Here is a 141494-nt window from a genome sequence, read left to right as displayed (position 1 = left end):
CAAAATTATTGCCAGTTTGCAGAACTGCATGGAATTTATCAATTATAAAAAGCAATATAAAACAGTCTGTCTGTGAGAAGGTAGGTGTGCCTTTTTGTGTAGATACACACACACTACATGACCAAAAGTATGTGGACACCTGATCGTCGAATATCTCATTCTATTAATTATGGGCATTAACATGGAGTTGGTCCCCCCCTTTGCTGCTATAACAGCCTCCACTCTTCTGGGACGGCTTTCCACTAGATGCGGGGACTTGCTTCCATTCAGCCACGAGAGCATTAGTGAGGTCGGGCACGGATGTTAGGCGATTAGGACTGGCTCGCAGTCTGCATTCCAATTCATTTCAAAGGTGTTCGATGGGGTTGAGGTCAGGACTGTGCAGGCCAGTCAAGTTCTTCCACACCGATCGAGACAAACAATTTCAGTACGGACCTCCCTTTGTGCACGGGGGCAGTGTCATGCTGAAACTGGAAAGGGCCTTACCCAAACTGTTGCCACAAAGTTGGGAGAACAGAATTGTCATTGAATGCTGTAGTGTTAAGATTTACCTTCACTGGAACTAAAGAGCCTGAACCATGAAAAGCTGTCCCAGATCATTATTCCTCCTCCACCAAACTTTACAGTTGACACTATGCATTGGGGCAGGCAGCGTTCTCCTGGCATCTGCCGTCGTACTGCCTGATGGTGAAGCGTGATTCATCACTCCAGAGAACGCGTTTCCACTGCTCCAGAGTCCAATGGTGGCGAGCTTTACACCAGTCCAGCCAACTTTTGGCTGCTCTGCCATGGAAACCCATTTCATGAAGCTCCCGAAGAATAGTTATTGTGCTGACTGACGTTGCTTCCAGAGGCAGTTTGGAACTCGGTAGTGAGTGTTGCAATCGATTATCACGCGCTACGCGCTTCAGCACTCGGTCTGGCCTACCACTTCACAGCTGAAGCTCCTAGACGTTTCCACTTCACATTAACAGCACTTACAGTTGACTGGTGCAGCTCCAGCAGGGCAGACATTTGAAGAACTGACTTGTTGGAAAGGTGGCATCCTATGACGGTGCCACGTTGAAAGTCACTGAGCTCTTCAGTAGGACCATTCTACTGGAGACTGCATGGCTGTGTGCTCGATTTTATACACCGGTAAGCAACGGGTGTGGCTGAAATAGCAGAGCCCACTAATTTGAAGGGGTGTCCACATACTTTTGTATATATAGCGTATTTGTGACAGTATGCATGCAGTACGTGTGTGTAATCATTCAAATTCATCATATGCAGGAAGCTTCTAAACAAGGCACTTAAACGGGGGGGGGGGTATAACTTATAATATTAGAATATCTTCCATACCCTTACACTGCCGCCCTACACTCACCCTCATAAATACTAAAACACACATACGAGTCTCATAAAGACAAGCTCTTTCATGTGTTAAAAACAAAATCACTCATTTGACAGTAGCTGATATATTAGAGCATGAGGGAGGAAGATTCTCTGTGCAAAGTTCACCACTTTCAGACTACACACATTCATGACTACACGCACGCAGAGGCAGGCACACGTATACACTTTCTCAAGGAGGTCCCACACTCAATAACATAAAAGCATTGAATACTAGATTTCTACAGTCAGTAGAATGTAATTCAAAAGGCACTACATCAGCACAGAGACGGGGAGAGCCTTGCAGTGCTCCTGTGCGCGAGCACTGTGCACAACATTTAGGGAGGGGGATAGCGGTGGGGTTTGGATAAGGTCAGGGATCAAGGGTTAGCAGGGGGACGTCATCCTCCGAGGTCATGTCCTCCGAGAGGGGGATAAGCAGCACCTCATCCTCCGAAGAGGAGAAAGAGGGGGATGCGGAGAGGGGCAGGGAGTTGGTGGGGGAGGAGGAGGAGAACGGCGAGGCGCGGAAGCGAGAGATACCGCGCGCCAGAGAGTGGAAGAGCAAGGCCAGGGAGGGGCTACTGGGGGTGGGAGGGGCAGCCACAGGGAAGCTCTGGGGGGTGGCTGGGATAGAGACGAGGGGTGGAGGAAGGGAGGTGGGAGGCGGCGGTGGTGGGTGCTGCACCGTCTGAGGGAGCAAGCCTAGTTTCTGTGGCAACGGCAGATTGACGGCTTCCACAGCCAATGAGGAAGTTGCGGGAGTTGATTGACTGGGCTCTGCACCAGTAGAGGTGGGATCTGTCTGCTGGGGGGCGGAACTGGAAGGCTGGGAGGGCCTGGAGGCGGTTCTAGGGATTAAGCCCCACCTCCGCATGCGACGGACAGCCCGGCGGACGAATCGGGGCCGGCGACGGCGACGTGGAGAGTTGGCGGTGTCCTGTCTGAGGAGCTGGAGGATACCTCTCAGAGTAAGAGAGGAAGACTGATGGGGGGAGAGAGAGAAAGAGAAACACAGAGACAGAGAGGCAGACACAGAACAAGAAAAATATTAAAACCTTGAGATTTCATTTGTTGAACTTGAAAATGTGCTATAAGAAATAAGCTTATTTCTTAACATTATCATTTAAGTTTATGATTTGCGTAAGATCACCATTAAAAGAAGCTACAACACAATGAAACACAGAGAGCACATTGTTTTAGTTAGTCCTCTTGACCTCCTTCAGCTGTCTGCAGCAGCTAATCAGACAGCTCTAGGATCAGATCCCCCCCCCTGTCCGTATAATATTACTCATTACGATCTAAAAAGCTAAACCGATCCTAGATCAGCACTCCTACAGGCCCTGGTGTAACTCAATCTATGAGACCATGCTCCTGCTGCTACTTTCATAATGCAGGCTGAGGATATTGAGTCAACCAGTGAAGCTGAAGCCTCAGTGCCTCTGGTAGGTCAGATAAGGCTACTCATGAGGAGTCAGAGGACCGACAGTCCTACTGAGGAGATTTCAAATAAACTAAGTTAGTGATGGATTCCCCTTGTAAAGGAAGGAAACCAAAAAAAGGAAATCTCAAGTAATCTGTTATTTGAGGCCTTCAATTAATTGTGCTCCAATCAGAGCACAGTGGAACAAAGTTGTTGTTAGTTCCTGATCTAAGGTCACTTAGGGTTAGGATTGGGGGACTGCTAGCTGATCCTAGACCTGTTACTAGGCTCTCACCTCGTTGGGGTTCTCTGTGGGGAAGTCCTCCACTGGAGGGATGATGCCCTGGGCAATCAGCTGACCGTAGGAGGGAGGAGCCTGCTGCTGGATCAGCGCCGCCTCTTGGCGGCTGATTGGAGCAAACATACTGCAGGAGGAAGACAGACAGAAACATATGGGTGTCTGGTCCAATAAGACAATTTGGACACAGATCAAGGGAGGCATTTGTGGGTGATGAAGCATCAACATGTAGTAAACCTGACGTGTGAGGTGCATGAGGGATACCTGTATTCTCGGGTGCGCAGTGAGTAAAGCTTGCAGGTGCAGCCCATAGCAATGACGAGCAACAGCCCACAAACCAAGCTGCCAACGGTTGCCGCGGTGATGACCTTCCGAGGCAGGGTCACGGAACAGTTCAGCTCGTCTGTCCCGTCCTTGCAGTCCACCTGGCCGTCACAGCGCCAGCTCTCAAACACACACCTGGGGAAGAGACAAACGGTCAAGATGGCATATACACTTACACACATCAAAAACACACCACGCACCCTCACAGACCATCCTCTACCTGTCACTGTCGCAGTGGAAGGTCCCAGGTTGACATATAGAACAGTCTCTCTCATCGCTCCCATCAGAACAGTACAGCTGGTAGTTACACCTCTCCTTGGCAGGGAAACACACCGGACGCCCTAGGAAGCTATGCCCCGCCAGCAGTGCCCTCTGCCCAGACACTCCACAGGCAAACTGGTCCCGGGGACATCCCCTGCACCCTGCTTCGTCATGTCCCGTCTCGGGACAGTCCCAGTGCCCGTCACACTTCTGTTCCTGGGTGTAGCAGCCCCCCGCGGCACCCCCACATTTACCTTCCCAGGGGGGGCAGTAGCCCCCGACACGGTAGGTGGCGTTGAAGCCTAGCCCCTCAGAGCCGGGGAGCGTACGATAGGTCAGGGAGAGGAGGCCGGTCCTGGACTCGACCTGGATGGTCTTGTAATTGGACGCATTAGTGATCTGTCACAGAGGGAAAGGGAGGGAGAGGGTGAAGTGATTAGATTGAGTAAATTAACTTGGTTTTATTAACTTTCCCAGTGATTTCAGAGGTAGAAAAGTTGGCTTTAACCACAGATCTAGGATCAGACCACCCTACTCTCTGATTTTTTAAAATAAATATCTGACTTCGTTTCAGTTTATTAGGGGCAAACCAAACTCCATTACACACACCCCCGCCCCCCCACACTCACAGTTTTGAGGAGTTCCCCGGTGCCCTGCTGTCTGTCAGTGATGGTGACCGTGTCTCCAGGCCCCAGCTCCAGCAGCCGCAGGTCCAGCTTCAGAGGCCTAGAGTCCTGGGGGTCCAGGGTCCACACACAGAACAGAGGGGGGCCCCTGATGGAAGGAGGGGCGAACGTCCCATAGAAGGTCTGGAGGAGGCCCCCGCAGGTGACGTCCTTGGGAGGTATGGTCACGGTGCAGTTCAGCTCGTCTGTCCCGTCCTTGCAGTCCAGCTGGCCGTCACAGCGCCAGCTCTCAAAAACACACCTGGGGCAGAGCCATAAACAGTTCAGGTGGCGTATACACACACATCGAAACACACCAAACGCATGTCACATCGAAACTACACTAACACACGTATCAAAGCTCACTAACAAACATTAAATGCGTGCATACACACACTTTTTTGAGGGATCAAAAGGGGGCTTAGATTGTGGGCATGGTAGGGGGTGTGACAATGGACCAACGTCCTGCAATTCTACACATTTATCCATGGAGTTGAGAGAAATTTGCCATGGTCAACGCGGTGTTATTTTTGCTCAAACCAAATAAAATCAACACTGCTAAATTCTTGCTTTTAGAATTTTCAATTTCTCTTTCACTGTCTATATTTTATTTTGATGTTTGTTAGTTCTCAAAGATAATCTATTTTGTGTGTGTGTGTGTGTGTGTGTGTGTGTGTATGTATATATATATATATATATATATATATATATATATATATATATATATATATATATATATATATATATATATATATATATATATATATATATATATATATATATATATATATATATATATATGTATATATATATATATATATATATATATATACACACATATACACACATATACACACACACACACACACACAAAAGTATTTAGTCAGCCACCAATTGTGCAAGTTCTCCCACTTAAAAAGATGAGGGGCCTGTAATTTTCATCATAGGTACATTTCAACTATGACAGACAAAATTAGAAGAAAAAAAATCCAGAGAATCACATTGTATGATTTTTAATTTATTTATTTGCAAATTATGGTGGAAAATAAGTATTTGGTCAATAACAAAAGTTTATCTCAATACTTTGTTATATACCCTTTGTTGGCAATGACAGAGGTCAAACGTTTTCTGTAAGTCTTCACAAGATTTTCACACACGGTTGCTGGTATTTTGGCCCATTCCTCCATGCAGTTCTCCTCTAGAGCAGTGATGTTTTGGGGCTGTTGCTGGGCAACACGGACTTTCAACTCCCTCCAAAGATTTTCTATGGGGTGGAGATCTGGAGACTGGCTAGGCCACTCCAGGACCTTGAAATGCTTCTTACGAAGCCACTCCTTCGTTGCCCGGGCGGTGTGTTTGGGATCATTGTCGTGCTGAAAGACCCAGCCACGTTTCATCTTCAATGCCCTTGCTGATGGAAGGAGGTTTTCACTCAAAATCTCACGATACATGGCCCCATTCATTCTTTCCTTTACACAGATCAGTCGTCCTGGTCCCTTTGCAGAAAAACAGCCCCAAAGCATGATGTTTCCACCCCACAGAGAACCCCAACGAGGTGAGAGCAGTAGGTATGGTGTTCTTTGGATGCAACTCAGCATTCTTTGTCCTCCAAACACGACGAGTTGAGTTTTTACCAAAAAGTTATATTTTGGTTTCATCTGACCATATGACATTCTCCCAATCTTCTTCTGGATCATCCAAATGCTCTCTAGCAAACTTCAGATGGGCCTGGACATGTACTGGCTTAAGCAGGGGGACACGTCTGGCACTGCAGGATTTGAGTCCCTGGCGGCGTAGTGTGTTACTGATGGTAGGCTTTGTTACTTTGGTCCCAGCTCTCTGCAGGTCATTCACTAGGTCCCCCCGTGTGGTTCTGGGATTTTTGCTCACCGTTCTTGTGATCATTTTGACCCCACGGGGTGAGATCTTGCGTGGAGCACCAGATCGAGGGAGATTATCAGTGGTCTTGTATGTCTTCCATTTCCTAATAATTGCTCCCACAGTTGATTTCTTCAAACCAAGCTGCTTACCTATTGCAGATTCAGTCTTCCCAGCCTGGTGCAGGTCTACAATTTTGTTTCTGGTGTTCTTTGACAGCTCTTTGGTCTTGGCCATAGTGGAGTTTGGAGTGTGACTGTTTGAGGTTGTGGACAGGTGTCTTTTATACTGATAACAAGTTCAAACAGGTGCCATTAATACAGGTATTTATGCTGTATCCAGTATTTATGCTGCAGTAGTTTATGTGTCAGGGGCTAGGGTCAGTTTGTTATATCTGGAGTACTTCTCCTGTCCTATCCGGTGTCCTGTGTGAATTTAAGTATGCTCTCTCTAATTCTCTCTTTCTTTCGGAGGACTTGAGCCCTAGGACCATGCCTCAGGACTACCTGACATGATGACTCCTTGCTGTCCCCAGTCCACCTGGCCATGCTGCTGCTCCAGTTTCAACTGTTCTGCCTGTGATTATTATTATTTGACCATGCTGATCATTTATGAACATTTGAACATCTTGGCCATGTTCTGTTATAATCTCCACCCGGCACAGCCAGAAGAGGACTGGCCACCCCACATAGCCTGGTTCCTCTCTAGGTTTCGGCCTTTCTAGGGAGTTTTTCCTAGCCACCGTGCTTCTACACCTGCATTGCTTGCTGTTTGGGGTTTTAGGCTGGGTTTCTGTACAGCACTTTGAGATATCAGCTGATGTATGAAGGGCTATATAAATCAATTTGATTTGATTTGAGGTAATGAGTGGAGGACAGAGGAGCCTCTTAAAGAAGAAGTTACAGGTCTGTGAGAGCCAGAAATCTTGCTTGTTTGTAGGTGACCAAATACTTACTTTCGACCATAATTTGCAAATAAATTCATAAAAAATCCTACAAAGTGATTTTCTGGATTTCTTTTCTCATTTTGTCTGTCATAGTTGAAGTGTACCTATGATGAAAATTACAGGCCTCATCTTTTTAAGTGGGAGAGCTTGCACAATTGGTGGCTGACTAAATACTTTTTTGCCCCACTGTGTGTGTGTGTGTGTGTGTGTGTGTGTGATATATATATATATATATATAAAATCATGTAGTAACCAAAAAAGTGTTTTAACAAATCAAAATCTATTTTATATTGGAGATTCTTCAAAGTAGCCACCCTTTGCCTTGATGACAGCGTTGTACACTCTTTGCATTCTCTCAACCAGCTTCACCTGGAATGCTTTTCCAACAGTCTTGAAGGAGTTCCCACATACGCTGAGCACTAGTTGGCTGCTTTTCCTTCACTCTGCGGTCCAACTCATCCCAAACCATCTGAACTTGGGTGAGGTCGGGTGATTGTGAAGGCCATGTCATCTGACGCTTTGAAGAATCTCAATTATAAGGATTTCATTGGCAGAAAAATGACCCCCCCCCCCCAAACACACACACACACACACTCCTCTACCTGTCACTGTCACAGTGGAAGGTCCCAGGTTTACATATAGAACAGTCTCTCTCATCGCTCCCATCAGAACAGTACAGCTGGTAGTTACACCTCTCCTTGGCAGGGAAACACACCGGACGCCCTAGGAAGCTATGCCCCGCCAGCAGTGCCCTCTGCCCAGCCACTCCACAGGCAAACTGGTCCCGGGGACATCCCCTGCACCCTGCTTCGTCATGTCCCGTCTTGGGACAGTCCCAGTGCCCGTCACACTTCTGTTCCTGGGTGTAGCAGCCCCCCGCGGCACCCCCACATTTACCTTCCCAGGGGGGGCAGTAGCCCCCGACACGGTAGGTGGCGTTGAAGCCTAGCCCCTCAGAGCCGGGGAGCGTACGATAGGTCAGGGAGAGGAGGCCGGTCCGGGACTCGACCTGGATGGCCTTGTAATTGGACGCGCTGGTGATCTGTCACAAAGGGAAAGAGAAGATGGTGAAATGATTAGAATGAGTAAATTAACTTGGGTAATTGAACTGATCAGTCTTGTAACAAACTCTAGAGGTAGAAGTTGGCTTTCACCACAGATCAACAATAAGACTAGCCTACTTCCAATCCGAGAGTAATTAAATAATATCTGACCCCGTATCCGTTTATAAGGGGCCACTTTACCTAATTCTTAAGACACAAACACACCCCCAGGCACACTCACAGTTTTGAGGAGTTCCCCGGTGCCCTGCTGTCTGTCAGTGATGGTGACCGTGTCTCCAGGCCCCAGCTCCAGCAGCCGCAGGTCCAGCTTCAGAGGCCTAGACTCCTGTGGGTCCAGGGTCCACACACAGAACAGAGAGGGGCCCCTGATGGAAGGAGGGGTGAACGTCCCATAGAAGGCCTGGAGGAGGCCCCCACAGGGCCACTCAACGGGGGCCCGGGTCACACTGGGGTGGGCTCTGTGAGCCTGGAACTGCCAGAAGTCATATATAGGATTGGTTGGCTCCTTTTCCTTGGTGTGGTCCTCATTCTCGTCTACTTGCTTCTCTGTCTCCTCCTCCTCTTTCTCCAGCTCGCCCGGTGCCTTCCCTACTGTTTCCCAATCCCTCCCTCTGCTGTTACTCCCCCTGTTCTTCTCTCTTACGGTCTCCCGCGCCCTGTAGGACTCTGGTGTGGCGGTGGCCACCACTGTTTTGCCATGCTCAAGATCCAGATTCAGGATCTTCATCTCTCCATCACAGTCTTGCTCGTCTACGCCCAGGCCCACCCCTTCACCCAGGCACTCCACCCGGCCGTTACAACGCCACGACAGGGGCAGGCAGCGCCCGCCCAAACACTCAAAGTCCACACCCGTACAGTCCCCGGAGTCTAGAGAGAGAGGAGTGGCAGGGAAAGGGGGAGAGAGGGAGAAGAGCTGATATTTATATTAGCTATATTACATTTCCTGGTACTCAAAGAGAGTTATAACGAGTCAACTAGGTGATGATTAACAAGTGATACAGCCTAACATCACGGCACCATACCTCTGACATAGCCCAGGCGGAACGCAGACACAGGGAATAAGTGTGGCAGGAAGTGGTGCGTCACTGTAATGTTTCCCCCCATCAACTCCATGGGTTTCGGCAGGTCGGAACCACAGAGGGTAATGGGCTTGCCAGTCGATGACGTCACCGAGACCCATTCCTTCTTACACCGTGTGGAAAACTGGGAGAAACTGAAAGATCGACGGGAAAAAAATAGATAAAGAAGTAAGCAAACAATCAAAAACTACATTATTTGGCAATGAAGCCATTTTCCTTTACACAATGTGACATTTCTAAAGTCCAGTCCGGTCACAACCCCTACACCGTACACCCTGGGCACTTCATGTAGATCTGAAAGTATTGGATAAGTATATTTAAAGAACATGGTAGTAGCTCCACCACTGACAGGCTGTACAAACTCTTCCTCCAATTGCTTACGCCTACCTAAATCCTTCAGGTGTACACTAGGGCCAAGAGGGTTAAAGACTAGAAGTTGTTTTGGGGACACACGTTGATGCACCCTGACCCACCAAATAAGCCCCTAAGACAGCGGTAAGACAGCGAGCGGGGAGATTTTACCTGAGAATAACAGGCTCTCCTACATGTGCCTTGATAATCCAACTACAGTAGAAGGGCCGAGGGCGGTAGGACGAGCTGCGGTGCACAAAGCTTCTGATCTCTCCTCTCGCAGCCTCCAGGACTTGGGGAGATCGTCCACAATGAGCTGGGAGAGAGAAGAACCCTACAGTATATTAGACTGGGAGGGGCAGCCTGAGAACACATTTGTTTTCCAGTTTCAAAACATTTTGCTACGGTATTCCTGGTCTGATTAAATCAAGCCGTAATACACTATTAATTGATATATACCGCCTGAAACATTGGAGTGCAAAATCATGTAAAGGAACCGGAGGTGCCACCACTGATTGTCAATTACAGTTGAGACTCCCACGCCTACCCATGTTGATCACATAACTATGAGTATTGTGTAAAACTGGTGAGAGGCAGATGGGTCCCTTTGATAACATGAATAGAGACATTAGCAAGAGAGAGGGAGGGGGGGGGTTAGCGCTCTTACCAGTACTGGAGACCAGCTCCAGGCTGCTGTAGGCTGTGAATCAACAGGCAAAAGCAGAGTTACAGAGGTCTGAATCGGGCATTACTAAAGATCTGACAAGTATTTGCACACGGTACATTTCACACTAGATACTGCTTACAAAATACAATGTTTACAATAGTTGTTGGCCTAACGCATGGCTCGCCACCCCTGTTCCTGGAGAGCTACACTCCTGTAGGTTTTTGTTTCAACCCCAGTTGTGAACTAACCTGATTCAGCGTATCAACCAGCTAATTATTAGAATCAGGGGTGCTAGATCAGGGTTGGAGCGAAAACTTACAGCGCGGTAGCTCCCCAGGAACAGGGTTGGAGAGCCCTGGCCTTAAGTATTGTTCTTAACCACCTGACATATGGACCGACAGACAAAACAGGCAGATAGATGGGTCACATTCAAAGTAAAACCCACCAGTTACAAACAAAATGTTGATGACACAAAGGTTGAAAGAGACAGTCATTCTGATGATGGTGCTCCTCTAAAATGATGATGGTCCTCTGAAATGATGGTGCTCCTCTGAAATGCAGGTGCTCATGAAAGAGCAAAAATGGTGAAAAGAAAGCAAACTAGAATGGAATAACATCTAGCCAGATCCCCCTCAGTCCGCCTTGCTGAGTGGCCCCATCATCGCTAATGTCTCGTTCAGGAAGACTTCACCTGAGAAAATAAAAAGATCAACCCTAGTCAGCAGAAATAGCTATTTTGACTAGCCTGGTCCCAGATCGGTTTGTGCTGTCTTGCTAAGTCCTATTGCCATTGACACACCAAAAAAATAGCAAGACAGCACAAACATATCTGGGACCAGGGTATATTTTTAGAGGAACAGGAGGAAATGACAGAAACATAGCTACAGAACTTGCTTAAGCCTTTACTTATGACAGCCAGACATCTGAAGTTGTTCGCTTAAAGCATGTGTTGTGTTCAATGTGATGGTTTTCTGTTTTTATCAAGAACCCAATGTTTACATCAGTGAAGGCTCCTCAGAGGAGCAAGGGCAGGAACATCCTCAAAGAATTCCAGAAAAATAAAAACGTTAAACTTTTTAGATAAAACTATACTAAATACAGTATATTCATATGTCACCAAATAATTGATTAAAACACCCTGTTTTGCAATGAAGGTCTACAGTAGACTCAGCAGCACTCTGTAGGGTAGCGCCGTGGTATTGCTGGAGGACAGCTAGCGTCTGTCCACTGGGTACATGGACTTCAATACAAAACCTAGGAGGCTCATGGTTCTTACCCCTTCCATATACTTAAACAGTAATTATGACCAACGTATGGAGGACATCCTCCAACCTATCAGAGCTCTTGCAGCAAGAACTAACAGGTTGTCCACCCAAACAAAGGATCAGAGAACGACTAGTACTGAAAGCATTAGCTACAACTAGCTAGCACTGCAATGCATAAAATGTGGTGAGTAGTTGACTCAAAGAGAGAAGACAATACTTGAACAAATTATTTTTTTTCCAAAATTAAGGAGAAGCAAGAGAGAGGGAGCTAGCTGGAAGTCGGAAGTTTACATAGACTTAGGTTGGAGTCATTAAAACTTGTTTTTCAACCACTCCACACATTTCTTGTTAACAAACAATAGCTTTGGCAAGTCTGTTAGGACATCTACAATTAAACAATTGTTTACAGACAGAATATTTCACTAATAATTCACTGTACCACAAGTCCAGTGGGTCAGAAGTAAACATACACTAAGTTGACTCTGCCTTTAAACAGCTTGGAAAATTCCAGAAAATTATGTCATGGCCTTAGAAGCTTCTGATAGGCTAATTGACATCATTAGAGTCAATTGGAGGTCTACCTGTGGACGTATTTCAAGGCCTACCTTCAAACTCTGTGCCTCTTTGCTTGACGTCATGAGAAAATCAAAAGAAATCAGCCAAGACCTCAGAAAAATAATTGTAGACCTCCACACGTCTGTTTCATCCTTGGGAGCAATTTCCAAACGCCTGAAGGTACCATGTTCATCTGAACAAACAATAGTACCGAAATATAAACACCATGGGACCACGCAGCCGTCATACCACTCAGGAAAGAGACGGGTTCTGTCTCCTAGAGATTAACCTACTTTGTTGTGAAAAGTGCAAATCAATCCCAGAACAACAGCAAAGGACCTTGTGAAGATGCCGGAGAAAACAGATAAAAAAGTATCCATATCCACAGTAAAACGAGTCCTATATCGAAATAACCTGAAAGGCCGCTCAGCAAGGAAGAAGCCACTGCTCCAAAACCGACATAAAAAAGCCAGACTATGGTTGCAACTGCACATGGGGACAAAGAACGTACTATTTGGAGAAATGTCCTCTGGTCTGATGAAACTAAAAAAGAACTGCTTGGTCATAATGACCATCGTTATGTTTGGAGGAAAAAGAGGGTCGCTTGCAAGCTGAAGAACACCATCCCAACCGTGAAGCACGGGGGTGACCGCATCATTTTGTGGGGGTGCTTTTCTGCAGGAGGGACTGGTGCACTTCACAAAATAGATGACATCATGAAGTAGAAAAATTATGTGGATACATTGAAGCAACGTCTCAAGACATCAGTCAGGAAGTTAAAGCTTGGTTGCAAATGGGTCTTCCAAATGGACAATGACCCCAAGCATACTTCCAAAGTTGTGGCAAAATGGCATAAGGACAACAAAGTCAAGGTATTGGAGTGGCCATCACAAAGCCTTGACCTCAATCCTATAGAAAAAATGTGGTCAGAACTGAAAAAGCGTGTGCAAGCAAGGAGGCCTACAAACCTGACTCAGTTACACCAGCTTTGTCAGGAGGAATGGGCCAACATTCACCCAACGTATTGTGGGAAGCTTGTGGAAGGCTACCCAAAACATTTGACCCAAGTTAAACAATTTAAAGGCAATGCTACCAAATACTAATTGAGTGTAAGTAAACTTCTGACCCACTGGGAATTTGATGAAAGAAATAAAAGCTGAAATAAATCACTCTACTATTATTCTGACATTTCACATTCTTAAAATAAAAAGCGGTGATCCTAACTGACCTAAGAGTGGGGATTTTTACTGGGATTAAATGTCATAAATTGTGAAAAACTGAGTTTAAATGTATTTGGCTAAGGTGTATGCAAACTTCAGACTTCAACTGTATATTTCGTAGTATACATTTTTTTACTTTCACTTTGTTAGCTTTGAATGCAGCTAGCTAGTTTAGCCTACTCAAACACCTGGCTTAAACAGAGAGGGATGCTATGTTAGCTAGCTGGCTATCTAACGCCGGAACTCTTCCAAGGCAAGGCAAGCCTTAATTTGTATTATTTTTGTTTTCACTGGGACCCACCGGTGTAACTGCTAAACTGCTTGCTGCTCACTGTACTGCTTGATTGTAACGGGTTTACTAACGCATTAGTTCTAGTAGCTATGTTGACTATGACAGGACAATTATGTAGGCTGTGTGTAGCGGTTAGCGGTCATGACATAGCTCGGATAGTTTTTTTTGCCTTGTCACAGACAGCTGATGTGTTGTGCACTGAAGTCCACAAGCGAAGTGAAACGGTGAGAGGAGAGCGCATAGATATATGCGAGAAGGAATTATATATACACAACGAGTTGTTTATAAGTGGCTGCTATGAAAGTGAACTGTGTTTGCATGTGATCAGGGGTGTATTCATTGCGCCGATTCTGTTAAAATATTTCTTAAAATGGAACGGTGATAAACATACCTGAATTTGTCCAATAGAAACTAATTTCCAACTGTTGGACTAATGATTTCACCCTAGATCAGTGGTACAAAAACTTTGTATAGTCCCATACCCCTTCAATCATTCAACCTCCAGCTGCATACCCCCTCTAGCACCAGGGTCAGGTCACTTAAATGTTGTATTTTTGCCACACACACTATACGATGTGTTAACGAACTGTAAGAATTAATGTGAGTTTTTGTCACAACCCGGCTTGTGGGAAGTGACAAAGAGCTCTCATAGGACCAGGGCACAAATAATATTACATTAATAATCGATCATTTTGCTCTTTATTTTGCCATCTTACATATAAAACCTTATTTGTTCATCAACAATTGTGAATAAATCACCACAGATTAATGAGAAGGGTGTGCTTGAAAGGATGCACATAACTCTGCAATTTTGATGAGGCTCTCTTGTTCAGATTTCGGTAAGCGGGCTGGAGGCAGGGCACGAAAAGGATAACGAATCCAGTTGTGTGTCTCATCTGTTCTGGGAAAGTACCTGCGTAATTGAGCACCCAGCTCACTCATCTGCTTCACTATACCACATTTGACAATGTACGTAAGCGTAAGTTCATTTGCACACAAAACAAAACATACAATGATGGAAAGACGTGTTGCGGAGAGTCCCTGAAATCCTAGATTCAGATCATTCAGGCGAGAAAAAAACATCAACCAGATAGGCCAGTCATGTGAGAAACTCATCATCTTGCAAGCGGTCAGACAAGTGAAAATTATGGTCAGTAAAGAAAACTTTAAGCTTGTCTCTCAATTTTAAAAAACGTGTCAATAATTTGCCCCTTGATAACCAGTGTTGTAAAAGCGTTACATGGTCGCTGCCCATATCATTGCATAATGCAGAAAATACACGAGAGTTCAGGGGCCTTGCTTTAACAAAGTTAACCATTTTCACTGTAGTTTCCAAAACGTCTTTCAAGCAGTCAGGCATTCCCTTGGCAGCCAGAGCCTCTCGGTGGATGCTGCAGTGTACCCAAATGGCGTCGGGAGCAACTGCTTGCACGCGCGTTGTCTCCCTGACGTGGCTTTTGCGCCATCAGTACAGATACCAGCACATCTTGACCACCAAAGTCCATTTGATGTCACAAAGCAGTCCAGTACTTTAAAAATATCCTCTCATGTTGTCCTGGTTTCCAGTGGATTGCAGAAGAGGATGTCTTCCTTAATTGATCCCCCAAAAAAAACATAACGGACATATTCCAGGAGCTGTGCCAGGCCCGCCACATCTGTTGACTCATCCAGCTTTAACGCATATAATTCACTGGCTTGTATGCGAAGCAGTAACAGTTTCAAAACATCTCCTGCCATGTCACTGATGCGTCATGAAACAGTGTTGTTTGATGGAGAAATTGTTTTAATAGTTTTTTGGGCCTTTTCCCCCAGCATTGTCTCAGCCATATCAGAAGAATTAAGTCCTCCACAATAGTATGGGGCTTGCCTGTCCTAGCCACTAGGTAGCTCAACATATAAGACGCTTCTAGCCCCTTCTTATAAATGTATCTGCTTTTATACCTGTCTTACTAATCGAAAGTCATCTTTATTCTCGCTCAAAAAACACCTGTGGCTTATTTTTCAAATAGGCATGTTTCATTTCTAAATGTCTGTGCAAGAGTGAAGGTTTCATTGAGTTGTGAGATAGTACTTTTGTACATATAATGTTGCTGAGGAAAGGCACTACTCCCATATAAGTGAGCCCCAAATCAATGTAGTTCTCATCATATTTGCACCTCTTACTTTACATTTCTTTAACCATTTATCAATTTTCGAGCAAACGGAATGAGCAGCAGCTACCTTTGTCTACATACGGACCATTAGTGGAATTCCCGCGAGAGAGTAAAGGTTAATGTGATTGGATGTTAATTATTTGACTAGGCTACCTGTATTAGGGCTCCCGAGTGGCGCAGCAGTCTAAGGCACTGCATCTGCATTCGAAATCAGGCTGAATAACATCCGGCCGTGATTGGGAGTCCCATGGGACGGCGCACAATTCGCCCAGCGTCGTCCGGGTTTGGCCGTCATTGTAAATAAGAAACTGTTCGTAACTGACTTACCTAGTTAAATAAAGGTTAAATAAAAACATATTTAAAAAACATCACCCAAATGTATAGCCCCGTTGGAAAATCTAAATGGACTGTTTGAAAATGCGAATCATATTTTTATTTGGCGTACCGCTGTTTGGATATAGCCGCCCTAGATCATCTAGATACAGGCAAGATTGTGTAAATCGATATTTAATGTGTCATGGTCTGTCACCTTGATTACTCAATTATCTCGACCTGTGCACCTACGTTGTAAACTTTCATTCATATGCTAGGTTGTAGCAACCTCATGACGGGTAACGGTACATTTTGAGTATCATGTGACTTAGTATCCTTAACCTATCGATGTTTCATTGAGCTGGGTGAATGTAATATGAATGACAGTCACCCAATATTCTGTAATATAAATAAATAACGTCATGTTCATCTTAAACGACACCGATCGTGACTCTTGAATATTATACACAGACATGTCCTGCCTTGCCAGTAATGTTGGCTAACTAAATGACGCATCTAGCTAACCTTGTGCTGTATGATTTACCAGCAAGCTAATCCTAAACACAAAAATGCTTGTGATTTTTAATATCGCGTTTTTTCTGTGTCATTTTAATTCTAGATTATGTGAAATTATGTACATAGCTTCTAGACCTTCTGAATGCCTGCCCCCGCAAACTTCCTTGAAGAGGAAGGGATTCATCACGCCAATTCTGTTGCAAAACGTTTTGTACAGAAACAGTTTACTCTAAAAGGAAACCGTTTTCCAACGAAAACGAACGATTCTATTGGACAAATTCAGTTAGGTCCCTCCCCGTTTCGTTCCGTTTGGTTCTTACATTATAGAACGTGATGAATACACCCCTGCTTCGCTCTCTCGCCTTGTTGTGGCTAATGCTAATGATAGCTCTGACTAAGTTCCCTCTTCCTTTCGTTATGTTTTCCTGAACGTGCCACGCGATAAAAACAAATTAAAAAGCATTCATATATACATACAAACACTCGGATGTACAGATTAATTAAAAAACGGCGATAAATGGTGTATATAAATGCCTGTAACAACGAAGTTAGCAACCTTACCCTTTCTGTCGTCTTTCTTGTTGATAGGCAGAGTTCTGGGCAACTTCCGTATTGTTTACTTGGAACAGGAGAGGGGGTGGTGCTAGAAGCTCAGACTGAGGCTTCGGCTGTCACAACGCCCCAAACAAACTCCAATGTTAAACAGCCAAACCGGTGTACGAATAATTTTCTCAGATTTATCAACAAATGTAACTTGTTCCTCGATTCACGAATTCGTTTCAATGGTGTTCATATCGACAGTTTAGGATACATTTTTGTTATCATGTTTCACCACAAGGTGTCAGAATTGATTAGGCTAGTGAGACGATCCCTCAGATTGGGTATACCACAGTGGAATTGTATTAAAGCAGACGGCCTTGCATCAGAGAATACAATGTAACATTATTTGCATTAGCACGTTTTGTAATCAGCAAGGTAACACACATTTTATGTATTTCGTCAATGGACTGAGACAACGTGGATTGAAATCAAATGACTACTGAATTGTCTGCCTAACTTGTTCTTGTAGTTCTTTTTGATAATTTACACTATCCTGGGGTGTTGTTTTTGATGAATTGTGATAAATTAATGTTCATATTTATACGGACACAGCGTCTACCGCTGTTTTTTACCTCTCTGAGATAGGCTTCACACATCTGTAAGATGTAAATGAAGTAGGTGGAGAACAAACCCCTCTTCACATTATTTAAGATATAATTGAAATATTATTTTGAAATTATCAGTAAATGTAAAAACAAAAAAGCAATACACACCATAAAACCTTTTTGACAAATTGAAAATGTATCTCGATATGTAATACTGTTAAGTTATGTACTCTTGTTTGTATATTTCTATTTTTGTATTTTTTTCCGTTCATAATAAAAAATAAAAATAAATAAACATCTGTAAGATTCCCCCCCAAAAATGTATTCACCTTTATTTAACCAGATAGGCCAGTTGAGAACAAGTTCTCATTTACAACTGCGACCTGGCTGAGATAAAGCAAAGCAGTGCGACACAAACAACAACACAGAGTTACACATGGAATAAACAAACGTATAGTCAATAACACAATATAAAACAAATCTATATACAGTGTGTGCAAATGAGGTAAGATTAGGGAGGTAAGGCAATAAATAGGCCGCAGTGGCGATGTAATTACAATTTAGCATTTAAACACTGGAGTGATAGATGTGCAGAAGATGAATGTGCAAGTAGAGATACTTGGGTGCAAAGGAGCAAAATAATAAATAACAATATGAGGATGCGGTAGTTGGATGGGCTATTTACAGATGGGCTATGTACAGGTGCAATGATCTGTGAGCTGCTCTGACAGCTGATGCTTAAAGTTAGTGAGGGAGATATGAGTCTCCAGCTTCAGTGATTTTTGCAATTCGTTCTAGTCATTGGCAGCAGAGAACTAACTGGAAGGAAAGGTGGCCAATGGGGGAATTGGCTTTGGGGGTGACCAGTGAAATATACCTGCTGGAGGGCGCGCTACGGGTGGGTGCTGCTATGGTGACCAGTAAGCTGAGATAAGGCGGGGCTTTACCTAGCAAAGACTTATAGATGACCTGGAGCCGGTGGGTTTGGCGACGAATATGAAGTGAGGGCCAGCCAACGAGAGCATACAGGTCGCAGTGGTGGGTAGTATATGGGGCTTTGGTGACAAAACGGATGGCACTGGAATAGACTGCATCCAATTTGCTGAGTAGAGTGTTGGAGGCTATTTTGTAAGAGACATCGCCGAAGTCAAGGATCAGTAGGATAGTCAGTTTTACGAGGGTATTTTTGGCAGCATGAGTGAAGGATGCTTTGTTTCGAAATAGGAAGCCGATTCTAGATTTCATTTTGGATTGGAGATGCTTTATGTGAGTCTGGAAGGAGAGTTTACAGTCTAACCAGACACCTAGGTATTTGTAGTTGTCCACATATTCTAGGTCAGAACCGTCCAGAGGAGTGATGCTGGACGGGCGGCCAGGTGCAGACAGCGATCGGTTGAAGAGCATGCATTTAGTTTTACTTGCATTTAAGAGCAGTTGGAGGCCACGGAAGGAGAGTTGTATGGCATTGAAGCTCGTCCGGATGTTAGTTAACACAGTGTCCAAAGAAGGGCCAGAAATATACACAATGGTGTCGTCTGCATAGAGGTGGATCAGAGAATCACCAGCAGCAAGAGCGACTGTAACGCTCAAAGAGTGAATGGGTGTGGAGTCAGGCGCAGAGGATTCGGGAAAAAACACGCTTTAATGTTCAACTGAAAACGTACAATGTGTAACGCTGAACACAGGTGAAATACACTCCACCCAAGTACACACTGGTATCTCACTGGACAGCGGAAAACCCACAATAATAAAGAACACCTCTTTACATAACAGTAACAAGCCCGCACAAACACAGGCGGGCTAACCGAACTTAAATAACCCCAACCCCAAAACCCCAACAAGGAACAGGTGAAACCAATTAGACAAAACCAAACGAAAAGGGGAAAAAGGGATCGGTGGCAGCTAGTAGACCGGCAACGACGACCGCCGAGCGCCACCCGAACGGGAAGGGGAGTCACCTTCGGTGATATTCGTGACAGCAACATCATTGATGTATACACAGAAAAGAGTCGGCCAGAGAATTGAACCCTGTGGCACTCCCATAGAGACTGCCAGAGGTCCGGACAACAGGCCCTCCGATTTGACACACTGAACTCTGTCTGAGAAGTAGTTGGTGAACTAGGCGAGGCAGTCATTTGAGAAACCAAGGCTGTTGAGTCTGCCGATAAGAATGTGGTGATTGACAGAGTCGAAAGCCTTGGCCAGGTCGATGAATACGGCTGCACAGTATTGTCTTTTGTCGATTGCGGTTATGACATCGTTTAGGACCTTGAGCGTCGCTGAGGTGCACCCATGACCAGCTCGGAAACCAGACTGCATAGCGGAGAAGGTACGGTGGGATTCGAAATGGTCGGTGATCTGTTTGTTAACTTGGCTTTTGAAGACCTTAGAAAGGCAGGGTAGGATAGATATAGGTCTATTACAGTTTGGGTCTAGAGTGTCTCCCCCTTTGAAGAGGGGGATCACCTCTGCAGCTTTCCAATCTTTGGGGATCTCAGACGATTCGAAAGAGAGGTTGAACAGGCTAGTAATAGGGTTGCAACAATTGTAGCGGAAAATTTTAGAAAGAGAGGGTCCAGATTGTCTAGCCCAGCTGATTTGTAGGTGTCCAGATTTTGCAACTCTTTCAGAACAAAATGGGGAGGCTTGGGCAAGTTGCTGTGAGGGGTGCAGGGCTGTTGACCGGGGTAGGAGTAGCCAGGTGGAAAGCATGGCCAGCCATAGAAAAATACTTATCGAAATGTTCAATTATTGTGGATTTATCGGTGGTGACAGTGTTTCCTAGCCTCAATGCAGTGGGCAGCTGGGAGGAGGTGGACTTTACAGTGTCCCAGAACTTTTTGGAGTTTGTGCTACAGGATGCAAATTTATGTTTGAAAAAGCTAGCCTTTGCTTTCCTAACTGCCTGTGTATATTGGTTTCTAACTTCCCTGAAAAGTTGCATATCTCTGGCTTTTTTTCTGGCTCTCACAGACCTGTAACTTCTTCTTTAAGGGGCTCCTTTGTCCTCCACTCGTTACCTGTATTAATGGCACCTGTTTGAACTTGTTATCAGTATAAAAGAAACCTGTCCACAACCTCAAACAGTCACACTCCAAACTCCACTATGGCCAAGACCAAAGAGCTGTCAAAGGACACCAGAAACAAAATTGTAGACCTGCACCAGGCTGGGAAGACTGAATCTGCAATAGGTAAGCAGCTTGGTTTGAAGAAATCAACTGTGGGAGCAATTATTAGGAAATGGAAGACATACAAGACCACTGATAATCTCCCTCGATCTGGGGCTCCACGCAAGATCTCACCCCGTGGGGTCAAAATGATCACAAGAACGGTGAGCAAAAATCCCAGAACCACACGGGGGGACCTAGTGAATGACCTGCAGAGAGCTGGGACCAAAGTAACAAAGCCTACCATCAGTAACACACTACGCCGCCAGGGACTCAAATCCTGCAGTGCCAGACGTGTCCCCCTGCTTAAGCCAGTACATGTCCAGGCCCGTCTGAAGTTTGCTAGAGAGCATTTGGGTGATCCAGAAGAAGATTGGGAGAATGTTATATGGTCAGATGAAACCAAAATATAACTTTTTGGTAAAAACTCAACTCGTCGTGTTTGGAGGACAAAGAATGCTGAGTTGCATCCAAAGAACACCATACCTACTGTGAAGCATGGGGGTGGAAACATCATGCTTTGGGGCTGTTTTTCTGCAAAGGGACCAGGACGACTGATCCGTGTAAAGGAAAGAATGAATGGGGCCATGTATCGTGAGATTTTGAGTGAAAACCTCCTTCCATCAGCAAGGGCATTGAAGATGAAACGTGGCTGGGTCTTTCAGCATGACAATGATCCAAAACACACCGCCCGGGCAACGAAGGGGTGGCTTCGTAAGAAGCATTTCAAAGTCCTGGAGTGGCCTAGCCAGTCTCCAGAGCTCAACCCCATAGAAAATCTTTGGAGGGAGTTGAAAGTCCGTGTTGCCCAGCAACAGCCCCAAAACATCACTGCTCTAGAGGAGATCTGCATGGAGGAATGGGCCAAAATACCAGCAACAGTGTGTGAAAACCTTGTGAAGACTTACAGAAAACGTTTGACCTCTGTCATTGCCAACAAAGGGTATATAACAAAGTATTGAGATAAACTTCTGTTATTGACCAAATACTTATTTACCACCATAATTTGCAAATAAATTCATTAAAAATCCTACAATGTGATTTTCTGGATTTTTTTCTCATTTTGTCTGTCATAGTTGAAGTGTACCTATGATGAAAATTACAGGCCTCTCTCATCTTTTTAAGTGGGAGAACTTGCACAATTGGTGGCTGACTAAATACTTTTTTGCCCCACTGTATTTAAGATGGTGAAGAAAGCACTTTAAAAGAATAACCAAGCATCCTCTACTGACGGGATGAGGTCAATATCCTTCCAGGATACCCGGGCCAGGTCGATTAGAAAGGCCTGCTCGCTGAAGTGTTTTAGGGAGCGTTTGACAGTGATGAGGGGTGTTCGACCGCAGACCCATTACGGATGCAGGCAATGAGGCAGTGATCGCTGAGTTTCTGGTTGAAGACAGCAGAGGTGTATTTAGAGGGCAGGTTGGTCAGGATGATATCTATGAGGGTGCCCATGTTTGCGGATTTTGGGTTGTACCTGGTAGGTTCATTGATCATTTGTGTGAGATTGAGGGCATCTATCTTAGATTGTAGGACGGCCGGGGTGTTAATCATTTCCCAGTTTAGGTCACCTAACAGTACGAGCTCTGAAGATAGATGGGGGGAAATCAATTCACATATGGTGTCCAGGGCACAGCTGGGGGCTGAGGGGTTTCTATAACAAGCGGAAACGGTGAGAAACTTGTTTCTGGAAAGGTGGATTGGATGGATTGGGTGGAGATGGAGGAACTCTCTCTCTCAATTCAATTCAATGGCCTTTATTGGCATGGGAAACATATGTTTACATTGCCAAAGCAAGTATCACAACCCTAAAATCATAATCCAGGCTGTATCACAACCTGGGCGGCGCACAATTGGCCCAGCGTGTAGGCTGTCAATGTAAATAAGAATTTGTTCTTAACTGACTTGCCTAGTTAAATAAAGGTAAAAAATTAAAATTAAAAAATTAAACTGAAATAAACATTCAAAAATATACAGTAAACATTACACTCACAAAATTTCCAAAGGAATAGAGACCTTTCAAATGTCATGTTATGCAGTGTTGTAACTATGTGCAAATAGTTCGTCTCTCTCTCTCTCTCTCTATTGTCTATCTGTTGAAGGACTCTTGTCGCGTTCCACAACTAGTTGGAACTAGGAAACTTGGAAATGTCAGATTTGCTAACTGGTTGTAGTTATACACGTGCCGCGATCAACGAATCAGCAAGTCGGACATTTCCGAGTTTCCTAGTTCTGACTAGCTAGCACAACCACGTCCACACGTCAGAGAGCGATGTCAAAATAGAGGGAAATAAAGAAAATCATTTGGGGGGACAAAAGAGAGAGGAACTATGAAGCGCTGAGATTGCAGCGATTTTTCCCACCAACATCTGGATTTGAGTTTTTGAACAGATTTGTAAGATTATATATATTTTTTACATGTATTTAATTATTTTTTTCTACCACAAAGGATTTGTTGTGTAGAACTTGAAGTGTGGCAAGAAAGTATCCATGAGGGCAGATTAGTGGCATATTATTTTGTTTTTTAAAGATCATCCCGACGGATTATAATTGATAACGTGGAAAACCAATAGAAGCAATCCCGTTGTGAGGTTCTCTATATCTCTTCCTTTTTGGGTAACTCGTACATATAGAGGAATGTTACCCCGGCTTGAGAAGGTGATCCAGCTCCTGACGCTGACGTGCGGACTGTTCTTTGGAGTTGTTTCAACGGAAAACGAAGTAAAAGCAGAGGTAAATCATTATGACAACATGCATAAACTCAGAAACTATTTAAAAACTATTTAAAAGTATAATAAGACAGACATTGCTTAAGGTTTATACGAGAAGGGTGGGGGTATATATCAACTACTATGTGTTATTGCCAACTGTGTCTACATTTCTTTCTGTACCAGTCTTCATAATTGGCACTATTTTATTTCTCTTGATCTTTCATGATGGGGTGGCATGATCTTTCAGTTGAGGGCAATTGAAAGGCAAGGTTAAAACCAGTGAACATTTCAGTAGAGTCTGAAAAAGAGATGAAAATGCAAATAATAGTCAGAAAAATAACATGACTCAGATTTTGTGGTTTAAAAGAGAAAGAAGTTAGGAGGGGTAAAAGCGTTGGGGGAGAACAGAGTTGTGAAAATTCAAGTCAGCTGCTTTGTTCTAAGAAACTGGGGGCTGTGGTGTGTTTGTGTGGGTGTGTGGGCGGGGGGGGGGGGGGGGGGTAATGGTTTTCATCTGTACTGAGTTATGGTAGAGAGAGACTAGAGACTGGAGAGGAAGCTGTTCTCTCTTTTAGCAAACTGGACATGAAGACTGTCTGGAGCAACAGAGGCATCATACCCATTGTAACTGATGGGACACTACTAAAGTGTAGCCTAAACAAACACTATATTTTGTCACACTATATTGTGTCATGGTGTCCCTTCAAAATGATTAGGTGACATGATGCCTCTGGCCTGGGGTAATTCTAGATCTGTTCTTCAGGAATTACAGATCTCTCTATCTACCCATCACAGTGTGCTTTTGGATACATCCAAAACCATCAAGAATAACCAACAGTAGCCATGACTGCAATAGCCAATGGCCAAGTCAAAGGTATCCAATGGTGCTCATGCATTTCTCCTAGTCTTTCATGCATTTCATGCATTTCTCCATGCATTTCTCCTAGCCTACCCATAGAGGTTGTTCTTATTAAGAAAGACAGGATGCTTGGAGGAACTCAGGTCCTGACTCAGTGACCACAAACAGCTGGTGTCTGAGTCAGCCAGACATGATGGACGTCTGAAATGGCACCCTATTCTTTATGCAGTCAGCGAGACATGGTCAACCACTGGTTGCACTGTCAGTTAGAAATGCCTGGGAGACTGTCCATTTACGAGGCCACAGTTTAGTGGACCAATCAATACAACATCTATAACCCTGTGATAATAGTGTAATAAGTGCACACACACCACTGAGACGGTAATAAAGCATACACAGTGTCACAATAAGACTGCAGATGTTGATGCTGGGTCCATGACAGATCTAGGCTCCGTTTACCCATTCCAAATCCTACCCATAATGCCACCCGAAGTCCCATCAAATTTGCCCATGCTCGTACTGGAGTCGGCAGATTACCCAACCCCAAATCCCAAGGAATGCCATAAGCAAGATGGAAATATCTGACCCTGGAACAGCAGTCGAGGGCAACTTCTACCTACTCTGCCCATAGCAGCCATGATGGAAGATGGGATTATCACTAATGAACGGTTTCTGGTTTACATCACCTGTGTGTAGTACACTGTATGTAACGGTAAACTGTGATGAATACGATGTCTGTTGTGTGGGAGGGATAAAAGAACAGAGCACGAGAGTGACGAATAGGCTAAGTAATGAATAGGGTTGAGTTGAGAGGATGGGAGGTTGATTTTTATGCTGACAAAATCCGATTTACGGTATGAAAGCACCGAATTCAGTAGGAGTAGAATTTTCGGACATTCCTTTCAGTGATTTAGTATTAAGTCACTGCCCACGGAGTCCAACTTGATAGGCCAGGGAGGCTAAGCCTACAATTTAACTTAAAGCTGTGATGAGTGAGGAGAATGTCTTAGCAAATATTCACAGTCATAGGCTTCTCTTAAGATCGGGCTGCGCTTTTTGAAATGGGATAGTAACAAAAAAGAGCTATACATCGCAAAATACCTCTTTACTCTCTATATGTACATTACTTTGTGCACATACTATAAATCCAAGAAAAAAAACCTCCTTTTACTTCATTTTATTCACTTTTATTTACAATAACACCGTGTCTCACTTTTATAAAATTGCTGGTTGGACTTTATCTTAGCCAATGCAAGTGGAAAGGAATGAAAATGAGACGATCCATTTCACAGATCTCCGCAACATATGTCTGAATCTGGAAGTCCTTGAAGTTTTTTTCAAACACGATAACAGCAGACATCTGGAGGCAAGGTGACTAGCGTGTCTCGAGATCACAGGGAAGAGGTCATGCCAGGGGTCCAATCCCAAATGGGTTAGGCCCATAGAAATATAAATACTAGAACGGGGATACATGCTCAGACCACAGTAATTTGGGGCGGCATGTAGCCTAGTGGTTAGAGTGTTGACCCAGTAACCGGAAGGTTGCTAGATTGAATCTCCGAGCTGACAAGGTAAAAATTCTGCCCCTGAACAAGGTAGTTAACCCACTGTTCCTAGACAGTCATTGTAAATAAGAATTTGTTCTTAACTGACTTGCCTAGTTAAATAAAGTTTAAATACATTTTTAAAAATGGACAGTGTGGGTAGCATAGAAATAATATGAATAGTTCTATTTCTATGATCTGTATACTCAATATTGTTGCCGATCCATCCATCACAGAGCATTCACTTGAATGGGAATGTCTGCTCTATTGATTATATTTCTATGGTTTGTCTGGGTTGTTTTTGTATGGTTGAAGCACCCTGTTGGAAAAGTGCTGGCGCGTGCTGTTCTACAAGTGCTCGCTGTCACTTAAACATTTTCAGGCAGGAAAATATTCAGTTAATCTATCTGCCACAGGGAAAACAAACCAACCGACGGATGTCTATGGAGAGATGGTGTGTTTATCCATTCCCCTCAAGTGCTATCCCGGCAGTTTTCGTCCTAGAACCCATTATTTGTATAACAGTAGACATAGAATTTAGCCTTCGTGGCCCAGATGATTAAGGGATCTGCAACTTTCCCTTTCAAAACAATTTGATATGTATCTATATACACGGGCTCCAATATGATACAAGAACAATATGTTTTAGTTTGAAGCAATTCGGTATGAATCGATGCGATTCGATGCATAAACACAGTCATTTTCCATGATAAATTATAATCTGTTGCTGATGGAGCTCATGAGCAGGGCCTCTCTTAGGTGTGTATTGGTGTGTGTGTGTGTGTGCGTGTGTGTAAATTATGTCTATGTGGTGTATAGGCACCTGAGCTGAGCCATAACGGAAACTGGGAATCTACCACCCCCCATCACCCACTAATTAATTTGTGCAGGTTAAAAGTGTTAAAGCTATATTAAAATATTAATATTTATCTTTAAAAAATAGCTATGACAAAGCCAATGAATATATAGCACAACTTTGTGTAACCCCTGTCTTATAATCAAATGGTTTAGTCCAGGTACTCCCAAACTGTGGTACGCGTACCCCCAGCGGTACTTGCAATGCCGTCGGGGGTACGCCAAATAATTTATTTTTATGTAAAAAAATTATTATTATTTAATTTTTTTCTTCACATTTTAAAACACATTTTCAAACATTTATATTTTCCAATGGGGCTATACATTTTGGGTGAGTTTTTTTTCTCGTCCGAGTAGCCTCGTTTTCACTGCTAAAAATAAAATTAAACCTTCTAGTGTTCACTGAAATAACAACACAATGTCAAATACAGGTAGCCTAGTCAAATAATTAACATCCAATCACATTAACCGTTACTCTCTCGCAGGAATTCCACTAACGGTCCGTATGTAGCTAAACGTAGCTGCTGCTCATTCTGTTCCCTTGAAAATGGATAAATGGTTAAAAAAGTAAGGCCTGCGTCCATAGAGACACATACCAACTCTACTGGTAGTGCTGCTACTACCAGCAGTACTACACCTGCACCTGTTGACGACAAGTTGTTCTGCTTCCACGAGCACATCCAATGCTAGCATCAGTCATTCTACATTTGCTCTTAGCCCAGCTAGCATGGACACTGACAGTTTTAAATTTGATGCAGCCGAAGAGCTACTGCCCCCTTACCCAGGAAAGCACCGAACAACAGACAGGGACGTTGGACCATCGAAGAGGTGCAAATATGATGAGAACTACATTGATTTGGGGTTCACTTATTGGGAGTAGTGCCTTTCCTCAGCCACTGTGTGTTATATGTGCAAAAGTACTATCTCACAACTCGATGAAATCTTCACTCTTGCGCAGACATTGAGAAACAAAACATGGCAATTTGAGAAATAATCCACAGGAGTTTTTCAGCAAACAACACTATTTCACAACGCATCAGTGACATGGCAGGAGATGTTTTGAAACAATTACTGCTTCGCATACAAGCCAGAGAATTATATGAGTTACAGCTGGATGAGTTGACAGATGTGGCAGGCCTGGCACAGCTCCTGGCATATATCTGTTACGTTTATGGGGGTCAATTAAGGAAGAGATCCTCTTCTGCAAACCACTGGAAACCAGGACAACAGGAGAGGATATTTTTAAAGTACTGGACTGCTTTGTGACATCAAATGGACTTTGGTGGTCAAGATGTGTTGGTATCTGTACTGATGGCGCAAAAGCCATGACAGGGAGACAATGCACATTAAAGCAGTTGCTCCCGACGCCATTTGGGTACACTGCAGCATCCACCGAGAGGCTCTTGCTACCAAGGGAATGCCTGACTGCTTGAAAGACGTTTTGGACACTACAGTGAAAATGGTAACATACAGAAGTGCGCTGGTTATCAGGGGGCAAAGTATTGACATGTTTTTTTAAATTGAGAGACGAGCTTAAAGTTTTCTTTACTGACCATAATTTTCACGAGTCTGACCGGTTGCATGATGACGAGTTTCTCACACGACTGGCCTATCTGGGTGATGTTTTTTCTCACCTGTATGATCTGAATCTAGGATTACAGGGGCTCTTCGCAACTATATTCAATTTGCGGGACAAAATTGAGGCTATGATTAAGAAGTTGGAGCTCTTCTCTGTCTGCATTAACAAGGACAACACACAGGTCTTTCCATCATTGTATTGTTTTTTGTGCAAATTAACTCAAGCTTACGAACAATGTCAAATGTGATATAGCGAAGCACCTGAGTGAGTTGGGTGCGCAATTACGCAGGTACTTTCCCAAAACAGATGACACAAACAGCTGGATTCGTTATCACTTTCATGCCCTGCCTCCAGTCCGATATCTGAACAAGAGAGCCTCATCGAAATTGCAACATGCGGTTCTGTGAAAATTGAATTTAATCAGAAGCCACTGCCAGATTTCTGGATTGGGCCACGCTCAGAGTATCCTGCCTTGGCAAATCGCGCTGTTAAGACACTGATCCCCTTTGCAACCACGTACCTATGTGAGAGTGGATTCTCAGCCCTCACTAGCATGAAAACTAAATACAGGCACAGACTGTGTGTAGAAAGAGACTGAGACTCCAATACAACCCAACATTGCAGAGTTATGTGCATCCTTTCAAGCACACCCTTCTCATTAACCTGTGGTGAATTATTCACAATTTTTGATGAACAGATAAGGTTTTATATGTAAGATGGCTAAATAAAGAGAAAAATTATTGATTATTATTATATTATTATTTGTGCCCTGGTCCTATGAGAGCTCTTTGTCACTTTCCACGAGCCGGGTTGTGACAAAAACTCACACTCATTCTTATGTTTAATAAATGTATTGTTTAGTGTGTGTGTGTGACAGGCTTACAATGATGGCAAAAAAACATAATTTGAGAGTGTGCGCTGACCCTGGTGCTAGAGGGGGTACGCAGCTGGAGGTTGAATGTTTGAAGGGGTACAGGACTATAAAAAGTTTGGGAACCACAGGTTTAGACTGTTTGGAAGTTGATGGACCATGCAGTGCAGGTAGAAGATGTTTGACTATGCAGTGCAGGTAGAAGATGTTTGACTATGCAGTGCAGGTAGAAGATGTTTGACTATGCGGTGCAGGTAGAAGATGTTTGACTATGCAGTGCAGGTAGAAGATGTTTGACTATGCAGTGCAGGTAGAAGATGTTTGACTATGCAGTGCAGGTAGAAGATGTTTGACTATGCAGTGCAGGTAGAAGATGTTTGACTATGCAGTGCAGGTAGAAGATGTTTGACTATGCAGTGCAGGTAGAAATAGTTTGATCGTGCAGTGCAGGTAGAAGATGTTCGACCATGCTGTGCAGGTAGCAAAGGTGATTGGCTGCCCTCGTCATGAAATTATCAACTTTACCCTATATGTCTAAAAATGACCACATATACTGATTGTTTCAAGCAAAACTACCAAAACTATTGCCGATGGTGAACCTGAACAATCAAAATCAAATCTAATGTAAGCCCCCCGATCAGCATGTAGCAAACTGCGCACATCAAGCAGTTTGACTAGATTACTGATATTGCCTGGGGTGGTTTGGTATGCAAAGTGACCTGTAGATCAATGACTGTCAACATAATTACATGCTTAGTTCAACCCTGAAGGAGAGGACGCAGTTGTCACTAAAGATGAGAGGTATTTTCGGAAGGTAGAAAGAATTGTAAACCGCCGATTCGTAATGTTTGAATGGATTTTCTTACCAATGCATGATCGGTTTGGGGCCCCCGGACCTATGCACTCATATCTTAAACTATTTAATCAGGGACCGATGTGTATCGGTGAATCGTTACATCCCGATATGAACCCAGGTTAGGAAATTGAGGCTAATAAACTGATAGGCTTTAACAATATGCATAGGACACCTATGGTTTGGTTGGGTGTAGTTGTGTAGACTGGAGCCCTGTGCAAGCTAGCGTCCAGTGTTGACTCGGCCATACTTGGCCACTTGAGGGGTAGGCTTAAGAGTAGCCAAGTGTATTATTATGTTATAAATGGTTGCTCCTTTAACCTAGAACTCAGGTATTCTACATTGTATTAAGCGTGTATATACAGTAAAAGTAATTAAGTTAGTTAGCATTAGCGTGTAGCCCCGGTTCGGGTTGAAATAGGTCAGATAAGTGGGACGCCACACTAGGAGGCCAGGGAGGCTAATGTGTCTCTTAGACTGAGCCGCTTACGACCAAACTCTGGTGTCTGTTTTTTCCGTTGGCACCGTCTGAAGGGGAATAACTGACTCAGTCAACTCCGTCTCCCTCAATATAAAATTAAACTTTAATACTCCTGTCCCCTATTTTCTGACTCTTTTCTTATTTTTTATTTTTTTACATCTTTATCCCCCATTTCTTTCTCACTTTCCTTCATTGTCGTTCCATACATCAATCCAAATGAACATTTTATTTTCCTTTTCTACGTTTTTTCTTCTCTCTCTCTCTCTCTCTCTCTCTCAGCATCAGTGAACTATTAAAAAAAGAGAGTCGGGAAAAGATGCCACTAATTCCGCTGCCTAAAGAAAACCAGATCCACTATAAAAGACATGTGGACTGAGAGGGCTGAAGACAGCTCTTTTCAGTTTGCTTGAAACCCAAATATCTGCAGTATCTTCACGCTTGGCAGTATTGCTTCTTGCTTAAACACCTTATTGTAACGGTTTTCCTCCTCTTCTGAGGAGGAGTAGGAAGGATCGGACCAATATGCAGCGTGGTAAGTGTTCGTCATTTTATTAAACTGAACTGAACACTACAATACAAAGTAACAAAAAGAACAACCGAAACAGTTCCGTCTGGTAACTAATACAAAGACAGAAAACAACTACCCACAAATCATAGTGGGGAAACAGGCTGCCGAATTATGGTTCTCAATCAGAGACAACAATAAACAGCTGCCTCTGATTGGGAACCATACCAGGCCAAACACAGAAATACAAAAACATCGAACACATAGAATGCCCACCCCAACTCACGCCCTGACCAAACTAAAATAGAGACATAGAAAAAAAACTAAGGTCAGGACGTGACAGTACCCCCCCCCAAAGGTGCGGACTCCCGCCGCAAAACCAATAGGGGAGGGTCTGGGTGGGCATCTGTCCGCGATGGTGGCTCTGGCGCGGGACGTGGACCCCACTCCACCATAGTCTTGGCCCACTTAAGTGGCGCCTTTGGAGCGGCGGGAGACTCTCCAAAGTGGCGCCTTTGGATTGGCGCCTTTGAATAAGCGGGAGACTCTGGCAGCACCGGACAGGCGGGAGACTCTGGCAGCGCCGGACAGGCGGGAGACTCTGGCAGCGCCGGACAGGCGGGAGAACCTGCAGGGAGGAGACGGAGAGACAGCCTGGTGTGTGAGGACCCACCAGGCTGGGGAGACTTACAGGAGGCCTGGTGCGTGGAGGAGGCACCGGATGGACCGGGCTGTGGGGGAGCACTGGAGCTCTGGTGCGCAGCCTTGGCACCACTCCTCCAGGCTGGATGACCACTTTAGCCCGGACCCTCCAGTGCAGGCACAGGTTGAACTGGGCTGTGGGTGAGCACTGGAGATCTGGTGCATACCACTTGCACCTCTCCCTTAGGCTCAATGCCCACATTCGCCCGGCATGGGCGGAGCGCAGGCATAGGGCGCACTGCACCCTCCCAGCGCCCCGGAGACACAGCACGCAGAGCCGGCGCAGGATACCCTGGGCCGAAATGGCGTACTGGAGACCAAACACGCTGAGCCGGCACAATACGCCCTGGCTGGATGCCCACTCTCGCATGGCACTTGCGGGGGGCTGGTCTATAGCGCACCGGGCTATGAGCGCATACTGGCGACACCGTGCGCTTGACCGCATAACACGGTGCCTGACCAGTACTGCGCTTCTTCCGGTAAGCACAGGGAGTTAGCTAAGGTCCTCATATCGCCGCCGCTCAGATTTCGCTGCCTCCAGTTCTTCCTTGGGGCGTCGATATTCCCCAGCCTGTGCCCAGGGTCCCTTACCGTCCAATATCTCCTCTTAAGTCCAGGAGTCCAGAACCCTCTGCTCCTGGTTACCACGCTGCTTGGTCCTTTCTTGGTGGGTAGTTCTGTAATGGTTTTCTTCCTCCTCTGATGAGGAGTATGAAATATCAGACCAATGCGCAGCGTGGTAAGTGTCCATAATATATTTAATAAACTGAAAACAGAATACAAAAGAACAAGAGAAATACATTTTAAAAACGAAACAGTTCTGTATGGAAAACACAGACAGAAAACAACTACCCACAACCCATAATGGAAAAACAGGCTGCCTAAGTATGGTTCTTAATCAGTGACAACGATCGACAGCTGCCTCTGATTGGGAACCATACCAGGCCAAACACAGAAATACAAAACCTAGAAATACAAACCTAGAATGCCCACCCCAACTCACGCCCTGACCAAACTAAAACAGAGACATACACAAGGAACTAAGGTCAGGACGTGACACTTATGGTATATATTGGTAAGTTAGTCTAGCGGCCAGCTATCTAAACTTGCAGTAAGCATGGTCAAATTACCAACTGGGCTTGGGCCCATTGCCATTTTTAATATAATAACTGATGGTCAAACATTTGCCTCCACCTTATGGAACGTTTTGTAGAATTGCAGGAAATTAGCGAAAAACTGCAAAAAAAAAATGGGGGGGGGGGCACCCCCATCAAAGTTTCACTTCATTGGTAGTATACAGTAGGGAGTATACCGTAGGTAGTATACAGTAGGTACTAGTATATTATCAGGCTACTTTGTCCTCCGGGTGTCTAATACTTTCATGAGTGTCTGTTGGACCGGATCTATATTTGTCATCAATCTACTCGTTATTTTATTTTGCGGGTCACATTTCCTTAGAATATATGAATCGCTGCAAATTGCGTAACTTATAGGGACTTGCGTCTGTTTACTAAAATCGCAGTTACATGACCCTAGGCTATGACCACACACACATGGGTTTGTAGTTACCCCAAGGCTGGCAATAAGCGACGTAGAAGCCCTACTAAATAGAACCTTTGACTGGAACTGCTGCTGGGAGTTCCAGAGGAGAGTTGCATGATGGGATAGCTGGCGATGTCAGAGGGGATGTGAGGCTTTGGGAGATAGAAAGAGAGAGGGGGAAGAGCAGAGGGTGGGGGACAAGCGGTGGAGAGAGGAGACCAAGCTAGAGAGGGAGAGAAATGAGAGAGAGAGACTGAGAGAGAAGGAGAGCGAGGCAGACTGAGAGAGAAATGAGAGAGAGGCAGACTGAGAGAGAAGGAGAGCGAGGCAGACTGAGAGAGAAATGAGAGAGAAATGAGAGAGAGGCAGACTGAGAGAGAAGGAGAGTGAGGCAGACTGAGAGAGAAATGAGAGAGAGACAGACTGAGAGAGAAGGAGAGCGAGGCAGACTGAGAGAGAAATGAGAGAGAGGCAGACTGAGAGAGAAGGAGAGCGAGAGGAGAGAGTCTTCTCGTTGTGGGGGAAACTTTTCATCCTGACTGAGCTGAAAGTGTTTTCACAGAGCCAGACTCGTCACCACAGTGGAGCCACAGCGCACACTAGGAGCAGTCAGATAGAGAGATGGAGAGAGAGAGGGGGGGGGGGTGGAGAGAGAGAGGGAGCTTGGAGGGAGTTAGATATACAGACATGGAGAGAGGTTGTTGGAGGTGGGGACCAGATGGATTGATACAGTGTGTAGGTCTTGCTGAAAGAGGGGGCTGGTTGCAGTACTGACATGAGCAAAGGGAGAGTTTACCTCACTCTGCAGCCTATAATTGAACCTTGTTTTTCACCCTGTCTGCTGTGGCTGTGTGGTAATATCTCTGCCCAGGTACAAGCCAGCCATTTCCTCACTCTTACTCTCTTACTCTCCTCTCGTTTTCCTCCCTCATTTAAATTCAACTCTTCTCGATATTAAAAAAGACCTCTCATCTAAAACGACATGAGAGAGAGACATTCTAGGAAAGAGGAAGGCTGACTATATTCACCCAACTAACTGTAAAATGTATACTATTATATAGACACACATGGTTGGGGGTTTTAAGAGAAAAGGAGATAGAGAGAGATGGAATAAATTAGAGAGAGGGTTGGGTTTTTTCTGGGATTACAGAAGAATTCTCTGTAATTCCACTGACTGAATTTGTGGAAAAGATTGAGACACTCACTGACTGCCTGTCTGTGCAGCACACACACACAAGTGCGCGCGCACACTCATCTTGTCTCTCACCCACACGCATAAACAAACTTGTCCATGATGTTTGATAACATTACGTCGGACTAGAATGAATCATCTCCATTAGGTTGATGTTTGTCTGAGGACATCTCTCTCTCTCTCATTCTCTCTCTTTCTCTCGCTCGCTCGCTCTCTCTAATAGAGAGACTGTTGCACTGATGTAGTCAGTTTGTAACTTTAGACTAAGGCCAGAGGCTTAAGCAGCTCTGCATGACTGCTCTTGTATTTGAGAGCGAGATATGTGAAAGTGTAGCACTTCTTGGTCAGACATTTGACTGAAACGCCATACCCAGCTAACGCATAACGTTCTGAGAACCATATGTTTCTTACATTTTGGTGAGAGCGTGGTCGTCCTATGGTTATTTTGCATACAACCTTCTTACAACTTTCTGGGAGTGGCGCAGGATAGTCGCTAAGCTATATTTCATCTGGTTAAGTATGATCTCACCTGGTTAAAAGCCTCACTACCACTACTCAGATGCGGTCCCGTGTGGCTCAGTTAGTAGAGCATGGTTGTGGGTTCGATGCCCACTGGGGGAAAAGATAAGAGCCTCTGCTGAATCACTAACATGTCAAATGAATCATAGATGTTGTTAGTATAGATGTCACTCCTCTCTCCCTCTACATAGGCATGTAGGGTCTAGAAAGCACATGTCTATTTTCTATGAGCCCCCGTGGTTCTGACTGAGAGAAAAGACGAAGTTCTGGGGATCCACGTCTGAGATGACATCAGTGTTATGGTTCTACTGTGATTTATTTGGCTCGATTCTCTTCCGTCATTTCTCTTTACAATCCCACAACAAGGTCACAGTTTCCTTTTAAAATGCCAAGCATAAGCTAAGGAGCAAGTTTTTAATGTGTTTAAATGGAATTACATTGCAGTAACTCTTGCAATAAGAATAGTTTTTTGTATAATTCAGTGTGTGTGTGTGTGTGTGTGTGTGTGTGTGTGTGTGTGTGTGTGTTCAGTCTGGCCAATCTCTGTCTGTTTGCTGTTGTAAGGAAGGGAGTGTGTGTTCCTGGGTACAACACGGTTTTGGTTCAATGTCAGCTTTGCATCGGTTTATTCAAACACTGGATACTAAAACTCCCATCCACCCACCCAGATCTCTCTCGCTCTCCCTCTCTCGTTCTATCTTTTTCAATATCTCTCTGTCACCCTCACACCCTCACACACTCGTTCAGACAAGCACTGTAAGTAGGCAAACAGGCACACCCACAGATATTGACACACATGTACACACAAAACATTCTTTACAATGACATCCTGGGTCGGTTTCTGTGTTGTTTCTGGCTGATGGAATATGGTGGGAAAATCCAGAGAGAAAGAGAGAGAGGAATGAGGAGAGAGAGATAGATGTGTGTTTATCTGTGTCTGTGTGTGTGTGTGTGTGTGTGTGTGTGTCCCTTTCTACCATTATCTTCAAAGACATTGAATTGTCCCGGGTCTAACTGTCTCTACCCTCCCATCTCTCCTCTTTCTATCCCAGGTGTGGCTTCAGCAGTATGGCTACCTGCCTCCAGGGGACGTCCGGGCCCAGGCTATCCGCTCCCCCAAGTCCATCAATACGGCCATCACAGCCATGCAGAAGTTCTACGGCCTCACCGTCACCGGATCTATGGACACCAACACCCTACAGTGAGTCCTGAGTGACCAGGACAAAGTCAAGGAATGCAAATATTTAAGCGTTATGCGCATAACGTATTGATAAAGATTCATGCTGACGGCTGTTTTTAAAGTACCCGTGAGAATTGTAGCCTCAGAATTGTATACAGAACAGCTAACCCACTTTAAGCGATGTCATTACCCCAGATGTGGTACAAAACCCATTCATATGCTCTAATGATTTACTCAGATATAGACATTGTACAGTTTGTAACATGGTAAAGGTAACAAACGGGTGTGTCTTGCTGTTGCCAGGGCGATGAAGCGGCCGCGTTGTGGCGTACCAGACAAGTTTGGATCTGAGCTGAAGAGCAACCTGAGGAGGAAGAGATACGCCGTACAGGGGCTGAAGTGGGACAAACAAGAAGTCACTTTCAGGTAAGACTACACAGCACAGCTAATATGTACGCAGTGAGTCTAACTTCCTCTTAAGTCTTTAAAGTTCACTTTTCACATATAAGAATTACACATACAGTATAAATAAAATATTTATCTCAAGTAACTTGTTAGATCTAGAGCTCTAAAGGAATATTAATCAGTCAAAACGGGATCATATTGAGATTGCATCTAGCAAAGGTTGCACAAACGCAACCAATACACATTTCAGAAGATATTATTATATATTTATTCTTTAAAACGTCAAATCTGCTATTTCCTTCCTTTCCCTCACCTAGCATACAGAACTACACCCCTAAGATTGGGGAACACGCCACATACGAGGCTATCCGCCGGGCGTTTAAAGTGTGGGAGGCAGCCATCCCTCTCCGCTTCCGTGAGATCCCTTACAGCCACATCAGGGACAAGGTCGACAAGTACGCTGACATCATGCTCTCGTTCTCTGAGGGTTTCCACGGCGACAGCACGCCGTTCGATGGCGAGGGCGGCTTCCTGGCCCACGCGTACTTCCCCGGGAACGGGATAGGGGGTGACACGCACTTTGACAACGCCGAGCCCTGGACTACCGGCTACGCCGACCAAGGGGGTAAGAGACAAGGGAAATGGGGAGGAGAGGGGAAGAGGAAAGTGAGGGAGAGGGGGAGGAAGAGGGAGAAGGTGAGCAGGGAAGGCTAGTGGGAGGAGCTATAGGAGGATGGGCTCATGGTAATGGCTGGAACAGAACCGATGGAACGTGTCAAACACATGAAAACCACGTTTGACTCCGTTCCATTTATCCCATTCCAGCCATCACCATGAGCCCGTCCTCCTATAGCTCCTCCCACCAACCTCCACTGAAGGTGAGAGATTATCAGAAAGAGGAGTGAGAGCTGGAAGAGGGGCAAGACCAGGGGAGAGAGGAGATGAGAAGCGAAGGGGGGGGGGGGGGGGGGGAGAAGAAGCGTAGAGACTTAAACTGGAGGTACAGGGAGTGGGAGCGAGTGAAAATAGACACCTGAGTGTTTTTCACTGGGTTGTCTGGAAGTCGGAATTAAGTCAATCTGAATTACACAGTACTGTTAGGGCGCGTCTGTACTTTGTTTGGTAAACGTGCTACTTTTACTCTCTTTTCAAACGGTCTTTTCCCTCTTCCCACCTTTTCCCTTCTTCCTCCTCTTGCTCTACTCTCTCTCTCTCTCTCTCTCTCTACCTCTGTAGGTAATGATGTGTTCCTGGTTGCGGTCCATGAGTTGGGTCATGCCCTGGGTCTAGAACACTCCAACGACCCATCTGCCATCATGGCTCCATTCTATCAGTGGATGGACACAGAGAACTTCCAGCTGCCTGATGACGATCGCCGCGGCATCCAGGCAGTCTATGGTAAACTCCTACACTCTTAGAAAAAGGGTTCTGAAAGGGTTCTTCAGCTGTCCCCATAGGAGAACCCTTTTTTATTCCAGGTAGAATACTTTTTGGTTCCAAGTATAACTATTTTGGGTTCCATGTAGAACCCTCCGTGGAAAAGGTTCTTACATGGAACTGCAGGAAGTTCTTGTCTAGTTCACAGAAAGAAGGACTTCACATTAATTTTGTCAACTCTGTTCTCACTCAAGTCCACCTCTGGTTATCGTCTTTCCTCATTTTGTCTTGATTGTGTCCGACCACAGGGTCGTCCGGGGCTCCTCCCCCTCCCCCCCGCCCCACCAGACCCTCCAAACCAGACCACCCCGGACACGGACCAGATGTCTGTGAGGGACACTTCGACACCATCGCCATCCTCAGGGGGGAGATGTTTGTCTTTAAGGTAAATATGGAACACATAAACGAACACATAACCACACCGAAACACATGGCACAGAAATACACACATATTGGCATATAGTGCATTTGGAAAGTATTCAGATCTTTTGACTTTTTCCATATTTTGTTCAGTATTTTTATTCAGACCCTTTACTTTGTTGAACCGCCTTTGGCAGCGATTACAGCATCAAGTCTTCTTGGGTATGACGCTACAAGCTTGGCACACCTGTATTTGGGGAGTTTCTCCCATTCTTCTCTGCAGATTCTCTCTGTCAGGTTGGATGGGGAGCGTTGCTGAAGCGTTGCTGAAGTCTGGCGTCTGGCAGGGCCACTCAAGGACTTTCAGAGACTTGTCCCGAAGCCACTCCTGCGTTGTCTTGGCTGTATGTTTAGGGTCGTTATCCTGTTGGAAGGTGAACCTTTGCCCCAGGCTGAGGTCCTGAGCGCTCTGGAGCAGATTTTCATTAACAATCTCTCTGTACTTTGCGCCGTTCATCTTTCCCTGGATCATGACTAGACTCCCAGTCCCTGCCACTGAAAAACATCTCACAGCATGATGCTGCCACCACCATGCTTCACCGTAGGAATGGTGCCAGGTTTCCTCCAGACGTGACGCTTGGCATCCAGGCCAAAGAGTTCAATCTTGGTTTCATGAGACCAGAGAATCTTGTTTCTCATGGTCTGAGAGTCTTTAGGTGCCTTCTGGCAATCTCCAAGGGGGCTGTTATGTGCCTTTTACTGAGGAGTTGCTTCTGTCTGGCCACTCTTCAGTGCTGCAGAGATGTTTATCCTTCTGGAAGGTTCTCCCATCGCCACAGAGGAACTCTGGGGCTCTGTCAGAGTGACCATCGGGGTTCTTGGTCATCTCCCTGACTCTGTTTGGCTGGGCGGCCAGCTCTAGGAAGTGTCTTGGTGGTTCCAAACTTCTTCCATTTAAGAGTGATGGAGGCCACTATGGTCTTAGGGACCTTCAACGCTGCAGAAATGTTTTGGTACAATTCCCCATTTCTGTGTCTCGACACAATCCTGTCTTGGAGCTCTATGGACAATTCCTTCAACCTCATGGCTTGGTTTTTGCTCTGACATGCACTGTCAACTGTGGGACCTTATATAGACAGGTGTGTGCCTTTCCAAATCATGTCCAATCAATTGAATTTACCACAGGTGGACTCCAATCAAGTTGTAGAAACATCTCAAGGATGACCAATGGAAATAGGATGAACCTGAGCTCAATTTCGAGTCTCATAGCAAAGGGTCTGAATACTTATGTAAATAAGGTATTTCTGTTTTTATGCTAACATTTCAAAGAACCTTTGTTCACTTTGTCATTATGGGGTATTGTGTGTAGACTGATGGGTGGAAAAATCCATTTGATACATTTTAGAATAAGGCTGTAACGTAACAAAATGTGGAAAAAGTCAAGGGGTCGGAATACTTTCCGAATACACTGTAAATGCACTTACACCTACTGAGAAGGACTGAATGGCACATCAAGTCACTCAACTAGCGAACCTATGTGTGTGTGTATGTACTGCACTCTGTAAACACTCTGTCTTTCCGGTGAAGGATAAGTGGCTGTGGCGTGTGCGGAACAACAAGGTGCTCCAGGGTTACCCCATGCCCATCGGTCACTTCTGGAAGGGACTGCCACCAAACATCAACGCTGCCTACGAGAGGAACGATGGCAAATTTGTATTTTTCAAGGGTAGGTTCACTTCAATTGGCAATGTCTTTTTCAGTTTTTCGCATGATGGTTTTGCATTGTCATTGATAAGCCCATTCCAGCTACTGGTAGTCGTTTATTGTTTTGTTTGTATATCCTTTTCAGATCTGTGTGCTTATAGATTTTCTCTCCCCTCCTCCTTCCCTCCCTCTCCCTCTTCCTCCCCCCAGGTGACAAGTACTGGGTGTTCACAGAGTCCAGTATGGAGCAGGGTTACCCTAAGACTCTGAAGGAGCTGGGCACAGGGCTGCCCAAAGACAAGCTGGACGCTGCCCTCTTCTACACCCCCACCGGACAGACATACTACTTCCGGGGGACCAAGTGAGTCTTGTCTTTCATCTTTCATTCCTTTCTTTATTTTTTTTCGGTGTACCTTTCTATCTGAAAAAAAAAGAAGCAGATTCATCCGCTATCCGTCCCTCTCTTCTTCTTTCTTCCTTTCTTTTGGTTGTTTTTCTCTCTCCCGTCCCTCTCCATAACCTGCCTCTCTCTGTCTGTCAGGTATTACCGTTTCAATGAAGAGTCCCAGACTGTGGACAGAGACTACCCCAAACCCATCAACACATGGCAGGGTGTCCCCGACAACATTAAGGCTGCCATCATGAGCGAAGAAGGATGTAAGTGTGTCAAGGCGTGCATGTTAAAGTGGATGTTCTTTAGAGTGCCATTGAGCATTTATATAAATCGAAAAGGATAAAAATGACAGTTATTTTGTGATATTAGAGGAGGCTATCATAGACCACAGCAACACACTGTAATTTCTGAAAGTAATCATAATTAAGCAATAATGGCCTGCGGTGGTGTGGTATATGGCCAATATAGCACAGCTAAGGGCTTATCTTATGCACCATGCAACGCGGAGTGTCTGGACAGAGCCGTGGTATATTGGCCAATAATCACAAGCCCCCAAGGTACCTTATTGCTATTATGAACTGGTTACCAATGTAGTTACAGGAGGTTTATTTCGTACCCACGGTATACAGTTTGATATGCCACGGCTGTCAGCCAATCAGCATTCAGGGCTCGAACCACCCAGTTTCTAATCAGATTTATATCGGACCTTTCATCCTTCCTCTCTTCTAACATTCTCTCCAGCCTACACCTACTTCTACAAAGCCAACAAGTACTGGAAGTTCAACAACCAGCACATGAGGGTGGAGTCGGGCTACCCCAAATCGGTGCTCAGCGAATGGATGGGCTGCGCGGGGGAGGAGCCTAAGAAGCGGGACGGCGAGGAGGAAGTGATCATCATCGAGGTGGAGGAGGGAGAAGGCGGGGCCACGGCGGTGGCCGTGGTGATCCCTCTCCTCCTATTGGTCTGCGTGGTCCTCACTCTGGGAGCCCTGCTGTTCTTCAGGAAGTACGGGACACCACGACGTCTCCTCTACTGCCAGAGATCTCTACTGGACAAGGTCTAGAGACCAACTGAACGAATGAAGAATGCAGAGGGACAGAAAGAGAGAGAGCGACTGAATGAATTGAAAGATTGAAAGAAAAGTGGGTTTGGGAGGGTAAGGGTAGGGATGAGGGTGAGTAAAGTAGGCTGAAAGGAGTTGGGGTTTTTAAAGAGAAGGGGTAATGGAAGGGCTGTTGGACATGGGGTTTGGTTGGTTGGTTGGTTGGTTGGTTCGTATACAGCCCAGAAGACGAGAAAGAGGGAGATGGACAGGGAGGAGGGAGGAGAGAGAGTCAATCAGGAAAGACAAAAGTATGTTATCTATTTACATGTACAGCTCTGCGAGTTTGAAATTAGGAACAGGCCCCCACACAAAACACAGAGGAAGGGAATTATTAGATGATGATCGTGATCAACGTTCCGTGTGATCGACACCCCATCTGCAATAAATCTACTATCACGTCTCCATGTGTCCCTCCTTCCATTCTATCCCTTCTCATTCTTCCTCTCCTAAAATCTCCATCCCATCTACTTGACGACTCCAGCTGAACTGCTGTCTGAATTACATTTGAAACCTTTATACAGCTACTTTGCGCTTTCATTTTTGGTTTCGCTCTAATGATGAAACCCAGGGCCGAACACAAATAAACGAACAGCTCTCTCTTCCTTTTCTCCTACCACGGAGAGAAGACACTAACCCCAGTCTCTCACTGTGCTCACGCCAGCACCATGGTCTTATAGTTGTGGTTGTAATGCGAGGAGCATGCTATGGGCACTACCCTCGCCGCTAATGAGATGATGAAGGGGTAGATGTGAAGGTGTTGTATATTGTACACCCCTCCTTCCTTGAGTCATAGTGAGAAAGGCTAAGGTCTTGTCATAGAGGGTCAAAGACTGTTTGTATCCTAAACAAAAAAAGGAGCTTCCCCACCCAGTTTACAAATGTATCTGAAGTCGCACAGGCCCTTGGTACAGAGCCTGGTCTCAGTAAGCAGTCAAAGTTGGATGGAATTAAAGTAGCCATTTTGGCTCAACAATAAAGCCAGTGGCTCAACAATAAAGCCAGTTTCAATATTACTCCATGGAAAGGCAGTGAAGTTTCATTACATGTCACCCATTCCAAATACTAATGTATTATCGTGTTTGTTATGTTTTTGTTACTATCATTGTTATAAATGTTGTTGTTATTATTATGACTATGGTTATTATTATTATTGTTGTTGTTCTCCAGGTGTAGTCGTACAGTAAACGATGTTTGTTGTTTTTGTACATTGTCATTTCGAGTCCTGCTGGACAGAGACAATAACGTGACAAAGATAATCAAAATGGCTCCCAAATTTCACATTTGAGTGGTGGATTTGGGCGACTTTGAAAGTGTTTCCTTTTTTGAAACACTACTTTTCCCATTGCTTGGTTGGCATATAAGAACAATCAAACAAAACTATTTATAAGCAATTCTGATGATGCTTAATGTTTTTAAGTATTACACAAATTGAAAAATGAAGTAGAATTGTTTTAGTAATAACAATGATAACGGTAATGATATTTATAATGATAATGATATCAATTTTTAAAAAAGGGAATTAGATTGTTTTGCCTGTTTCACCTTTTTGCATTTCATTAGTTAAAATTAAATAAAAAATATTTTCTAAAATGAGTCATGCGTTACTTTTTGGTAGCGATTTTCTGTTATCGTAACACACACAAACACACACACACTGGGGAAGAGAATGGCCTTCGGACTGACTAACAAATAGCAGCCTGGCCTCACCACTATTCAAACAGGACTAGGAATGCTGAGCAAACAACAGAATGAAGAGCTGCTTCTCTGGTTCTGTGCATTCCAACTTGTTGTTAACCAGCTATTGTTTACAGCTCACCAGGGGTCATGGGGGGAGTGGAGGAGAGGAGAGCCTAGTTGAAGCTGGGAGGTTGTTCTGGACTTGGCCAGAGAGCCATGAGCCCAGGGAAATGAGAAATGGAAAAAGTGATGGAATGATCACGTTTTTCTGAGTGCAGTGTTCCAACTGAGTTCTGTTAACTACATCTGGAATTCTTAAAACATCGGAGCCTCCAGCCCCAACTAAGCGGAAGAGAGAGAGAGAGAAAGAAAGAAAGAAAGAAAGAAAGAAAGAAAGTGTGTGCTAAATTAAGAGTGAGGTGTCCAGTAAAGCTGAATCTTAACAAACTGCCTTAACTTACTGCCACTCCCCCTCCCTCCCCCCTCTATCTCACCCCAATTTTTACCCCCCCCCCTACTCCTCACATCCCTACTCCTCACCTCTCCTCACATCCCTACTCCTCACATCACCTCTCCTCACATCTCTTCTCCTCTCCTCACATCCCTACCCCTCACATCCCATCTCCTCTCATCACATCCCCTCCTCACATCGCTACTCTTCACATCCCCTCTCCTCACATATCCTCTCATCTCCTCACATCCCCTCTCCTCATATCCCCTCTACTCACATCCCCTCTCCTCACATCCCTACTCCTCTCATCCCCTCCTCACATCTCCCTTCATTACCTCTCCTCACATCCTTACTCCTCACATCCCTTCTCCTCTCCTCACATCTCCTCTCCTCACATCCATATCAAATTCAATCAAATTAATTTTATATAGCCCTTCGTACATCAGCTGATATCTCAAAGTGCTGTACAGAAACCCAGCCTAAAACCCCAAACAGCAAGCAATACTCCTCACATCTCGACTCCTCACATCTCCTCTCCTCACATCCCTACTCATCACATCCCTTCTCCTCACATCCCCTCTCCTCACATCCCCTCTCCTCACATCCATACTCCTCATATCTCCTCTCCTTACATACCTACTCCTCACATTCCCTCTCATCACATCCCCTCTTCTCCCCTCTCCTCACATCCATACTCCTCATATCTCCTCTCCTTACATACCTACTCCTCACATTCCCTCTCATCACATCCCCTCTTCTCACATCCCCTCTCCTCACATCCCTACTCCTCATATCCCCTCTAATCACATCTCCTCTCCTCACATCCCTACTCCTCTCATCCCCTCTCCTCACATCTCCCCTCATTACCTCTCCTCACATCCCTAATCCTCACATCTCCTCTCCCCTCATTACCTATCCTTTCCTCACATCCCCTCTTGTCTCCTTTCATCTCCTCTCCTCACATATCCTCTCCTCACATCCCTACTCCTCATATCCCCTCTATTCAAATCCCCTCTCCTCACATCCCCTCCTCACATCCCCTCTACTCACATCTCCTCTCATTACCTCTCCTCACATCTCCTCTCCTCACATCTCTCCTCACATCCCTTCTCCTCACATCCCGACTCCTCACATTCCCTCTCCTCACATCTCCTTTCCTTACATCCCTAATCCTCACATCCCCTCTCCTCATACCTCCTCTTCTCACATCCCATCTCCTCACATTTCACAGGGGGAGCCAGTGCCCCTGTGACAACAATTTTGGACCCCCTTGTGGCCCTTCCAAATGTGGAGTATTAAATCATTTTTAAATAACACATTTTTGCTATTGTTCTTTTTTTTTACATCCGTTATTAAACAGAAAATGATAATAAATAGTTGAATGATTATGAACATGGTCTTTTGCCTGCTAATACCTGCAATGCAGTGAAGAAAATGATATGACAACAATAACATCTAATGTAACTGGCCCCTCTAACAGTACAACTGGCCCCAGCTTGGCCCCCCCCAGTTGAAATGGTCTAGAACCGCCACTGCTCCTCACATCCCGACTCCTCACATCCCCTCTACTCACATCTCCTCTCCTCACATCCCTACTCCTCACATCCCCTCTACTCACATCTCCTCTCCTCACATCCCTACTCCTCACATCCCCTCTACTCACATCTCCTCTCCTCACATCCCTACTCTCATCTTCCCTCATTACCTCTCCTCACATCCCTACTCCTCTCCTCACATCCCCTCTTCTCACATATCCTCTCCTCACATCCCTACTCCTCACATCTCCTCACATCCCTACTCCTCACATCTCTTCTCTCCTCACATCCCCTCTTCTCACATATCCTCTCCTCACATCCCTACTCCTCACATCTCCTCTCCTCACCTCCCTACTCCTCACATCCCCTCTCCTCTCATCCCTTCTCCTCACATCCCTACTCCTCATATCTCCTCTCCTCACATCCCTACTTCTCACATCCCCTCTCCTCTCATCCCTTCTCCTCTCATCTCCTCACATCCCTACTCCTCACATCCCCTCTCATCTCTTCTCTTCTTGTCACATCCCTACTCCTCACATCTCCTCTCCTCACATCCCTACTCCTCATATCTCCTCTCATCTCCTCTCCTCACATCCCTACTTCTCACATCCCCTCTCCTCTCATCCCTTCTCCTCTCATCTCCTCACATCCCTACTCCTCAAATCCCCTCTCATCTCTTCTCTTCTTGTCACATCCCTACTCCTCACATCCCCTCTCACATCCCTACTCCTCACATCCCCTCTCTACACATCTCTTCTCCTCACATCTCCTCTCATCAGTGAACGGTTGTGCCTTGAAGATGAGGGAGAGTTGTTTAGTTTTTTATGAGCATTGCCTAATTTGTATTACAGCATATTGGATGACTGTCATTCATATTCTATTCACCCAGCTCAATGTAACATCGATAGGTTTAGGCTACTACATTACACTCACATTTTCCCTGTACCCATCATGGGGTTGCTACAACCTAGCCTATGAATGCAAGTTTACAACGTAAGGGCACAGATCAAGATAATTTTTAGTAATGAAGGTGATACCCATCAAATCTAGGGGTCAAACAGGGAAATGGTTCCAATTTATTTTTTGCACCATACATTTTCCCATAGGGGATTTTAGAAACACTTAAAATAAGGGCTGTGTTTCGTGTAGGCTTACCCTGGCATGAAGTTTTATCTATTCATCTATTCATTTATATATTCAGCTCTATTCAAAATTACAATAAGCATCAAAGTAGACATCATGCAAGACTACAAATCCCTACAAGCTCCTGCACGTCATCTTTAGCCGAAACCTTTGCTAAACAGGTATTGTGTCAATTTAAAACTTGCACAAGTTGCACAGGGGCACAACTTGCACAAGACAGTTCAGAAGTGTCAATTTAAAGAAATATAACCAATTTATTCATTACTACATTTAGCTAACATTAGATAGTTAATTTGACAGTGTTGTCCAGATCAACATGGTATTTGTAGTTATTTATGATAGCCACATTAGCAGCTAAAAAGCATTACATTTTTTTGTGGGTAAATACAGGTTAGTATATTGATAATAGTCACCTTGTCCTAGGGAGACTTACACGATTATGAAAACGTCACGCCAGGGTAAGCCTACATGAAATACTATTTGAAGTGTTTCCATTATTTGAAGTGTTTCTAAAATCCCCTATTGAAAAAAGGAATGGCGGAAAAATGCTTGGAAACATTTCCCTGTTTGACTGCTAGGTTTTATGGTACTCTTATAGCCAGCTAACATCCCTCTCTGTTCAAGTAGGCTAAACTAGCTAGCTGCTTAAGCAGTTTAGCAGTTAAACCGGCGGGACAAGTGGCAATAAATTACTAAAACCAAAAGCTTACCTTGACTTAGAGGAGTCCCAGTGTTGGATTGCCATAGCCAGCTAGCTAACAATTCATCCCTCTCTGTTTGAGCTGGGTGTTTGAGTAGGCTAAACTAGCTAGCTACATTCGCTAGCTAAGTGAAAGTTTTAAAAAACACAACCAAACATAGCTCTCTCTCTCTCTTGCTTCTCCTTCATTTTGGAGGAAATTAATTTGTTCAAAACTGTTCTCTCTCTTTGAGTCAACTTGTGCTGGAAATGTTTAATGTTTGTGCTTTTCTAATAACTGTTTTCTATTTTCATGGAAGTGTCTTACTGAATGAATCCTCACTATCAGTAGCTGCAATTTGGCAGTTTGCCCAGACTTTTGTTTTGAAAACGAAAGATATGTCAGTTTCAAGGACTCAGCTAAGAGAGAAGAGGCCTCGTGAGGTATTGGTCTGTCACATGTTATGAACCAGAATTGGTCGGTCACATGAATGAAACAAAACAGTAATGATGAATGAATTATGCTAAATCATGCAAATATAACTTGTCTGTGTATAGCCATATATAAGACAACTGCTGGGACTGCCCCAGCAGAGCTCCTGATTGACATGTGTACTATGGTGCATTGAGTTTGTTGGAACCAGTCCAGCACGCTGATAATAAAGGATGATTAATTTAAGATTGAATTTGAGTGTCCCTGGTGGGAATTTCCATGACAAACTACTCACCACATTTTACACACTGCATTGCTTGCAAGCTGTAGCTTATGCTTTCAGTACTAGATTAATTATCTGATCCTTTGATAGGGTGGACAGCATGTCATTTCATACTGCAAGAGCTCTGATAGGTTGGAAGACGTTCTCCAGAAGTTGTCATAATTACTCTGTAAGCATATGGAAGGGGTTGAGAACCATGAGCCTCCTAGGTTTTGTATTGAAGTCAATGTAGCCAAAGGAGGACAGAAGCTAGCTGTCCTCCGCCTACACCATGGTGCTACCCTACTGTCACACCCTGACCATAGTTTGCTTTGTATGTTTCTATGTTTTGGTTGGTCAGGGTGTGATCTGAGTGGGCATTTTATGTTACATGTCTAGTTTGTCCAGTTCTATGTTCGGCCTGATATGGTTCTCAATCAGAGGCAGGTGTTCGTCATTGTCTCTGATTGGGAACCATATTTAGGTAGCCTGTTTGGTGTTGGGTTTTGTGGGTGATTGTCCTTAGTGTCCTTGTTCCTGTCTATGCGTTAGTTTACACAAGTATAGGCTGTTTTGGTTTTCGTTACGTTTATTGTTTTTGTAGTGTTTGTGTTTAGTGTGTTCTTTTCATTAAACATGAATCGCAATCGACACGCTGCATTTTGGTCCGACTCTCCTTCTTACCAAGAAAACCATGACACCTACAGAGTGCTGCTGAGGCTACTGTAGACCTATTTAGTATAGTTTTATCTAAAAAGGATAACTTTTTTTTTAATGTTTCACTATTTTTATTTTTATGAAATTTCACTGAGGATGGTCCTCCCCTTCCTCCTCTAAGGAGCTTCCACTTCATCACATCCCCTCTCCTCTCCTATCACCTCCTCTCCTCACATCCCCTCTCCTCTCTACTCCCATTCCCCATCTCCTCTCCTCCCATTCCCCACCCCGCTCCTCTCCATCCATTCCCACATTCCCTCTTCTCTCTATCCCCTCTCCTCCCATTCCTTCTCCTCCCATTTCCCCATCCACTCACCTCTCCTCTCATTCTCCGTCCCCTCTCCTCCCATTCCCCCATCCCTCTCCTCCCATTCCCCTCCATCCCCTCTCCTCCCATTCCCCCATCCCCTCTCCTCTCATTCCCCTCCATCCCCTCTCCTCCCATTTCCCTATCCACTCATCTCTCCTCTTATTCCCCATCCCCTCTCCTCTCCTCCCATTCCCCATCCCCTCTCCTCCCATTCCCCCATCCCATCCCTCTCCTCCCATTCCCCTCCATCCCCTCTCCTCCCATTCCCCTCCATCCCCTCTCCTCCCATTCCCCCATCCCATCCCCTCTCCTCCCATTCCCCCATCCCCTCTCTTCCCATTCCCCCATCCTCTCCTCCCATTCCCCCATCCCCTCTTCTCTCATTCCCCCATCCCCTCTTCTCTCATTCCCCCATCCTCTCTTCTCTCATTCCCCCATCCTCTCTTCTCTCATTCCCCCATCCTCTCTTCTCTCATTCCCCTATCTCCTCTCTTCTCCCCCATCCCCTCTCTAATTTGTGGATCTTCTTTCAGTCTTTCCATTCTGTCTCTCCATCTTCCCCTCCCTCCCTCCCTCCCTCCCTCCCTCTTTTGTGCCACATCTGTTCCTTTCCTCGCCCACGTTCTCTGTCCCCTCTCCACGTCGCCTGGTATATACATTTGTCTCATGCTCCAAATAATCTCTCCCAGCATGCAGTATTACAACCATTTATCTTCTCAGACTAATTTCCATTTATCTTCTCAGACTAATTTCCATCAGTTCCTCCACAAAACCCCTAACACCCTCCGACACTCTCCACACCCTGGGAGAAGGGGGAGAATGTGTGATAAACAGATGGACCGTAGACAGATAGAAATAGGTCTAAGAAAGTTGGGAGAACAAATTAGGAATATCTGGAGATGGGAGATCACACACACACACACACATGCGTACACACATACACACACGCGCGCAGGCACGAAAGCATGCACACATGGTCACATAAACTTGTGTTATAGAGCTGGCAGCCATGTTAGTGAGTGTGTTTGGGCGCAGTCAGTCTAGAATGCCATCCAGGCTCACAATGTTCAAGGCTCCGCCTCAGCTCTCCTAAACTAGCCAGCCAGCCAGGTAGTGGGCTGGCCAGCAGCTTGAAATTGAACCTGAGTGTGTTTGGGTAACCTACATTGAGGCGCACTCTAAACTATCGGACTCACTCACCAACTCACACACAAGTATGGACGCGCACTCACACGGACACGAGTTTGGACGAACACAAGCATACACGCACGCACACACACACACACACACACACACACAAACACTGCCGTAGAAGTTTGTGTTACAGAAAGAAAGAGCGACAATAAAATTCCTTTGCAATCTGAGTCAAGTACCAGAGTGTATGTTTATTCCATGGAAATCCAGCCTTTTCATGACAACAAACAGCACTATCAAGTTGGCCTACAAGTACAACGCTGAAAGACTGAGATTGCTTGAGGTTTGAACTCATGTTGAGTTACATGAAATCAGACCTAACACAGCAGTTAGACACTGGTTAGGATGTGACACCCTAAGCAGGACTTGCTGAATCAGTTCCTCCACAAAACACCCTCCCAAACTCTGCCCAGGCCCAGTCACATCTGCCAGGAAATCTCCCTGCTTCGTCTCAGGCCTTTGGGCCTAGAGGCTGCAAGTAACCTTTTGGCTGAATCTAAAACACTACCCCACCACATCAGAGGGATGAGAGCCCTTCTGACCTTCTTATCCTTCTTGCTTCTTTTCGCTTTCTCCATTGTTGCATCTCTACCTCTGTGTGTGCTGCTGTTTGCTACAGCAGACTGACCTCACCCACTGTCCCCCCTCCACTCCCCCCTCAGTGACTTCTGCACAATAAGCAACATCTGGTTCTCATTTCTAAAAACCAAAACAACACGAGGGGGCGGGGGAAGAGGAGAGGGAGCAAGAGAGAGGAGAGAGATGAGTGGAGAGGAGAGGAGAGGAGAGGAGAGAGAGATCCTGGCTGTTTCACACATAATTCTCAGTTTTTCCAAAGGAGACGGTAAATTGGGTGAAATGTGTGGTACCCTGTGAAATTGGGTGTGAGAAGTAAGAGGTTCATTCCAAGCCATTGTTCAAATGCTTTACAATTCTCACTTGGGAGAGAAAAGTGAGAGAATCCGTCTGAGAGACTTTGTATTCAGCTTCAAAATACTTGGTTCTTCTTACACGTTAGATGCCCTCCGTTAAGAATGCTCATTGTTCATTGCATAGAATTAGAATTGCTTGATTGTAATTCTATGGTTCACCCAGTGACACAACAAATAGCCACACCTAACAGTCATCACACAAGTGGAGCTGAGCAGTCCTTGGTCCAGCCCCATGAAAAAGAAAGGAGGGGAAAATAAAGCTTAATCGCCATAGAAAAGAATCTGCAACTCAGCGGCTAGCATGCCTTAATTACAGTGGTACTTTGCTGAGATCGGCAAGAAGACCTGAGAGAGAGCGAGAGAGAGAGAGAGAGAGAGAGAGAGAGAGAGAGAGAGAGAGAAAGAGAGGGCAAGAGAGGGAGAGCCTGAGCAAGGGAGAAGGCAGGTGAGAGGGAGAGAATGGGAGAGAGGAAAGAATGAGAGAGGAGAGGTAGAGAGAAAGGTTGAAAGACACTGAACATTTGGTAATCTTACCTCCCCTTCTGAAACACAGACTGTTGGCTAGTCAAGGTCGCTCTAAAATTACAGCCGATGTTACAAATACAACGTGTGCTTAAATGTAACCTATTAGACTGCCCACCAGTCTAATACTTTATTCCTTTAGAACACACACACACACACACACACACACACACACCCACACCCACACCCACATGCCCATAAGCTTCTGTGACAGAAAGAGCAAGAAAACATTTGACCGCGCATCACTTAGCCTAGTTCCTAGTCTCTTGTATAAGAGGGGCATTGGTCGGACATTAAATGGGAAACTTTTGCAACAGAGTGGCTGACACACACACAGCAGAGTAGCTGACACAGTGAGATGCCTGTGGGATCACTTCAGATGGTCAATCTGCCTTTCCTATAGGAACAGTCTCTTAGTTAATCATCTTTCCAGACAACAGGCAGTCAGCAGCGTGGGACACACACTCTGTCCCATAGCACACTTTCCCCTGTGTCTACGTGTGTGTGTGTGTGTGTCTGGAACACACAGGAATGCAAAGTTCTTTAATTGCAGCCTTACACAGCACTTCATTAGGAGACTGATTCACACCCACATACACAATGGAACGTTTACATAACACAGTGAAGTCACAAGGGGGCAGTGTAAAGTTACCAGCAGCAGTAATACCACATATACATTTAGCTTAAGCACATTGCAACAGATTTGCTTATAACACAAAGGTGTCACTAAAGAATTGCATCTAGTTAAGCAGAGCTTCTGCTCATAGCCTATATGTGTGCAGATAACAAACACACACACACACACACACACACACAGCTACACAATTGAACTTTTCTGTTTGACAAACCCTCCCACTCTTCACCAGACCACACAGCACTCCTTCTAGAGCAGTATTGGAGACAAAATGGCGACGAAGCCTGACTATTGACCTAAACTGGTGAAATACTGCATTCTAGTGGGGGAAGGATGACATTGAGGGAGTGAAATACAGTTGAAGTCAGAAGTTTACATACACTTAGGTTGGAGTCATTAAAACTCATTTTTCAACCACTCCACAAATTTCTTGTTAACAATATAGTTTTGGCAAGTCGGTTAGGACATCTACTTCATGCATGACACAAGTCATTTTTCCAATAATTGTTTAGACAGATTATTTCACTTATAATTCACTGTATCACAATTCCAGTGGGTCAGAAGTTTACATACACTAAGTTGACTGTGCCTTTAAACAGCTTGGAAAATTCCAGAAAATTATGTCATGGCTTTAGAAGCTTCTGATAGGCTAATTGACATCATTTGAGTCAATTGGAGGTGTACCTGTGGATGTAAACTCAGTGCCTCTTTGCTTGACATCATGGGAAAATCAAAAGAAATCAGCCAAGACCTCAGAATTGTTTTTTGTAGACCTCCACAAGTCTGGTTCATCCTTGGGAGGTACCACGTTCATCTGTACAAACAATAGTACGCAATAGTACGCAACAGCATGGGACCACGCAGCCATCATACCGCACAGGAAGGAGACACGTTCTGTCTCCTAGAGTTGACCGTACTTTGGTGCGAAAAGTGCAAATCAATCCCAGAATAACAGCAAAGGACCTTGTGAAGATGCTGGAGGAAAACGGTACAAAAGTATCTATATCCACAGTAAAACGAGTCCTATATCAACATAACCTGAAAGGCCGCTCAGCAAGGAAGAAGCCACTGCTCCAAAACCGCCATAAAAATGCCATGACTATCGTTTGCAACTGCACATGGGGACAAAGATCGTACGTTTTGGAGAAATGTCCTCTGGTCTGATGAAACTAAAATAGAACTGTTTGGCCATAATGATCATTGTTATGTTTGGAGGAAAAAGGGGGAAGCTTGCAAGCCAAAGAACACCATCCCAACTGTGAAGAACGGGGGTGGCAGCATCATGTTGTTGTGGTGCTTTGCTGTACTAGGGACTGGTGCACTTCACAAAATAGATGGTATCATGAGGTAGGAAAATCATGTGGGTATATTGAAGCAACATCTCAAGACATCAGTCAGGAAGTTAAAGCTTGGTCGCAAATGGGTCTTCCAAATGGACAATAACCACAAGCATACTTCCAAAGTTGTGGCAAAATGGCTTAAGGACAACAAAGTCAAGGTATTGGAGTGGCCATCACAAAGCCCTGACCTCAACCCTATAGGAAAAATGTGGGCAGAACTGAAAAAGCATGTGCGTGAGCAAGGAGGCCTACAAACCTGACTCAGTTAAACAAGCTCCGTCAGGAGGAATGGGCCAAAATTCACCCAACTTATTCTGGGAAGCTTGTGGAAGGCTACCCGAAATGTTTGACCCAAGTTAAACAATTTAAAGGCAAAGCTACCAAATACTAATTGAGTGTATGTAAACTTCTGACCCACTGGGAATTTGATGAAAGAAATTAAAGCTGAAATAAATCATTCTCTCTATTATTCTGACATTTCGCATTCTTAAAATAAAGTGGTGATCCTAACTGACCTAAAACAGGGATTTTTTTACTAGGATTAAATGTCAGGAATTGTGGAAAACTGAGTTTAAATGTATTTGGCTAACGTGTATGTAAACTCCCGACTTCAACTGTATATTACTCTGTTAAAACCTTTACCAACCGTGTTCCTAATATTTGTTCATACATATGTTCAAGTACAAATAAGAAAGTAGATAAACAGTACGTTGTGGATATACATTAAAGTTTATTTTAGAAAAACATTGAAAAGGGCAAAATAAGTACTACAAAGCCATACACCAACTCCACCATTTTGTTAATAGGTAATGTCAGCTAGAATGGAAAATATGATTTCTTATTTATTTTTCTTCAATAAAAGGTTCCCTTTGGGTTTTAGCAAAATAGATTTATTGCGTTCCTCGATCCTTTTAGCTTCCTCCCGTTTCTCCCTCCACACTTCCATCCCTTTATCCACCTCAGGGCTGAGATTCACTACATGTCTCTGGAGAGAGAAAATAAAATGAAGGGAAGGGATAAATAGAAGAAACAGATGGAGGAGTAGAGTTGCATCAAAAGGAGAGGATGTTCAAGAGCATACAATATATTGCTGACACAACTAAACTCAGCAAAAAAAGAAACGTCCCTTTTTTCAGGACCCTGTCTTTGAAAGATATTTCGCAAATACCCAAATAGATCTTCATTGTAAAGGGTTTAAATACTGTTTCCCGTGTTTGTTCAATGAACCATAAACAATTAATGAACATGCACCTGTGGAACGGTCGTTAAGACACTAGCTTACAGACAGTAGGCAATTAAGGTCACAGTTATGAAAACATAGAACACTAAAGAGGCCTTTCTACTGACTCTGAAAAACACCAAAAGAAAGATGCTTAGGGTCCCTGCTCATCAGCGTGAATGTACCTTAGGCGTGCTGCATGGAGGCATGAGGACTGCAGATGTGGCCAGGGCAATAAATTGCAATGTCCGTACTGTGAGACGCCTAATACAGCGCTACAGGGAGACAGGATGGACAGCTGATCGTCCTCGCAGTGGCAGACCACGTATAACAACACCTGCACAGGATCGGTACATCCGAACATCACACCTGCGGGACAGGTACAGGATGGCAACAACAACTGCCCAAGTTACACCAGGAACGCACAATCCCTCCATCAGTGCTCAGACTGTCCGCAATAGGCTGAGAGAGGCTAGACTGAGGGCTTGTAGGCCTGTTGTAAGGCAGGTCCTCACCAGACATCACCGGCAACAACGTCACCTATGGGCACAAACCCACCGTCGCTGGACCAGACAGGACTGGCAAAAAGTGCTCTTCACTGACAAGTTGCGGTTTTGTCTCACCAGGGGTGATGGTCAGATTCACGTTTATCATCGAAGGAATGAGCGTTACACCGGGGCCTGTACTATGGAGCAGGATCGATTTGGAGGTGGAGGGTCCATCGTGGTCTGGGGCAGTGTGTCACAGCATCATCAGACTAAGATTGTTGTCATTGCAGGCAATCTCAACGCTGTGCGTTACAGGGAAGATGTCCTCCTCCCTCATGTGGTACCCTTCCTGCAGGCTCATCCAGACATGACCCTCCAGCATGACAATGCCACCAGCCATATTGCTCGTTCTGTGCGTGATTTCTTGCAAGACAGGAATGTTCTGCCATGGCCAGCGAAGAGCCCGGATCTCAATCCCATTGAGCACGTCTGGGACCTGTTGGATCGGAGGGTGACGGCTAGAGCCATTCCCCCCAGAAATGTCCGGAAACTTGCAGCTGCCTTGGTGGAAGAATGGGGTAACATCTCACAGCAAGAACTGGCAAATGTGGTGCATTCCATAAGGAGGAGATGCACTGCAGTACTTAATGCAGCTGGTAGCCACACCAGATACTGACTGTTACTTTTGATTTTGACCCCACCCCCCTTTGTTCAGGGACGCATTATTCAATTTCTGTTAATCACATGTCCGTGGAACTTGTTCAGTTTATGTCTCAGTTATTGAATCTTATGTTCATACAAATATTTACACATGTTAAGTTTGGTGAAAATAAACGCAGTTGACAGTGAGAGGGCGTTTCTTTTTTTTGCTGAGTTTACATACAAACTTATAGGGGAAGGTACTGACTGCTAACGTCTCTCTCCTGCTTTCTCCTCAGCTGTCCTTTCAGTGGGGGTGCCGACCGGCCATCTGTGTATAAAACACACACAAATCATAACACCAAAAACCACATGAACATAACGTGTTCAAATGAAACACACAAACGACACTCACAGCATCTACCAGCTCCATTGACACACTATGTTCCTGCAATACATTCAAATTAATGCTCCAATTGTGAACTTGCCTGCAAAGAACCAGTCAGGGATATCTGTCAGGGGACCATACTCTGTTCCATTTCGGGCAAGACCATTTCAGCGGGCAAGACCATTTCTGTGGACAAGACCAAGTGGAATTGTAAAAAAGTATACCAACAGTCAACACAGCCGTATTATCTACAATTGTGGGTGTTTAATTTTGTCTTAACAGTTTCTGTCTTTTAGAGCTTACTGTGTCGTCCACTCGATTCCGGCCTGTGCCCCACAAGTCGTAGTAAAACAACGACTGGAATGCCTCTAAGCTGAAAACAGACCAGGAATTCAATTCATTTAGCTAGGCTGTCTACCCTGTGTTTCTGAATCTGACATTGATTGGGCAGCTCACGTACAAACAAACAAAACATAATTGAAGAGAACAATGCATTCGTTAGAAATATCTGATGACAGGGCTATCAAAGACCAACATATGTTACACAATACAATTTGACTGAGACATGTAGTTCATTCTAAATCAATCAGGACCACTGACCAATAAAGTTGTCTAGCTAGCTAGCCATTTAAAAAAAAATCTAGGGTAGCCATCTATCTAAAGATCAAACGCAGTCTTGTAAACTGGAAGCCGGATACTATTTACATTTCAGAAGGAAATTACCATTCGGTTGAATGAAAATGACAAGTAATTGTAAATAACCTCACCTGTACTACGCAATGTCTTAAGGGGCGCCGCCATGTTGGATTTTCATGGGAGGATTGTTTTGACCACTAGCAGTGCTGAAGATACGGCAAACAGGTGGTGGATTTGGAAAGAAAGTAGTAACAGGCAGCAACGTGCGATGATACATTTGTTACATTATAATAACGTTGATCACGCTCTATTAGACAATGATTATGTGGACTTCAGGTGGTGGTGGTGGTGATGATGATCATACACTTACAAAATCAAATGTGAGGTCTGAATTGGTTGAGATGAAGTCGTATTTTATTATCATAGAATTACACACTTGTATTAGATTTTACTATTATGCTAAAATACCAAATTATAATATTGCATTTACACTTGAATGATACGTCAATATTTAAAAAGTATAATTACACGCACAATTTGTCATCATATAATATGTTTTGTCCCCCAAAGTTGATGTCATAATTGTGAATAATATTTTCCCGTGCTACAGCTGCTCTTTACACTGAGTAAGCCATGAAGTATTTTTCTGTTAACTTTACAGACAAGTCCCCACTCGCCGACAATGAACGCTCTCGTCAACTCAAGGGAGCAGGAACCAGGCACACACCGAAGCCAGTGCGTTTCAGTTTAAGCTACTGCAAGGCGGATGAAAGAGTCTAGGGAGAAAAGACGGGGCTTCGGGGTAGGCAAAATCAGCCTGCCCACAGTAGGCCCTAATATACACAAAATTGTTTCACAAAGATGTGATTCATGTTATGGGTTAATGTCACCAAAACGACTCAGATCGCGTTGAAATGTATGACACTTGTTTACTTTGTATCGTCCTTGGAGAACACGTACATGCCGAAAAAAATCATAGCGCCGTGTCTCTAGCGAATGTCCTTCCGCACATTCCACAGAATGGGAGCACAATAAAGTAGTACCCAAATAGGTTTGGACCATTATGGCCGATTACACATATTCTAGTCACGTAGGCCTATACCCAAGTCATATTTCAACTGTGTCAGGTCTTGACAACAAGCAATATATTGCTTTCTGCCCCAGGCACGACATATTGGTGTGTGGTTGATAAGGCCTGAGGCGAATAACATACCTGAAACAGGTATTTGAGAGGTCATAATTGTGTAATAAATCATTAACCCACCCATGTGAAAAATCTGAATGCGATGATTTATGATTGTAATTGAGTATAAATTATGCTATTGAAAGTTTTTTTTATATCCACATTTCCACATGAATTCCTATTTAAACCCCCACTGAATATAAGGCATAGCCTCTTAATTTGGTTAATACCGAGAAAAAAAAATGGGAAAACAATCTGATGTCTTTTGATGTGTCTGTCACCCAAACTAGTGGACTCTGCAATGGCATTGTTCACCCACTGGGAAGTTTGCGAATGAACGACGAAATATTTTGGGACGTTATCCATTCGCGATTGCTGGCAGAAAGGTGTTCCGGCCTGAAGGAAAAAAACAAGCCAGTGGCTGATAAAGGAAAAAGAGGGGGAGGTAAATCATTTGGGGGAAAGAAAGAAACGAAGTTGTTGTAGGCTGTGACACATTTGCGGAATGGATTAATGCTTGCCTACTTTTACGGTACAATTGGTTTGGCAACGGTCAGTAGAGTTTAAGGCAGCATGGGTTCCGTTCTCAAACTTATCCGCATATTTTTTTGTCGTAAAATTATTTGAAAACGGAATGTGAGCAATAATACATTCTCGAAACATCGAATGCTTTATGTTTTCGTTTGATCCGTTTTTTTTCTCGCGTTTTTATATGCATTTTCAATATCATGTTTCTTTCAAAGTGAATGGAAGAGTTTGGATACGCTACATTTTATACAGAAACTGACTTATTTTCCTCCTTCCACTGGTCCTCACTTAGCCCGACGAGTTATTCCAAAAAGCTTTGCCGTGGAAAATCGTGCGGAACGGAACTTCACTGGACTACATGTGGCTTTAAAAAACAAGTTCAAAGGGGAATGCTTCTTAATTAAAAGGACCCAAAATAAGAGCATTTAAGTTTATACTGGTGCCAGTTGCGTGGGAAACAACGAATAGCAGAAACAACTCATCTTTACGTGACCAAGTCTAACCTAATATAATGGACCGTTTCGTCACACCGAAGACATGCAGGTGTGGGGCTACCTAGTCTCAAACGAGACCGACAACAACAACTTCAGCTTCACGAGAGTGACCTAAAAAATACATTTTTATCCGTCTTTATCTCCAGCATTGCCAGAACAATAGAAGTAGTCCACTACTAACTCGATGGATTCACATGCGTTACCTTCTACCTGTCTGCCTGTAGTCTCCACAGCCAAGACACGATGACTCTCAACACTGTTATCCAAACATGATTATATCGTCATGTGATCCTCCAAAAATGTCTTAATCGTCTTATTTAACGTCTGTTTTTTTTTATTTATTGTATATGTACATATAGCCTACACAGGTCTGTCCGTTGGTTGTTCTAATTTGGGGGGTATTTGTTTAGCATATAGATTGCAAGGGTCTCTGTCATTTCAACTACTGTAGTTCAACTGTACTGTAGACATACTTGAGTGTTAATGTATTTCCAACTCACACACTGTATTTATTGAGTACATTAACTTATATAACATAGTGGTTTGTTAACAGCATTTAATTTAATTTGATTATTCAGAGTTTTAGACGACCAGGTTAGACATTACAATGGACCGACTTGGAAGTAAGTTATTGGAGAAGTTGAAACTGACTGACTCAGGGAGTGTGAAATTCGCCAGTTCTAAAAAGAAAAACGAGTTGGTCAACAACACCAACAATAACAGCAATGGGAACATCAGTAGTGGCCTACCACCAACCCTGAGCACTGCAACCTCCTCACCATCAACACCCGGCCAGTTCTCTCTCACCTCTCCAACCTCAACGGAGGCATGCAGACCGGCCAGTGGCAGAGGTGGGAATGGACTGGGAGAGAGAGTCTCCGCTACCCAGCACCTCTCCCCCTCTACAAGCTCCATCGCCCCCCAAACTGCTGACTGCGAACATCAACCCTACTCCCTCTCGACTCTCGCCCCCCTTCGGCGGCGGTCGCCCCAGCAGCGTGCCTCCTGCTACCTGGGGGAGGGCGTTGACATCCAGATGAGGCGTGAGTCAGGCCTGGGGGACTGTGACCCGGCTGGGTCCAAGGCCTCTCTGAACCAGCGCCGCTACTCTCTGGAGCTCCAGCAGCTGGTCCGACGCCAGCAGCTCCTCTCCCACCCTCCTCTGTCCCACTCCTCTGGCCCCCCTCCGGCATACCCCACCTCCTCCACCTCCTCGGGTTACGGCTCCGCTCCCCGTGGTAGCGCAATGGCCGAGCTGCACTACGTCCCAGAGCCGGAGCGCCACAAACGCCTCTCCCTCCAGGAGGCGCTGTTCTACAAGCGGCTGAGCGCCGGAGGGGAACTCTGGGAGAGCACCAGGCCGGCCTCGCTCTCTCACCCCCCACACCGGCCCTCTGAGATGGGAGGAGGAGGAGGGGTGGGTGGAGGTTTCTTCTTCCCCCCAGGCCCGACACTGAGCCCCTGCTCGTCCTTCAGTCTCCAAGAGTCGGTGCTGGTCAGTCCCAGGTCCAGCTTTGCCTCCAGTACTGCCAGTGGTGGAAGCCCCATGGGCAGCCGCTGTAGCAGCAACCGCACCAGCGGAATCAGCCTGGGCTATGACACCCGCTACTCCGCGGCACCGCAGCTGCAGTTCTCCTCCCTGCACGCAGGGGGCTCCACCAGTGGACAGGGATACACAGTCTCTGGCAGGGCCGGAGCACACTCTGGGTCAGGAGGCTGGCAGGACTACCTGGACGGGGTCTCCTCACCTGGAGGAACAGGGGTTCAGGACAGCCGGCATTCATACCCGCCTGCGGTGGGTAGCCCGGCAGCGGCCTGTTACCGGGCTGGGCCCGAGTGGTGGGATGAGAGGGGAGCAGGAACAGCACGAGGGGAGGAGACTGGCGTGGGCGCTGGCAGGGAACGGGCGCGCTACTCGGACCTCCCGGGGACCCGCTACCAAGAGGAACTGACGCGCCTGTTGCTAAGAGACGCAGCACTGGAGGGGGAGGGGCTACACCTGGGTGGTCTGATGCTCAAAGAACATACCAAGGCCCTCAGCAAGCCGGTGACGCTCGTCAACACAGCTACGGCTGCCGGACCAATCAAAGCCCAGGAGGAGCCAGGAACGGGGAGGGAGGCGTTGTCTGAGAATCGCCAGGAGTTCTTTGGTGAGATCATCAACCACTTCATCATTTATTTATTTTTCAATGAAAGGATTGGATAGATGAATGGATGGATAGACAGATTGGATAGATGAAAGAGAAGGATGGATGGTGCCTCGATACCTGTAGGGACTTGCATGTCCTACCTACCTACATACCTCCCACACAAGCAAAGGGAAAGAAACACATTTTGCCATCAGTGGGCTAGCTAAGGCAGAGGCCTATCCAGACAAGTAGAGCTGCTAGGCTATCCACATCAGACAGAAAGGAGAAGAGAGGGATGCAGAGATCAATTGATGAGGAGTCATTATCATAGTTGACATGCAAAAATACACACATCAAAGACTGTCTGTGCAACAGTCACTCAGCCATAATGTAAAGCAGTAAATCACATTGGGAGACTCTAGGTATACAACATTTTTTAGGTAGAGTTAAGCACAGACATTGAACCATATGGCAGGGGTTCTCAAAGTGGGGTCCGCGGTACTGCAGGGGGTCCGAGGCCAGATAAATACATTTAATATTTTTTATGATTGTTACTAACAACAGATTAAACTACATTTGGTCAAGGATCCGTGGAATAAGTTTAGTGTAATACAATAATACAATGTAATATTATTAAACCTGGGCAACATGAGCCTGGGAGGCTCGCAGGGATATTGGTATCCACAGTACTCTACAAATTATCCATACTTCCAATGCACTGTAATTTAAGCTTAAAAACTGCAAAGTTTTCTCTCTGCCCATTACAAAAATGTGTAAAATTGCAGGAAATTAGCTTTAAAACTGCAAAGTTATCTTAGATCCCAAGAGGCAGGCCTTTAAAATGCTCCTTCCCATTCCTGAGACTTGGTACATCCAGCCATCCAAATCAAATGTATTTATATAGCCCTTCGTACATCAGCTGATATCGCAAAGTGCTGTACAGAAACCCAGCCTAAAACCCCAAACAGCAAGCAATTCAGGTGTAGAAGAACGGTGGCTAGGAAAAACTCCCTAGAAAGGCCAAAACCTAGGAAGAAACCTAGAGAGGAACCAGGCATTGTGGGTCCTCTTCTGGCTGTACCGGGTGGAGATTATCCATCCACTGCCAAAGTCATAGTAAAACTCTTTGTTTGCTATTTTAATATGAATTGGCTATCACAAAAGGGGCCCCCAAAATGTTTGAGATCCCCTCCCATAGAGGGCAGAGGAAGCGTAGCTATACATACACACTGAACTGCAAAGCGTAGCTCTGCTGCGATGTTCAGACAAATTACATGGTAGCGATAAACACAGCACTGACCATTAGTATGAGTCATAGAGAAGATTACAGCTTTGGACTGGCAGTGTGTGTGTCGTGTGGCAGGGTGTGTGTGTTCGGAGTGACTCCAGGCCATTATAATATGCAGTGTGTGGGACGCGAGTCATGCGTGTGCTGCTGTGTTACCCTGGCACGGCGTGCGCAGCGGAGGTGTGCTATAGCCTGTTTTTCTGCTCCCGTATCTGAGCCCTCGGGGGATGTGAACTGTACTGCCACCTCCTCTCACTGTGGCAGCTAAGCTAGGCTCAGAGCTGTTAACACGACAGAGGCCCTAACCGGGGCTCAGAACAAGAGGGCGTTTTAAGAAGGGCCAGGAGTTGTTCCCTAGGCAGGTGACCAGAAGAAAAAAAACGAGTCCTAACTTTGAGCGTTGACTCTTGTCTGGCTTGAAGTATCTTGTTGGTTTCAAGTTTTATTAGTCCTATGTACGGGATACAGTAATGTTTACTGAGTGTGTGTGTGTAACGAGGGATGTTTGACTAAGGCCAAGACGTTTTCTTGACGAGGTGACTTCACCAGGAAAGAATGTGGGCCCATGTCTTGATGAGTAATGGTTGTTCATTGTATTGTGTTGCAGGTACATGTGTGACGTATAGCAAGGGTTATTTATTGTGTTGATTGTGTTGCAGGTACATGTGTGAAGTGTGGGAAAGGTGTGTATGGAGCGGATAATGCTTGCCAGGCTCTGGACAGCCTCTATCACACACGCTGCTTCACCTGTGTGTCCTGTGGTGAGTTGAACACACACACACACCTCTAGTTGACTGGCTGATTGAACAACACCAGAATGGTTAAACTAATATTTCACGAAAATTGCACATTGGTTCCTTATCCTGTAATCAGTCTACGGACAAGGCATGACAGCAATTCATGCTTTGGTTTTGTTTCCCGGGCCCTGTTTCCACATGCTTACGTTTTAGCTTTTGTGGCACAATTCCCATTCAAGACATAGGACTGATATTAGATTTTTTTTCAAATCATGTCCTAATCATCCAAAAGTATCTAAAAATTGATTGAGAAGCACAACAAAGTCACTTAAAGATGAGCGAAAAATGCTAACATCGGTCCCATGACTTGAATGGGAATGGTGCAACAAATACTCAAATTATAACATGTGGAAACTAAACCAAAGCATGGATTGCTGTTGTACCTTGTCCATAGACTGCATACAGGGTAAGGAAACCAATGTCATTTTGTAATTTGGGTGAACTTTCCCTTTAACTCAGCGGAAATGAAGCATTCCAAGCCAACTGCATCATCAAATCAAGCCAAATACAACAAGTGTAGACCTTACAGTGAACTGCTTACTTACAAGCCCTTAACCAACAATGTAGTTTTCAGAAAAATAAGTTAAGTAAAATAATAATTATATTATTTAGCTTTAAAACGGCAAAATTCTCTTAGATCCCAAGAGGCAGGGATATTATAATTTTATATTATAATTTATATGTACACACACATACATATATATATATAATTATATATATAATTATTTTACTTAACTTATTTTATATATATATATATATAAAATTAAAGAGCAGCAGTAAAATAACAGTAGCGAGGCTATATACAGGGGGTACCTGTACAGAGTCAATGTGCGTGGGCACAGGTTAGTCGAGGTAATTGAGGTAATATGTATATGTAGGTAGAGTTAGTGACTATGCATAGATAATAAACAGAGTAGCAGCAGTGTAAAATAGGGCGGAGGGACAATGCTAATAGTCTGGGTAGCTATTTGATTAGCTGTTCAGGAGTCTTAGACCTAGACTTGGTGCTCCGGTACCGCTTGCCGTGCGGGAGCAGAGTGAACAGTCTATGACTACGGTGGCTAGTCTTTGACAATTTTGAAGGCCTTCCTGGTATAGAGGTCATGGATGGCAGGAAGCTTGGCCCCAGTGATGTACTGGGCCGTTCACACTACCCTCGAGAGCCTTGCGGTCGGAGGCCAAGAAGTTGCCATACCAGGCGGTGATGCAACCATGCTCTCGATGGTGCAGCTGTAGACATTTTTGAGGATCCGAGGACCCATGCCAAATCTTTTCAGTCTCCTGAGGGGGAATAGCCTTTGTTGTGCCCTCTTCACGACTGTCTTGGTGTGTTTGGACCATTATAGTTTTATGGTGATGTGGATACCAACGAACTTGAAGCTCTCAATAAACAGCATTCTCACGTAGGTGTTCCTTTTGTCCAGGTGGTAGAGGGCAGTGTGGAGTACAATAGAGATGTTGAGGTGGTATGCAAATTGGAGTGGAACTAGGGTTTCTGGGATAATGATGTTGAGCCGTGACCAGCCTTTCAAAGCACTTCTTGGCTACAGACGTGAGTGCTACAGGTAGTCATTTAGGCAGGTTACCTTAGTGTTCTTGGGTACTGGGACTATATTGGTCTGCTTAAAACATGTTGATATTACAGACTCTCTCTGGGAGAGGTTGAAAATGTCAGTGAAGAGACTTGCCAGTTGGTCAGCGCATGCTCAGAGTACACGTCCTGGTAATCCATCTGGCCCTGCGGCCTTGTGAATGTTGACCTGTTTAAAGATCATATCGGTGACAGAGAGCTTGATCACACAGTCGTCCGGAACAGCTGATGCTCTCATGCATGCTTCAGTGTTGCTTGCCTCGAAGTGTGCATATAAAGATTGTACAGCAGCTGTATACCTTTTTTAGGATCTGAGGACCCATGCCAAATCTTTTCTGTCTCCTGAGGGGAAATGGGCTTTGTCGTGCCCTCTTCACGACTGTCTTGGTGTGTTTGGACCATGAAGCTCTCAACCTGTTCCACTACAGCCCCGTTGATGAGAATGGGGACGTGCTCGGTCCCCCTTTTCCTGTAGTCCACAATCATCTCCTTTGTCTTGATCACGTTGTCCTGGCACCACATGGCCAGGTCTCTGACCTCCCTATAGGCTGTCTCATTGTTGTCAGTGATCACTGTTCACTCATGACTGCACGGCCAGGCATGACTCCGCAACACCATTAAGTTGTGTCGTTGGCAAACTTAATGGTGTTCTGGAGTCATGCCTGGCCGTGCAGTCATGAGTGAACAGGGAGTACAGGAGGGGACTGAGAACACACCCCTGAGGGGCCCCCATGTTGAGGATCAGTGTGGCAGATGTTGTTACCTACCCTTAACACCTGGGGGCAGCCCGTCAGGAAGTCCCGTATCCAGTTGCAGAGGGAGGTGTTTAGTCCCAGGGTCCTTAGCTTAATGTTAGTGATGAGCTTCGTGGGCACTATGGTGTTGAAAGCTGAGCTGTAGTCAATGAACAGCATTCTCACATAGGTGTTCCTTTTGTCTGGTGGGAAAGGGCAGTGTGGAGTGCAATAGAGATGGCATCATCTGTGGATCTGTTGGGGCGGTATGCAAATTGGAGTGGGTCTAGGGTTTCTTGGTGATATGATAAACTCAGTGTGAACAATCATGCCACTCCATGAATGTGTTTGCACTTAATGACACACGGATGTATTTTTATGTGAATAAGTACCGTTTTAAATACTGGTAATATCACAGACGACACGGTATATAGTCAAAGCAAGGAAAACATCTGGGTAAGCCGTGCCTCCCTCTGTTCCTCTGCGGTCATTCATGTTTCCCTCTCTGTTAGGTCGCACCCTGAGAAACAAGGACTTTTACAACGTCAATGGCTCTGTGTACTGTAAAGAGGATTACATGGTAAGAGGGCAAGGCCAAAGATTCTCTCTCTCTTTCAGTTCCATTCCTGGATATCAGTGCAGTACATTTCTAAACAATGGCCTCCTAGACATTACAGCAAATTGCATTAAAGTTTTAAATAGTACTTTTCTATGGTATGATATAAAATCATATCTCAAGTGTTCTCTCTTCTCTCCATACTTGTCAGTTCTCAGGGTTCCAGGCTGCAGCAGAGAAATGCAGTGTGTGTGGCCACCTTATCCTGGAACAGGTGTGTGTGTGTGTTTGTGTGTGCATCAGCGACTCCTCAACATTCAAGCCCGTGTATTTTTGACCATGACCATAAAAAAGGAAAATGTTTCTGACCATGACCACATTTTCTAACCTTGTTTTCAAAAATAATTTCTTCACATTCCCCCATCTGTTTCGTCCATCAGATCCTCCAGGCAATGGGGAACTCTTACCACCCCGGTTGTTTCCGCTGTGTGGTGTGTTCCAAAGCCCTGGACGGAGTTCCCTTCACCGTCGACCACCTCAGCAACATCTACTGTGTCTCGGACTACAACAGGTGAGGCCGGGTGTCTTCAGTAGGTCAAACTGAGGCGTTGATAGACAGATGGGGGTCGACATTAATTCAATTGTCAAGTTGTTTATGGTCAGAGGATAATACTCAGTTTATCAGACAGTTTGTTAGGTTTGTACATTAGTAGTACATTACATTACATTTCTAGGTCTACATGTCGTTCTATTCTGCCATTGGAACTCTTGTTGCCCCGCAGAACGTTTGCTCCTAAATGTGCTGCCTGCTTACAACCCATCTTACCTGCTGAGGTGAGTGTCTCTTGTTTCATTCAATGTGTTTGTTTGTTGCGTATCATGTAGTTAAGACATAACTGCATGCTACTCAAATGTCCAACTACACTATTTATGCAAACGTATGTGGACGCCCCCTTCAAATTTGTGGATTCGGCTATTTCAGCCACACCCGTTGCTGACGGGTGTATAAAATCTAGCACACAGTCATGCAATCTCCATAGACAAACATTGGGAGTAGAGCTGCCCCGGGCAACTTTAACCGCTGTTATTGTGAAGTGGAAACGTCTAGGAGCAACAACGGCTCAGCCGCAAAGCGGTAGGCCACACAAGGCAGAGCAGCCGCACACAAGCCTAAGATCACCATGCGCAATGCCAAAGCGATGGCTGGAGTGGTGTAAAGCTCGCTGCCATTGGACTGGAGCAGTGGAAACGCGTTCTCTGGAGTGAAGAATCACGCTTCACCATCTGACAGTCCGTTGGACAAATCTGGGTTTGGCAGATGCCAGGAAAACACTACCTGCCCCAATGCATAGTGCCAACTGTAAAGACTGGTGGAGGAGGAATAATGGTCTGGGACAGTTTTTCATGGTTCGGGTTAGGCCCCTTAGTTCCAGTGAAGGGAAATCTTAAAGCTACAGCATACAATGACATTGTAGATGATCCTGTGCATCTAACTTTGTGGCAACAGTTTGGGGAAGGCCCTTTCCTGTTTCAGCATGACAGTGACCGTGTGCACTAAGTGAGAGCCACAGAAATGGTTTGTCGAGATCGGTGTGGAAGAACTTGACTGGCCCGCACAGAACTGACCTCAACACCACCGAACCGACTGTGAGCCAGGCCTAATCGCCCAACATCAGTGCCCAACCTCTCTTATGCTCGTGGCTAAATGGAATCAAGTCCCTGCAGCAATGTTCCAACATCTAGTGGAAAGCCTTCCCAGAAGAGTGGAGGCTGTTAGTGGCAAACAGGGGACCAACTCCATATTAATGCCCATAATTTTGGAATGAGATGTTCAACTAGCACGTATCCACATACATTTGGTCATGATTGTGGTGCACTAATCTCATCACCGCTGTTTTGTTACAGGGCAGCGAGGAGATACTCCGGGTGATGTCTATGAACAACGATTATCACTTTGAGTGCTACCACTGTGAGGTTAGTACGGCCTTCATCTAATATTAACAACACCTGCTACGTAATGTGGTCAGTCTGTACCCGTGTTCATTGAGAGTGAGCAGGCTTTTGTTCCAGCTGTGCAATAGCACACCTGATTCAACTAATCTAGGGCTTGATAGTTTAATCAGGTGTGATAACTGTACTGGAACAATACCCAGAACATCCTGCGAGTCACCGGGACTAGGGTTGAAAAACACCGACCATAGTCGTGTACTGTTACTGTATGTACTTTATAAAGAATTATACCTGAACTCAGATCAGAAGTAATGTTCTCTCTCCATGTCGGTTTTATTCCTCAGGAATGTGGGAAGCAGCTCTCGGATCAGCAGGGCTCCCAGTGCTTCCCTCTGGACTCTCATCTCCTCTGCCATTCATGTCACATGACCCGGGTGTGCGCCTCATAACATTTCCCCTCACAACACAACTGAGGAAGGAACTCTATGCATAAAACATTCCCTTTTCTTTCTCACACAAACTCTTTCTTTCTCTCTATTGCACACCAAGATATGGGTTTGCTCTGATGTTCGAATTTCATTGTGTGAGACAAGCTCACATGAAAACGCTGGTATAAGATGTATTTTATTTGCCGTTTTGGTCCAGAGTTTGACACAATAGCACCAATGTCTTAGATCCAGGGATGGGTCGGTTACTTTCTAAATGTAATCTTAGTTATCTGTCAAATTGTAGTCAGTAACAACTTTTGGATTACCCAAACTCTAACGTAATCTGATTAGTTTGTTACTTTTAGATTACTTTCCCCTCAAGTGTCACCCTGCCTCTGTTTTTGTAAAACCCTGAGGGATGGCCCTGGCGAAATGAAACCACTCTAAGATTAATAGACAGAGCCAATTCTCCAATGTTTTTATACAAGAAAAAATACCAATGTTTTGAGGCTATAGTGTTTGTAAATAATGTTTACAAACATTGGGGAAAAAACAAGTTTACAGTATTTTGGGTTATCATGGCATGTGATAGTTGAACTAAGCTCATGAGCCATTTATAATTTATATTCTTAAAGAATCAATGGGTATATACGGTATCATTCATTTATAAATCCAAAAATTGAGGTAGCATCTACAGATTTACCCTTTGTCTATCAAAAGTGCGCGAGTCCATTAGGCCTATGGATAATTTTTTTATCAACACTAATTAGATTGAGCAATAAAAGCCCTATTCGTGGTCTTAAATTAAACTTGTTTTTGACTGTATTGAGCACAATACCACAGGAGTTTAGAAGTTAAGAACACCCTCAAACTTAAATTCCATAAACTGGGATCCGCAGTATGCAACTGTTACAAGAGAGCATTTTTCACTGGCTATCCACTGGTTGCAAAAACTGATTGAAAAGGCAGTTTCAACCATTATTGGGTTAAAATACACATACATTTGAACAGCCATCTACAACAACCTCAATCCGTACGGCGATAATAGCTAAATGAGAGAGCTGCAGTGTGATTCACAATAATGTAGATAGATAAGTATTCTTATCGCCCGTAGGCTAAACCAATGCTGTCGTCCTTACCTCCAAGCATCTCTTAAAGTTGAGTAATCTTTGAATGCTGACAGCAGTCGCAACATTGGACTGTAGCCTACAAAGCCTATTTCCTTCTCTTTTCCCACGATCCATCAAACATTTGGTACGTCGTCACAGTGGCCTCTGACTTGTGGTCAGACTCGTTTAGGCGGATCAAACTTAAACTTGCACCTTTTTTCAATTATGATTTAAATGTCAATGAGAAAACAAAAGGTGTCATTTTTTGTTGTTGCAAACAGCCTTTCTGAATTTAAAAAGACTAGAAGTAATAATCTTGCTGGTAATTTAATGGATTCGTTTTTGTAATCCGTTACACCCCAATCTGGTTTAGATCAAACCCCTGTATGTCCGGGGGCAAGTTCATTAAGGTGCACACGTTTGGCAGAAGATGAAAATAAGTATTTCTTTCTGGGCAAGTTGAGCATTTTCTTCAGTTGTGTGCCTACTGAACACCACCCAGGTCCTGCCATTCCGCAGACCATCACTGTACCAGACTGGGAGAAGAATATAGCCGGGTCCAAGATCAGTTTATGCAGTCTCGGCAACTCTTATGGTAATTGTCACGGCATCGTTTGGCATATCTGGGACCAGGCTAAGAAGAATACACCAAACTATGGTTTTGTTTTTACCACCCGACCATGTGCTATAGAATAAGGGATTTATCAATCTGGTTAACCTGTTTTTGTATTTTAACCATCACTAGCAAACAATTTGCACTTAAAATTTGACTTGTTTACCCGTAAGGTTATTTTGTAAGTGTTTCTTCTTGTAAAAAAATAAAACATTCCTGTATCGGTTGTAATTAATAAATATTTTCCTTTGTGTCTAACTTTTGAGATAGTCTTTATTGCAGTTACAATCTGTGGCCAGAAGGTGGAAATCAAACCTAGTATTCGGGACATCCGTGTGTGTATATATATAAAATACACACACAAATGTTTGATTCCAGGCTCTACCGTGCCGGGAGACCCATGGGGCAGCGCACAATTGGCCCAGCGTCGTCCGGGTTCGGAGAGGGTTTGGCCGGCAGGGATGTCCTTGTCCCATCGCGCACTAGCGACTCCTGTGGCGGGCCGGGCGCCGTGCACACTGACACCGTCGCCAGGTGTATGGTGTTTCCTCCAACACATTGGTGCTTCCGGGTTAAGCGAGCGTTGTGTCCCGACCTTGATTTCTCCCGAGTCCATAAAGGAGTTGCAGCAGATGAGACAAAACTAACTACCAATTGGATACCATGAAATTAAGAAAAAAAACTTGAAATGCTGTTCTTGTGAAACTCCATATTAATGCCCATGATTTTGGAATGAGGTGGTCGATGAGCAGGTGTCCACATACTTTTGGCCATGTAGTGTATTCATATAATTGACTAATCTCCCGAATAAGCAATTGTTGAACATGAACAACATTACAAAATGTGACTTGAGATACTATATTAAAGAATGCGCTGACAACATTTAAACTTTTACATTTATTTTGAATTCTTTGTACATTCAGCACTTACAGGAGAAAAAAAAGAGCCAAATAAGAATCAGTTTCAAACTAATTAAAAACAATATTAAAACAGTAATAATCTAAAGTTAAACTCATCCGATGTCTGATTCATTTACAAAAAGAACTGGGAGGGTCGTGGGTACACTGAGTGAATAAGAAGGAAGAGAGCAAGAAAGGGATAGTTTCACATGTTGGGACAGTTTCACATCGTGCCACACGGATTCTCTCAGTGCGTTTGGACTCCCCCTACCCAAACAACCTAAAAAGAACCGTATACATGCCAAGTGTGCGCAAATGAAATCAGCCCCCCACCCAACACAAAAATGTCCCTACCCCTCTGACAAGGCAAAAAGATAGTTTCCTAATTTTCTTAAACATATGCTGCTTTCAGTGTAATGACACATTAACCAACTTGAACCTTAGTGTGTGGAGAGAGGGAGAGCAGAGCACCACCACACACACACTAGAACACACAAAAACCATCCAAGGCTGAGATTTACATGATTCATCATAATAAAACGTCAAAGCAGAAAAAATAACCTTCACATGACCCTACAAAGGGCCTTGGTACCGGTCGTAGAAAAAAATAACTTTTGAAATACTAAAATTGATTCTAGAACACATTTGGGGGTTGGTAAACTGGGCTGCTATTTTTAAATGGATTATTACAGGGAAGAGTCTTATTACTGTGTGCCCGCAGAGATTGGTGGAACAAGACTCGGCCTCGAGGCAAACCCTTTATTTCCATTTCTGGTTAAAATGCATGAGAATTTCCAGAGCTCAGAATAGGCCTCTGGACTGCTTCATATGAGAAGCTTGAGACAGATGAGACAGCTATAGGAGGAAGAGGGAGAGCGAAAATGTCACCATATCTATTCCCTATATAGTACACTACTTTTGACGGGGGCCATCATATAGGAAATAGGGTGCCATTTTGGAGGCAGACATTTTTCAGTTCACTAAACTATCAACATGTGACCAAAGTCCATACATGTAGATTTTTATGGTCATGTGAGAGACAGACAGCATTACTGAGTGAGGATTTGGGGTTTTCTAAATAGGAGTCTCCCTGGCCCAAAGGACAGGATAGCCAGAAGAGGAACAGCCTGTTAACCTGAAGACTATGGAAGTGGTTTTAATGTAAAGGAGGGGGACTAGAAATCTCTTTCTGCTGTGTTCCAATTGTATGTTGAATGAGGGACTGCATCCATCCTTTTTTCCTCCTCCCCATCTCTCTCACTCCGTCAAACTGAACACTCAACGGCGTTTGTCACGGGGGTTGCTACGGCTACGGGAGCGTCGGAACCCAGCAGAGGGTTTAGTATCAGGACCTCTGGGTCTGAATCCACCACTGTCCCTCCTCTTCTCCCCCTCTCTCTCCCTCCCACGCTCCCTCTCTCCCTCAGATCCCCGGACACTCACACTTCCAGTGCTTACCGCAGCTCCTCCCTCCTTCTCTCTGCTTTTAATTCTCTCCTTTCTCTCCTCCTCTCGCTTCTTGTCCTCCTCCTCCTGCTGTTCTTTCCGCCTCCTCTCTCGTTCTTTCTGTCGCTCTTCCCGTTCTTTTCCCCTCTGGTTTGCCTAGGGATGCGAACAAAAGTCATTTATGACAATAAAACACTCCCTTCAAGTTGTTGCATGATGATGTGTGTGTGTGTGTCTTACCTGTTCTTCAGTGAGAGGGAGCCAGTATATACAGGGAGCTGCTTTGGTCTTATTGAAGAGGTCATCTAGTAATTTGGCAGGAGGCTCATCTGTTGGAATGGATGGAAATGGAGGAGAGGGAGAGAGAAAGATAGTGAGTTAACATTATAATAGCTATAGGTTACAAACAGCTTAGATATTAAAACATGCATAGGGAGGACAAGAGACTCCCAACTCCTCACCCTTTTTGTCAGCCTTTTTCTCCCTGCCGTCCCTCTCCTTCCGCCTTCTCTCTCTATCCAGGGAGCGAGATCTCCTCCCCCTCTCCCTCTCCTCTCCTGGTTTGCCTCCGAAGTCTCGAACCTTGTCCCGGTCCCACTCACGTTCCGCCCTGGTCCTCTCCCGGCGTTCCATCTCCCTCTCTCTCTCCGCCCACTGGTCCCGCACCCCTCCGACCACGCCGCGGTCCCCGCGCCCGTCCATCAGAGGGGGCAGCACGCCCGGTCGGACTTTGGGACCTCCAGGACCCACACCAGGCTGGGGGCGGTGCTCCTCTCTGGGATCCACGGCCAGTAGGCCTCTGTGAAAGTCCAGCTAGAGAAGGGAGAGAACGAGGGGAATAAAGGATGAATGAGAGGAAAAGAGGGTGAATGATTTTTAGACAGGCAGTGTTTTATCACTTTAAAATGTAAAAACTTGTTTCTTGGATGGATAAGAGAGGAAGGGCTTTGTTAAATCATAATTTACACAATAGATCTACACACCATAGATTGAACATAGATCTACACACCAAGCGCCAGCTATTTTCCCCCAAGTTAGTTTATGTAGATACCCATTAGTCCATCAGAGCTAATATTCCTATGTTCCTAGTGTTTATTAGTACTAGTCCAGTTGTTCCCTGTTGGGTGTGAAAGGGTTGGACATAATTACCTCATTCTGCTCACAGAAGTCCACACTGAGGACCTTAGGGTTGCTTTGGGGCCACTTCACCCCGTGGAGCGCAGCTCGTGTGGCCACAGCCTCCTCTGTGCTGGAGTACTGGGAGGAAAGAGAGAGAGAGCGAGAGAGAGGTCAAAGAACAATGACCAGTTCTTTGAAAAAGAACAGTGTGATGTGCGTGGACTTTCAAAGCCATCAGTTTCTCTAGTCCCAATTAAGTAATTTGGGAATTAATTATCTGGCCGACTTGACAATGATAGTGAGAGACAAACTGGTATGAGAGAGAACGAGACAATAACAGTTACTCACAGTGACGTAGCAATGAGACTTGATCTTGTCGATCCAGAAGCCATCCTCTACCACTGAGCCTGTCCTGTTCAGCAGCTCCTTCAGCTGCCCCAGGGTGAAAGGTCGCACCTAATGGACAGGAGAGAGGTCATAGGTCAGTCAGGGCCACAGGTCACTCAGTTCATGATGTTGACTCAAGTTAGAAGTTGCCCTTTTGCACAGATCTAGGAACCATATATCCTAACCTTACCCATTAGGGAAGAAAATGTTAAACTGATCAGTGACTAGGAGCAACCTTATCCCAAGATCTACTTTTATATATGCTATACACTCAAATGAGTGTGTTAAAGACAATGCTCTGAACTCACCAGGTTACAGACGTGGACGATGTTGGAGACTTTGCCTCTGGGCGGAGATGGCTGTTTGGCGGTGCGAACCGGGTCGTCGATGGTGACAGACACACCTGACTTCTGCTGGCTGATGGAGCGACGCACCAGCGTATCACTGGGAGTGACTGAGGGAGAGAGATTGATTTGAAGAGAAAGGGAAAAACAAGGGGAACAGGGCAGGAAGATAAAGTGGCTAGAAAGAAGTGTCATATTAGCCGGAGAGACTTGGGAGACAGCTTTACACTTCAGAACTGTTGTGCGTTACCTTTCTTAGCATCGGTGTCGTGCGTAGCGGAGGACTGAGACTCCATGGTGTCTTCTGAGTAGCTGTCCTTCCTCTTCTCTTTCTGTGTCCTCTCTCTGTCATGCTCCTGTTTCTTCTCCTCCTCTTCCTCCTCCTCTTCATCTTGTTCTCCCTGGCCATTCTCCTGGTTTTCACTTGGGACCACCTATGAATGGAGAAGTGACAACTTAATCACTATACAGCTCAAGTGTGTAAGAATAAATGTTGGCTTGTCGATAAAAAGAAAACTCGGTCTCCGTCCTCACACGATGCTCGTTCCCGATGCTCGTTCCGTGGGTAAGCGAATGCTCCTACCACTGTCTTTCCCAAGCATCTTCGACCAGTGTTTAGGCTTACTGCCCAGCATATACCTTGTATCAACAGCACTGGCTTATGCTAGACAGAAATAAACACCCCAAAGCTCAATGTGGAAGAGGAATATGTATCAAACGCTACACTCCATGAACTCGATCAAAAAAAAAGTCTGTCCTGCAACTCTTTATGGATTCTACCAACAAAAGGGTTGATGATTTGTTTAAGGATGTCATGGAATTTAAACAGTTGAGTTTACGCAGTCAGAGGTGGAGGAGCTAAAGGGCGTGAATGTCACCATTTAGCAATTTTCCAAACACTTGACAAGCACTCTTCCAAAAGGAGACTACCTCGAAAACCGATAGAGGCGCAAAAACATAAAAAATAAATCCATTTAAAAAAAGATGGAATTGAGGATGTTAAGACTGAAACTTGACACCGAAGTTAAGGGCAAGAAACTCCTGGAAGATCAACTCAAACTGGACCCTAAACTCGTGGAGATGGAGGGCGATTAGGAATGGCACTTTCTTCCCTGATGGACGGCCCAGATCTATAGTGGCGAAAATGCTCAGGTTCAAAGACGAGGAGATTCTCAGGAGAGCCAAGTGCCTGAAGGAAACCAACATCTTCATAAATGAAGACTTCTCTGTACGCCTCAAAAGAAAGGAACTGCTGCCACGACTAATTGAAGAACAAACAAAAAAAAGGCCGAATTGGAAAACCACTGATGGAAATCCTGTGGATTGCATTAAGGAACATTTCCCTTCTCTGCTTCAGTTTGATCCTCCTGATGTAATGGAGGTAATTGGTAACTTAAAGATATCAGCAGCAGCCTCTAATGTACATCTTCACCAAATCTATGCAAACTGGTATTGTTCCTAAAGATAGACCATTTTCTAAAGTTATCCCCCTCTATATAATCTGGGGATCCAAGATCTTTTGCAAATTATCCCCCAATATCTGTACTACTATGTTTTTCTAAAATCCTCAGAATTGGTATATAGGAAAATGTTGAAACATTTAATTAACACTTCTATATGAGCAACAATATGGTTTTCATAAAAACTACTCCAAAGATATGGCTCTTTTGCAACTTGTGGATAAGATCTATACAGCCCTTAATGAATATATGCTTTGGCATCTTTTTAGATTTATCCAAAGCATTGACACGGTTGATCCGGAAATATTACTTTCTAAATTGCATTACTACAGTTTTCATGATTATACTCTTGGTTATATAGTTATGTTTATGATAGAGACCAATTTGTTTATGCAAACAGCTGTGCATCTACCAGGGCCAAGATACGATAACTAGGCCTTTGTTGTTCCTAATGTATATCAATGACCTTGCTGCTTTCTACCATTCTCTTTGCTGATGATACCAATTACCGTAATTGCTGGACTATTAAGCGCACCTGAATATAAACCGCACCCACTGAATTATTTAAAAATATGTATTTTGTACATAAATAAGCCGCAGGTGCCTACCGGTACATTGAAACAAATTAACTTTACACAGCCTTTAAACGAAACACGGCTTGTAACAAAAATAAATAGGCTTTAACGAAACACGGCTTGTAACAAAAATTAAAACAGTAGCCTACCAAGAAAGTCATTGGTCACTATCTTCCTCCTCCTGTGCACTGAAACCACTGAAGTCATCTCCTTCGGTGTCGGAGTTGAATAGCCTCAGAATTGCTTCATCCGATGTTGGATCGCTGCCCTCTTCAACACGCAGCAGTCCAGCCTTTCGAAACCCGTTGATGATAGTGGATTTTTTGACAATGCTCCACGCTGTCAGCAGCTCTATTTCCTTTTCCAACAGCCAGATCGATTGCCTTCAACTTGAAAGCTGCATCATATGCATTTCTCCGTGTCTTTGCCATGATGAGGGTGACAAAATGACTACCGTAATCAGAATGATGAGAAGTTTGAGCGCGCTCGATTTACGTCACATTATGTGACGGTGCTCAGTTTTTTGGCGGCATGAATCTTGTAAAAGCGGGGGAAATCCATAAATTAGCCGCGTCATTGTATAAACCGCGAGGTTCAACGCGTGGGAAAAAAGTAGCGGCTTATAGTCCGGAAATTACGGTAGATTTTATCACACAATCAATTTGATTCACTAATTAATGAAGCCAACTCAGATATGGCTAAATTTTCTGAATGTTTCAGATAGATTTTTATTTATTTTTTTTAAAACATTTAAAAATATAATTTAACTACTGTATTCTCCAGAATCTCAATTTGTGGGAATGAAATGGAACAAGTCACATCCACTAGATTCCTCGGAGTCTAATTGATGAAAAGTTACCTTGAAAAGATCATATTCAATTTGTCTGCAGTAGAGGTCGACTGACTAATTGGAATGGCCGATTAATTAGGGCCTATTTCAAGTTTTCATAGATTTGTTTTTACACCTTTATTTAACTAGGCAAGTCAGTTAAGAACACATTCTTATTTTCAATGACGGCCTAGGAACCGGTGGGTTAACTGTTCAGGGGCAGAACGACAGATTTTTACCTTGTCAGCTCGGGGATTCAATCTTGCAACCTTACAGTTAAGTAGTCCAACACTCTAACCACCTGCCTCTCATTGCACTCCACGAGGAGCCTGCCTGATACGCAAATGCAGTAAGAAACCAAGGTAAGTTGCTAGCTAGCATTAAACTTATCTTATAAAAAACAATCAATCAATCATAATCACTAGTTAAACTAGTAATATCATCAACCATGTGTAGTTATCTAGCGTGTCCTGCGTTGCTGCATATAATCGATGTAGTGCTCATTCACGAAAAAGGACCGTCGTTGCTCCAATGTGTACCTAACCATAAACATCAATGCCTTTCTTAAAATCAATACACAAATATATATTTTTAAACCTGCATATTTAGTTAATATTGCCTGCTAACATGGATTTCTTTTAACTAGGTAAATTGTGTCACTTCTCTTGCAACAGAGTCAGGGTATATGCAGCAGTTTGGGCCGCCTGGCTCGTTGCGAACTGTGTGAAGACTATTTCTTCCCAACAAAGACAGCCAACTTCACCAAACGGGGGATGATTTAACAAAAGCGCATTTGCGAAAAAAGCACAATCGTTGCATTACTGTACCTAACCATAAACACCAATGCCTTTCTTAAAATCAATACACAGAAGTATATATTTTTAAACCTGCATATTTAGCTAAAAGAAATCCAGGTTAGCAGGCAATATTAACCAGGTGAAATTGTGTCACTTCTCTTGCGTTCATTGCATGCAGCGTCAGGGTATATGCAACTAATTTGCCAGAATTTTATGTAATTATGACATAACATTGAAGGTTGAACAATGTCACAGCAACATTTAGACTTAGGGTTGCCACCTGTTACATAAAATACAGAATGGTTCCGTATTTCACTGAAATAAACGTTTTGTTTTTGAAATGATAGTTTCCAAATTCGACCATATTAATGACCAAAAGCTCGTATTTGTGTGTGTTATGTTATAATTAAGTCTATGATTTGATATTTGATAGAGCAGTCTGACTGAGTGGTGGTAGGCAACAGCAGGCTCATAAGCACTCATTCAAACAGCACTTTTGTGTGTTTTGCCAGCATCTCTTTGCTGTGCTTCAAGCATTGAGCTGTTTATGACTTGAAGCCTATCAACTCCCGAGATTAGGCTGGTGTAACCGATGTGAAATGGCTAGCTAGTTAGCGGGGTGCGCGCTAATAGCGTTTCAAACGTCACTCGCTCTGAGACTTGGAGTGGTTATTCCCCTTGCAAGGGCCGTGGATTTTGTGGAGCGATGGGTAACGATGCTTCGAGGGTGGCTGTTGTCGATGTGTTCCTGGTTCGAGCCCAGGTAGGGGCGAAGAGAGGGACGGAAGCTATACTGTTACACTGGCAATACTTAAGTGCCTATAAGAACATCCAATAGTCAAAGGTATATGAAATACAAATGGTAGAGAGAAATAGTCCTATAAATACTATATTAACTACAAACTAAAACTTCTTACCTTGGAATATTGAAGTCTCATGTTAAAAAGGAACCACCAGCTAGCTTTCATATGTTCTCATGTTCTGAGCAAGGAACTTAACCGTTAGCTTTTTTACATGGCACATATTGCACTTTTACTTTCTTCTCCAACACTTTGTTTTAGCATTATTTAAACCAAATTGAACACGTTCCATTATTTATTTGAGGCTAAATTGTTTTTTACTGATGTATTATATAAGTTAAAATTGAAATTGCTCCGTTTGTTCTTCACGTTTGGCTGAGAAATCGCCCGGAAATTGCGGTTTCCACTAATTTGGAAAAATATTCCAAATTAGCTCGATAATATCGACTGAAACATGGCAAACGTTGTTTAGAATCCATCCTCAAGGTGTTTTTCTAATATCTATTCGATAATATATCCGTCGGGACCATTCATTTTTCACTAGGACCGATTGGAGTAATGGCTACCTCTGTATTTTACGCTAGAATCTCTCTCGGAGCCACCATGTGACCACTTACGCAATGTGGCCCCCTACGGCTGTTCTTCAACAGAAATGCGTAAAACTACGTCACAATGCTGTAGACACCTTGGGGAATACGTAGAAAGTGTAAGCTCGTTGATGGTACATTCACAGCTGAATAGGGAGTCATTTGAACGCAGCGCTTTCAAAACCTGGGGCACTTCCGGATTGGATTTTTTCTCAGGCTTTCGCCTGCAACATCAGTTCTGTTATACTCACAGATAATATCTTTACAGTTTTGGAAACGTTAGTGTTTTCTATCCAAAGCTGTCAATTATATGCATATTCTAGCATCTTTTCCTGACAAAATATCCCGTTTAAAACAGGAACGTTTTTTTTATACCAAAAATGAAAATACTGCCCCCTAACACCAAGAGGTTATTAAGAAACTCAAGATCTTGTCTATTTACGATATTAATGTACTCCAATGATGTACTTTAATCTACAAATGCTCATACCTCACATTTTACCTAAACCCTTCAATGGAATCTTCCAGGTTCATTCTGAAATCAATCTACATAACTCAAGACACTGTGATAACCGTCACCCTCCCCACTGCCACACCTGACATAGTCAATTCTCTATCAGATACAGAGGTACCATACTCTGGAATTCTTATCTTCATATTGCCAAAACCTCACCATCCCTCAATAACTTAAAGTGAAGACTGGGGGTCAGCCTGACGCACCAAACTACCCAGTAATTCCCTCCATCTAGCCTAATTCTCACACATAATCAAACGTTTTTCTTGTATCCTGAGTATATCATGTACAATTATAATTAATATGCTTTGTTTAACTGATTGAACAAACTTTTTTTTTAACTTTTTTTATGGTGTGGTTTTCATACCAGCCCTTTTGGGCTTCTATCGTCACCTGCACTCCGCTTTCGCCATTTAAAAAAAAAATCTGTACTGTTTTGTCTTTCACTTGTATTTGGTGCGAATAAATAAAAACGAAACCTAGTTTTAAAATGTACTATATATACCAATATCACTCCAGATATGATCAATTTATGGTGGTGCAATTACATTGAATGGCCCACAAAGTAATGTTGTATACATATGTGTGGTACACACATATGATATACACCTATGCGGCAGGTAGCCTAGTGGTTAGAGCGTTGGGCCAGTAACCGAAAGGTTGCTGGATCGAATCCCTGAACTGACAAGGTAAACATCTGTTGTTTTTCCCCTGAACAAGGCCGTTAACCAACTGTTCCCCGGTAGGCCGTCATTGTAAATAAGAATTTGTTCTTTATTAACGGACTTGCCCAGTTAAATAAAGGTTCAATATTTTGAATTATACAATAGCCTATTAAAGTTGGTCTGATCCACTCCCAAGGCCCCTTTCCCCACCTGTGTGACAGTGCGTCTGATCTTGAGGCCCTTGTCCGGGCCCTGGTCCTCCCTGGTGGTGTCCTCGTCCCCAGACAACTGGATGTCATCAGGGTGGAGATCCACCACAGCATCCTGACTGGGCTTGATGTCTGGGATCAGAGACTGGTAGGAGAAGGGGAGAAAGGAGGACAATGAGTCTGAATATAACAACTTTGAACCCATGTTATGTCTGAATTGAAACAGGGATTTTTAGGGTGTTATTTTCTTCTTCAGATTGTGTGCCTGTCTGTATGTGTGTGTGCTGCCATGTACAGTACCTTGAGTGAGTCTGTGGTGATGCTGATGGATGGTTTCTTGGCGTTGACGGCCGTGCTGGATCCCCACCTCCTCTTCCTCCCAGCAGCGGTCCCGGACTCTGCCTCCCCCCCTGCTGCTGCTGCTCCCTCTGGAGACGTCTTACTGCCTGCTGAGAAGATGAATAACATGGTAAGTATATATTTTTCACCTGCGTCGAATACAACAGGTGTAGAGTTTTACAGTGAAATGCTTATTTACGAGCCCTTTCAACAAAGCAGAATTTAAAATGTAAGACAAATTAGCTTTAAAAAAAACTACTTTGAAATAGTAACAATAAAAATACAAAAATATATACAAAAGGAGTACTGGTACCGTTGTACTGTAATTTAGCATGTTCGTAAGGATATTGTCTGCACAACATGAGGATGGATAATAAGGAAGAATAAAAAAGTTACAAAAGGGAATACTGAATTACAAACATAAGAATTATGATAGTCTGAGGTATATCCTAAAGATTGATTCTATACATCATTTGACATGTTTCTACGGACTGTAACGGAACTTTTTTAATTTTCGTCTGCTCCTAGTGATCGTGCGTCGTGAGTTTGGATTACTGGGCTAAACGCGTGAACAAAGGGGATGTATTTGGACATAAATTATGGACATTATCTAACAAAATAAACATTAATTGCGGAACTGGGATTCCTGGGAGTGCATTCTGATGAAGATCATCAAAGGTAAGTGAATATTTATAAATCTATTTCTGACTTCTGTTGACTACACAACATGGCAGATATCTGTTTGGGTTGTTTTGGTCTCTGAGCGCTGTAATCAGATTGTAGCACGATGTGCTTTTTCAGTAAAGCGTTTATGAAATCTGACACAGCGGTTGCATTAACTGTGCATGCTCCTCAAACAATAGCATGGTATTATTTCATTGTAATAGCTACTGTAATTTGGACAGTGCAGTTAGATTAGCAAGAATTTACGCTTTCTGACAATATCTGAGGTGTCTATGTCCTGGGAAATTTTCTTGTTACTTACTACCTCATTCTAAGGACCCTGGTATTAAACATCTCCCTCTGCAACTGGATCCTGGACTTCCTGACGGGCCGCCACCAGATGGTAAGGGTAGGTAACAACACATTCGCTACACTGATCCTCAACATGGGGACCTCTCAGGGGTGCGTGCTCAGTCCCCTCCTGTACTTCCTGTTCACTCATGACTGCATGGCCAGGCACGACTCCAACACCATCAAGTTTGCCGACAACACAACAGTGGTAGGCCTGATCACTGACAACGATGAGACAGCCTATAGGGATGAGCGCAGAGACCTGGCCATGTGGTGCCAGGACAACAACCTCTCCCTCAACGTGATCAAGACAAAGGAGATGATTGTGGACTACAGGAAAAGGAGGACCGAGCACACCCCCATTCTCATCAACAGGCTGTAGTGGAGCAGGTTGAGTGCTTCAAGTTCCTTGGTGTCCACATCAACAAACTATCATGGTCCAAACACACCAAGACAGTCGTGAAGAGGGCACAACAAAGGCTATTCCCCCTCAGGAGACTGAAAAGATTTGGCATGGGTCCTCAGATCCTCAAAAAGTTCTACAGATGCACCATCGAGAGCATTCCGACTGGTTGCATCACTGCCTGGTATGGTAACTGCTCAGCCTCCGACCACAAGGCTCTAGATGGTAGGGCATATGGCCCAGTGCAACATTGGGGCCAAGCTTCCTGCCATCCATGACCTCTATACCAGGCAGTGTCAGAGGAAGGCCTTAAAAATTGTCAAAGACTCCAGCCACCCTAGTCATACACTGTTCTCTCTGCTACCACACAACAAATGGTACCGGAGTGCCAAGTCTAGGTCCAAAAGGCTTCTTAACAGCTTCTACCCCTAAGCCATAAGACTCCTGAACAGCTATTCAAATGGCTACCCAGACATTTTTCACTTAACACTTATTTTTCTTATATCTGCACTGTTGGTTAAGGGCTTGTAAGTAAGCATTTCACTAAGGTCTACTACACCTGTTGTATCCGGTGCATGTGACAAATCCAATTTGATTTGCAATATTTATTTACAGACACTGTAGTAAACTAGTCTAATCATATTGAAGTTAATTTCCTTGGAACGATAACTGCCACGTGATTCTCCGCCCATGCATTGTCACTAGGCAGCTTACTCTATTTCAATGAGGCGCACTAGATCCCGCACGCCCAACTAGAAGGAGCGGTATGCTACTGAACTTGTGTGTGTGTGTGTGTGTGTGTGTGTGTGTGTGTGTGTGTGTGTGTGAGTGAATAATGCAACAAATATGTGCTTTTAGGTCGATCTAGTTTAAACGCACACGAAGCAGAAAGACGTCCATTTCCAAGAAATGTTTGTCCAAAAGTAGTCTTATGACCGCCCTTAGCATGAAAAATGCTGACGCGTCGCAATGATCTGTCGGGACCCGCGGCCTGGAATGTATCTAGACTGATGTGATTATTTTTTACGGTCTAGATTAGAGGGGATCCAGTACAGGACAGGCAACAGTAAGCCAAACTGGTAATACTCACTGGTCAAGGAGATCTTGCGTGCAGCGAACGCTTTAGGAGTGGTGCTCTGGAAAGAGAGAGAGGATGTAACAGATACCCCAGGGGCGTGGGGTGAGATGAGACCCAGATACTGTGACAACATACTAAACACAGAGAGAGAGAGAGGTGGGGGATAGAGGGAGAGAACTGTCTGACAGGCTCCTATTAAACCACATAAGGAGAAGATGGGGGGGGGCCTGGTCGATACAGAGGGAAACTCCAGACACGTTCGCCTCCACCTTTGTTCAAAGACACTGGAAGATTAAGACCAATTAATATGTTCCTACCGTGTGTAAGTGTAGCACTGCAACTTAATCACTAGACATCTAAAGTACACTCCTACTGGTGTGTGTTGGTGTAGGCACAGTGGTAATTCACAGAAAATCCTCCTACTGCGGTGTTGCTGTGGTGTGGGTGTAGTACCAACTGAGGACAAACCAAGTGCATAGAATATGCTATATAAAAGGGTCTAATTTAAGGCATCGGCAAGCTTTCCTCTGCTAGACTGTAGAGACCTGGTTGAGTATAAGACAGACTGACATTAACTGTATTAATGCATCTTTATGGAATCTGGGTCGGGGATGATAATGTTCAGACCAGGAGGATACCTTTGTTAATGATGTCTGGCTCTTCTTGTGTGTGGTAAGCAGAAAGACTGACTATACTGTAACTCTATATCTTTAATAAATCATATACTGAACAAAAATAAAACGCAACAGTATCTAAGATTTTTGATTATTTACAGTTCATATAAGGAAATCCGTCAACTGAAATAAATAAATTAGGCCCTAAACTATGGATTTCACATGACTAGGAAGGGGCGCAGTCATGGGTGGGTCTGGGAAGGCATAGGCCCTCCCACTCGGGAGCCAGGTCCACCCACTGGGTATCCATGCCCGGCCAATAAGAACGAGTTTTTCCTCACAAAAGGGCTTTACTACAGACAGAAATACTCCTCAACACCCCCCCAAGCGTGGTTCCATGTGGTCTACGGTTGTGAGGCCAGTTGGACATATTTGAGACATCTGTGGCATCGGGTTGTGACAAAACTGCACCTTTTAGAGCGGCATTTAATTGACCCCAGCAAAATGTGCATCTGTGTAATGATCATGGTGTTTAAGTCAGCTTCTTGATATACCACACGTGTCAGGTGGGTGGATGATATTGACAAATGATTAACATCCCTGTTAGTCAGCATTTTACAAATTTGTGCACAACATAGAAAAAAGTTTTTGTGCGTATGGAATATTTCTGGAATCTTTTATTTCAGCTCATGAAACATGGGACCAACACTTCATATTTTGCGTTTATATTTTTGGTTCAGTATAAATAGTCTCTGATTCAGAGGGGTTGGGTTAAATGCTGAAGACATTTCAGTTGTACAACTGTCGAGATGTCCCCCTTTCCCTTTCATTATGTACCTTACATTTTGTTGCCCTTAAAATGTACAAGGGCCTGTGTTGGTGCCTAAACATCTACATACAATGTTGTGAGTCAGTGTTTGGGTTGTGACGGAGTGTTCAATGTCACAGAGGTGGAGGGGTGGGCGCTGGAGACCTCGTCTGTCAGACCAGAGACTCCTGAGCAGGTCTAGGCTGATACTGCAGATCCAATTCAGTGGATGATTCAAACAAAGAATGGTGTTCTGCCAGGAAATGCATGCAGACACTTAGGATAGGCTACATATCAAATTAGGATATTTTATCAATTTGAAACTGCAATAATCATGACAGTTTAAAAAAAGGTTTATATTGAGTTACACATAGCAAAATGAAGTCAATCCTCCTGTCTTGAAATGAGCAAACAGATCTGAGAAGAAACTATCTGACATTACTTAAGTTATTTAAAAAAGTAAAATACATCTCAAATAGAGAGAAAAATGACAAGTCATTTCCTGGTACCATCGACACCTGATTCCTCACTGGCTTGGCTATGGCCCAACCGCACGGCAGTGTGTACTGTATCTAGGCAACAAGGGTCCAATCAGAGAAGGCAGAGGAGTGAGGGCGGGACTCGATTTGAGTGTGCTGAATGGTGATTAGCCGGCAGGCAGGAAGTGATCTTAGCTTTGGACTTTTTTTTTTTCTCGAACGAGAGGGGGAAGAAGGCTTTTCTCAACTGACTGGTGCTTTGCTTGATAAAGAGTCATTTTGCCTTTAGCTTGTGAGGCAAGCGATTCCTGAATGGTTGGTTTAGCGAACAAATATGGTTAGAAGGGGTCAAAACGTTTGAGGTCCCAATATAAACAAATTGGATCCCCTGATGTCATGACAGAATTTGTGTGACGTATAGACTTGCAAAGTTGCAGCTGAAAAGTCTGATGGTGTAATAACCAATAGTCCAATGAGACCACGGATTGAAGTTCACGTCCATAATGCCTCGAGTAGTTTTATAAAAAAGGTTCAGTGAGGGGAGATGTTCTATAAATAGCTTTGAAAGTCTCTTACAGATGTCTGGACAAACACCCAGTTGTCAATTCAGAATGTAGGCTATAAGCACACAACCTGATGACGTATTCTGTGTGTGCACTGTAACCAGATTTGCCCCAAAAATGTGCCCCAATCTTTGATGCAGGTGAAAAGTTCAAATCAGATCCAGCAGTCTGATAAAGGCTGACCAGCCAATCAAGGCCCAGGTTGGCTGCTGGCCTGGCAGGTCAAGCCAATAGGAGCATTCAGAACAGGGGAAAGAGCCAACAAAAGGGCCCGCAGTAACAAAACAGTTCCATAAGTTCTTGCACTCAGAGGTTAATGTCTTTATGAGAAAATATGTAGTCCAAAAACATGTTAAGTCCATTTCAATAATCCACTTTGAGTGTCTACATTGAAGACACATAGCTAGGAGAGGTGTCAGAAAAAGTCCACGGTGTCGTTTCCGATTATCGGTTTGGTCCTTATAAAATGTGTAGGTGGTCCCAGTTCATTCAAGTCAATGAGGCAGAAATCATCTGCCTATTTACAGTCCTCTCAACCAGTAGGGGGCAGACTGAAAGGAAGACATGGGGATAAACAGCAGGAAGTAGCAGGACCTCTGGACTCATCTTGTCTGCAACGAGTCCGTAGTCCACTTTCTTTCTCTCGGTACGTGTGTGGAGAGTAGCTGTAGCTCCTCCACAAAATGGCGGAAGAAAGGGAAGGTGACAACAGGAAACAACGTCCCCCTCCCCTTCTCTCCACCAGGCAGTCCAGTGAGTAGGCTTCCCTCCCCAGGGTTCTTGTGCTGGTTGTGGTTTCGTGGTTTGTTGTGTTTCTGCCGGTTTTGGCTGGCTCAGCTCGGGACATTGGTGGGTCCGGCTCAGGTCGTGGTTGGCCTAGGGTTGGGCTGGAGTTGAGGCTTTGGTCCCGGGGAGGACTTTGCAGGCTCAGCCTCTGGTTCCGTGGTTGGCTCAGCACTGACCTGAAGGTTAGGCAAGGCCTTGGTGGTTCAGCTTGTCTGTATGGCTCAGCGCTGGTCTTGGCTGGAGGCTTAGAGGGGAGGCCTTGCAGGCTCTGGCTCTCTGGTTCTCTCTCTGAGGCTAACTCAGTGCGGTCAGATGTGGTGTAGTAGTAGCTGTCACTCTGGGGCCTAGATCAGGTACAGCCGAGGCGCTTGGGCATAGCGGGGCAGAAGTTGGAGTAGTAGTAGCAGTAGTACGCAGGTACCATTAGGGACAATGGAAGAGGCATGGGCACCTTCGTAACAAAGCAATCAATGGGGTTTTAAAACAGCAGTCACACCAAGAGAGATAAAGAGATCATGGGAATGACAGAGATAAAGATGGACAGAGTCAGGCCAGAGAGAGCGCGAGGGGGAAAGAGAGCGAGAGATCATCAGTAGAGTGAGAAACAGAGGGAGAAAGAGTGAGAGCAAGAGAGTTGGGGAGAGAAAGAAAGAAAGCAGAGTCAGAGAAGGAAAGAGAAGGGGGAGAGTGAGACAAAAAGGAGGTAAAGAGAGAGGAGGGAGAGAGCCTTGATGCTCTGTCAGGGGCTATTACTCATGCAAACCCTGAGGTCATGGTCCCAAACACACACACGCACACACACACACACACAGTGAGGGTGAGCCATTTCAAAAGGGTTTATTTAGCTGAATACCAAATCACATTAGCTTATAATCTGCAATATGTAAAAGAGCAGAAAATTCTCTGAAGTTATCTCATGGTAGATCAATCAAAATGAGGGTCCTATTAGCCAAGGTGCATTGCTGGTTTACAGCAATGCACTCAAGTAGTCAAGGTTTTTGCTAATTCCAAAATGGAAAACCAAATACATTTAACTCTGCTTCCCTTTGATGGCTCTAATTATTATTAAACTGTGTATGGCCATTATAGGATTAGTGAAAATGTATGTATATTTATCTGAAAGTGAGTCCTAAGTGTGATAAGGAGGAATGTGACTGTAGATTAACTTAACTCACCCTCTCACAACCCCACACTGACACAGACACCCACACTGACCAAACAACATCGTGATGTGGAGCATGCATGCAGTCTGTGTGGAGTTAACATCTAATTTCACACCCCATTAGGGATGAACCGCCTGCAGTCCAGTCGCTTAGGCAACTGCTCTATGAAAATAATGAGTACAGAATAATGTGTGTGTGTATGGCACCTCTGTGTGGGAGTGTATGTTGCAAAGAATGGCTGTATCGAACTCCGTCAAAGGACGAGGAGAGGTGAGATCATTCAGTCCCATACCTATGAGTGTTTTAACTCTAAGCCATAGTTACAAGGGCGTTAGTATGGTCGTTCTCTGTTAACCTTATACTTCCGTATGTGTCTCTCTATAACTGTGTCCCAAATGGCACCCTATTACCTCGAATGCACTACCTTTGACCAAAGCCCTATGGGCCCTGGTCAAAAGTAGTGCACTACATAGGGAATAGGGTGCCATTTGGGACCCACGGGTACCAGACTTTAGCCATAGGACAAGGGTGGTTAGTTCCAGAAACATCCACTGACGGACCCCCCCTCCCCCCTGCTCCTAGTTCCCAACCCCTCCCTCTCAGCAGCCTTACCTCCTCCATGCAGCCCTCACTGTTCTGTGGGTCCCCGACAGGGGTGGGCTGGGTCTGGCCTGGGTCTGGCCTCTCCACCTCCATAGGGCCAGATGGCTCTGACAGGGAAGACTGCTTTACCTCCCTGGGGGAGAAAGAGGGAGGGAGAGAGTGTGGGGCAGAGAGAGAAGATTATCATACAAAGATCTGAATGAAAATGTCATAAATTCTAAACATAGATTACATCTGTGGTCTCTTGTCCTACCAACTCTCATTAGCCATGAAAATTGAAGAGACAATCAGGTACGAAGTAACTCAAATGTGTCCCTTGTTAAAAAGCAGAGAAGAGAAGATGGATGAGAGGCTACCTCTACCTCGGAGAAGAGAGCCGGAGACACACAGAGGACAGATGGAGGACGAGAGAGAGAAGGGAAAGGTTGGTTAAGGCCAGTGATCTGGGACAGTGTACTATAAATAACTTACTCACACCATCAAGCAGCCAACTGACACCCAGCGCCGGGGTCACAAATACACCTCAAAACACACATTGAGGTGATTATTTACAGGGTCATAACATTGCTGAGTGCCAACTGATTGGAAATCTTCAATATTGCATCCTCAAGCCTTCCACCTCCTCCACACCAAAACAAAGTCATTGTTACGCATGTGTCTCCTACCCCTTCAAAAAACATACACCTGCAATCTGAGGCCTGTAAGGGGCTAGGGGCCAGATGTCTACTAGACTTCGACCCCAGTGCCCCAGGGGTAGCAGTGCAGGAGCAGCTGGTCCCTTAAGTAATCATTAAGAGTGTGTGTGTGTTGGGGTAAGGAACTGCCCCTGTGTTTCACGAAGAGAGGCCCCTATTTTTATCATGAATCCTTGCTCTACACATTCAGCATTGATTGTACATGTGGTACCCGCATATGAGACAGTCTCATCAACAGTAAGCCTTGCCAGTTGGGAAAAGGAAAAGTATGTCACACCATAAGGGTACACAAAAACGACTTGATGGCCAACAGATGTCTTGTGTATTAATGATCTCCCATGGTGACACTTGCTCATTTAACATCACCACAACTCATCTCGCTTAACAATCTGACACAAGAGCCATATATGTATACATGGCTTTGTCTGATACCATCTATCTCAAGACAAAGGAGCATAAAAAACGACATGAAGTGGACAATTCAAATCAGGAATACCCCCTGGATTCATGCATTATATTATCTATAGATTCATAGCAGTGATACGTGTGATTTGAGATACACACACTGATTCATAAGGTGAGACAGGCAGCTTCTCTATCATTGAGATATATAAAATGGTCTCTAAACATCCAATGGATTCACAGTGAGTGTAGGTGAGTTTTAGTACACACCAGAAAAACATGTTATGACAGTCAAGACTAACGAGGAAGTCATTCGATGTTTAATCAAATGAAACGCTGCTACTGCATGATTCTCGCCATTACGCCTTTAATCAAACCACTACCAACTATACTACTTATTTATCCGTGTAATAGATTTGGTAATCAAGATTTAAAACATGAGTTATCACGGAGTTACCCCGGTATCTCCCATCCCCTCCCCCCCAACACGAGGCCATCCGATCCACACCCCCCGTGGACGTGGAGAGCGAGACTCACGTGCACGTCGCATGTAACACACTTCGTATGTAATAATCAAACGACCACGTCAATAGCTGACCATGACAACGCATGATACGACAGTTTAGCCATAATCCGAATATAAAAGGCACCAGACGGGCAGGTTGAACGAGGATTTGAGACATGACACAAGTGACAAGCTATCAGCGCGTTAGCGATGAAACCAAGGGTAACGTTAGCAGCTAGCAACGTAATGCCTAACCCCTCTCTATCTTACCCGTTTTTGTTGCCTTCTGACAGCATATTGCCGGGCTGGAACCCCCGACAGCCAACGCTCTATCGTAATTGATTACTCCGGTAAAGCGTGGATTAAAATCGAGGAGAAATCCTTATGCGGCTGCGGGGTTTGTGCACTGCGACGGTATCAGAGTAGCAATACACTCACGACGGCCATATTGGATAGCGAGCCGGGAGGGGAAATTAGTGTGAGGAGTGAGAGAGCGAGGACCCGTCTCTCTTCTCAGCCAAGGCAAAGAGGAAGAAGCGAGAGGGTTTACTCCACCCAAAACCAGACCACGAAAATACCACGAAATTGGAAATGTGTGTATACAGGTCAATGAGTGTAGTGTTTGACAACATCAAAAAACGACTATCAGAGTTGTGCCGCTTGTTCACACGCGTATCTGCCCTTATTGGCCAATATGATCCCACCTGATCTCGCCTGCCATCCATCTTTGAGGACAAGCACTTCCATTGTTAGAGTGGTCACTCGACCATCTTGTCAATAATAGATAATGGCCAAAGCCACACCGGCTGTGGGACTGCCGCATTGGGCGCCTGACAATAAATACGACTACCGCTACAATCTTTGCCGCTGCCTTGGATGTCCCAACTCTGACTTTACCAATGATGTAAATAAACCCTGTATTGCGAATGCTATGCATTGGTCAATTAGAGGCTTTGAAGACTCCGGTCGGCCATAATGGCGCAGTCCTCCATAGGAATTGTACTGTGTTTCAAGGGCAAAATTACATGTATGTTGTTGTTGTAGTGGGGACAGTAACAGGACAAAAAAAAAGATGTATGAAGGTGTCTAATAGATTTAGTGGCAAAAACAAATGTAGGCAATTTCAAAATATTTTTACAACGGTGGGGGAGTGGCAAGATGGAGCGGTGGCTTCAAAACAGCGCCCCCTGTCAGCCATCTATTGTATATAAATAATTGGACATTAACCAATTGGAAGTTGAAATGTAAAATGGTAGGAGTTAAGTGAAGAGTTGGGACGTCCCAAGGATATCGCTAAGCACTGACCGTTGCCCTTTTCTATAATATCTAGTCGTGTGAGTAAGCGATTTGACTGTTTACAACGCTGCTGGAGAAGCTAACGCTATATTGTAACAACTTTACAGTAGAATTGCATCGAATTCTACATTGGTCAGAAATGATCGCTTGAATCAGTTCAGTTTCCTTTCATGACCTCAAGCCAGAACGTTGAATAAAATGATATTTTAACGTGCTTTACCGATTGTCCATGTAGTCGTTGGTCCTTTTGGCAGTAGGAATGTGAGACTATATCCACAGGAAAGTATAACTACACAAATGTGTTAAAGCGCTGGTAGTGCGTTCAGATTTCACCTGATTTCTATCACGAAACGTATGTATACTTGCCGTGGACGTGTTTACATGGTTCTGCGCATGCTACAGGTGATAGAAATCTGAACGCAATTTAAAAAATATGTAATTATTCTATCCTGTGCATATATTCTCACATTCCCGCCGCCAAAAGGACCAACTGGTAAAGTACAATAAAATATAATTGTATTCAACTTTCTGGCACGTAGAAGTCTTGCGAGGAAACTTTCCTGATTCAAACGTTCATTTCTGTCAGACACAGAATTCAATGCAATTCAACGTCGGGTTTCCAGGCAAGGAGTAGTAGAAAACACATTAAAACCCATGAAACATATACTTCACTCATGGTCATTAATAGACATTCAAACGTCATGTTGATGAGACAAGACACATACAGTATACATCTGCGCACACACACATCCACACATGTTTTCTGATGGTGCTTCCTGCTTTTATTATAAATCATTAAACTCTCAATTGCTACCTTGCGACGTCCATCCACTCCTGGAGTCCAATCCTCCACGGCTCAATGACCAGAATGAAGTGTTCAGCATGTGTTCAAGTCATCCAAAGACACATTCACATTGCAGACAAAAAAAATAATGGCGGCAGAGACGAGACATAGGGGGGAATAGATGATATGATATGGACTGTTGCAGGTGGTAATAGTGTGTGTGCACCTCAATCATGTTTCTTGTGCATGTAAACCTACAAACTGGCATTCAGGATTGTATTCAGTTGGAAAAAAATAATTAAGTGACAGACAGGTGTGAGAGAGTATTATTTTGTGAATCTGTGTAGGCCTATATCAGCAACACCGTGAGCACAATGTCACTTGGTTTTGAAAGGTTTGCAGAAGCTTCCCCTTACCAGAGCCCGAGTGAATATACAGAAATATCTACAATTGATAATGCATGCGAAAGTGCAGGTGGGAAAATGTGAGCACCTCACCAAGGATTGTTTATGTGAAGTGTGTGTTAGTGCGTGCAAAGAATAGCAAGGAGTGTGTGTGTGAGAGCAACTCAAAATGGTACTATGGCTGACCTGGCAGATTGTTTCTTCTCTCCTCCTTTGTACAGTCTTCTCTTTTCATCCCCTCTTCCTTTTCCTGTGCCAGTCTTCAGATAAACAAACAAAAGAGTGAGAAAATCACAGACAATTGGCAATATATAGCAAAATATCAACGTGTTATGTTGGAGGCAAAAAAGAAGCCACTTTTAGATCAAGTCAATGTGATTCAATAAAGAAAAGTTAGACGAGATGGGAATTTGTTAAGGAGCAAGGCATACGATTGTATGAGGAAAGAGAGGTTATGTTAATTGTTAGTGGAAAATAATATTACAAAAATAAGCATGGCATATGCAGGTCATGAAGCATCTTTCACTAGTTCTCCTCAGCCCACACTGAACCAGTCAGTATGAGAAGGTGAGTTTAACTCACTTGCACCCACACTGACACACTGTCAGTCTGGCACATCAGTATTAGCATGGCGGGATCATCATCGGACAGAAGCATAAGCAAGAACTAATGTGTACACTGCTCGAGCACTGTATTGTGATGGTAACTTGTCATTGCAGAGAGAAAGATTCGATTGACATCCAGATTAGCCAATCACTAACCTTTTTTTTGTCCTGGGAGGAGGTGGAGCCAGAAGAATGTGACGAAGAGGATCCAGAGTCCGAGGATGAAGAGTCGCCACCACTAGAGGGAGATGACCTCCTGTGCCTCGCCCTCTCCCCACACCTGCCTCGCTCTGCTTCCTTCTTCCTCTCATCTTCCTTCCTCCACACCCTCTCATCTTCCTTCCCCTTCCTCTCATCTTCTCCCTTACCTGGGTAAGAAGGGGGTAGAACAGGTCCCATGGGCTCAACCTCAACAGTCTCTTCAGGTCCCCTTCTCCTGGTCTCCCCGGGTTTAGAAGTTCCCTTCTCCTGGCTGGCACGCTCCTTCTCCGCCAGGCTGGCACGCTCCTTCTCCGCCAGGCTGGCACGCTCCTTCTCCGCCAGGCTGGCACGCTCCTTCTCCGCCTGGCAGGCACGCTCCTTCTCCGCCTGGCAGGCACGCTCCTTCTCCGCCTGGCAGGCACGCTCCTTCTCCGCCTGGCTGGCACGCTCCTTCTCCGCCTGGCTGGCACGCTCCTTCTCCGCCTGGCTGGCACGCTCCTTCTCCGCCTGGCTGGCACGCTCCTTCTCCGCCTGGCAGGCACGCTCCTTCTCCGCCTGGCTGGCACGCTCCTTCTCCGCCTGGCTGGCACGCTCCTTCTCCGCCTGGCTGGCACGCTCCTTCTCCGCCTGGCTGGCACGCTCCTTCTCCGCCTGGCTGGCACGCTCCTTCTCCGCCTGGCTGGCACGCTCCTTCTCCGCCTGGCTGGCACGCTCCTTCTCCGCCTGGCTGGCACGCTCCTTCTCCGCCTGGCTGGCACGCTCCTTCTCCGCCTGGCTGGCACGCTCCTTCTCCGCCAGGCTGGCACGCTCCTTCTCCGCGTGGCTGGCACGCTCCTTCTGCGCCAGGCTGTCACGCTCCTTCTCCATCTTCTCATCGTCTCCTCCAGCTTTCCATCCAGGCTTCTCCACGGACGCCTTGTTCAGCGCGGTGACCTCCATGGTGTCGTCTGTGTGCTGCTGTGCCCCTGAGACAAGGACTACCTGGGGTCTCACAGATATGCAATCCGGTTCAGGGAGTTCCCCTGGGGTGGTCACCACCACTGACCCCTGCTGCACAGGTTTGGGAGGGGAGGTCATGGAGCCGGAGGAGGTGTCGGAGAACATGCGGGGCTTCTTGGGGGCGATGGCAGGCAGGGAGGTGGTGGTCGTCATGGCTGAGCCGGAAGCGGAGGAGAGGGGTTTGTCCCTGCCGAAGGGTGACTTTTTCTGGGTGTCTCCCTGGTCCATCAGAGGCTCCTCTGACCCCCCAGACTCAAACTGTGAAGACGCAGATGGAAGCGTCAAGTCACGTCCACGCTGCCATGGCGGCAGGTGACTCTCCTCCTCCACCACCTGCTTCATCTTCCTCTCCTTTTCCTCCGCCTGCTTTGTTTCTTTCTCTGTCTTCTTCTGTGCCGTCTCTCCAGATGGACCCTGGGGCTCGGTTGTGAGGGTTATGCTGGGGACAGCTGTCACAGACAGGAGAGGATGGGACTGGGCTCCTGATCCAAACATAACCACTGGTGCAGGGACCTCAGGTACAGTGACGAATCCCGTGTGCCCTGTGCTGCTGCTGCCTCCTGTGTGGGTGATAGCAGCCCCAGGGATCATGACCACCTCAACCCCCGGTCCTGCTCCAGCTCCTGGGCTGCTGCCAACTCCATCTCCTGGTCTGGAAGCCTCCCCTCGAGGACCTGTCTGGCTGTCCGCCGGCGCACCCTCGCCTCTCTTCCCGTAAGCTCCCTCGGACGCCATCTTGCGGGCCAGCAAGGAGAGGGGTCCGGGTCGGCGCTTGGCTCGGGGCTCTGGGCTGCTGGATCGGGAGCTGGAGTCAGAGTCCTGCCTCTGGAGACCACCTGGAGGGGGGCGGACGGACACCCCAGCCCCTTCTGGATCCTCATCCATGTCGGGCGGGCTCTGTTTGGGGGTGTCGGGAAGGGGGAAGGAGAGCTCTGGGGGTGGAGAGGGGGGCGGGGTGGGCTGGCGGAGCTGCATGGGGGGCTGGTGTACTACCTGCTGAGGGGGGATGTGTTGCGGAGGCTGGAGCTTGCGTCTGGATCTCTCTCGGGCCGCTGGCACGCTGGGGGAAGGCTGCTGGAGATGGGGGGGAGGGGCTAACCCTCTTCCGCCACCTCTCCTCGCCGCAGGTCCCCAATCATCTTCATCCTCCTCACTGCTGTCATCATCATCGTCACAGTCTTCCTGGACACGGTTACTGCCAGCTGCTGCCCGGGCGGAGCGGCTGAGGTGGAGCACAGAGTGGGCGGGCCGGTCGTCATCCGCTGGGGCGGTGCCTTCCTTCTCCTGGGTCTGGGCGCGGGGGGGCATGGATGGGGGCAGGCCCTGGCGCTCAGGGTCCCCTAGGACGCGCACCGAGAGGGAGGCCACAGCTCTGGGCGGGGAGGGGGTGGTGGGCTCCTCGTGGTGTAGGCCATGTTGGAGGGAGGGACGCTGCTGCATCCAGGATCCAGGACCTCCGGGGGCGTCAGGAGACTCCTGAGGCACAGAGCCTGGGCCAAAGTCTGGTCTGCGAGACATCATCCCTTGGCCCATCATCCCCTGGCCTTTCCCCATCATCATTCCTTGGCCCTGGTGCCCCATCATCATCCCTTGGCCCTGGTGCCCCATCATCATTGGCCCTCCTCCACCCTCTTCCTCAGCCCGGGTCAGTGGGGGCTGGGAGGGCATGGGGCGATGCTGGGGTGGGAGAAGACAGGTTGGGGGAGGGAGAGAGAAAATTTTGACTGTTAGCTAGGCTGATATGAACAATATAACTTATAGGAGAATACATATCTGGAGGACCGTTCAAATGTGGTTGGCTTTTTAGCGTCTTCTGCTACTGTCTGTGTGTAGGCTACTGACCTTGTCAGGGTTATAGGAATCGCTGTCGTTGCCCTCCTCTGTGTGCTCCTCCTCCTCAGGGCCCGCTGGGCTTTCTGTTTCACAGAGAGGTTAGAGGTCAGGGGTCAGAGTTTACCCAAAAAAGGCCATGCAGCACACCATTTGTTGGACAACAAAATAAGCTTTTTGGCCATTTAGAAAGGATGAAACTGGGACGTCTCCAGACTCTGCACAACAACTCAATTGGGAATGGAGTAAACAAAGACTGCTCACTCACTTACCAAAATAAACAGTATACAATAATAAATTAAACTGACAGAAGTTATTTGTAGCCTTTTGAGTAAAATATATTAGAGTAGGAATTGTGGTTAATTCCTAGTAGTTCTCCTCAGCCCACACTGACCCAGTCAGTATGAGAAGGTGAGTTTAACTCACTTGCACCCAGATAGACACACTGTCAGTCTGATACATCAGTATTAGCATGGCGGGATCATCATCGGAGACAGTAAAGACTTGGGTGACATAACATGGTGAAATGGGCCCACTATCCATATATGCTGATGAGAAGTTCACTCGGGTACATCCATATGCAGATGTACAGTGCCTTGCGAAAGTATTCGGCCCCCTTGAACTTTGCAACCTTTTGCCACATTTCAGGCTTCAAACATAAAGATATAAAACTGTATATTTTTGTGAAGAATCAACAACAAGTGGGACACAATCATGAAGTGGAATGACATTTATTGGATATTTCAAACTTTTTTAACAAATCAAAAACTGAAAAATTGGGCGTGCAAAATTATTCAGCCCCCTTAAGTTAATACTTTGTAGCGCCACCTTTTACTGCGATTACAGCTGTAAGTCGCTTGGGGTATGTCTCTATCAGTTTTGCACATCGAGAGACTGACATTTTTTCCCATTCCTCCTTGCAAAACAGCTCGAGCTCAGTGAGGTTGGATGGAGAGCCTTTGTGAACAGCAGTTTTCAGTTCTTTCCACAGATTCTCAATTGGATTCAGGTCTGGACTTTGACTTGGCCATTCTAACACCTGGATATGTTTATTTTTGAACCATTCCATTGTAGATTTTGCTTTATGTTTTGGATCATTGTCTTGTTGGAAGACAAATCTCCGTCCCAGTCTCAGGTCTTTTGCAGACTCCATCAGGTTTTCTTCCAGAATGGTCCTGTATTTGGCTCCATCCATCTTCCCATCAATTTTAACCATCTTCCCTGTCCCTGCTGAAGAAAAGCAGGCCCAAACCATGATGCTGCCACCACCATGTTTGACAGTGGGGATGGTGTGTTCAGCTGTGTTGCTTTTACACCAAACATAACGTTTTGCATTGTTGCCAAAAAGTTCAATTTTGGTTTAATCTGACCAGAGCACCTTCTTCTACATGTTTGGTGTGTCTCCCAGGTGGCTTGTGGCAAACTTTAAACAACACTTTTTATGGATATCTTTAAGAAAAGGCTTTCTTCTTGCCACTCTTCCATAAAGGCCAGATTTGTGCAATATACGACTGATTGTTGTCCTATGGACAGAGTCTCCCACCTCAGCTGTAGATCTCTGCAGTTCATCCAGAGTGATCATGGGCCTCTTGGCTGCATCTCTGATCAGTCTTCTCCTTGTATGAGCTGAAAGTTTAGAGGGACTTGCAGTGGTCTGATACTCCTTCCATTTCAATATTATCGCTTGCACAGTGCTCCTTGGGATGTTTAAAGCTTGGGAAATCTTTTTGTATCCAAATCCGGCTTTAAACTTCTTCACAACAGTATCTCGGACCTGCCTGGTGTGTTCCTTGTTCTTCATGATGCTCTCTGCGCTTTTAACGGACCTCTGAGACTATCACAGTGCAGGTGCATTTATACGGAGACTTGATTACACACAGGTGGATTGTATTTATCATCATTAGTCATTTAGGTCAACATTGGATCATTCAGAGATCCTCACTGAACTTCTGGAGAGAGTTTGCTGCACTGAAAGTAAAGGGGCTGAATAGTTTTGCACGCCCAATTTTTCAGTTTTTGATTTGTTAAAAAAGTTTGAAATATCCAATAAATGTTGTTCCACTTCATGATTGTGTCCCACTTGTTGTTGATTCTTCACAAAAAAATACAGTTTTATATCTTTATGTTTGAAGCCTGAAATGTGGCAAAAGGTCGCAAAGTTCAAGGGGGCCGAATACTTTCGCAAGGCACTGTATAGGGCACTAATCTAACTGCCCTGCATTCAGGTATATACCATTGTTAACAAACACTATTGTGCCACTATCTATCCAGACATACATGTGCCAACTGCACAAAGCATTGGGTCCATCATCCAGTGTTCAGGTAGAGAGGAGATGTCCACACTAGCATACCACTTAGAATGTATTCTCAAAACATTGCTTCACACTAAGTAGTATGCTAGTGTGGATATTGGAATAGACTGGGATTATGTTCCAATGCCCACTCCACACTAGCATTACATGCTAAGTAGTGTATGCTAGTGTGGATATTAGAGCCTTGTTGTGGATGTCTTACCGTCGGCCTCGGCTGCCTCCCTGGCCTCTCTCTCCAACCTCTGGCGGAGGAGCTCCTGCTGCTGAGCCAGGTACTGCTTTATAAAGCTGTTTTGGCTCATCTCCTCCCCAATCTAAACACACATGGGATATAGGCACAACATTAGAAAACAGGAAGGGAAAGGCTATCTGTGTAATTTAATATATACAGGACTCACCCCAATCTAAAAATATATAAGACAGACACAACCTTAAATGTAACGATACAGGTAGAAATACTGTATGTTCTAATCAATTTGAGGGTAAAAAAAATAAATAAAGCTCTGGTCAAACACACAGATGACTGAAAATTAAAATCAGGTAACTTCCACCTAGTGTTGACTCTCCAATCGGTAGTGTTTTGCTTGGGCTCTTACCTGGGAGTTCGGCTGGAGCCCAATATGGGGAGTGGAGGTCCTCTGAAGATTCTCCAACATTAGAGCCTAAAACAGAGAGCAAAATACTGGTTGAAACACACATCACAATGCTATTGTATTTTCACAAAAATGCAGGTGAGTAAGAGCTATTTTTTCATTCTCCTCAGCACACACTGATCCAGTCAGTATGAGAAGGTGAGGCTAACTCACTTGCACCCAGAGAGACACACCGTCAGTCTGGTGCATCAGTATTAGCATGGCGGGATCATCATCGGAGAGTAGCAATACAGTAATAAACATTTAACATTTACATTGTAGCAAAACTAACCAAATTATTCCAAGCACATACATGAAATCAGTCAACAAATAAGGGAGATAAATGTAGCACCGTAGATAGGACAACAACCTGTTGTTCCTATTTGAGGTCGACCGATTAATCGGAATGGCCGATTAATTAGGGCCGATTTCAAGTTTTCATAACAATCGGAAATCGGTCATTTTGGATGCCAATTTTGCCGATTTTTTAAAATCTTTATTTAACTAGGCAAGTCAGTTCGGAACACATTCTTATTTTCAATGACGGCCTCGGAACGGTTGGTTAACTGCCTTGTTCAGGGTCAGAACAACTGATTTTTACCTTGTCAGCTCAGGGATTCAATGTTGCAACCTTACGGTTAACTAGTCCAACGCTCTAACCACCTGCCTCACGAGGAGCCCGCCTGTTGCGCGAATGCATTAAGAAGCCACGGTAAGTTGCTAGCTAGCATTAAACTTAATCAATAATAATCACTAATTATAACTACACATGGTTGATGATATTACTAGTTTATCTAGCGTGTCCTGCGTTGCATATAATCGATGCAGTGCGCATTCGCGAAAAAGGACTGTCATTGCTCCAATGTGTACCTAACCATAAACACCAATGCCATTCTTAAAATCAATACACAGAAGTATATATTTTTAAACCTGCATATTTAGCTAAAAGAAATCCAGGTTAGCAGGCAATATTAACCAGGTGAAATTGTGTCACATCTCTTGCGTTCATTGCACGCAGAGTCAGGGTATATGCAACAGTTTGTGCCGCCTGGCTCATTGCGAACTAATTTGCCAGGATTTTACGTAATTATGACATAACATTGAAGGTTGTGCAATGTAACAGGAATATTTAGACTGATGGATGCCACCCGTTAGATAAAATACGGAACGGTTCTGTATTTCACTGAAATAATAAACGTCTTGTTTTCGAGATGATAGTTTCCGGATTCGACCACATTAATGACCTAAGGCTCGCATTTGTGTGTTATTATGTTATAGAGCAGTCTGAGCGATGGTAGGCACCAGCAGACTCATAAGTATTCATTCAAACAGCACTTTTGTGCGTTTTGCCAGCAGCTCTGCTGTTTATGACTTCAAGCATATCCACTCCCGAGATTAGGCTGGTGTAACGATGTGATGTGAAATGGCTAGCTAGTTAGCGGGGTGCGCGCTAATAGCGTTTCAAACGTCACTCGCTCTGAGACTTGGAGTAGTTGTTCCCCTTGCTCTGCATGGGTAACGCTGCTTCGAGGATGGCTGTTGTTGTTGTGTTCCTGGTTCGAGCCCAGGTAGGAGCGAGGAGAGGTACGGAAGCTTTACTGTTACACTGGCAATACTAAAGTGCCTATAAGAACATCCAATAGTCAAAGGTATATGAAATACAAATGGTATAGAGAGAAATAGTCCTATAATTCCTATAATAACTACAACCTAAAACTTCTTACCTGGGAATATTGAAGACTCATGTTAAAAAGGAACCACCAGCTTTCATGTTCTCATGTTCTGAGCAAGGAACTTAAACGTTAGCTTTCTTACATGGCACATATTGCACTTTTAATTTCTTCTCCAACACTTTGTTTTTGCAATATTTATACAAAATTGAACATGTTTCATTATTTATTTGAGGCTAAATTGATTTTATTTATGTATTATATTAAGTTAAAATAAGTGTTCATTCAGTATTGTTGTAATTGTCATTATCACAAATAAAAAATTTAAAAAATCGGCCCTTTTTTTGTCCTCCAATAATCGGTATTGGTGTTGAAAAATCAGAATCGGTCGACCTCTAGTTCCTATGAACCAACTCTAGCTGGAGTTGTTTCTGTGCTGCTGCAAATCATGCCCAGCACGTCATCATCGTGGTCAGAAGCAGGGTCTCAAAACACTCATTCTCTCTCTCTGTCCTGTCCTCTGCATGGATATGATATTCTAATGAACAAAGCCGTTTTTATTCCATATAAATAGGGAACGTAGAAGCGAAAGGGATCGGTCGATGTCAGTTACATAGGAGGGGCAAAGCTGCACCGCGATGCGTAAATCCAATTCGACTCGGGTCATTGCATTTATAGAGTGCCAACAAACCTTTAGTTTGCATTCAATTTGAAATTCGGGAGAAGAATAGCCCATTTTCACACACATGACATTGTAATAACACAAGCAAAGGAAACTGCATGGCAGATTAAAAAACCTGTCGTTATATCTGTGTGGTTGCTGAGCATTGTGTGCAATTAAGTTATTACGCCACTTATGTGGCAATTATAATGCAATTTAGGATTTGCTCATTCTGATGGTGGGCACATTCATATGCAGCACTAGTGTTTAGGAAAGCGATTTATTTTCCAGCTGTGGTAGTGTTTAGCAAAATTTTATTTAATCAAATAGTAAATTGAAGAGGAAAAGAAAAGCAATTTCACGTTAATTATCTCCTAAACATGCTTGTCTTGCTAAGCGAACTATGTAACTAGTGAGCTACTATAAACCGTGCATATGGGCAGGCGCGTACCCAATCCCCCTGCCCCCTCCTCCCAGAGCGCGGGCCCGAGGACAGCAGCTCAAAAATACAGTAGAGGGACTAGTACCGCTAGTTAGCTCGCTAGCATAAACACACACTCCAGTTGGGCCTTCAGTTCGGGCCGTGCAACACATCTCAACTTTGAAGAGTGTTGTACCACACTAGACATAGTTTTAAATTTGCTTCGACATCGTTAAACACACTGATGCATAATTCGCTAGACTTGAAATTTTCCGCACGGGTATGAGTGCCAAATATTATGCATTCCCCCGAACTACCGACACACGGCCTATAACCCCACTCTATAGCCTCCTGCTGAACTTGACCAGCTTGTTGATAGAAGCAAAAACCCGAGCCAAGCTTACCCCTTTCAGTCGCTTAATGAGTGTATTTTTCGCCCCGCTTTTAGGGAGGCATCGTTGCTCCAAAGCGGCTTTCAAGTCTGCCACACGGAGCGATTGTAGAGGTTTACCATTCAGCGTAACATCTTCATCCGCCATTTTGCTTTCCTGTCACTCGCTCTGTCGACTCGCTCGAGCTCCAACAGGCGTCACTACGTCTTCCGAATCCCCGCTAACGTCACGGTTCGGAAATCTCCGGAGGGGGTGGAAAGAGATTGCTTTCCTACTGTAGTTACCAGCCAATACTGCACTAGCCTTGTTAACGCTTCAAAAAAACATTTTAAATGACTTCACATTATTTTAACTTAACTTATCCATGTGAGTGTCCTTTCCAGAACCAGACAGTCCACAATATCATGTCAGAAAAATATTGACAAAAAAAACATGTAACAACAAAGTGAACTTAAAACACCCTTTTAAAAATACATAGACATATTTTCATCAGAAATAATCCACAGCAAGACAGAACAATCATGTAATTGTACAAATGTATTTGTGCATTTTTGAGGGGAACATAGTCAGGCGTCATTGTAGTGTTCAACTTTCATGAAATGTAGACTGGATAGATCCATATGGCTTTTTTAGCCATGGAGCCAATACCAACAAATTCACTTTAGTGTAAAAACTTTCAAAAATATATTCTGGTACAAAAAAAAAGGCTAAAAAAAATATTATAGCTCAATCAAACTAACGGCTCTTCTCCACTTGTTCTTTTGAACCATTATTGTAGTAAAATGTAATTCACTGTGTGAAGTGAAAACATCCCTGTTAAATACGTGCATATAAGAAATAAAGCAACTTAAAGCCAAGCAGATCATGAAGCAAATACAAAATTATCAATAAATACAATTATTATTATTATGATGATTATTTTCTACTGTCAGGCCATGGATGTGGTGTGCGCTGTGCAGGCAGGCATTCTGTAGAAATACTGCTACCTTCCACTAGGAAGAGCACAAAGGCAAAACACGAGAGCTTGGTGAAAGTTCTTCATACTTTTTCTTGGCACTGATGCATCTTTGTTCATTTTATCCTCCTATCACCAACATGCCACTGCTGCATAGACTTTGAGACAGCAGTACCAGTGAGGGTGTGGGTGATAGCATTGAGTTTGAAGGGGCAATTAGTGCCTTTCAACAACACGAAAGCCTAGAAACCTGCTCCCCAGTCCCAAATGAACCACTATCTCTTACCCCCTTATGCACTTATTAGGATCTGAGAGGATTGGATAGGAGTAGCCCAAGAACGAATATGGCCAAACTAGTACCTAGAGCTGTGTGGGAAAGCCAGGGTGTGTGACGAAAGGTGAAATGCGTGTGGGAAATCAAGAGAAAAGGAGAAAGGGGGGACAAGCGAGTGAATGGAAAGCGAGACAGGTGGAGAGAAGTAAAAGTTTACATACAGGTTTTCCACTTGGTGGCCTAACTGTGGGAACAAACATGACCGACTAAGCGCTCTACTGCTCCACCATTATCCCTTTCACAAGAGTAGTACCCCCCCTCATGTTCTCTTTCAATCGTGCCATCTATCATATCTCAATCCTGTTTAAAAACACTCATATAATTAACTCATATATAAACACTCGTTTCACTCCCTGTCTTCCAGACTGCAAGGTAGGAAACTGCAGGGGGTAAAAGAGTGATCTGGTCCCAGATCTGATTTAGACATCTTTCAAACTCCTATAGTTTACATCCTATAGTACTTTTTTTTAAAGTGTTGTTTTATTACATTTGACTCTCAAATGCAACACCAAGCCCAGGCAGAAACACACAGTAAAGCTGCCACAGCGTTTACATACAGACCCACCAACTGCACCTTCATCAAGTTATCCCTGCTCTCCTCCATAGCACTAACAAACAGCAGAATGTGAGGCTCGATTTATATTTTTGGAGGGGGATGGATGGTTGCCTACAATAAATAAGGATGCAAAGATAAAAGAAAAGAAACAGTTATTTCAATGGAAGAGAAAATAATGGCAACCGAACAGAAATAGTCTGACTCCAATAATACAGTGGCCCACAAGGGACACTGAATGTCACGAACAGGGATCAAACAAAAACAATGTTCATCAATCAGGACACACAAGATGAAAAGTGTGCTTGGCACCAAAAGCACAGAAGTGACTAGGTATTAAAAGAACCAAAAGCCAACCAACACACACATACAAGAACACACACAAAATCTAACTGGGTGGGAATTTGAGCCACAGATCAGTTCTTCTTCTGGACTGAAATTCAATGTTTCAACCTCACTTAAAACGTCAAACTGTTCAATTGGAAAGATAACACATTGTAACAACAACTAAGGCATTTCAAAGTAGAGAGAAAATGTATTGTAAACACGTTATAAGAAGAGACGTTGAAGAAATAATGTCAAGATATTTCCGCGAGGCGCTGCAGCAGGCCGGAGAAGCCTGCGGCATGCTGGGACAGCTCGGCCACGCAGTTCACCATTTCCTGGGTGGCAGCGACTGATGGGTAGTTCTGGGCTGCCCCCTTCGTTGCCACAACGACAGCCTTCAGGGCCTGACACAGATGCCCACCTGAGGTTGTGACCTACGGAGAGAGAAATACAAAAATATATTGATTATGGATTCATCAAAGGACAATATGCATTTTAATCTAAACTAAAAGTCCATAATCTTGTCCCTAATGCCTTAAACCTTGACCTAAATCTCATATGAATTATGTTACAAGCTGTTCTTTATCTTTGTATGTCATTTCAAACCCTACATTTGGAATTAAATGCAACATCGTGTAAATTAGGCACCAAACTGAAGAAAAACTGAATGAAACGGGGAGGGACTACCTTAACTCGTTTTCATTTTCCAGTTTCAAAACATTTTGCTACAGTGTGCCCTAATGAAAACAACCCTGTCATGAAATGTGTGCTGACCTTTGCCCTGAGGTCAGGAGAGGTCAGGAGGCGGGAGAGCGTGTCCCCGATGAACACCAGCTTGTGTGCCGTCACGATCAAACTCTTCCCCCGGGAAACGAAGACGCGGGGAGGTTGGTTCCCCTGCACGGTGCGGAAGAGCACGTCAATGGAATCGGCCAGACAGGAGAGGTGGGACAGAGACTGGGAAGAATAGAAGGAGAGCAACTCTGAGTCCTCCAGAGAGAGGGAGACGGGCAGAGGAGGGGAGGGGCTCAACTGGATGGAGAGAAAGAGAAAGACAGACAAGAGAGAGTGAGATAGAGCCATCATTGTAAGGGTAAAGAATGAACATTGTCACTCATGGAACTGCCATTTATTGTGTCATGGGCCCCAATTGTCAATTATGTCAAATTCTTAGAATCACAGATGACCTCTTGTTGTGTGCCTATGACATGTGGATGCAACCTAAGCCTAGAGATTTAGTGAGCATAAAAATGGCTGAAGGAGAGAAACGGTGAGATTTAGGGAGAGATACTGTTAAGGTAAACAAGTTGAGTTGATCCAGGCAGGTTGAAACTGGATAAAGGGGCAGAGAGAGACCAGGTTTACTGTCAAAGTAACCTACAGTTAGGTAGATCAATGTTGACTCACTGGACTGAAGGACAGTCCAGTGACTGAGCGCATGCGTGGTCGTGCGCACCTCCTCCAGGTCTGCCGCACAGAAGAAATGCTAGGCTGAGCAGAGATTGAACTTCACTGAATTCGCCCCATTAGTTGGAATTATATAGATCAACGTTTTTTCTGTGATCGAATCAACATTAATTCAGCCACTTTTCAATGCAACAAACCAAAACAAATCTAACTTTGCAAAATTTAGTCTGATTTTGTTGAAGGCAGAGCCAGAGCTCAACAGAGTAGAATTCTATTGGCGGGGGTAGCCAAGAAGAAACATGGCTTACTCAGGATACTTTATCAGAGTTGGTACAGCCACCCGGTTTCGTCACGCATCGCGCCAACAGAAACAAACATCTCTCTGGTAAGAAGAAGCGCGGGGGTGTATATGCCTTATGATTAACGAGTCGTGGTGTGATCATAACAACATACAGGAACTCAAGTCCTTTCGTTCACCTGACCTAGAATTCCTTACAATCAAATGCCGACCGCATTAAGTACCAGGAGAATTCTCTTCGATTATAATCACAGCCGTGTATATTCCCCCCAAGCAGACACCTCGACGGCCCCGAAATAACTTCATTTGACTCTACATAAACTGGAAACCACATATCCTGCGGCTGCATTTATTGTAGCTGGGGATTTTAACAAAGCTAATCTGAAAACAAGGTTCCCTAAAATTTTATTAGCATATATCGAATGCACGACCCGGGCTGGCAGCATTCTGGATCATTGCTACAAACTTTCGCAAAGTATTCAAAGCCCTCCCTCACCCTCCCTTCGGCAAATCTGACCACGACTCAATTTTGTTGCTCCAAGCCTATAGACCGAAACTAAAACAGGAAACACCTGTGCTCAGGTCTGTTCAACGTTGGTCCGACCAATCTGATTCAAAGCTTCAAGATTATTACGATCACGTGGACTGGGATATGTTCCGGATAGCCTCAGACAACAACATTGATGTATACGCGGATTCGGTGAGCGAGTTTATTAGCAAGTGCATCTGTGAGGTTGTACCCACTGTGACTATTAAAAATCCACCACTTATTGTGTATAGGAGAGGTCGCAATTTACGCGATAAATTGTTTCATGCCAACTGCCAGCCACAAAAGAAAATCAGCCAGGCTCTTTTACGAACTTTACCAAATGGTAGCTATAAATGCAGAAGATGCGCACAGTGCAACAATATGATGAAGTGTGAATATTTCTGCCACCCACACACAGGAAAACGGTTCCAAATATATTACATTATTATGTGTTCCACCACCCATGTTATTTACATTATTAAATGTCCATGTGGGCTCTGCTATGTCGGTAAAACCTCTCGTTCTCTCAAACAGAGAATTAGTGAACACAAAGGTTCAATCAGGAGAAACGACAGGGATTATCCAGTCGCAGTACATTTCGATGACCTGAAGCATGACATTTTCACCTTTAGATTTTGTGGCATTGAGAAAGTTAAGATATCAGACAGGGGTGGTGATATCAATAATACTCTAAGTAAAAGAGAAGGTTTTGGGATTTTCACCCTCCAGACATTATTTCCTAAAGGACTTAATGATGTAATGCCTATGTTTGTTATGTTGTGAATTTGAACATGAATTATGTGCCTATTTAAGATTATGTACCCAATGACTAATAAAAACTTGCTATGTCCTCATTGAGATTTTACAGACGTGTTTAATACGTCTTATATATACACACTTTTGTAATATTTATGAAATGCATATTAATATTTGGTAGCACTTATTTGTTTTTCCTTTGCCTCCAAACCCAGTCGATGTGTGGAACGGATGTGGGTGGGGCTAGGTCTACATAAGGGTGCAAATATAAAAAAAAATCACAAAAGCTGACGAAGGCCGTGAGGCCGATACGTAAGCTTATTAAATATCAGTGATACTATCAAGAGCAGTGTGCGGTTTCCTGTTCAATTGTTGCCATGCACCTGCAAAGTAGATTGCTCAAGTGTGCGAGTGCCTTTTGAATTTTGTACCCACTGTGACTATTAAAACCTTCCCCAACCAGAAACCGTGGATTGAGGGCAGCATTCGCACAAAACTGAAAGCGCGAACCACTGCTTTTAATCATGGCAAGGTGACTGGAAACATGACCGAATACAGACAGTGTAGCTACTCCCTCCGCAAGGCAATAAAACAAGCTAAGCGTCAGTATAGAGACAAAGTAGAGTCACAATGCAATGGCTCAGACACAAGACGTATATGGCAGGGTCTACAGTCAATCACGGATTACAAAAAGAAAACCAGCCCCATCGCGGACACTGACATCTTGCTCCCAGAGAAACTAAACCACTTCTTTGCTCGCTTTGAGGACAATACAGTGCCACTGACACGGCCCGCTACCAAAACCTGCGGGCTCTCTTTCACCGCAGCCAACGTGAGTAAAACATTTAAACGTGTTAACCATCGCAAGGCTGCCAGCCTAGACGGCATCCCTAGCCGCGGTCCCCTGCGCATGCGCAGACCAGCTGGCTGGTGTGTTTACGGACATATTCAATCAATCCCTATCCCAGTCTGCTGTATGCCAGTCTGCTGCAACTGGGTCCTAGACTTTCTGACGGGCCGCCCCCAGGTGATGAGGGTAGGAAACAACATCTCCACACTGGGGCCCCACAAGGGTGCATTCTCAGCCCTCTCCTGTACTCTCTGTTCACCCATGACTGCGTGGCCATGCATGCCTCCAACTCAATCATCAAGTTTGCAGACGACACTACAGTGGTAGGCTTGATTACCAACAATGACGAGACAGCCTACAGGGAGGAGGAGAGGGCCCTCGGAGTGTGGTGTCAGGTAAACAACCTCACACTCAACATCAACAAAACAAAGGAGATGATCGTGGACTTCAGGAAACAGCAGAGGGAGCACCCCCCCTATCCACATCGACGGGACAGTAGTGGAGAAGGTGGAAAGTTAAGTTCCTCGGCGTACACATCACGGACAAACTGAAATGGTCCACCCACACAGACAGCGTGGTGAAGAAGGCGCTGCAGCGCCTCTTCAACCTCAGGAGGCTGAAGAAATGTGGCTTGTCACCAAAAACACACAAACTTTTACAGATGCACAATCGAGAGTATTCTGTCGGGCTGTGTCACCGCCTGGTATGGCAACTGTTCCGCCCACAACAGCAATGCGCTCCAGAGGGTAGTGCGGTCTGCACAACGCATAAACCGGGGGCAAACTACCTGCCCTTCAGGACACCTACACCCCCCGATGTCACAGGAAGGCCAAAAAGATCATCAAGGACAACAACCACCCGAGCCACTGCCTGTTCACCCCGCTATCATCCTGAAGGCGAGGTCAGTACAAGTGCATCAAAGCTGGGACCGAGAGACTGAAAAGCAGCTTCTATCTCAAGGCCATCAGACTGTTAAACAGCCACCACTAACATAGAGTGGCTGCTGCCAACATACTGACTCAAATCTCTAGCCACTTTAATAATAAAGAATTTGGATGTAATAAATGTATCACTCGTCACTTTAAACATATGAGATGAGTCATGTAGGGTATACTGTACTCTACACCATCTACTGCATCTTGCCTATGCCGCACGGCCATCACTCATGCATATATTTAGATGTACATATTCTTATTCATTCTTTTACACTTGTGTGTATAAGGTAGTCGTTGTGAAATTGTTAGAATACTTGTTATTACTGCACGGTCGGAACTAGAAGCACAAGCATTTCGCTACACTTGCATTAACATCTGCTAACCATGTGCATGTGACCAATCAAATTTGATTTGAAGAGCGGTCTTTGAATCACCGGCGAGTGAATACGCTTTTCAGATCAGAGCGCAGTATACACATTTGTTGACATTCTTTGCTAGTTAGCAAGTTATTTGCCTAGTTACAAATAAGTATAGGTCAGCGTTGGGGAGTTACTGCCTCCTACAAGAGCACAAAACGTATAGGCTACATTTCAAAAAGCCAGTCAGGTAAAAAAAAGCGTGTGTTAAATAAAAGGGGCAGTGCTTTTCAACCCAGGCTTGAATATGCAAATAAGCCAATAGACAGAGGGGTAGTCTACATTGTCTAATTCTCTGTATGGTAATAATTTATTTTATAAAGTGGTTTCTTGCATCATACAACACAATGCAATTCTTACGTGTACGTGGTGTGAAAATTCAAGTTGTGTGGTGATGGGTGTTAAAATGGAGTGTGTGTGTGAGAGAATGAGATTGTGTGAGCGTTTGTGTGACAATTGGACAGTACGTGTGGTGTGAGAATGATTGTGTGTTTTACCCTAGGCTCTGTGGTGTGAAGGGTCTGGTTTGACCTATTCTCTGTTAGGGCATCTGAGGGAGGCTCTGGCTTTCCCTGGGGAGGAAAAGAGACAGATACATCACTTTTACACATACAGCTATGGGCCCAGACATCAGATACTGTCTATTAAAACTGGATCCAGCAAGCGCACTTATTAAATAAAGGTGTCTGCTTAATGAGTAAAACGCAATGGAAAATGCAGACAGGTGCCAGCAAGACTGAAGACTGACCTGCAGTTTCACGTATCCCACACTGTCTCCAAGAGGAAGTGGTGCCGGGGCGGGTGTCAGACCTATTCCTGCGTACTCGTTCCCCATCCCCTCCTCTCCGTCGCTCTGCCCCACAGTGATGGACATGGTCACAGTGGAGGGTTGTGCGGGGGGCCGAGGGAACGCCGGCTGGGGGGTGGGGGGTAAGGGTCTCTCCTGGATCCAGCTACCCTTGCGTGGTCCCATACTGCTCCCTACTGGTTTCACCTCAGCTACGGGCAGGGCGGGTAGGGGTCTTCGGGAGAGGGAGTCCTGGGAAGGAAGGCGGGGCCGCCCCTGGGTCTGAAATAGGATGGTGGAGTCCTCCAGCGCTCGTTGGACCATAGAGAGAAGAGTATCTGACGGAGGGGCGTGGCCACCGGCAGACAAAGCAGGAAGTAGGTCTGAGAGACGGGCCCAAGCCTGTTGGAGAGGGGGAGGGACCTCGTCGGGTTGACTCGTCTTCCAGACGGACAGGATCTCAGCCAGTGAGGTTGCCAGATCCCTCGAGGAGACAGGGGCACACGAGGCAGAGCTAAGCACCGATTGGACAAGGCCTGAAAGCGAGTTCCTCCATTGGACATCACCAGACCCATTACTGGATACAGATAGCCGACGTGTGGAAGACGAAGACGACGTTGACATCGTCGAAGAGGGCAAGACGTCAAGGGTGAGAGCGGGCATGTCATAGACGCCACAGTCCGGCTCGGTGGTGGACCCCGGGTCACTGCCCTCGCCTAGCCCAAGCGGAGCCCTCTTCCCTGAGCCGGGGACAGAGTAGACCTGGCCGCTCTCCGTCCCCTCTAGGTGGGCGATGGTGGACATGTCCCCCAGGCCCAGGGGTAGGCCAGGAAGGGTTGGAAGGCTGTAAACATCCTCCTCCGATTCATCAGTAATAACAGCCGTTGGGACGTTGACAGTCTGCTGCTGGGGCTCTGACGATGTGCTAAGTATTATGGTGGGAATATCATAGACCTGAGAGACGGAAGGAGAGAGAGAAAAAGCTCTACCATTACTGTCATTGTTCTTGAAGCCTTTCGAAATCAGTCATTCTAAGGTCATTGGTCATCAGTACTGTTTGTTATAGATGTATATTCTAGGGTGGAGAAAAGAGGAGGAGATTGTATAGCCTGGCTTATACATTCCCACTGCAGTATAAACAGTTGGGTGTGACAGGGAGAAAATAGCAGCAGCACTATTCAGACCGGACAGACTGGATTGCAGCAGACAGAGAAACAGGTGTGACAGAGAGAGCGGGGCTGTGGGAGGAAGGAACAGGTGGAGGAAAGTTGAGAGCTGAGAGAGAAAGAGGGGGTTGGGAAGAGAGAGAGGGGTGGGGAGGAGTGAGGCGGAAAGGGAGAAGCCGAGGGAGGGAAAGTTGAGAGCTTGGGGGGGGGGGGAGAGGGACAAATAAATAGAGGGGTCGAGAGAGAAATACAGAGTGAGAGAGAGGAGACCGGTGGTCTCTGTACTGTAGAGGATGGATTCTGACTGACCTCTGACTCTAGGTCAGTGTGTGGGGGAAGGGAGCGGGGTGTGTTGTAGATGCTGTCATCGTCACACAGCGCTGCTGGGGCTGGCCGCTGCCACCTACTCATGGGAGGAGTATCATACACCTAGGAGACCAGGCAGACCACAAGACCGCATGTTATAAGACTGTGACCTTGTGCTTATAACAAGCGTATAACAATGTCAGACATGTAGTTCACATAAGCTAGGTTTCCATCCAATTGGCCACAAAGAAAATATGTGCATTTTCCCTCACAAAACGTACTTTCCCGCTTCAGGTTTCACGTACCGCATAAAAATCAAATGTTCAATGTGTTTCCATCGCATTTTCAACTACATGATGACATTATTATGGATAAGAGAGACAATATTTATATTTGTCATACAGCAGTCAAGCATTGATCATCATGTCACATCGATATTTATTGGAAATGAGGATCAAGGTCCTCACCGTGCACATTCACAGCCCTGTGAAGTTCATCACTTATTTCATGTGTAGCCCAATAAACTGCATGGTTTCCCGAGTCGTAGTGGGAGGACCACACACCATGTCATCGTCATTCCAATATTACTTCGATATGATGGTTGTTATATCAATATTTTGCACATAAATAAAAGGAGTTTCCACGGCATGTGGCGGCATTTATCAAGTTAATACCGAAACGTCCTGTTTCCATCACAGCTGTCGTGATTTTTTTCTCTTAAACGGTATGACTTTACTTGCACTAAAACTGTGGATGGAAACGTGGTTAGTGGTTAACTAGGATTGGCGTTTTCCCTGACTTGACAGGGAAAAACTCTGGGCCTAATCATGACAAGAGACTGTGGAGAGAAAGAGATGGAATAAGAGGGGCAGGAAAGAAAGAGAGCAGGGACATTGAACTTGGAAAGGTCTTCCCTTTCTCTATTACCTGTTCATCGAGGCTGTCGTCATCAGGATCTGCACACTCTCCTTCCTCGCCTTTCTTATTCTGCCCATTCAACGCCATCCTTCCATCTTTACTCTCTTGGTACTGGGGTACAGGAGTCGACTGGGGGGTGGAGAGGGCAGGCTGAGAGGTGGATACAGGGATTACGGACTGGGGCAAGTCTTTTCTGGTTACCCCCCTCACTGGAGGGGCTGGAGGAGGGGGCTTACGAGCAAAGTTTGGGGATCCAGGCACCCGGCCATGTCCCTGTCCTGTTCTGGCCAGCAAGGGGGAACCCCTGAGGGGGGCAGCAGGAGCTAGCTTCCCCCTGGTGATGGGAGGGGTGGAGGGCACTCCACCCTGACCACCAGGGGTCCCTGGGGTTTTGGGGGTCACCCCTTTCAGCTGAGGTTTGGGGGATCCCTGTGCGAGGACGGGTGGAGTCCTGAGAATCCCTGCTCCCACAGGGGTGGGGGTCTGGTACATCATCCGAGGGGTGTCCTGTGCCAGTTTGGATTGAGGGGTGAGGGGCTTAAGGGGGGCTCCCCCGCCTCCGTTTATCTGTGAAAGGGTGAAGCTCTGAGCCTCCAGGACCCTAGTAGTGATGGGAGTAACCTGGGTCGACACAGTCCCCCCGACTAACCCTCCTGTGGGGGTCTGGTAGACCTCCTTGCTGGGCAGGACCATCCCTCTGGGGACCAGGTAACAGCCGTCAGAGTGGCCTACCGCCGCTACAGTCTCCCTGGGGACCAGGTAAGTGTTGTCCTCTGGCCCCTCTGGAGCTAGACCCACCGCCCGAGGAATCCCGCCGGGGGCCAGGTAGACATTCTCTGGTCCAGGGTCTCCAGCCAGACCCCTGTGGTGCTGGGGCCCGAGAGCTGTGGGGGTGGAGGGGGTCTGGTAGAGGCTCCCAGCGGAGTCTGTGCCTCTGGACCGGAGAGATGGCGAGCGGGGGCGGCCCGTCACCCCAACGTCCCAATCGGGACAGGGGCGTGTGCCGGAGCTGGAGCGGGAGCGGGGTCGACCCCCTACCTCGGACTGCCGGAGGACCCTTGGTCTAGAGGCGACAGGCACCGCCCCTGGGCTCTGGTACAGGGCCTCCCCCAGGCTAGGTGGGGTGCGGTAGACCCCATCCACATCCTCCGTGGAGACTGCCGTGCGGGCCAGGGGTACTGGGGAGAGGTACACAGAGTCCTCGCTGGGGGCGCGGCTGGGGGGTCTGGAGTCGACCCCTGGGGCGGGGGCGGTGTGGAGGAGGCGGAGGCGGTTGGCGGGGGCGATGCCCTGGCGCCCGTGGAGGGAGCAGAGCCACCAGCCAGGACCCCCTCCCTGCTCCTGTTCTAGAACCATCAGGATGTCTCCCTTCCGGAAGGCCAGCTCCTCAGGGCTCTCTGCTGCATTGTCAAACAGGGCCTTCGCCAGCACCGTCTGAGGAGAGCGAAAAAGATATAACCAAAAAATAATCACTTATTACACAAGAATTACTCAGAAATAAAGGGAGATTCACAAACAATAATCACTATCCTAGTTAACACGTGGTCTGGAAAAAGTCTGGGCCCTATTCATAGGGGTACATACACACTGAAGATAGAAATGCATGCAGAGACAGAGAAATGCATGCAGAGACAGAGAGATGGCCTGACTTCACACTGGGAAGCACACATCTACATACTGACTGGACATAGACAAATGCATTGACTTGATGCCAAGAAAGAGAATGAGAATAGCTATTTGTATAACAGTCTCAGTGAAAAGAAGAGAAAGATGGGGTGGGAGAAGCAAAACAAAACGAGTGGTGTGAGAGAGAGAGACTCATTCAGAGCACAGTCACATAATGAATAAATACATACTGATATAAGTGCTGAATCACTGCATATTCAGTCACTGCACACATTACTTACTTATAGGGGGAATAGAAAAGAGACAGTGAGAGGAGGGAGGTCAATTATTTAAAAGACAAGAGGAGTAAATGGTAATGAGAAAAGGAAGGGAGGGAGGGAGGTAGGCAACATCTGTCTCTAGTTTGGGGTTTAATTGCCATCCCCTATCATGTTCTCCTTTTCAAAGCCCTAACCCCCTGGGGATTGGCTATAGAGACACAAGCTGAGCCCCGGGCCATGTTCAGTCTCAAGGAAACGTTTTCAAACAAAGTGAAACAGTGTCTGATTGTCCGATTAGATTTTTTTTTAGGTTGCAAAACACATTGCTACGGTTCGCACACCGCCAAATGAATAAGAGCTATACTCAAACACCAGCTCAAGTGGATGGACGCCAGGACAATGTTCAATTACTTAAAAACGCATCCTTCATTCATTCCCTTCCCTGATTTATGTAATCACTGATTTGACAGTATTTGATGGGAAAAACGAAAGGTTCACTTCAGCCAAATGTCCTTAAACATGCCCGATCCAGTTACGTCATGATGATTCTCCCAAAGAAAAAAGGATCATGCATTTTTTAAAGTATTCAAACAGTACTCTGGATTGAAACAGCAGTATAGTGCCATGTCACCAGTTGGGCGCCTTTCCATCTGTGCCCGCTTTAATCACCATCTCTCATACAAAAGTGCACGCACACACACACACACACACAATTTCTACTCACTGAGAGGGACATGTTTGCTCTTCCTCAGACAGTGCTCCTGTCAGTATGTTGGGTCAAACAGACTCACAAGCAGACATGGTCCTCCATCTATATCCAAGAGGTGAACTGGTGACTGCTGCAGAGTCCAAACACAGGATCCAAGTTGTGTTCGAGGGCAACACCACCAGCCTCCTTCAAGGCTGCAAAGGTTGAGAGATGTCCAGCTTTCTTCGCTCGCCAAATCCCAATGGGTTCTTCTGTGTTGAGGGCATGATTGAACTGCTCCTTCTTGGCTCAGTGTTGTTGACAGTAACTGTCAAGAAAATTAGAAAAGCCAGTTGGGCTGGATCGTGATGTCATCTTTAGATCACACTCCTGATAACCACTGAAGAAGAATCCTAGTCAGGGGAATATGATGATCAGCTATTGATGTTTTGTAACTTTGTAAACAATATTTGATGTCAATGTCTACCACTGATCTATAACCAATTCATAACTTCAGTGGTATTCTTACCGTATCCAATATTGTGGTCACACATCCTAGCTCTAATTTTGATACCTGTACTATAATATCGTGGAGATGAGTAAACTTAATTTACGACATAAAGTAATCTACTCAGCGGTTGTATCAGTGCCAGACATTGGGATCACCCAGTAAAAAGCATAGACCATGGTATAGATATGACGTATTATTTCTTAACTAACGTAAACTAGCCCCCTAAAGTTAGCAAGCATCTTACCCCCTCGCTGATCAAATGAAAATACACCGCAAAAATAATGCATTTCCAAGATTTTGCTAGCAAACAATTTCACCAACATTATCCACGTATGTAAAATCGATGGAGGCTAGCTAGCTTGCTACAGTAACGTTAGCTGCTAGCTACAGTAGCTGGCAAAACAAAAGGGGGCATGAAATCCATTCGCAGCGAGCAAACTTCAGCCAGGCATCAAATTACACTCACTTATTGTTTCGTTAGCTAGCGTACCTACCCTTAATGCTCCAGAAAATAAAGATATCGAGCATTCCCTTATTTCAGCAGAGGGAATTCGTGGCCAACGAGATTTTTCTTTTCTCTCTCCCTCCTGAGAAGGACTACGTAATTGGATACGATCAATAATGTACACAAAACCTTGATTGTAAAATGGCCATTGAGAGGCTTTGAAAAACCCAGTCGGCCATATTGTCACTTCCCATTCGGGGCAGTCCTCCATAGGAATGAATGGAATTCCACAATATTTCAGTGAAATGTTTCAAGAAAAAAAATGACATGTATTTAAGTATTTTTGTCTTTGTAGTGGGGGCAGTAACATTAGTACTCTCTAAAAAAAAAATTAAAATATATTTTTCATTGTTTTATTTGTATGTTTAGCTAACATAATGCAATATAAAAGTATGCATTCAGGTTTCTGTAATAGAATAAACGTGTCATAAACCAATGTAGACATTAATAAGTGCATTTATATTTATTTTTTTAAATGGAGGATTACCAAGATGACTGCACGGTGGATTCAATACAGCGCCCCCTGTCAGACATCCAGGGTTTATACACATCATTCAATACAACTCTCTTGCGGTAAACGCGCAAGAATTTTGAGGATAGCGAAACCGAAGTTTATAGCTCCACCTTTAGCATTTTATTCTGGAGACTCTGGGGGTAATGTACGTGCCCCCAGAGTTGAGTATGTGCGGTGTTGACCAGGCAAAGAGAGATGTGGTAACCAACTAAGTAGTTTGCATGCAAGCAGATGGCAAAGCAAGAAGTTGCTATGCTGTTTGCTTTGCGCCTGAGTGCGTGTACATACATAGTAGTACATACATAGTATCTTCATGACAAAGACAGTAGAGAAAGCGAGACACTCCACTCCCTATTTTTTTTCTCGGATTGGGCAGGGTCACTGGTCTACCTATTCCCCCGCCCCGCAGAGCGGGTGCCCCAGAAGGGAGACATCGCTTGCAAAAAAATATTTATGGTTGGGGCGGGTGGGGAGATCATTACATTTGTAATGTCTTTATTCTTTTGGAACTTTTGTGAGTGTAATGTTTACTGTTAATTTGTATTGTTTATTTCACTTTTGTTTATTATCTAGTTCACTTGCTTTGGCAATGTTAACATATGTTTCCCATTCCAATAAAGCCCTGAAATTGAAATTGAATTGAGTGGGGAGGGGACAATAAGTAAACCAGAGCCATTGGTCTCACGCGGTAAAGCATGCTCACACGAGACAGGGAACGCCCACTTACACAGACCATTTCTTCAAACATAGTGGCTGCAGTTCCGGATTTTCTAGAACCAGGTTTACTGTTGCAAAAATACTGAGATTTCTGTGCGTGCAGGATCCACTAGCCTACATCCATTCAAGCTGCTGTTCAGTCACTATGTGACTCTACTGCCACCTGTACACAAAACAGTTAAAACAAACTTAGTTTGTCTGTTGTAACAATAGGTTATTGCAAACATAAACAGGAACAACACAAAAAAGGTTGTCTAGCAATTTCATGTAATTTTTTCAGAAGGGGAGCCATTTAGGCAAGCTATATGTAGCAATCACAGCATATTAAAAGCAAGACACAGACAGGCAGTCAACAGCAGGGGCATCATGCTCATATGAGGCACAGGTGCCCGTACCCCCTCAGATTTGCCCTGTTTAGCCCAGATAGGTTCCCAACCTCATAACTAACTACCAAGATGCCATTTCAGGCTATCAATCAAGTTAGAGCAGCTAGCTTGCCTACCTATCTTAGCTGACATGCCTGCTGGCAAGGTTGGTAGACTTTGGAAAAGCAAGCAACCAAAATGTAAACCTATTGTAGTTGGAACCTGTTATAGACCACCAGACAAGTACAAGTTTTATGAATGGTTGAAGACTTGTTCCAACTGTACAGACTTTGGTAAATCAGAGGTTATTGTTACTGGTGATTTTAATACAGATATGCTCTAATAGGACCATGCTACTTTTAAAGATCTTAAGAATTTTTGTAATCTGTTTGCTTTTTACCAGTTGATTAATGAGCCCACCAGGGTCTGTCCTTCGACCCAAACCATCATTAACCTTGTGTTGGTGTCGGATAGATCAAGGATATCAAATAGTAGTAGGGTTGTAAACTATGGGCTCAGTGGTCAGTCCATCCTTTTCTGTAGTAGGAAGGTTCAGAAAACAGTTTTTAATTGTCATAACTTAATAAAAATTAGGGCTATGAAGAATTATGGTGCAGATATTTTTGTTCATTGTTTGAGCAAATTGGACTGGTCTGCTGTATTGAAATGCAATGAGGAGGAGAATGCCTGGGGCCATTTTAAATCATTGTTTTTACATGCTGTAGATAAGCAGGCTACAGTGAAAAAAAATAATAATATGTAGAGGTTAGAATTAAGCAAAGAACTGAACCATGGATAATTTACAACATTTTAAAGGCAATTAAGCATATGCAGATGCAGGAATGCGTAATATGGGTTTTTATTTCACCCAAATTACTGTGTGCACGGGGACGAAGTCCAATCAAACACGTAACAAAAACACAGGGTTGAAACCCAAAGAAAAGAGCGTGGAGTACCTTGAATAAATAACACACGCGCATGATGATTATAGGGGACAGGTGTGCGTGATGAAAGTTCCGGAGGGATTCGTGACAGTACCCCCCCCCCCCCCCTGCACTAGCAGCGCAATGACACGTGCCTCGAGGACGATCACAGGAACGGAAGTGGTTAAAACAAGGCCTCATACCTTTTAAAGGGTTAATAAATTGTGGTATGATAAACTGTAAATACCTCTCTGTGTGTGTTAACACCTGTTTTGAGTGTTGTGCCCTCCAGACACTATCAGAAGGCGGAAACCGCCTATGCTCAGAAGGAGTCTGAGCCCCAAGGTGGCTATCTGAGGTTCTGAGAATACGACTGGTTTTCTGAGAACACAAGGCTGCAGCAGGCCTGATGAAAACAGCCACCTGTCAGAAGATGCTTAGACTCCTTCACATTGTTATGAACCTATATGTCACGTTCTGACCATCGTTCTTGTGTGTTTTCCTTGTTTTAGTGTTGGTCAGGAAGTGAGCTGGGTGGGCATTCTATGTTGTGTGTCTGGTTTGTCTATTTCTATGTTTGGCCTGATATGGTTCTCAATCAGAGGCAGGTGTTAGTCATTGTCTCTGATTGGGAACCATATTTAGGTAGCCTGTTTTGTGTTGGGTTTTTGTGGGTGATTGTTCCTGTCTTTGTGTTTGTGGCACCAGATAGGACTGTTTCGTTTTTTTTTCACGTTTCTTGTTTCGTAGATTGTTGTATTTTCATCTTTATTAAAGAAAACCGTTACAGAATCACCCACCAACCAAGGACCAAGTGGCATGGTAAACAGAGGCAGCAGCAGGAGAAGCGACAGGTGCAGCAGGAGCAACAGCAGCAAAAGCAGCAGCAGGAGAAGCAACAGAGGCAGCAGCAGCAGCAGTGGGAGAGGCTGCACTATTTGGAGAAATGGACTTGGGAGGAGATCCTTGACGGGAAAGGACCCTGGGCAGAGCCAGGGGAATATTGTCGCCCCAAAGCCGAGCTGGAGGCAGTGAAAGCAGAGAGGCGGCATTATGAGGAGCTAGCACGGCAGAGCGGCTGGAAGCTCGAGAGGCAGCACCAAAAATGTCTTGGGGGGGGGGGGCACAGGGAGAGTGTGGCAGAGTCAGGAGCCAGACCTGAGCCAACTCCCCCTGTTTACTGTAAGGAGCCATGGATGTTATCGGAGCTATTGGCGAAGCTGAGGGCTGAGTCTGAGAGGGTCGAGGCGTTATTGGACAGAATGGAGGAGAGTGAACGGATGGGAGAGGAGGAGACACTCGAGGAGGTGTTAATAGAATTGGGGGAGTGTGAAGAGAGAGAGCAGTTGATTTGGCGTAGTATGCAAGGCATTCACCCTGAGGTGTGTGTCCCCAGCCCGGTACCACCAGTGCCGGCACCCCGCACCAGGCTGTCTCTCCGTCCCATCAACACAGGTGCTCCCGCCTGTCCAGCGCTACCAGAGTTTCCGCCCCTCAGTCCAGAGGCGCCACAGCCCCTCAGTCCAGAGGCGCCAGAGCCCCTCAGTCCAGAGGCGCCAGAGGCGCCAGAGCTTCTCTGTCCAGCGCTGCCAGAGCCTTCCTCCTCTCCAGCGCCGCCGGAGTCTCCCGCCTGTCCGCCGCCGCCGGAGTCTCCCGCCTGTCCGCCGCCGCCGGAGTCTCCCGCCTGTCCGGCGCTGCCGGAGTCTGAGGTGCCAGAGCCCCTCAGCCCAGAGTTGCCAGAGCTTCCCGTCTGCCCAGCGCCATCAGAGTCGCCAGTCTGCCCAGCGCCGCCTGAGCCACCCGTCAGCCCAGCGCCGCCAATGCCGCCAGTCTGCCCAGCGCCGCCAGTGCCGCCAGTCTGCAAGGAGCCGCCAGTCTGCAAGGGGCCGCCAGTGCCGCCAGTCTGCAAGGGGCCGCCAGTGCCGCCAGTCTGCCAGGAGCCGCCAGTGCCGCCAGTCAGCCAGGAGCCGCCAGTCAGCCAGGAGCCGCCAGTCAGCCAGGAGCCGCCAATGCCGCCAGTCAGCCAGGATCTGCCAGAACCGCCAGTCAGCCAGGATCTGCCAGAACCGCCAGTCAGCCAGGATCTGCCAGAACCACCAGCCAGCCAGGATCTGCCAGATCCATCAACCTGCCTGAGCTTCCCCTCAGTCCCGAGCTTCCCCTCAGTCCCGAGCTTCCCCTCAGTCCCGAGCTGCCCCTCAGTCCCGAGCTGCCCCTCAGTCCCGAGCTGCCCCTCAGTCCAGTGGGGCCCGTTGTTAGGGTTCCTAGGCCAAGGTTAGCGGCGAGGGTCGCCACTCAAGGGACGCTAAGAAGGTGGATTAAGACAATTATGGAGTGGGGTCCACGTCCAGCGCCAGAGCCGCCACTGCGGACAGATGCCCACCCAGACCCTCCCCTATAGGTTTAGGTTGTGCGGTCAGAGTCCGCACCTTGGGGGGGGTTACTGTCACGTTCTGACCATCGTTCTTGTGTGTTTTCCTTGTTTTAGTGTTGGTCAGGACGTGAGCTGGGTGGGCATTCTATGTTGTGTGTCTGGTTTGTATATTTCTATGTTTGGCCTGATATGGTTCTCAATCAGAGGCAGGTGTTAGTCATTGTCTCTGATTGGGAACCATATTTAGGTAGCCTGTTTTATGTTGGGTTTTGTGGGTGATTGTTCCTGTCTTTGTGTTTGTGGCACCAGATAGGACTGTTTCGGTTTCTTCACGTTTCTTGTTTTGTAGATTGTTGTATTTTCATCTTTATTAAAGATGGTCAAAAATAACCACGCTGCATTTTGGTCCGCCTCTCTTTCACCAGAAGAAAACCGTTACACTATACCTGTGATGAAAGGTCAAGTTTCGGTCAAACCCACTTCCGAGCTTTTAATTGCTGACAGGATGATTGTTGCTGTCAGGGGGAGGTTAGAATTATTAAAATGTTGTTGCCAGGGAAAGTCATGCAAGGAGGACTGGGGATATACTGTACTATCATTTGCTGTACTATGTACCAACTTCTGCCTACAAATTGTATTACTAAAGGAGAATTGTAATACTTAAACAGAGAGTCTGTGTTTCCTTTCTACTACCAATATATATGTTTGATAATTATATAGACCTCATCTGAAGAACTTGACCAACAATTTGGCGAGCCTGCCAGGAGCGAGTGACCACTTCGCTGGACTGACCATTGATCCACGTCAAGCACTACAAAATTACAAGGTAAGCAGGCGCCTGTTACATCTAAAGTCTGTCATTTGCTATAGCACATTGTGGTTAATGAGTCATTCTGGCAAGTAAGTGGCGCCTCGCTGTTAAATTTATACGAACCTACATTTCTCTGGAATAATTGAACGTTTGAAATTGTTAGACAACCCTTGGGAGGAAGCACAGACCACCTAGGTGGAAGTAGGTTATACATATACGCTAAATGTTTATGAGACTTGGTGATAGGACTTAAGGCATAAATTCCAAGTATAAAATGCAGATTGTTGATAGAATTGAGTTGTTGAAATATTTTCTGATAACTGAATTTGTTATTGTTCCGTTTATGATATTTTCTGTGTATTATGACTGGATGGTGGAACATTAAACCAGGAGTTAGTTATAAACAATACAATGCCCATGTATTTAAATTAACTGAATGCACATTCGGATCAGATGCTCGAAGAGTTGCCTGTGGGGGTATAAACCTTAACGCATACACCCTTGCTGTGTTAGGAAATAGACCTACCCGTGTGTTACTGACCCGTGTTATTTTAGAATGAACTAGTTTTGAAGTAGTAGTTTCTCCCTTTGTAAGGAGAACATTATCACAGGGATACCAGAATCGTAGTGGGGGTTATACCAGTTATAAATCATCTTGAACCTTTTACTGTTCCGTGGTTGCTCCATGGAGGACATTCATTTTACACCAACCATACATTACATGGTATTCAATCATCATTTACTTTATCACCCTGTTCTAAATACGTGTACACGACATAAGGGATAGATTATTGTAGCGGCTGTCGTCGGAAGGATGAGACCAAGGCACAGCGTTCCTTGAGTTCCACACAATATTTATTACTGAAGTGAAACTTTAGACCATACAATAAAGAACACATCGACCGAACACCTTCCTTGTGCAAACTAACTGCACACAAACGAAGAACAAGATCCCACACAGAAGGAGGGGGGGGGGGGAACTACCTAAGTACGATTCCCAATCAGAGACAACGATAGACAGCTGTCCCTGATTGAGAACCATACTTGGCCAACCACAAAGAAATAGAAAACATAGAAACATGAACATAGAATGCCCTCCCAAATCACACCCTGACCAAACCAAAAATAGAGACATAAAAAGCTCTCTAAGGTCAGGGCATGACAAATATATTCACATATAGGGATATTTTGCAGTTCATTTATCTATACATTACACAGAGCATAATTTTAAAAAATAATTTAAAAAAAACATTTGAGATATGGCAGACGGGAACACTGTAATGGGTGCGTGTTGGTGGCAGGGAAGTCAGGCGCAGGAGAATCGAACTTGGTATAAACGGAGTTGTTTAATCAGTGCTTCACAAAACTCCAAAACCAAAATGACAAAATAAATAAAAGTGGGTACAAAACCCGTCGCGCACCAACACATAATACACAAACATACAATCAAACAATCTCCGACAAGGCCATTAGGGGAAACAGAGGGTTAAATACACAACATGTAATTGATGGGATTGGAACCAGGTGTGAAGGAAGACAAGACAAAGCCAATGGAAAATGAAAAATGGATGAGTGATGGCTCAAAGGCCAGTGATGTCGACCGCCGAACACCGCCCGAACAAGGAGAGGGACTGACTTCGGCGGAAGTCGTGACAGTAACCCCCCTGACGTGCGGCTCCAGCAGCACGTCGGCACCGACCTCGGGGACGACCCGGAGGGCGAGGCGCAGGGCGATCCGGATGGAGGTGGTGGAAATCTCGCAGCATGGAAGGATCCAACACGTCCTCCACCGGAACCCAGCATCTCTCCTCCGGACCATACCCCTCCCAGTCCACAAGGTACTGAAGGCCTCTCGCCCGACGTCTCGAATCCAGTATGGAATGAACGGAGTATGCCGGGGCCCCCTCGATGTCCAGAGGGGGTGGAGGAATCTCCCGCACCTCAGACTCCTGGAGCGGGCCAGTCACCACCAGCCTGAGGAGAGATACATGGAACGAGGGGTAAATGCGGTAATCGGGACCCAGCTTCCAACAAGGCAGGCGGAGGGGCAGGTTTCAGGTTGAGAGCCAGACCCTGTCCCCCGGTGTGAACACCGGGGCCTCATGCGGTGACGGTCTGCGCCAACTTTATGGCGCAGTACGGCGGGCTGAAGGTGGACATGGGCGGCGTCCCATGTTTCTTCCGCGCGCCGGAACCAGTCGTACACCGCAGGAGCCTCGATCAGACTCTGATGCCAAGGAGCCAGAACCGGCTGATTCTCCCTTCCAGTGTGCATTGGGGTAAGGTCAGTGGAGGAGTGGCGGAGCGAGTTCTGGGTCATCTCTGCCTAGGGCACAAAACGCCGCCCACTCCCCCGGCCGGTCCTGGCAATAAGACCTCAGAAACCTACCCATATCGTGGTTAACTCTCTCCACCTGCCCGTTACTCTCGGGGTGAAAACCTGAGGCAAGGCTGACTGAGACCCCCAGACGTTCCATGAACGCCTTCCAGACCCTTGACGTGAACTGGGGACCCCGATCAGATATTATATCCTCAGGCACCCCGTAGTACTGTAAGACGTGTGTAAACAGGGCCTCCGCAGTTTGTAGAGCCGTAGGGAGACCGGGCAAAGGGAGGAGACGTCAGGACTGAGAAAAACGATCCACAACGACCAGCATCGTGGTGTTACCCTATGAAGGTGGAAGATCGGTTAGGAAATCCACCGACAGGTGCGACCACGGCCGGTAAGGATTGTAACTTACCTCTGGGCAGGTGTCTAGATGCCTTGCACTGGGCGCACACCGAGCAAGAGGAAGCATAAACCCTCACGTCCTTAGCTAAAGTGGGCCACCAGTACTTCCCACCAAGACAGCGCACCGTCCGACCGATCCCAGGATGACCAGAGGAGGGTGACGTGTGGGCCCAATAGATCAGCCGGTCGCGGACAGCAGACGGAACGTACAGACACCCAGCTGGACACTGAGGAGGAGCGGGCTCTGCACGTGAAGCCCGCTCAATGTCCGGGTCCAGCTCCCACACTACCGACGCCACCAAACCAGAGGCGGGGAGTATGGGAGTGGGATCCATGGGCCGCTCCGCTGTGTCATACAGCCGGGACAATGCGTCTGCCTTAACGTTCTGGGAGCCTGGTCTGTAAGAAAGGGTAAACACAAAATGGGTGAAAAACATGGCCCACCTTGCCTGGCGAGGGTTCAGTCTCCTCGCCGCCCGGATGTACTCCAGATTGCGGTGGTCAGTCCAAATGAGAAAAGGGTGTCTAGCCCCCTCAAGCCAATGTCTCCACGCCTTCAGGGCCTTGACGACAGCCAACAACTCCCGGTCCCCCACGTCATAGTTTCACTCTGCTGGGCTGAGCCTCTTCGAGAAGACGTGTGGTGGCATTTTTCTGCTTTACCAAATGAGGAGAGAGTTACAAACTTCACACACCAGTCAGAGTTACGCTTAAACTACATATTTGTTTAATAAGAGCTTTGCAATACACCCTTTGACTTTCAACAATTCACTATTTCTAATGACCCGTTGAGAAGTACCACCAGAAAAGTACAAAGATATTTTATAGCCAAGATTCACCCCTCTCAACTTACATGACGAATCACAGATCTTAGGAACAGTTCACAAAGGTTAAGATTTGTATGAAAGATATCTATAAAACATAGCAGACAGTTACTGCTGTGTCAACAGTTCTCATTGTAAAGACCAGTGTCTGGCCCCCTCACTCCAAAAGCGAACCGTCTCTCTCTGATACGGCATAGAACAGAACCATTAGCTCATGTTATCTGGAATGCTCTTTAGGCTTTATTACCCAAAGACATCGTAAATCTCCTCTGTCAGTGCTATCTCATAGAGGCCCATCCACAGTGGAACACACACACAATACTATATTCTGTCGAATGTAACAACTATTATAATGTAATACAAGCATTGTAACATAATCTTTATAACATAATCTTGCAATTTTCCATGACAGAAGGCACAAGGGTGGAGCTTCGGTGGCATACCCGAGTGCTGAGAGAGCACAGCTCCTATCCCAGCCTCAGACGTGTCCACCTCCACTATGAACGCCCAAAGAGGGATCTGGATGGGCCAGCACGGGAGCCGAGGTAAATAAAGAAGAAGAAGACCCTAAGAATTGCTGCAGTGTTGGAAGAACAGGCATTTCTCAGCCTTTACGTACAGGTCATGCTCCAACAGGCGACCAAGCACTTTGCGCACCAGGGACACATGCTCGGTGCATGCAGCGGAGTATATCAAAATGTCACTACACCCTGTCCGTGCAGGTCCCTGAAAATCTTGTCTACAAAAGCTTAGAAGACTGATGGCGCATTCATCAACCCGTATGGCATGACGAGGTACTCATAGTGCCCAGAGGTGGTACTGAAAGCCGTCTTCCACTCATCTCCTCTCGGATACGCACCAGATTGTAAGCGCTCGTGAGATCTAGTTTGGTAAACCCCGGTAGTCAATACACGGAGGCAGACCTCCCTCCTTCACAAAAAATAAACTTGAGGAGATGGGTGAAGTGGAGGACCGAATGTACCCCTGACGCAGGAATTCGGAGACATAAGTTTCCATAGCCTCCATTTCTGCCTGTGAGAGGGGATACACGTGACTCCTGGGAAGTGCAGCGTCTACCAGGAGATCTATCGCACAATCGCCCCGTCGATGAGGTGGTAATTGAGTCGCCTTCTTTTTAGAGAAGGCGAGAGCCAAATCGGCATATTCAGGGGGAATGCCCACGGTGGAGACCTGGTTTGGACTCTCCACGTAGTAGCACCAACGGAAACCCCTAAACACCTACCTGAGCACTCTCGCGACTACACCGTGAGAGTCCTCTGTGGCCAAGAAACAATGGCATTATTACAAGCTAACCAGGGTAGGCCTAGCACCACGGGAAACGCAGGAGAGTCAATAAGGAAGAGACAAATTTTCTCAGTGTGACCCCCCTGCGTCACCATGCCCAAAGGAGCGGTGACCTCCCTAATTAACCCTGACCCTAATGGTTGACTATCTAAGGCGTGAACGGGGAAGGGCACATCCACAGGAACAATGGGGGTCCCTAAGCTATGAGCTAACGCTCTATCAAGGAAGTTCACAGCCAGCGCCTGAATCTACAAGCGCCTTATACTGGGAATGCAGGGAAAACTCAGGAAAAGTGACAGACATAAATATATGTGCAACAGAGGACTCTGGGTGAGAATGGTGCCAACTCACCTGGGGTAAAGCCAGAGCGCCCTGCCTGCTGCCTCGATTCCCAGAGGAACCAACCCGGCACCGACCAGCAGTGTGACCTCTGCGGCCACAGATGGTGCACGAGAGGAAACCCCTCCGGTCTCCCTGTGCACCACCCTCCCAGCTCCATTGGTATCGGAGAGGGGGTGCGGAAGGATGGAACCACCAGACCCCGATCTGGACGCCCGCGAGTAGCCAGCAGGTTGTCCAGCCGGATGGACAGGTCCACCAGCTGGTCGAAAGGGAGGGTGGTGTCTCTATAGGCCAGCTCCCGACGGACGTCCTCGAGCAGACTGCAGCCGGTAGTGGTCGATCAGGGCCCTGTTGTTCCATCCCGCGCCGGCAGCCATGATTCTAAACTCCAGGGCAAACTCCTGATCGCTCTTCGTCTCCTGCCTTAGATGGTAGAGGCGGATAAACTTTGGTGGTTTGACGATTAACATTTATTCTGACTCTGCATACGCCATTGGTGTTTGCCTCTCCTGTGTTGGCGTTTGGAAGGGTAGGGACTTTGTCTGATACCCCTATTAAACACTGTTTACAGATTGAAGCCCTGCTGGAGGCCATGTTACTTCCAGTTGAGTTAGCTATTCTTAGGGTCCATGCCCACACAGCTAACACTGGCAGCGTTAGTTTGGGTAATGCAGCTGCTGCTGATGCTGCTGCTAAGAATGCTGCTTCCCGCTGCCATACTCATGCTGTTCTGCTTGCCTCCCCGTGTACGTCTGAAATCACTGATCTGGACCAACACCAGGCTGCGGATGCACTTAATCATCCCTTGTGGGAGTCTAGAGATTGCTCTAGGGGCCCTGATGATCTGTGGATCCCTCTCTGGCAAACCAGTTCTGCCTCTACCTCTCGTCTCCTATGTGTGTCACCTGGCCCAAGGGGTGGGTCACGCGCCAAGGGGGGAGATGGTAAGACTAATATCTGACACCTGGTGTTGTCCAAATCTGATTGAAAGTTGCAAAACACACATGTTAAATGTACTACATGCATGCAATACAACACTGGTTACGGTACCCCCCTGAAACCAGGGAAATTTCCAGTGCCGGCCGGCCCGTTCACCCATTTAGCTATGGAAAGACAGAAAGAGATACTGGTAATAACTGACCGCTTTACCAGGTGGGTCAAAGCATTTCCAACCTTGCACTGTGATGCCAAAACAGTAGTGAAACGTCTGGTAAGGGAAATTATTCCTAGATTTGTTATTCCAGAATTTCTTTCTGCAGACAATGACACCCATTTCACAGGAGATGTGGTTGCACAGGTGGCTGGCCAATTGGGGATAGATCTGTATCTACCACCCACTGTCATGCTGGAATAAAGGATTTGGAGACAAACGCAGGAATGGGTAAACCTTGTTACACGATACGGGACGATACCTGTAATACACAATATATAAAACACGCAGCATAACAGCTGCACCAACGCATACAGTTGATGTCGGAAGTTTATATACACCTTAGCCAAATACATTTAAACTCATTTAAACATTTAAACCAAGTAAAAATTCAGTGTTTTAGGTCAGTTAGGATCACTTTATTTTAAGAATGTGAAATGTCAGAATAATTGTATAGAGAATGATTTATTTCAGCTTTTATTTCTTTCATCACATTCCCAGTGGGTCAGATGTTTACATACACTCAATTAGTATTTGGTAGCATTGCCTTTAAATTGTTTAACTTGGGCCAAACGTTTCGAGTAGCCTTCCACAAGCTTCCCACAATACATTGGGTGAATTTTGGTCCATTCCTCCTGACAGAGCTGGTGTAACTGAGTCAGGTTTGGAGGCCTCCTTGCTCGCGCACACATTTTCAGTTCAGCCCACACATTTTCTATAGGATTGAGGTCAGGGCTTTGTGATGGCCACTCCAATACCTTGACTTTGTTGTCCTTAAGCCCTTTTGCCACAAGTTTGGAAGTATGCTTGGGGTCATTGTCCATTTGGAAGATCCATTTGTGACCAAGCTTTAACTTCCTGAGAGATGTCTTGAGATGTTGCTTCAATATATCCACATAATTTTCCTACCTCATGATGCCATCTATTTTATGAAGTGCACCAGTCCCTGCCGTAGCAAAGCACAACATAATGCTTCCACCCCAGTGCTTCACGGTTGGGATGGTGATCTTCAGCTTGCAAGCCTCCCCTTTCCCTCCAAACATAAAGATGGTCATTATGGCCAAACAGTTCTCTTTTTGTTTCATCAGACCAGAGGACATTTCTCCAAAAAGTACGATCTTTGTCCCCATGTGCAGTTGTTAACCGTAGTCTGGCTTTTATATGGTGGTTTTGGAGCAGTTGCTTCTTCTTTGCTGAGTGGCCTTTCAGGTTATGTCGATATAGGACTCGTTTTACTGTGGATGTACCTGTTTCCTTCAGCATCTTCATAAAGTACTTTGCTGTTGTTCTGGGATTGATTTGCACTTGTCACACCAAATACATTCATCTCTAGGAGACAGAATGCGTCTCCTTCCTGAGCGGTATGACGGCTGCTTGGTCCCATGGTGTTTATACTTGCGTACTATTGTTTGTACAGATGAACGTGGTACCTTCAGGCATTTGGAAATTGCTCCCAAGGATGAACCAGACGTGTGGTCTACAATTTGTTTTCTGAGGTCTTGGCTGATTTCTTTTGATTTTCCCATGATGTCAAGCAAAGAGGCACTGAGTTTGAAGGTAAATCAATCCCATTTTTCCCATGATGTCAAGCAAAGAGGCACTGAGTTTGAAGGTAGGCCTTGAAATACATCCACAGGTACACCTTCAATTGACTCAAATGATGTCAATTAGCCTAACAGAAGCTTCTAAAGCCATGACATCATTTTCTGGAATTTTCCAAGCTCTAGCGACGAGCAATCCCGTATCCGGGAGCGTAATCATAGCCTCAAGTGCATTACCATAACGCAACGTTTCCTATTCATGAAAATCGCAAATGAAATGAAATAAATATATTGAAACACAAGCTTAACAACACTGTCATCTCAGATTTTCAAAATATGCTTTTTAGCCAAAGCTACACAAGCATTTGTGTAAGAGTATTGATAGACTAGCATAGCATTAAAGGCACAGTCAACTTAGTGTATGTCAACTGCTGACCCACTGGAATTGTGATACAGTGAATTATAAGTGAAATAATCTGTCTAAACAATTATTGGAAAAATGACTTGTGTCATGCACACAGTAGATTTCCTAACCGACTTGCCAAAAACTATAGTTTGTTAACAAGAAATTTGTGGAGTGGTTGAAAAACGATAATGACTCCAACATAAGCGTATGTAAACTTCTGACTTCAACTGTATATATACAGTACCAGTCAAAAGTTTTAGAACACCTACTCATTCAAGGGTTTTTCTTTATTTTTACTGTTTTCTACATTGTAGAATAATAGTGAAGACATCAACACTCTGAAATAACACATATGGAATCATGTAGTAACCAAAAAAGTCTTAAACAAATCAAAATATATTTTATATTTGAGATTCTTCAAAGTAGCCACCCGTTGCCTTGATGACAGCTTTGCACACTTTTGGCATTCTATCAACCAGCTTCATGAGGTAGTCACCTGGAATGCATTTAAAGGAACAGGTGTGCCTTGTTAAAAGTTTATTTGTGGAATTAATTTTCTTAATGCATTTGAGACAATCGGTTGCGTTATGACAAAGGAGGGGTGGTAACAAAATATAGCCCTATTTGGTAAAAGACCAAGTCCATATTATGGCAAGAACAGTTCAAATAAGCAAAGAGAAACGACAGTCCATCATTACTTTAAGACATGAAGGTTAGGCAATCTGGAAAAAATCAATAACTTTCAAGGTTTCTTCAAGTGCAGTGACAAACACCATCAAGCGCTATGATGAAACTAGATCTCATGAGGACCACCACAGGAAAGGAAGACCCAGAGTTACTTCTGCTGCAGAGGATAAGTTAATTAGAGTTAACTGCACCTCAGATTGCCGTGCCACCCTGTGTCTTTGTGTATGCAGGGTAGGTGAACAGATGATCTCTGCATGTGTGGTCCCACCGTTAAGCATGGAGGTGTGATGGTGTTGGGGTACTTTGCTGCTAACAGTGTCAGTGGTTTATTTTGAATTCAAGGCACACTTAACCAGCATGGGTACCACAACATCGATACGCCATCCCATCTGGTTTACGCTTAGTGGGACTGAGCTGGTTTGCGATGAGTTGGACCTCAGATTGAAGGAAAATCAGCATATGTGGGAACTGCTTCAAGACTGCTGAAAAGGCATTCCAGGTGAAGCTGGTTGAGAGAATGCCAAGAGTGTGGAAAGCTGTCATCAAGACAAAGCATGGCTACTATGAAGAATCTAAAATATAAAATATATTTTGATGAACCCTTTTTTGGTTACTACATGATTGTATATGTGTTATTTCATCATTTTGATGTCTTCACTATTATTTTACAATGTAGAAAATAGTACAAATAAAGAAAACCCCTTGAATGTGTAGGCGTGTCCAAACTTTTGACTGGTACTGTATATATATAATTGTTTACATTGAATTTAGCATAATGATTATGGCTTCATATGGCAGGAAAAAGCTGTTTTCAGTGTTAGAAAAATGCAACATTCTCCAACTTCTGGACTGGTGGCCTACCTCCCCTCTGGACCACACCCAAGCCATCCTCACATACTTTATACTTTGTGCCCCCTCAGATTTTTGGGGTGTATGATGCCACTTGGTCAATAGCGATTTAATGTTATTTTTTAATCATCATTACAAGGATTGGCTAAACAGGAGGAAAACGTCTGGATATATGACAGCAACTATAAGGATTATATCATCAAACAAAATGCTAATTGTTTTGTCCCCAATGCAATGTGTTGACTGCATATTGCTTGTGCTACTACGGCAATATCCGTTACAACAGACAGAGAAGGTTGTAGCCTTCACAATATTATTGGAACGTTCGTTTAAAACGCAGCTGTTCAGAAATATGAGGAAGAGACATAGGATTCATCATCATATCGATCAAATTGGTTGATGGTTCAGAAGAGGGTGAGTAAAGAGATTTCCGAAAGTTTCCAGAGGGGCGGGGGCGAAAACTCCCTTTTTCGTAACATTAGCCTTTTCCCAATGCTAAACTGCCTGAGTAAGACATCTTCAATTATCCATCGTCGTTGGTGTGGCCCATATGCTGCCGTACAGAGGAAAGTACAGGCGCGAGACATATTGATGCAGTTAAATCATCGTTGGAACACCCACTGTAGGACTTTTATTTTGAAAAAGTGCCGGAAACGCTGTATCTCTCGTCTTTAAACTCGTGTTTTCGTCACTGTACTGAACGTACTCATCAACAGAGGTAGATTACTTTTTATTTTTTATATAAACCAACATTATACCCAAACGTTGATTATTGGCTTTTCATGTAGTTCTTGTTGAAGGGAAGGTCATCTCTTTGCATTTTGAATTCAGCACAAACTATAGGCTACTGTAGTCGCGTGCTTGCACAATTCAACTTTCACCTACTTTCATCTCTTCAAGCTCGTCGACTGCTTGACAACTACAATAAGGAAGAACATAAATTCAGTTTAAACACATTTTTTTCCTCCATGATGGATAAAGCAATGCAATAACTAAGGTAGCCGATTAAATCAAATCAAATTTATTTACATAGCCCTTCGAACATCAGCTGATATCTCAAAGTGCTGTACAGAAACCCAGCCTAAAACCCCAAACAGCAAGCAATGCAGGTGTTGAAGCACGTTGGCTAGGAAAAACTCCCTAGAAAGGTCAGAACCTAGGAAGAACCCTAGAGAGGAACCAGGCTATGAGGGGTAGGGCCCAGAGTTTTAAAACTCAACTCCAGGATTTATGATGGAGTTGAGCGGTGCCTAGTGTTTTTATCAAAAACTCCTGATTTCAGCACTCAAAGAATAGGCTGCAATTACACAAGTCACTGCTCAACTCCATCGTAAATCGTGGAGTTGAATGTAGTCTGCTATTACTAAGGGAGCTTGTAAGTAAGACGTTCAGTTGTGTTTTTGCACCCTGAATATGTGAGCCTACTGTATGTGTGTGCATTGAGAAATATTATTTATTTCCAGGTAATGCTGCGGTGTCTTGTTAGCAGGTGCCTTTTGACCAATCCCGTCGCAGGTCAGACAAGAAAGATGTCAGGAGGCAGACTTGCTGGGTCTCAAAGCAGTCTTGCAGGGAAGGTTGCCATAGTCACTGCCTCCACAGATGGGTAAGTAATGGCTGTACCAGCCGTTTTGCTGGGGTTATATTTCATTTGTTTATAGTGAATTGCTCTCCTGCTCTATGTTCCTTAATAGTGATTTCGGGCCACTTGACCTGACCTGGAAATTATATCTGGACAATTAGTTAGCCTATATTGGGTAACTAAGGTATATCTACAGTATAGGGCCCAGCAATTTCCCTGGTTAGGTCATCCTGGCAGGAAAACTCTGGGCCCTACAGTATGTCATGCAAAATATGCATATTTCTCCTACTGACTGGGACTTGTGGCATCTCTTCCAGAATCGGTTTGGCTGCAGCCCAGGCTCTGGGGCAGAGAGGGGCTCACGTCGTGGTGAGTAGCAGACGGCAGTCAAACGTCGACAAGGCCGTGGCACTACTGCAGAGTGAGAAGATACAAGTGACCGGGACGACTTGCAACGTTGGGAATAGTGAAGACAGAGCTAGACTTGTTGACATGGTAAAGAAAACCTCCATACAGTTTGGTCCCATTCTAACGGTTGCATCCAGAGTAAACATCAATTGATAATTCTGGCTTGGCCTTACACAGGTCGATTTAATACATGATCACAGGCATCAGTCATAAGCCTAAACTGAATTTCAGTGTTATTATTTTCTGTTTTGATGTTTAGACAGTGGAAAAGTGTGGGGGTGTGGACATCTTCGTTTCGAACGCTGCAGTCAACCCTTTCTTTGGGAACATTATGGACTCGACAGAAGCAGTCTGGGATAAGGTGTGTGCCTGGCATCCCTATTATCTAGGTCAGTGTTTTTTCATCTGGTTCCTGGCTCACGTTGTGGTGAGTAGCAGACGCCAGTCAAACGTCGACAAGGCCGTGGCTCTACTGCGGAGTTGATGATTTGAATCAGGTTTGTAGTGCTAAGGCAAACACAAAAATGTGAGCCCCTTTGTGTCCCCAGGACCAGGATTAAGAAACACTCATTTGAATAACCAAACACAAAATGCATCAAATAACCATACATTTAGGAAGATATAGTTTCACTTAGTCTGAGAAGGATGATAGCGTATGAGAAAAGTGGTATTTGTCCAAAAAAAAGAGTGTTGCGATATCAGCTGATTTTTATATTGTGCACTTCACACAGATCCTGGATGTGAATGTAAAGTCGGCCTTTCTTATGACCCAACTGGTGGTGCCTCATATGGAGAAGAGGGGGTAAGAGAGAGAACGAGGAATAGAAAGTTAGGAAAGTGTTTTGTGAGCTATAACTTATCTGTTTTCCAGGGGTGGGAGTGTTGTGTTTGTGTCCTCTGTCGCTGGGTACCAGCCTATGCAGGTAAGTTCTTCTGATTTGACCTCTAAATTCCTCTTGGTTTGATCATTAGATCAATTTGCATTGTTATGGAGAATTCTTACTTTCTTTGACCTCCCCACCACCAGGCACTGGGCCCTTACAGCGTGAGTAAGACAGCTCTGTTGGGACTAACCAGAGCCCTGGCCCCTGAACTGGCCCAGAGCCACATCCGGGTCAACTGTGTGGCCCCTGGTGTCATTAAGACCCCCTTCAGCCAAGCAGTGAGGACCCCCTCCCTTTCTATTCTGTCATCTTTACCTGTGTACCCTTTTCACTTCACCTACCCTCCTTACCCTTCCTGTCACACCGTTATCCTTTGTTTCCCTCTATAATTCATACAGAGAAGGGAGTTTTGACGATTCTGTGTTCTCAGTTGTGGCAGGACGAAGACGTTGTGGACGAGTTCAAGAAGCAGCTTAGCATTAAAAGGTTGCCTTCAACTTCATACTTGGTTGTATCATTTAGGGTACAATCTTACCCTCGAGTGTTATTGTTTTTGTGATGTGTGGCCACAAGTGCCTCATTGTGACTGAATTGGGAGAAGTTGTGACATGGTCTGTGTTTGATTACTGATTTATTTTAGTGGCGTACACCATGAAGTAATGACACTATTCATCAAGTACAAAATGAAATGCATAATCGTAGCATGTACAACTACCACCTTGTCACATAAGGTTATTTCATACAACAACAAAAAAATACATCCATTCTTGTAATATTCTCCCAGGTTTGGAAAGCCAGAGGAGATCGGTGGAGTAATCGCCTTCCTGTGCTCTAAGGATGCGTCTTACATCACTGGAGAGACGATAACTGTGACTGGAGGGATGAGCTGCAGACTGTGAGGCTGATTGACTGGAAAGTGTTAATAGAATCTGGCAACACTCAACGGAAACAATGCTTTTGTAATATAATGGACTGTAAAACAGGAAGATTCACTATACATTTCAGTCATTTCTTTCTCTCAAAATCAAATGACACGAAGCCAGGAAGCGATGGGGAAGTGGACAGTCGCCACCACTGACATTCTTTCTGGGTATGTTTTCCAGTGGGCACTATACAGTGCAGTCAGTTAGTAAAAAACATGCCGTTTATTTGTTAAGCTTTTAAAGCTCCGTCACAGCACATTGTAAGCATTTGAGCTCACAAGCAGTGTCCAAACTCAGGCCAGTTTATACCTACATTGCCTTAATAAAAAGGACTACACTGCTATTCATGTTTTGGATTATTGTACTTCATTAATAGAACTACACGATAATTAGTGAAACCAAGAGAAGTGTGTATAAAAGATAGCCAAAACAGTTTAATACTTTGTAGTTTACACAGTAATAAAAAGACATTGAATGTTTAAAAGGTATTACTTTACTACTTGACAGATGCTTAATTTACATTTAATTCATGACAATCTTTAATGACATTATAGCTTAAACAGTTATTAGAATAGTTATGAAAAGTCTGACAAGATACAAAAGTACACATTAAAACCCCACTCATTTACAGAGAATTGACAATACTTGATTGAAAAATACGTTAAAAATATTTTCTCCAAGTTGTTATCACAACCAGGCATCAGAATCTGAAGATATTGAGCTGAAATAATCCATTGAACTCTTGACAATTACCTAAATTGTCAGCCAATATGAGAAAGCTCTTGCCTCAGTTATCGCAGCCATCAACGTCTGAAGATATAAGTATGACCCCTAAAAGAAAATGTGTTGGGACATCTGAACTCCTGACAATGACAGCACACAGGCTGTAAGTATTGGTGACATAGGTTAATCCTCTTGATTTCAAAATAAAAGTCACAGGTTTTTAAATAAAGCTTATTGCAAAGTGATTCAGATACAAAGAATCCTAAAACTGCCAATCATTCACTTTTACAACCATGGTTGTGTTCAGTTGGCCAAACTGTAGCAAAATGTTTTTGCAGTAAGAAACATGTTCCTATTGGAAAAGTTCAGATGGTACCCTTCCTGTTTCAAAATTCATATTTTGCTCCCTGTGGATGGTGAAAGGATTTTGCCGTACGTCTGTGAATTATTGAGTGTGTAATCTGTGTCCGTTGCCGAGAAACAGCAGGTCGGGCCAGGCTGGGCTTCCAGAACTCCCTGAGGGTGGGTACATAGGTGTCGTGCTTGGTCCTATAGTAGCGCTTCCTAAACAGCTAGAAGAGACAGAGCACATTAGAAAGACAAGGTAGTAGTCCATTTTATTATCCCACAATGTGAAATTTGTTTGTGGTCATTTTAAAAAGACATGCCAAACATGATAGCAACAGTAGGGTCTCAGTAAGGAGGAAACATTTTGAAACAGAAATAGAACCTTTACTTTTTTTTGTGGTCTTCTGATGCAAAATGTTTTGTTACGATGTAACCTACTGAACATGAGGGGAGAACTAAAGGTGCATCTCGATATTCTAAAGTAACTTCAACAGGATCAATTCTTACCCTGCCTTTGAAATTCTTTGTCGCTTCATCCTCTGAATCTCCTATGATGTCATCATTGTCACTGGTTACTGGTGAGGTCAGTATTTCTAGATGGAAAAACACAAGGCTTAAAATAACAAATCTAAGAGTGTTACTAGGTTACCGTTGCACTGTAAACTAATTCATAAACAGTACAATGAGTTCATGCTCACAGAAATGATCAAACATTTATTATCTTTTAGGGGGTGGGGAGATTACCTGTGCTTCTTCTCATTTGAGGCAGAGGAACAATGGAGGGAGAGCTAACTGAAGGAAGCACACAGTTCCTGAAAAATGGGAGGTGTAACAATGAGTAAATGTCATACATTTCTGTTCGTATTGATAACGATTTATATTGTAAAAAGATTATGGCTCTAGTTTTAAGTATTAGTACTAGTAGTATTTTACTAGTTTAGTTGCCAGATCTGTTTGTGCTTTAATCAATTCCACAATTGTTTGTTGTCATTCCATGTATGAAATAACAATGAACAACAGCGGAGTTGGCTAAAGAAACCACAGCCAGATCTGGCACCCAGGCTAGCATAAAAAAGTAGTCTTGGTTGGTTAATTAATCAGCACCAGACTCTCTTACTCTTTGTCAGCTAATGCTGGAAGCACCACATCTAGGGTCAACGAGCTGTCATTCAACTTCCGTTGCTGGGTCGAAGGAAGCCGACGCACAGTTATCGTCAGACTCTTGTTCTGTCCCCATGGAGATCTACCTGCTGTTGGTGTCTCGTTGCTGCAAGAAGGACTGTGAGGTTGTGACCTCACATGTGCAATGATGTCTGTGGAAGTCAGTCGGGGGATGAGCACTCTGGGTTGGTTAAGCAGACAGGATGTGATGTAAGAGCAGAGGTGCTGGTCTTCCGGAACCTTGAGGCCTGCAATCCCCAACTGATCCAAACAGTCCCTTCGAAGGTCCCTCTCAGTCTCTTCATCTGTATCACTCATCAAATCCTTCTCTTCACTCCTCCTCTTCCTCCCTCTTCTCACGACTATCACCTCCTCGTCCTCTTCAGATTCCACCTCAGTATATTTTGTCCTTGCCGTTGACTCGGCTTTCTTCTCCACTTCTCTTGAATCCGATTGGATAGTAACGTCTTCCTTGCAAGTTCTTGGCCTGTTATTGGCTGAAGCCATGACTGGCAGGTCTTCGTTGCAAATCCCACCTATCACAGGCGTGATGGGCAATGACCTGTTTTGTGTCTGTCTGTGATTGGTCAATGGGGTTAAAGACTGAGGGTTTGGGGTGGAAACAAAGGCAGGCTTAGATCCTGATTGTTCGCTTTGCTGAGCTCTTCCAGAGGGAGGGAGAGATAGGGATGAGAGGATAGAGTCGCCCATACAGGGAGGAAGAGAAGCTGAAAGGAGATAACAGACTGATGAGGTTAGCTGATACATTAAACACCTAACCAGGTGTTGTGAGCTATTGCTGGTGACGCCAACGTAGTCGGCCTGGAACGCGCCCCATGTAGACCCACCTGCCAAATCCAGGTGACCCAGGCAGATCTGGTGCTGGAGCAGGGTCCTCAGGAGCTGTGGTTGAGAGGCAGCCTTCGCACACTCCTCTAGGACCGGAGGGGCAGCAGTGAGCCAGGACACCGTCTGAGCCAGGTTAGGCACGGGGAGAAGTTGGTTCAGTCTGAGCAGGAACTCCCACAACAGTTTCTCCAGTTCCTGGTCAAACTGAGGGCCATACTCTGAAGGAAACTCCTCCTGAAGGGAAGACGAGAGAAGAGTGAGGTGGGGGGGAGAAAGAGAGAAAGGGACAAACATGCGTGAGAAAAAAATAGGGGGAGAGAAAGAGGGGGGGGGGGGGCAGTTCCTAATTTGATGGTCTCTCAATAAAAGCTGTTCATTTAAACATTGATACATTGCATCTGGGAGGAGGCAGTTTCACCATGTAGAACAGTGCTCTCTCTGTGGGGTCTCTCAGGAGGACTTCCACCAGGCCATGCAAGTTGGTGACTGCGGTCTCAATCTTCACATCCTTCTTCTGCAACATAGGCATGCAAAAACATAACTTACAGCAAACATACTGTATTTCTCACAAAATGACTGGGGAAAATGTGTTAAAAAGGTGATAAAGGCCCATTCAAATACCACACTTGTGGTACAGAGAATTGTTGATTTAGAGGGGTCCGTATTTGACTGTCACTCACCAGTGCAGAGGAAGGAGTGAGGGCATGGATCCTGTCCAGCTGGGGAAGGATAACCGCTGGATCTGGTGGGTCCAGGCCATGACACACTTCTAAGATCAGCTATAAACAACCAGAGCCGTGAAAATGAGGGACTGAACAGAGATAGACAACAGCTCATACAGTGGAAGCACATACTGTATACATACAAGGTTGTATTCATTAGGACACACCATAGTAAAAGAAAACAAAATTGAGTCTCTTATAGGACAAGTTGAGATAGTCCCACAATGTTTGTTTGTTTTCTTCCGTCAGGTGCCAAATTAACACAACCCTTTTTCACTACAACATAACTGTCCCAAAAGTCTCACCCACCCGTGCTCTCAGCCCCAGAGCCAGCTTGGCCTGGTGTCTAGATGTGAGCAAGCCAGGGACTGTCTCACAGGTTGACGTCACAAACTCCTCCAGCGTCCCATAATGCATCACATCGCGTTCCTTTATCACCTTCCACATGGCGGCAGAGACCAGCCGGAGAGGAGGGGCTAGGAGGCGTAAGGAAGATAAGGGGAGGGAGATGTCTGAGGGGGAAAGAGAGGAATGAGTGACTGGCTGTTCTTTAAGTAATTCCTTGATTACTGAGCAGAACTTATTTTAGTTAAAATGTGTTTGATATGATATCAATGACTCATTGTTACAATTGTTTATTGGAATTACAATTCTACTCAAAAACAACATATTACTGACAACTTCCTACCAGAGTAACCACACAAATATCAATACAAACAATATTGGGCAAAATGATACAAATGTAAGTAGTTGTTAGTAACCATTTACTACAAGCCCTTAGCCAAGCGAACGTTAATGGTTGATGACACCAGAATTTATTGACTGGGTTGTAAAACTGTCTGGCAACTGTCAATGTCACTGATTTTACACTGACTAGCGGTCTTGTTTTACGAGACTAATTACTACTGGTATAAGAGATGGTTGAACAAGCTAGTATGGCAACCACCGCAGGGTTTGGATTGTTCTGAACTGATTAAAGTAATTTAGCCCGCCACGGCAGTTAGTTATGCCGTGTCTTCACTGTCAATGGTTGCTAACTACTGCTACTAGTTCACTAGTGTCAATGCAAAGAGAAAACAGTTAGAAACCAAATATAATCAAAGGTAATTACCCATTTCAGTTAACTTCTTAGTTGCCATATCGTCCAGTCCGAATTTAGGCAAAGTTAGCTCGATTTCTTTAGCTGGGATAGTTAACGTTGTATGCTAACAACGTTAGCTAACTAACAAAGTGCTTATTCTGAGATTGTTGGATATTGTTAACGACGAGGTTACAATAACAGTGACTAACTAGCTATACAAACTGAAAATATGCAACTCTTGAAGTTCTGTATCTACTACACTGACTTTGAAAGTTTGGACATTTTAAGAAGAAAAACAATCTGTGTTCTTTTATATCTCAATCACCATGTCTTCTCCCGCCTTGTCCAGGACACTTTCCTTTCAGGATGTGACGTAATGTGATGGCTCTCGCAGTAGTAATGCCGCGTTCAAAACAACTGGGAACTCAATTCCATTTAAATTGAAGGGGATTTCTTGGCATGGTAAACATATGTTTACATTGCCATAACAAGTGAAATAGAGAATAA

General features: G+C 45.0%; 7 protein-coding genes, 1 long non-coding RNA gene and 3 other non-coding genes across 26 annotated transcripts in view; 3 read left to right on the top strand and 8 right to left on the bottom strand.

The window, feature by feature from the left end:
- Positions 1-17340, bottom strand: part of LOC110500496 (uncharacterized) — a 17889-nt gene extending 549 nt beyond the window's left edge. The window contains exons 1-12 of one of the 2 annotated variants that reach the window (XM_090214572.1): positions 17202-17340; positions 10773-11018; positions 10328-10360; positions 9832-9994; positions 9253-9443; positions 8451-9097; positions 7769-8208; positions 4307-4604; positions 3637-4076; positions 3357-3551; positions 3090-3219; positions 1-2356 (exon numbers count right to left, since the gene is read on the bottom strand). The exon at positions 1-2356 is cut by the window's left edge and continues 549 nt beyond it. In XM_090214572.1, coding sequence (XP_090070698.1) covers positions 1745-2356; positions 3090-3219; positions 3357-3551; positions 3637-4076; positions 4307-4604; positions 7769-8208; positions 8451-9097; positions 9253-9443; positions 9832-9994; positions 10328-10360; positions 10773-10821 — 3198 coding nt within the window. In that variant the 5' untranslated portion in view covers positions 10822-11018; positions 17202-17340 and the 3' untranslated portion in view covers positions 1-1744. The remainder of the gene's footprint in view (positions 2357-3089; positions 3220-3356; positions 3552-3636; positions 4077-4306; positions 4605-7768; positions 8209-8450; positions 9098-9252; positions 9444-9831; positions 9995-10327; positions 10361-10772; positions 11019-17201) is intronic. The other variant, XM_021577891.3, reaches the window with a different exon arrangement.
- A 5844-nt stretch (positions 17341-23184) lies between these two features.
- LOC110500495 (matrix metalloproteinase-14) lies at positions 23185-43341 on the top strand. The gene is made up of 11 exons (XM_090214571.1): positions 23185-23347; positions 23586-23685; positions 36218-36366; positions 36649-36771; positions 37068-37375; positions 37987-38148; positions 38436-38572; positions 40135-40273; positions 40462-40612; positions 40793-40908; positions 41387-43341. The coding sequence occupies exons 2-11, from the start codon at positions 23590-23592 to the stop codon at positions 41707-41709; spliced, it is 1704 nt and encodes a 567-aa protein (XP_090070697.1). The 5' UTR covers positions 23185-23347; positions 23586-23589; the 3' UTR covers positions 41710-43341.
- Positions 43342-54290: 10949 nt separating this feature from the next.
- LOC110500494 (uncharacterized) lies at positions 54291-58992 on the bottom strand. The gene is made up of 5 exons (XR_016490322.1): positions 57082-58992; positions 56618-56687; positions 56415-56500; positions 56195-56257; positions 54291-54565 (listed from the first exon to the last, which is right to left on the bottom strand). It is a non-coding gene; the product is annotated as an uncharacterized LOC110500494 (long non-coding RNA).
- On the top strand, positions 58550-70608 carry LOC110500492 (LIM domain-containing protein ajuba). 2 transcript variants are annotated; one of them, XM_021577888.3, is made up of 8 exons: positions 58550-61305; positions 63232-63333; positions 66207-66274; positions 66462-66524; positions 66691-66821; positions 67033-67084; positions 68156-68224; positions 68545-70608. In XM_021577888.3, the coding sequence occupies exons 1-8, from the start codon at positions 59763-59765 to the stop codon at positions 68647-68649; spliced, it is 2133 nt and encodes a 710-aa protein (XP_021433563.2). In that variant the 5' UTR covers positions 58550-59762; the 3' UTR covers positions 68650-70608. The 2 variants fall into 2 exon arrangements, with proteins under 2 accessions (XP_021433563.2, XP_021433562.2); XM_021577887.3 differs by having other exon boundaries at positions 58903-61305; positions 66985-67084.
- Positions 70609-71232: 624 nt separating this feature from the next.
- Positions 71233-102857, bottom strand: LOC110500490 (uncharacterized). 4 transcript variants are annotated; one of them, XM_036957904.2, is made up of 17 exons: positions 102653-102857; positions 99461-99526; positions 99067-99178; positions 96565-96638; positions 93679-96399; positions 93104-93177; positions 88841-88964; positions 83828-83873; positions 81282-81430; positions 80983-81126; positions 74796-74979; positions 74510-74655; positions 74163-74270; positions 73845-73952; positions 73157-73508; positions 72936-73024; positions 71233-72851 (listed from the first exon to the last, which is right to left on the bottom strand). In XM_036957904.2, exons 1-17 carry the CDS (start codon positions 102785-102787, stop codon positions 72528-72530), a joined length of 4956 nt encoding a protein of 1651 aa, XP_036813799.2. In that variant the 5' UTR covers positions 102788-102857; the 3' UTR covers positions 71233-72527. The 4 variants fall into 4 exon arrangements, with proteins under 4 accessions (XP_036813799.2, XP_090070694.1, XP_090070696.1 ...); XM_090214568.1 differs by having other exon boundaries at positions 93104-93181; positions 93680-96399; XM_090214570.1 differs by lacking the exons at positions 71233-72851; positions 72936-73024; positions 73157-73508; ... (5 more) ...; positions 81282-81430; positions 83828-83873 and adding an exon at positions 85747-87516.
- LOC118943019 (small nucleolar RNA U6-53/MBII-28) lies at positions 93465-93566 on the bottom strand. The gene has a single exon (XR_005038755.1). It is a non-coding gene; the product is annotated as a small nucleolar RNA U6-53/MBII-28 (small nucleolar RNA).
- On the bottom strand, positions 96944-97045 carry LOC118943016 (small nucleolar RNA U6-53/MBII-28). The gene has a single exon (XR_005038753.2). It is a non-coding gene; the product is annotated as a small nucleolar RNA U6-53/MBII-28 (small nucleolar RNA).
- On the bottom strand, positions 99636-99737 carry LOC118943017 (small nucleolar RNA U6-53/MBII-28). The gene has a single exon (XR_005038754.2). It is a non-coding gene; the product is annotated as a small nucleolar RNA U6-53/MBII-28 (small nucleolar RNA).
- A 302-nt stretch (positions 102858-103159) lies between the features above and the next one.
- On the bottom strand, positions 103160-116970 carry efs (breast cancer anti-estrogen resistance protein 1). Of its 5 annotated transcripts, none has more exons than XM_090214565.1 (8): positions 116757-116970; positions 115788-116079; positions 113187-114611; positions 112263-112382; positions 110749-111741; positions 110498-110572; positions 105584-105841; positions 103160-105243 (listed from the first exon to the last, which is right to left on the bottom strand). In XM_090214565.1, the coding sequence occupies exons 2-8, from the start codon at positions 115797-115799 to the stop codon at positions 105061-105063; spliced, it is 3066 nt and encodes a 1021-aa protein (XP_090070691.1). In that variant the 5' UTR covers positions 115800-116079; positions 116757-116970; the 3' UTR covers positions 103160-105060. The 5 variants fall into 5 exon arrangements, with proteins under 5 accessions (XP_090070691.1, XP_021433557.3, XP_021433560.3 ...); XM_021577882.3 differs by having other exon boundaries at positions 115788-116164; positions 116757-116968; XM_021577885.3 differs by having other exon boundaries at positions 105584-105706; positions 115788-116164; positions 116757-116968.
- Positions 116971-132780: 15810 nt separating this feature from the next.
- LOC110500488 (dehydrogenase/reductase 4) lies at positions 132781-136446 on the top strand. Of its 6 annotated transcripts, none has more exons than XM_021577880.3 (9): positions 132781-133024; positions 133770-133912; positions 134206-134383; positions 134556-134657; positions 135028-135098; positions 135168-135219; positions 135324-135458; positions 135611-135666; positions 135965-136446. In XM_021577880.3, the coding sequence occupies exons 2-9, from the start codon at positions 133773-133775 to the stop codon at positions 136077-136079; spliced, it is 849 nt and encodes a 282-aa protein (XP_021433555.2). In that variant the 5' UTR covers positions 132781-133024; positions 133770-133772; the 3' UTR covers positions 136080-136446. The 6 variants fall into 6 exon arrangements, 3 of the variants coding, with proteins under 3 accessions (XP_021433555.2, XP_090070689.1, XP_090070688.1); XR_016490318.1 differs by having other exon boundaries at positions 132790-133024; positions 135579-135666; XM_090214563.1 differs by having other exon boundaries at positions 132804-133024; positions 133793-133912.
- Positions 136447-136515: 69 nt separating this feature from the next.
- On the bottom strand, positions 136516-141385 carry tinf2 (uncharacterized). Of its 2 annotated transcripts, none has more exons than XM_021577877.3 (9): positions 141018-141385; positions 140216-140418; positions 139865-139963; positions 139603-139698; positions 139184-139418; positions 138292-139063; positions 137919-137986; positions 137682-137767; positions 136516-137398 (listed from the first exon to the last, which is right to left on the bottom strand). In XM_021577877.3, the coding sequence occupies exons 1-9, from the start codon at positions 141043-141045 to the stop codon at positions 137213-137215; spliced, it is 1773 nt and encodes a 590-aa protein (XP_021433552.2). In that variant the 5' UTR covers positions 141046-141385; the 3' UTR covers positions 136516-137212. The 2 variants fall into 2 exon arrangements, with proteins under 2 accessions (XP_021433552.2, XP_021433554.1); XM_021577879.3 differs by having other exon boundaries at positions 136516-137390; positions 141018-141370.
- Positions 141386-141494: the final 109 nt, after the last annotated feature.

Source organism: Oncorhynchus mykiss, chromosome 21 (assembly GCF_057628025.1).
Source record: "Oncorhynchus mykiss isolate SJ-2025 chromosome 21, ASM5762802v1, whole genome shotgun sequence".
Taxonomy (NCBI): Eukaryota; Metazoa; Chordata; class Actinopteri; order Salmoniformes; family Salmonidae; genus Oncorhynchus; species Oncorhynchus mykiss.
The sequence above is the reverse complement of the archived record's forward strand: the minus strand, read 5'-3'. Positions and strand labels throughout refer to the sequence as shown.

Coding starts and splice junctions, on each gene's coding strand:
- tinf2 (XM_021577877.3), bottom strand. CDS start 141,045: ATGGCAACTAAGAAGTTAACTGAAATGG. Junction 139,699..139,864: donor TCACTCCTTCCTCTGCACTG/GTGAGTGACAGT, acceptor CCTATGTTGCAG/AAGAAGGATGTGAAGATTGA. Junction 139,419..139,602: donor AGAGAGCACTGTTCTACATG/GTGAAACTGCCT, acceptor TCTTCCCTTCAG/GAGGAGTTTCCTTCAGAGTA.
- LOC110500492 (XM_021577887.3), top strand. CDS start 59,763: ATGGACCGACTTGGAAGTAAGTTATTGGAGAAGTTGAAACTGACTGAC. Junction 66,525..66,690: donor GCCACCTTATCCTGGAACAG/GTGTGTGTGTGT, acceptor TTCGTCCATCAG/ATCCTCCAGGCAATGGGGAA. Junction 67,085..68,155: donor AACCCATCTTACCTGCTGAG/GTGAGTGTCTCT, acceptor GTTTTGTTACAG/GGCAGCGAGGAGATACTCCG.
- LOC110500490 (XM_090214568.1), bottom strand. CDS start 102,787: ATGGCGGATGAAGATGTTACGCTGAATGGTAAACCTCTACAATCGCTC. Junction 74,271..74,509: donor TCGTCCACGTCTGTAACCTG/GTGAGTTCAGAG, acceptor CCTGTCCATTAG/GTGCGACCTTTCACCCTGGG. Junction 73,025..73,156: donor GAAAAAGGCTGACAAAAAGG/GTGAGGAGTTGG, acceptor CCATTCCAACAG/ATGAGCCTCCTGCCAAATTA.
- LOC110500488 (XM_021577880.3), top strand. CDS start 133,773: ATGCTGCGGTGTCTTGTTAGCAGGTGCCTTTTGACCAATCCCGTCGCA. Junction 134,384..134,555: donor GAGCTAGACTTGTTGACATG/GTAAAGAAAACC, acceptor TTTGATGTTTAG/ACAGTGGAAAAGTGTGGGGG. Junction 134,658..135,027: donor CAGAAGCAGTCTGGGATAAG/GTGTGTGCCTGG, acceptor CACTTCACACAG/ATCCTGGATGTGAATGTAAA.
- efs (XM_090214565.1), bottom strand. Junction 110,573..110,748: donor TGGGATACGTGAAACTGCAG/GTCAGTCTTCAG, acceptor TTTCCTCCCCAG/GGAAAGCCAGAGCCTCCCTC. Junction 105,842..110,497: donor TTCACACCACAGAGCCTAGG/GTAAAACACACA, acceptor CTCTCCATCCAG/TTGAGCCCCTCCCCTCCTCT.
- LOC110500495 (XM_090214571.1), top strand. CDS start 23,590: ATGTTACCCCGGCTTGAGAAGGTGATCCAGCTCCTGACGCTGACGTGC. Junction 36,367..36,648: donor ATGGACACCAACACCCTACA/GTGAGTCCTGAG, acceptor TGCTGTTGCCAG/GGCGATGAAGCGGCCGCGTT. Junction 37,376..37,986: donor CGGCTACGCCGACCAAGGGG/GTAAGAGACAAG, acceptor CTACCTCTGTAG/GTAATGATGTGTTCCTGGTT.